The sequence below is a fragment of the Nomascus leucogenys genome, chromosome 18 (genome assembly GCF_006542625.1).
Source record: "Nomascus leucogenys isolate Asia chromosome 18, Asia_NLE_v1, whole genome shotgun sequence".
NCBI lineage: Eukaryota > Metazoa > Chordata > Mammalia > Primates > Hylobatidae > Nomascus > Nomascus leucogenys.
This window is the reverse complement of record NC_044398.1, coordinates 101,815,836-101,952,361: the sequence shown is the minus strand read 5'-3', so window position 1 is coordinate 101,952,361 and position 136,526 is coordinate 101,815,836. Positions and strand designations below refer to the sequence as shown.

General features: G+C 62.9%; 4 protein-coding genes across 6 annotated transcripts in view; 1 reads left to right on the top strand and 3 right to left on the bottom strand.

The window, feature by feature from the left end:
* The first annotated feature begins 86,198 nt into the window (after positions 1–86,198).
* Positions 86,199–112,816, top strand: CACNA1H (calcium voltage-gated channel subunit alpha1 H). Of its 3 annotated transcripts, XM_030798294.1 has the most exons (33): positions 86,199–86,311; positions 86,433–86,566; positions 86,925–87,022; positions 89,568–89,727; positions 90,841–91,156; positions 91,303–91,395; positions 92,245–93,034; positions 94,595–95,040; positions 95,695–95,846; positions 96,706–96,891; positions 97,608–97,725; positions 97,881–98,036; positions 98,391–98,481; positions 98,634–98,842; positions 99,656–100,036; positions 100,643–100,743; positions 100,979–101,102; positions 101,192–101,260; positions 101,394–101,578; positions 101,787–101,913; positions 102,092–102,217; positions 102,327–102,416; positions 102,572–102,764; positions 103,134–103,151; positions 104,403–104,554; positions 105,639–105,748; positions 105,908–106,041; positions 106,181–106,251; positions 107,599–107,677; positions 108,635–108,756; positions 108,925–109,369; positions 109,748–109,908; positions 111,038–112,816. In XM_030798294.1, exons 1-33 carry the CDS (start codon positions 86,219–86,221, stop codon positions 112,049–112,051), a joined length of 6,744 nt encoding a protein of 2,247 aa, XP_030654154.1. In that variant the 5' UTR covers positions 86,199–86,218; the 3' UTR covers positions 112,052–112,816. The 3 variants fall into 3 exon arrangements, with proteins under 3 accessions (XP_030654154.1, XP_030654155.1, XP_030654152.1); XM_030798295.1 differs by lacking the exon at positions 103,134–103,151; XM_030798292.1 differs by lacking the exon at positions 103,134–103,151 and having other exon boundaries at positions 102,572–102,797.
* LOC100582961 (tryptase gamma) lies at positions 112,706–116,298 on the bottom strand. The gene is made up of 6 exons (XM_030798296.1): positions 116,243–116,298; positions 115,645–115,671; positions 114,462–114,633; positions 113,695–113,960; positions 113,240–113,385; positions 112,706–113,141 (listed from the first exon to the last, which is right to left on the bottom strand). Exons 1-6 carry the CDS (start codon positions 116,286–116,288, stop codon positions 112,806–112,808), a joined length of 993 nt encoding a protein of 330 aa, XP_030654156.1. The 5' UTR covers positions 116,289–116,298; the 3' UTR covers positions 112,706–112,805.
* A 2,980-nt stretch (positions 116,299–119,278) lies between these two features.
* On the bottom strand, positions 119,279–121,102 carry LOC100586612 (tryptase alpha/beta-1). Its single transcript, XM_030798291.1, has 5 exons — positions 120,837–121,102; positions 120,512–120,683; positions 120,137–120,402; positions 119,844–120,007; positions 119,279–119,757 (listed from the first exon to the last, which is right to left on the bottom strand). Exons 1-5 carry the CDS (start codon positions 120,916–120,918, stop codon positions 119,593–119,595), a joined length of 849 nt encoding a protein of 282 aa, XP_030654151.1. The 5' UTR covers positions 120,919–121,102; the 3' UTR covers positions 119,279–119,592.
* Positions 121,103–135,151: 14,049 nt separating this feature from the next.
* The window catches only part of LOC115831173 (putative serine protease 29), a 2,235-nt gene continuing 860 nt past the window's right edge, over positions 135,152–136,526 (bottom strand). The window contains 2 exon segments of the mRNA XM_030797795.1: positions 135,152–135,316; positions 135,436–135,605. Coding sequence (XP_030653655.1) covers positions 135,152–135,316; positions 135,436–135,605 — 335 coding nt within the window.

Here is a 136,526-nt window from a genome sequence, read left to right as displayed (position 1 = left end):
CTGGGGAGGGGAAGGAAAGGGGGAGGGAAGGCCTGGGGAGGAAGGAGGGATGCGAGGTACTGAGCTTGGGGGTGCAGCAAGCAGGCTCTGAGGCCCCTGCACCAGCTGCCCCCACCCACCTATTTTGCTCATAGACCTAACAGTGCATTCACAGGGAGGCCCCAGGCTCTGAGAGGTGGCAGGATTCTCCAGAGCGAGCACTGGGGCCAGGATTAGGTAACTCCCTCACCCTATGGGCTGCTTCACCGACAGGTCGTGCTGGATTCGGAAGGGATGGGGCGTTCGGAGGAGAGGGCACTGGGTGCACAGATCTTTGAGGTCAGGGCTCCGTACAGGATGAACGGGTACCAGTGGCCCCCAGCGCACTCTTCCTGTCCACACCTGCAGCACTGGCCTGGGTTCCCAGCTCTGGAGCAATTGTCCCAGCAAGAAACGCCTTTGGGGAGGTGCCCTGTGGCTCAGCCCCGGGAGCTCAGGGCTGAATGTGCCTGGACTCTCAAGGGGGCAGGAGGAGGGGAAGGGCCCAGAGGAGACACAGCTGCTTGCAAGCCAGGAGCCCCTTGGGACAAAGTCGGCTTCTGTGGTTAAGGGGCCAGATTTCGGGACTCAAGGGTCTTGTGTGCCTGTAGCAGCCACATGGCTTGTCCACACGAACGGCCAGGCTGCTCCTCTCTGTGGCTGCGCGTCCTGGCCACCCCGAGGCCGCAGCAATTTCAGCAGCTCCGTCTCGACGTGGTCGCCCACGAGGTCAGGGTGCTGGCGTTGCTTGTGACCTCGTAGGTTGTTGGTGGTGATGGAGAAGGTGCCGTCATGATGTCCGAGGCGCGATACAGCTGTGGCTCCAGGGCCAGAAGCAGGCGGGTCTCGGTGGCTGGTGCTGCCACCTCCCACTCCAGCTCCAACTTCCAGCCGCGTGTGTCCTACGGCTGCCGCCCACCCTCTGTGTGTGGAGTCCCTTTGTGTGCGCTGCGCCGGTGCCTTGGTCTCCACCGCCCACTGCTGGCTGTCATGCTGCTGCTGCGCCGATGGTTCAAAGGTGATGGTAGCCGGCGTCACGGTTCTGAAGCCGCTTGTCCGGCAGGTACTGGGCCACTGGGAGCCAGCAGTGGCCAGGCTGGAGGACATGCAGGCACCTGTGTTTCAGGCCACATCGCACAGCTTTGGGGAGCACCTGGAACGGTCTGTGGGGCTGGCTCCTTGGTCAGGAGCATGTCCATCTGTGCCATGGTGTCCACCAGGGCCGGGGGAGTGAGGGGTGGGGTCAGCCCAGCGAGGTCAGTGGGGAAGCTCCAGCCACTCGGTCCCAGAGCAGGACGTGGGTCCAAGTTGCCTGGTACACACCGAGGGCCTCCATTACTGGGCACCAGGGATCCCCCCAAGTGGCTGAGGGAGGCGGCATTCGGGGCAGGCAGAGCTGCCCCCCAGAGGCAGGGGGTATGGGCTGCTGGGGGTGGGGGTCCCTCTTAAAGGACCAGGCAGGCCCAGCCCTACGACCCCTGTCCCTGCCATGGCCCAAGCAGCAGTGGCCAAAGGTTCCTGTCACCTAGAGAATCCTGGGGCTGGCCAGTGCCCGGCTTCTGTGTTTCATGTTGGGGCACAGGCCGTGGGTGGGAGGCGGCCTGCTGCCCTGACGCCCGTGCCCCTTCCTTGGTTCACCCCGTTGTTCCTGTTTTGCTCTCTGATCCCTTTCCATGCTGAGCTCCAGACACCGTGAACGGAAGGCTCTGCCCACCTGCAGGCCCCACGGGGCAGAAGGCTGGGGCCGCGGGGGGTCTCCGGTGGCTGTTGGAACCCCTGACGGTGACAGTGACTCCCGGTATCTGCCACCCTGTGAGTGGCTCCCCTGCCTGCCCCTGGGGCCCCAACACCAGCCCGATACCACATGGGGACCCCCAGGCCAGGCCCTGAGGGGCAGCCTGAGCCCCACCACAGTCCCAGGGGACCCAAGCCTGAGGCAGTTCCTGCTGAGACTGCCCACTCTGCTCCTGGGACCCCTAACCCAGAGCCGGGCCCCCACCTCCCTCCTTCTTCCGTGTCCCAGCCAGGATCCCCCCTGGTCCTGTGCTGTGGAGGCCGCCCCCGTGGTCCCCCAACCCCTGGGCCAAGCTGCCTGGCAGAGTCTGGATGGGCAAGAAGTGCCCTGTACACCACGTGACCCCGTCCTGGGCCAGGGGAGCCCCAGCCCAGGCGCGATGCCCCCCGCGGCCAGCAGAGCGCGGTGTTGGCCGTGAGATGCCAGCGGCTCCCAGGCTCTGCTTGGCCGGCCTGACCCATCCTGTTCTGGGGACCCTTCCACCCCAGGCCCAGGTCCTCCCCAGCACAGGCCCCTGGGTCCCCGCCCCTCCACCTCCACCTCCACCTCCACCTCCTCTCCAATCCTTGCTCTGGCCACAGGAGCCTAGGCTTTTCCTGGGCCACCTCCCTCCTCGGCCTTCTTCCTCTGGCACCCCCCGTCCCATGTCCCCACTGTGCCCCCACCGTGCCCTCCACCGCCCATGCCTCCATGGTGTCCCTGCCATGCCCTCCCCGGCCCATGCCCCCACGGTGCCCCCGCTATGCCCTCCCCTGCCCCATGGCCCCATGGTGCCCCTGCCGTGCCCTCCCCTGCCCATGCCCCCACGGTGACCCCGCCATGCCATCCCCTGCCCATGCCACCACTATGCCCCTGCCATGCCCTCCGTGACTCCATGCCCCCACCATGCCCTCCCCGGCCCATGCCCCCACGGTGCCCCCGCCGTGCCATCCCCTGGCCCATGCCCCCACTGTGTCCCTGCCATGCCCTCCCCCGGCCCTGACTGACCTCTGACCCCTGGCCCTGACTGATGGGTGGCCAGACCCCCACACACACACTGCTGTGACCACGGTGAGCCCGGCCTGACAGCCTCCCGATGGTGGGTGTGGAGGCGAGCGCCGCACTCCTGGGCACACGGGAGGGTCTTCATGAAAGGTGGGCTTTGGGGACAGCAGCGCCAGGACTGCAGGCTGACCTGGAACCCACGGCAGGTGGCCTGGGCCTCTTCTCACCGCCCTTCAAAGGTAGAATGTCAGTGAACGTTCCGGGACTGATGTGGTCTGAGGACTGTCCTGGAGCCTCGCTGTGACTTGGTTTCCCCAGATGGCCGCAGGCTCAAGCCACACCGAGGGGGCCGCCGGCTCCACATTTTGTCTTGAACCTGCTTTCACTTGGCACCTCCCTGTGGGCTGAGCCGAGCGGAGCTGCCCATGTTTGTCCCCCCATCTGCAGACCCGGGGAACCGGCGGGACCACCCGGGCCGAGGAGGCGAATTCTGGGCTCTGTGACCTCTCAGCCTCTGCCTCCAGGTGCCCTGGGGTGCGGCGGGGGCGCTGAGGTGTTGAGCTCCAAGGCTGATGGGACACAGACACACCCGTGACCGCAGTCGGCCCTGCAGGCTGACCAACAGAACTTGACCGAGCGCCCGTCTGAGATGGGGGGCTGGGCCCTTGACCCCTGCAGCCACAGAGCCCTGCAGCCCTCGGCTGGCTCACGGGGTGAAGACACCCCAGGAAGAGCTTCTGGGTCAGAGGCGCCCGCCGTGTCCACTGTGTGGCCGGGCAGGCGGCCCCTCCCAGACCGTTTCCCTACCTGGGAGTGGGGCAGCACCGGCCAGGGGGCACGGCTTGAGGGAAGGACAGAGAGTGGCCGAAGCCCCCCACAGTCCCCCGCCCCACCTCTTGGGCCCCTGCACACATCCCCTCGGGCGGGCGCAGGGCCTGGGCCAGGACAGCCCCAGGAATGGGTGCCTCCACCTCAGGGCAGCCCCGAACACTCACCTCTCTGTTCCACCAGCCAGAGAGTGGGACCCTCCACCTCACAGACCCCAGGATCAGGGTGTCCGTTAGAGCACCCTGGTCGGGGACCAGAGGTGGGGAGGGCAGGGCCGAGGCCACCCAGGCAGTCGCCAGCCCAGGAGGCGGGACAGCTGTGTGACTGGCATCCCTGTGACAGGGACGGTTGGGGCTGGGCTGGCGGATGAGCTGGGGGCCACAGAAAACACCTTGGACACGGGGTGGCCCCTGGGAGGCCCCTGAACCCCGTCCTGATTTGCGGGACAGTGACCCTGGCCCAGCCTGGGGCCTCAGGCACCTCCCTGGAAATGGTGTGGCCGCCCTGGGCCTTCCCACACAGGGCTGGTGCAGCGGTCACCCTGGAATGGCTGTGACCCACACCGCGTCCCGTCCCCCAGGACCCACGCCAGGCAGCAGGAATAGGGTGGGCCCGGTGAGAAGCCACTCCTGCTGGGTCCGGCCTCACCCACCTCAGTGGCCTGAGGCCCCTTCCTCAGAGTGGCCAGTGGGGAGGTGGGCGCCTATCACTTCTGTGCAGCCTCGCCCCTCCAGCCAGCGCCAAGCACACCCAAAGCAGCCTGGATGAGCCAAGGTCACCGGGACGCCATGGGGGATGGGAGAGCAGAGGCTCGGACCATCTGGCTTCCTCCGACCCCCGGCCGCACCCCCTCGCTCGCTCCCACCTGGAATGACAGCTCGAGGAGCCCTCCTGGCCTCACAGCAGGTGGCCTGGTTCTGCGCTTTCTCCCGGGGCCAAAGGAACATTTTAATAACGGGGATTCGAGGCACCTCAGGCAGCCCTGAGGCTTCCCCCGGGGGTGAGTAGGGGCCGGTCACAGCAGAGCCGGAGGAGTGGGCACACAGGGTGGCAGTGCCCTGGACAGGAGGGCTGGGGTAAGATGAGGGAGACCCACAGCCCAGCACATGGACAAGAGGCTGAGAGGGCAGGCTCTGGGAGGAGGCTCTGGAGGACTTCTTGGAGGAAGAGTCGGCCAGGCTGAGTCTCCATGAACACGGCCTCCCAAGGCTGTGGGAGGGGGTGAGGGGTCTTAGAGGCGGCACCTTCCTGGCAGCCCCAGACAGCTGAAACTCACCTTCCCTGAGGAAGTGTGGGGCCCCACAGAGACAGGGACACAGTGGCATGGACAAGGAGGTGAGGTGAGGATGTGAGTGCGGTCAGGCGGGCAGGCAGTGAGGCTGCAGCCCAAAGTCCTGGCCTGCTGCAGAGGTGGGCGCCAAGCCCAGTACTCTGCACTTCGCGAACTGGGCGGAGGGCAGGGCGGCCAACAGAGGCTGACGGCTCACTCCTGCTTGGCTCTCATCCTGTCCTCCCAGGCAGTGGGCAGAGCTGGGGACCCACGACCACGGACGCTTTTCTGTCTACCCTTGGCCTAGGGAGGCAGGGCTCTGACACTGCACGTGTGACTCAGTTTACCTGCCCGAAGGTCGGGGGCTGGGGGGCAGTCCAGGCAGCTGTGTGCCTCTCCAGGACTCAGGGCCTCTGCCAGCCTTCAACAGCAGTTGGCGTCCTGGCTCAGCACCCAAGACGCCCCCACCCGCCATGGCCTGGAGCTGCTGAGTGGAGCCTCTGAGGTCCATGGTATGGGTGGGGTCCAGACTCCAGCCTCGGAGGCTGCAGGGCCCAGAGCTGTCACAGACTGTGCCCTGAGCTGCCCGCTGCAGAATGGAGACCAGGAAAGTTCCTCCCTCCAGGGTGTTTGTGGGTAAAGCAGGAGGGTGTGCAGTTTCCTCCAGGAAAAGTCCTGGGCGTGCTTGGTGGAGGGAGAGGAGGCTGGGCATGCAGGGCCAGGTGCGGTGACGGTCCCACAGGCTTCCCATCCGAGGTCCCCCCGGGCCATGCTGGCTCCCTACCCGGCGAAGTCCCAGGCCGCAGGGACAGGCCCAACGCTGTCCCATTCACCTTCACCACCCACCCGGAAACGGCCTTCCAGATAAGGCCGAGTTAAACCACGTTCAGAGGGAGCCATAAAACTCCAGGGTGAGATGAGATCACACGCAGATCCTGACTGCAGCAGGAAGATAAATGTCCGAGTGTTGAAGGGATTGGAGGCAAGATGGATGGTGTCATAGATATGAAAGTGACTTCACGAAGAAGCTTCTGCCTGGTGGAACGGAGTGGGACAGAGAGGAAAGGGCAGGGGAACAGGGGCAGGGGGCTGAGGCCCAGGCAGGTTCAGCTGCAGCCCACGCCTACCCACCAGCGCGCAGGGAAGCTCGGCTCTCCCACTTCGGCTGTGCCAGCTGCCTGCAGTGCCTGGGCCTTCCGTCCATAAGTCAGTGACAGTGAGGGCATGGCCTGGGAGTGAAGGTAGACACAGAACAGTGCCCGACAGGCGGCAGGTGCCTGAGAAGCATTTGTTATCATCGTCACTATCATCACTGTTTTTTGTTTTGTTTTGTTTTTTGGGTTTTTTTTGTTTGTTTTTTTTTTGAGATGGAGTCTTGTGCTGTCGCCCAGGCTGGAGTGTAGTGGTGTGATGTCAGCTCACTTCAATCTCCGCCTCCTTGGTTCAAACAATTCTCCTGCTTCGGCCTCCTGAGTAGCTGGGACTATAGGCGCCCACCACCACGCCCGGCTGATTTTTGTATTTTTAGTAGAGACAGGGTTTCACCATGTTGGCCAGGCTGGTCTCGATCTCCTGATCTCATGATCCACCCACTTCAGCCTCCCAGAGTGCTGGAATGACAGGCATGAGCCTCCGCTCGTGGCCACCACTATGTTTTTATTGTGGTGTAAAATCACACAACAGAAACTTCACCGTTTAACTGCTGTAAAGCGTGAAGTGTGGTGGTGTTTGGCACATTCGTAGCACTGTGCAGCCATCGCTGCCATCTGGTTCCAGAACCTTTCATTGTCATCCCCAAAAGGAAGCCCTCAGCCCACGCGTGGTTATTCCCATCTCCCCAGATGCTGGGAACCACAACTCACTTCCTGTCTCTGCGGCATTGCCCGTTCTGAGCACGGTGTGGAAACGGCGTCACAAGCATGTGGTCCTCTGTGTCCGGCTCCGCCCTGATGTGGTGACTCAAGGCCGGTCCCCTCTCCTGGCTGAGTCGTGTTTGCACTGTGGAGACTGTGAGCTGCGCTCTGGTAATCATGTCTGTGCACGTTTTTGTCTGAACACCTGTTTTCAACCCATTTGGGTATATCATTATTATTTTTTTGAGACAGGGTCTCACTCTGCAGCCCAGGCTGCAGCACACTGGTGCAGTGGCGGCTCACCGCAGCCTCAAACTCACACTCTCAGGCGGGTCTCCCATCTCAGCCTCCCAAGTAGCTGGAACTACAGGCTCCTGCCACCGCGCTCAGCTGATTTTTATATATTTTGCAGAGACAGGGTTGCCCAGGCTGGTCTCAGACTTCTCAGCTCAAGAGATCCACCTACCTTGGCCTCCCAAAGTTCTGGGATTACAGTCATGAGCCACTACACTGGGCCAATTATTTTTAAAATCCTGCTAAAACCCACCTGAAAAGCCTCAAAGACCATGACTTTCAAAACATGGAAATGGACCCCTGGCAACGTGAGGGGGGCAAAGCTCCACCTTCCTGGTATCTTTTTTTTTTTTTTTTTTTTTTTTTGAGACAGACCCTTGCTCTGTCATCCAGGCTGGAGTGCAGTGACATGATCTCGGCTCACTGCAGCCTCCACCTCCCAGGTTCAAGCAATTCTCTGTTTCAGTCTTCTGAGTAGCTGAGATTACAGGCACCCACCACCACACCTGGCTAATTCCTTTGTATTTTTAGTAGAGACGGGGTTTCACCATCTTGGCCAGGTCGGTCTTGAACTCCTGACCTCATGATCCATCCACCTTGGCCTCACAAAGTGCTGGGATGACAGGCGTGAGCTACCGTGCCCGGCCAGTCCTGCTTTCTAGAACAAACTTTGTAGTGTGCGCTCCAGAGACGTAACCTGTTCCCACACCTGAGTGAGCAACTCCAGCCTTTGAACACAGCCGTAGGAAATGACCGCAAACGAGGGGGGAGTTTTTTAAATACAAGGAAAAGGCATTTGTACCAAGGTACAGCACAGTGAAATTATCATTGGAAAACAGTGGAAAGAGCCCGGGTGTCCCCCCCTCGGGTCAGGCGCAGTGCCAGGGCGGACTAGACCCCGAGAGTGGAGAGGCTGACGGGAGACACGGCTTGTGCCAGGAGGTGGGGTACGCGGCCACCAGGCACTCTAATTACACAGTGATGGGCTGAAGGCTGTGCATCCTGCAGGGAGTGAGCCCTCCGTCCCTGGAGGAGTTCAAGCAGCTGCTTGTCAGGATGCAGGGACAGGAGGGACACCGTTGCAGCCGATGTCCAAGACAGCCGGAGGCTGCTGGCACCCAGCAGCAGAGAGGGTGGGCCTGGAATGGACCCCCGGAAGCTGGCCAGAGGCCTAGCAGTCGGGAAAGGCTTGGTCGTCCTGGGGAGGGAGCAGCAGCAGCGGAGGCCCCGCCTGGGTCTTCATCAGAGACACCCTGAGCTGGTGGGAGATTCCTGGGACAGTGTCACCCCCGGCAGGCCCCAGGTGCCCACCGCCCACCCGGCCACAGTGGGAGCAGCTCAGGTCAGGGAGGCCGGGCTGAATGCGAACTGCTGCTGAGTAGACAAACGCGGCACCACGAGCAGGTCAGGACAGAGCTCCCCCGACGAGCAGGTCGGGAGAGAACTCCCTCCCACGGCCGTCCGCGGACCCCGGCATCAGCCAGCAGGTCCTGAGCCACAGACCAGGCTGTCCCCGGTGTGAAAGAGGGTCTGTGCTTCTAGGTGGAGGCCGGTCCCACGCTGTGGACTGAGCTGCATCCCTCAAATGCATCTGTTGCAGCCCCAACCCCAGTCTGAGGGGACTTGGAGGTGGGGCCTCGGGGGTGATGAGGGTTAGATGAGGTCAGGAGGGAGGGGACGCAAACAGAATCGGCCGGACCTTGATCTTGGACCCGAAACCTCTAGAACCTGCAGAGAACGCTGGAGCTGCCCAGGGCATGATGCTTGTCACGTCTCCCCGAGCTGACTGAGACATCCGGCTCCACTCCACCGGCCTGTGCCCGGAGACCCCGGCGTAGAGGAGGAGGATGCCACAGAGATGCATGTTGATGAGTGGGTCGCACCAGGGCGGAGCCTCCTAGAAGGGCAGGGACGCACCATGCTTGGGAAACGGCCTGGAGAGGCCTCGGGAAGGCGATCTGGGGTGGCTGAGCCTCAGCCAACACCCCATGCCGTCCAGGCCTGCAAGCACGTGCTGTGCCCGGACCTGCCTTCTGATGGGGCCCGGGGCGCCCGTGGGGTCCCAGCCCCCACGTAAGCATCTCACTTTCCCGTCCGTGCTGCTGCTGGTGGCTGGGAGGCCATATGTCCCAGCCACACCGGCAGATGCTCTCCAGGCCGGCTAGGGGACACCGGCCCTCAAGGCAGGTGAGGGGGCAGTGCACTGTTTCCGGGGCTCTGACGCCCGGCCTGGCCGACTTGAAGTGTCCAGGGCCCACCCCCTCCCTCCTGGAGAACAAAATTAAAGAGGATTTAGCAGAGATTTGTCGTCTGCCGGAGCAGGGCCAGGGACAGGCTGGTGTGGTGGAAGCGGTGGACACGCTCTCAGCCCCACTCTGTCCCAGAGGCTCGGAGCCCCCAGCAAGGATGACTCCCAGGTGAGCAGGTGTCAGGTAAGCAGCCCACACCCGGGGGTCCCCAGGCTCCGAGACGGGCTCCTCCCCTCGGCACACAGACGAGGAAGGTGAAGTTCCAGGAGGCCGGGTCATTTCCTCCCTGAGCCCCAGCAGCCAGCGGGTCTGCAACGTGGCCTCAAACCCAGACACCCCCGTGGGGGCTGTCACAGCTCTCCGAGGGCTGCTCACTCTTCCAGGAGCTGTGGCCGTGTCGTCCAGGGACCCAGCCCCAGGACAAGGTGGAGGCAGCCCAGGGGGACAACGCTCACTGAGCCCCCCGAGAAGATCCAGTGCCCGAGGCTGGAGTACCCTCAGCCCACTCACCCCCACTCACCACCGTCACCCCACTCACCACCCTCACCCCCACTCACCACCGTCACCCCACTCACCACCCCACCCCCTCACCCCCCCCCCCCCCCCCCCCCCCCCCCCCCCCCCCCCCCCCCCCCCACCCCACCCCACTCACCACCCTCACCCCACTCACCACCTCACCCCACTCACCACCATCACCCCACTCACCACCCTCACCCCCACTCACCACCCTCACCCCACTCACCACCCTCACCCCACTCACCAGCTTCACCCCCACTCGCCAGCCCTCCAGACACGGGGCTCCCAGCAGCCCTTTCCCTGAGGGGCAGAAGGCCAAAGTGAGGGTCAGTGGCCAGTAGCCGCTGGCCAGCAAGGGGAGCCCTGTCCCGCAGGCCAGGCAAAGGCGGGATCCTGTCCCCGGAGGGGAGCGCAGACCTCCCTGATGAGCCTCCTCCGAGTTCAGTCCTGCATCCCCCGCCCGCCTGGATTCCTGTGATCCTAATTTATGTACGTTACTCACATTTTCACACACAGCTCCCCCCGTCTCTCCCTGTGGACGACGCATCCTTGGTGAATGGTGAGGTCCCCACTGTCCCACCCCGCTGGGCCTGTTTTCTCTGCCCAGGCCTGAGCCACTGGGGGCAGGGGTGGGGGCTGCTTCCTGGGGTCCGCCCACACCTCGTTTTTACCAGCTGTGGATGGCCCCCAGGGGATCCTGGGCGGGCCGTGGCGGCCCGTTAATTCTGTGTCCACCTCTGGTCCACCTCCGCTCCACACCCGGGGCCTCAGGCCAGCCACCCACCACGCATGGAATATGGTTTCTGATGCGAACAGAGACAGGCAGGTCCCAGCACCACTGTCCTGCCCACCCCACACCCCATCGTCGGGCAGAGCCAATGGCGCAGCCTCCAGGATCCCAGGATGGGGTGCCCATCGCCCTGTCTCTCTTGCTGGCGGAGCCGAGGGAGCAATCGGGGAGAAGCAGGGATGCCATCCCCCTGAGGAGCCCCACGGAGGCCCCGGGTACAGGGTGGGTTTCTGTCGGCCTCCGTCTCACCTGCTTCAAGCAGCATGACCTTGGGGGGCCTCAGGTGCACCCTCAAGGCCAGAGTCCTGGGGTCTGCTGAGGGGGCACCAGGCCCTGGAGTGCTGGAGGGTGAGGCTGGCTGGCCTCTGGGTGTGGCCACACTCCCTGGTCTCTGTTCTCTGGCACTCCCTGGTATGTGGGTGGCCAAGGCACCTGTGGGCCGTGTCGGTGAAGGCGTCAGGGAGGGGCCGCCTTGGAGCTCTAGGGCGTCTAAGGTTAAGAGGCTCCAGTCTGGCTTCTGAAGATGCTCCAGGCAGGCGGAGCCCATCAGCTGCTGCCGTGAGATAAGGCCTGGGGGGTGGTTTGCAGAGCAGGCACCGAGGACCAAAAGAGTGCATGTTCTCCCCACCCGACCGTCACACCCCCACCCGCCCCGCGCCCCCCGGTCCTGCCCCCCAGGAGGCCACTGGTCAAGGGCACGGAGCTGCCCTGGAGCCCGTACCTGGGTGAGCCCGGCCCCCTGCACGCAGTGTGTGAGTGCTAACAGATGCCACCCTCTGTGCCTGGACCCCAAGACGGGAGCCCCATGCCGCATCTCAGGCTGTGGCAGCGCCGAGCCCCCATGGCTTCTGTCCTCCTGCCGCCGGCCTCTCGTTCTAGGGCCGCCTGAGGCTTGCTCAGCAGAACCATGGAGGAGACCCACACTCCCCCACAGGCTGGTGGTGGGGTCGGGGCCCCTGGGGGACCTGGGATGAGGAGTCCTTCTCTTGGGGTGTTGGGGGGCCTGACGCCCACCAGGGCTGGGCTGTACCAAGGCACATGGCTGGGCAAGAGGGTGGGAGGCCAAGGCTGGAGGATGGTTTGAGCCCAGGACTTTGAGACCTGCCTGGGCAACATAGGGAGACCCCATCCCTACAGAAAATTTCTAAAATTAAAAACTTTAGCCTGACGTGGTGGTGCACACCCGGGGTCCCAGCTACTCGGGAGGCTGAGGCGGGAGGATGGCTTGAGCCATCCTTGCAGGAGGTCAAGCCTGCAGTGAGCTGAGATCGCACCACTGCACTGCAGCCTGGGCGACAGAGCAAGACTGTCTCAAAAAAAAAAAAAAAAAAAAAAAAAGGAAGAACTACCGTCCATGCGCAGTGTGACCAGGCAGGGGGTCCCTATGCCCCAAACACACCCCACACAGGGTCCCCTCAATCACCTTCCCGTGGCTTCCCAAGCTCCAGGGAGCCCCCCGTACCACGTCCTTCTCCCTACAACAGTGACTGCCAACTGGGGTGACTCTGCCCCCACAAGGGACATGTGGGGGTGTCTGCAGAGGATCTCAGCTGTCATGACGGGGGGCGGGGGAAGAGGCACTCCTGGTACCTGGTGGGTAGAAGTCAGGGATGCAGCTTAGCTGCCTGCCGCAGGGCCCAGGACAGCCCCACAGCGGGGGATGAGCAGCCGGAATCCCGGCAGTGCCCAGGTGGGAGGCCGCTCTGGGGACAGCCCCCTTTCCTGCTGGAGGTTGTGAGGAAACAGTGGGAAAGGGGCGCGTGCTCCCTAGAACTGGAGCACTCCCTGGGCTCAGTAGGCCCGAGGGCAACCCCAGCGCGTCTGAGGGACGCCAGGTCCGTGGGCGGCAGGTGGAGAGCCTGGCCCGGCCCTCACGTGCCCACCGCCAGCACCAGCCTGGAAATGGACCTGGAGGGGCCGGGCTCCACCCAGCACTTAGACCAAAGAGCCCTGAAAATAGACACAGAAAATCGGCCACGGCTCCCAGGCCCCAGAGGTCCTCCCAGGAGCAGGACGTGACGTGGCCTGGAGCCACTTAGCTGATGGAACGGGGCATTCAGAGCTGTGCTGTGGTCTCCACCTCTCCACTCAGGATGTAAATGGTCTGGGGTGCGGGGGTGGAGCAAGGTCACCACGCCTGGCCCCTTCCCCGCCCCCTCTGCTCCCCTGGCCTCCCCTGTTCGCTCCCCCCGCCTACCCTCCCCAACTCAGGGTCCTCAACCCCCAGGACGCCCCCCACAACCTCCAGCCCATGACCTGTGGTCCAGGGGGCCCTCCCCGCCCCTACCTTCCTTTCCACAGGGGCGGCCTTGCCCTGGAGCCCCCACACCCTCCCCTCTCCCCTGCCTGGGTGCTGGATCACCCCTCACCCTGCCCCCACAGGCCCAGGACGGCTGAGGCCCTGCCCCCACCCCCATCAAGGTGGGTCCCCCCAGCGTCACCATCGACCCCACAGACGAGGAAATTGAAGCTGGAGTACGGGGAAGGGCCCCCCCCAGCCGCGGAGCCTCGGCCTGCAGGAGCTGCCAGGAGGGAGGGGCGGGGACCAGATCCCAGGCCGAGCCCAGCGATCCTGCGCCCCCGCCTTCCCCGGAGGCCCTGTCTGACCCTGCAGACGGGGTCAGTGTCCAATTCCTGCTTCCCTGGACAGATGCTTCTGGAAGGTTCCCTCAAGGAGGACAGCTGCCCCGTGCCTAGTGTTCCTGACTCTGAGCCGGGGCCGGGAGGGAGCCCCTCCCCTCCCTGAATGCTGGGGACGTCCCTGTCACGGGGTCTGCCGGAGGCTGCGGACTTCCCGAGGCCTCGTCTTCACCAGCCTGAGCCAGGGAGATAGTCGGACGGGAGAGGGACAGAGGGGGAAGCAGGGAGGGACGCCAGGGAGGGAGCCCCCGTGCCTCCGAGTGTGGCTTCTGCCGGCCTGGGCGGACCTCCACTCCCCACCGCAGGACAGGGAGGCGGTGCCACCTGGCCCCGGACCACCGAGGCCAAGGTCTCACAGGAAGCTCAGCCGCCAGCCCCTGCAGATCCACATGGCAGCCGCTGACGTCCTGAGGATGACGCGTTCTGGGGTCCCAGCGGCACGAGGCTGAGGACAGAGCTGGGGGTGTCGGCGACAGTACTTCCCTCGCTCATACATTCCTTGGTAATAAAAACACAAGGGGAACACAGTCTGATGACTCCTTTTGAGAATCAGGTCAGATTGTTCCCAAGGCCAAGAGCAAGGGAGGAAGGGAGCCCAGGCGGCTCAGATGACCTAGCAGGAGCAGCCCCAGACACGGCCGGACACGGCGGCCACACGGAAGCAGGGGCTGGGTGGGGTCTTCCAGCCGGGAGAGGGGCCAGGTGCAAAGGCATGGAAGGGTGTCCCCGAGACCTCGGGGGCTGGGGCTACAGGGTCGGGAGGGCCTCGGGCCAGAGCTGTAGACTCGGCTGCGCCCACCTCCAGCCACCCCCACCACCTGCACCCCCCAGGCTCCCCCACCTGCGCCCAGACCCCCAGAGCTGGCCAGGCCACGTGCCCGGCTCCACAGGCCCATGTGGGTCCATCGGGAAGGGACCAGGAGGGGTCAGACGGGCTCCTGCCCCCAGGAGTTCAGGTCAGTGCGGTGCCCCCACCTCCTGGGGTCCCAGGGGAGGCCTGGGAAGGCGTGGCTGGCTGGGGGGCCTGGAGCCTAACCAGAGGAGGAGGAGGAAAGACGAAGGCTCCACTCCCATCCCAGCCTGGCCTTGTTTCCCATCTGTAAGGGTCAGCTGTCCCCAGCTGCTGTGCCAGCCCCTGCGTCAGATCCTCTGAAGTGGGTTCAGGTGTGAACGTAGCGCCTGCACGTGGATGCCTCTCCCGGCACGAGTCCTGATGAGCCTCCACCTCCCCCAGGCTGGGAGTGGAAAAGCACCGAGAAGGCTTCCAGACACTGTGGCTCGGAGCAGAGCCTCCAGGGGAGACACAGGGAGGCCCAGTCTTGGGTCCTGAGCCTTCTGGAGGCCAAAAGGGCAGTGGGGAGGCGAGAGGGGCGCTCTGAGCCCTGGCCCCAGGGTCCCCAGGCCCCTCTGCCCAGCCTGGCACCTCCACCAGCCCTGCCTGCTGAGCATGGAGCAGCCTCCGTGGAAGGTGAGCTCTGCCCAGGTCCTGGAGGTGCGGTCTCTGCTCCATCATGGCCCGGGGCCCGGGAGGCGAGGAAGGAGAGTGAGTGGGCGCTGGCAGACGGTGGGCAGAGCCAGGGCCTGTGGACAGGCTCCAGCCCCAGCCCTGTGAGCAGCTGCCCAGCCTCTTGGCCTGTGAGCCCCGAGCAGGTATGAAGACAGAGTTGAGGTGGGGACCCCCACCCGCCACAGACACCAACGACAGTGATTGCAGCCAATTTTCTGAAACCGCTGGGCCCTCGAGAGTGTCTCTGGGCATCGCTGACCGGCTGCCTGGCTGGCGTTGGCCCTCTTGGGCCCTCATGGGGGTCTCTGGGTGCTGCTGACCGGGCACCTGGCTGGCGTTGGCCCTCTTGGGCCCTCGAGAGATGCAGGGAGGGTTCTTGGAATTGGGGCCCCCTTTCCTGGGGGAGAGAGATGCAGGCGTGGCCTCCCCAGTATCCACCGGGGGAAGGTGAGGTCTCCCCGTGGCCCCACAGGCCCAGCAAGGCCAGAGTCAGGCCCCTCCCTCGAGGCCCCGGCGCGGCTCCATGTGGGTGTTAGTGAGGGATCGCCCCTTGCCCGCAGCCCACACGATGAGCCCAAGATGACGGGGCCGACGCAGCCAGCAGGGTGGGAGCAGGCCCCTCCGACAGCGGTAATGCACTTCACGTTATTATAAATCTTGGTTTCCTTCGCAAGAGAGAAAAGGGCGCTCTGGGCGCCCGCCTTGGCAAGGGACAGGCGTCTCGGTCTAACAGACAGCACTTACTCCGGGTGGACAGGAAATTCTCTCCCAGCAGGGCCACGGCTGGGCTCTGAGCCCACCCCCAAGGGCCAGCCACGCCCCCCCCAACCCCCACTCAGAATCCTGTCTCCCTCCTCCCATCTCTCCGGCATCTTCAGGCCCACCCAGGACCCATCCTCAGGCCCATCCAGGACCTCCTCCTGATGCATTCCACGGCTGCCCCAGCTCCCTGCTGCCCCCCTGCTGGCCCCAGCTCCACCTGGTGCACGGAGCAGCCCCCCAAGGCACAGCTGAGCTTGCTCCTGACCAAGCAGAGGGTCCTCCAAGGCTCGGGGCGAGCAGCTGCGGCCCCCCAGCTGCAGCAGGCCTGGGACCCTCCTCCAGGGCCCGTCTTGATCACGGCCAGAGTCCCAGAAGTGCCACCGCTCAGCCCTGGCGTGGGCATGAGGCTCGTCAGTGCTGGAGGAGCTGCCGGCACACCCTGGCCTGCAGAGGCCCGGCCACTCGAGGCCCCCAGACCCCGGACAGAGGCCCTGACACCACCCGCTTCTCCGAGGGCCGGCAGGAGTCGAAGGATGGCAGCGGGGGCTGTGGGGCCCATCTCATCGGAAGCGGGTGGGCTCCCTTGAGATAACAGCATTTGCATTTATTTCACGTTTGCCGTAAGCTGCCAGCCACCTGCTCTAAGGATTTCCCTGATAATCATCGCTCAGGGCAACAGATTAGCTTCCTGGGGCTGTCCTGACCGCATGCCACAAACCTGGTGGCTAAAACAACAAACTGTCCTCCCAGGCGCTGGAGGCCGAGTCCTATCTGGGCATTGGCAGGGTGCGGCTTCCTCCAGAGGCTCCAGGGAGGATCCTTCCGGCCTCCGCCGGCCCCGGCCCCGGGGCCCCCAGTTCCCAGGCTTGTGGCTGTTTCGGGTGCTGGGGCCCCGAGGGGCACGGGTGTGGCGTGTCCGGCTGGGGGCTGCGGCCGGCGTGGTGCAAGGCTGTCATGGGAGAATGGGTTGGGTGGAGCAGGGGCCACAAGATTTGATTTCCCTGCTGTGGGAGCCGCACAGGTGGGGCCGGGTGCCCCCAGGGGCCTGACACTGCCCGGTTAATAGACCTGAAGACGCAGGGGTCCCCACCCACCGCAGGCCCTGGCCAGAGAGGGACACAGATGGCCACGGTGCACTCTAGGAATGTGGCCTGTTTCTATGACGACGAGGCCCTCCTGATCTCAGCGGAGAAATGCTCGCCAGGCCTTGGGAGTGGGGCTGGGGGTGGGGGCCAAGACGGACCCCCACTGCCAAGGAAGGGTCGGGGCTCCCACAGGGCCACATCCCTCCCGCTGGTGTCCGGGGCTGCCTGGGGTTCCTCGAGCTGGGGGGCCTGCAGTGCAGTCCCGTCTCCCGCGGGCCCCTCGCCCTGACATCCCCTTAACATGTCCTGCAGGCCCGGGGTGCTCTCAGGGGAAACCGGCTTCCCTGGCTCCCAGGTCTCAGTTCCAACATCACCTGCACCTCAGCCTCCCGGCTTGTGGGCTGGAATTCTCCATTTGTCCTAAATGTTTCCCCCGAAACTCCCTCCCATGCACAACGGGGAGGCCTAGAAGCTGTGCCCCTTTCCCCGGAGCCCCGAGCCCAGCCGGGAAGGTGTCGAGTCAGTGGCAGAGTGGAGGTGAGGGCGCGTTTCAGGGCGACACCCCTCCACGCACCCGTAGTGGCCAAGCCCACCTCCAGGGGTTCCCAGGCCCCAGAGTGGACATGAGGGCCCAGGGGGCTGGGCCCAAGCCAGGGAGGGTCTGTCGGTCCCTCCCCACCCCGGGGACCAAGCGTGCCTCTCCGAGGGCCAGATTCACCTATCCCCCGGCCCGGGCGGTGACTTCTCCGTGCCCTCGGGTTCTTAACAAAGCGCCCGGTGTCCTGCCTGAACTCTGGTCTGCGGGGTCGGTGATAAATTGATATTTTTAAACTCTTTAATGGTGTGCGAGTGACATAATGGGGCTCGCCATCCCATAATTGTCCCGGATCAATAGGGAGCATTCAGCTTCAGCCAGGCTGCTGCCAGGCCGCCCCTCGGGCCCCCGCCTATCCCCAGCTCCGTCTGGATACCCCGGGCGGCACCGGGGACTCAGGGCCAGGAAAATCAGTTCTGGGACGGGGCTCCCACAGGCTCAGCCCCCAAGCCCTGTGACACAGTTGCTGGAGTCCAGAGAGGCCCAGGGAGGGTTTGGCCGGGCCTGGGTCCCCGAGGGGCTGGGGGGCTGAGGGCCACAGCCCTGGGCAAGACGCATGTCCTCGTCTGGCAGCCGGGGCCACCCCGAGGTCCAGGCTGAGGCAGGTTCCCGTGCAGCCCCAGGGGTCCCGCCCAGAGGCCCTGGCGAGAAAGCACTGTGTGTGTGAGTGGCACAGGGATGCTGGGGCCTGGGTGACCAGCCAGCCCCTCGCCGAGTCCCTGGGCCTGTCTCCAGCTCTCCTGGTGATGTCAAAGGCCTGAGTCATGCATGAGAGGCAGCCTGGAGCGAGAGGGGACTCCGCAGCCTCTGCTTCAGCAAATCATTGAAACAATCGCTCCTCAGGGTGACGTGTGAACACGCTCAGGCAGTCAAGACATTGTTTCGGCCCCTGACTATCTTCAAAAGAGAGAAACGGGGTAATCTGTGGGGCTGCCCTGGCTGGACGGACATGGGAGGAGGTCCTGATGCCGGGCTGATTTACCCCACGCGCAGGCGTGAGGCGAGGATGTCCCAAAGCCAGGGGCCTCTGTGTGCTCCTCCCTGCCTGCCTAGAGGCACAGGTGCGTCTTGTGACCTGCCCACCGGCCAGCTGTTTCCCACAGTTCCGGGGTGGGCAGGGCCGTGTCTCAGCTCAGAAGGAAAAGTCCTAAATTCTCTGCCCCAAGTGGCAAAAGTCCTGGGCCCAGCTCTGGGGCACGGTGTGAGGGAGGGCAGGGGACAGGGGGCAGGGACCCCAGGGGGCAGGGGAGTGTCTGCAGGGGGTTCCCCAGGAGGATTCCCAGAGAGGCACCAGGGCAGGTGCTGGGCGGCTGAGGGAAGGCCACCTCCGTGACATGGACATTGGGGAATGGAGGTAGAGCATGTGGGGGGACGTCCCAGCCCTCTTGTTCGGGGTCTGAGATGGGGGAGACTTGTCCCCACACGCGGCTGGACCCCCCTGCTTGCCCTCTCCATACCTGGACAGGCCCAGTCCCTGGGAGCTCGCAGCCTCCTTCAGGAACCAACTCGTGATCCCTTCACTCAAGGACCATCTATGGCTCCCCACTGCCCATAAGAAAAATGTGCCCTCCCCTTAGCCGGCACCCAAGCCCTTCGATGACCTGCACCAGCTCTGTCCCTGCTGAGGCCTCACTGCTGATGTCACCCCGTCCCTCCTGATCAGTCTCCCCCCCAGGCCTGAACAAGCATATCAGCCCTGGTCCTACCTCCATACCCACTCAGAGCCCCTGCCCAGCCTCCCCTGGCACCTTCCCACACTCCTCAGCAGCGCAGCCCTGTCCTCTGAAGGCCCCTGGAGAGGCTGAGGTCCTGGGGTCTCCCCCATCAGTGGAGGGGGCCAGGCCAAGCAGGCTGGGAGGGGCCTGGGGATGGGGGCTCAGCGCCCGCTGCCACAGGGCTTGGGGGCTGAGCCTGTGGGAGCCCCGTCCCTGCTTGCAGGTCAGCCAGTTGGGATGGGGGCCCAGGTCCCAGGCTGTGGCGCTGGCTCAGGGCTCTCCCTCTGCAGTCACCCTGTCCCCCAGTTCTGAGCAGCCCCCAGCACCTGGGGCCGACCTACAGGGGCATTTTGCACATAGAATCTGACCCACACATTGTTTGATAAGGGGAAAATACCGGAATCCAGGAGGCCCACACGCCTTCACCTCCAGCCTCCCTCCCGTGCCCTTTACCTCCAGCCTCCCGCACGCCTTCACCTCCGGCTTCCTGAGCGCCTTTGCCTCTGGCCTCCCGCGCGCCTTCACCTCCAGCCTCCCTCCCACGCGCCTTCACCTCCAGCCTCCCGAGCGCCTTCGCCTCCGTCTTCCCCTGTGCAGTTGAGGGTCTCGTCTGCCTGCAGGTCCAGCGGCTGCAACTGGGCAGCCCCTCCTCCTGGGAGTGGCGGGGACTGGCATTTGTGGTCTTTGGAAGCCCCTGGACCCTCTGCAGGAGCCCTGGCTCTGGGCTTCTGGGGTTCCCAGGTGCCTGGATTCCTGGCTGCCCTGTGCCTCCAGGACCCCAGGAGGGAGAGATGGGCTGACCCAGGCCTGGCCCCAGTGGGGAACCCATCAGTGCCAGAGGGCGAGGGCAGGAGGTGCCCTGTGGGGCTGCCCTGTGAGCTGTGCTGGGCCCCTGGGCACTGCAAGCCTGGGAAAGCCCCTCCCCTGCCCCTAGGACGGACCTTTGTACAAAGCTGGGACTTCTCTCCAGGGACCCCTCCCTACCCGGCCAGGGAAGCCTCCCCCGACTGCCTGCACTGCCCCCAGGACCCCAGCGTCCAAAGTGGGTCAGGCTGGTTTGTGGGGCTGGGGGAGTCCAGGCAGCTCTTCCGATCGGCTCCTGGGCCAGCGCTGAGTTCAAGTTGCTGGAGCAGGCACTGCAGGCCTGGGGGAGGGGCTCGGCTCTGCGCTGTGGGTGAACCCTGGGCCCAAAGCTGTGAAGTTTAGATTTAACAGCAGGAGGTGAGGGTAGTGGCAGGAGGAGCCCTGGCCATCTGGTGGATGGAATGACAGGAGGCCACGGGGGCTTCAGCCACAGCTGTCCCCGCGTCAGTGGGTGGAGGGGAAGGGTGCAGAGGTCCCCATCCCTGGACGTAGAAACCAGGGCCAAGGGGTCACCGTGCACCGACCCCCTTCAAGCCCACCCCACCCCGGAATCCCCTCCACCCGCCAGCACTTCCCGCCTCTCCCTGAAGCTCCCAGGCCAAGCGGAGAGAAGGGGGAGGCCGGGGCTGGTGTGGCCTGGGCCGGGCCCCCGTTGGGCTGGACGGGAGCACACAGTAGGGGTCTTGGTGCCAGCGCCCTCCACCCTGCTGGCTGCACTCGGGGACGTGGGCAGCCCCAGCTGGTGCCTGAGCAGGGGACCCCCCAGGCCCAGTATGCCCAGAATCACACAAGGATTCAGAAGCACAGGTGGCGGCCCAGGTGGGCAACCAAAGCCCAGACCACCTGGGGACCCGGGGGCTTCCCCTTGGGGTGGGCAGGTCGGAGCACGGGCCACCGAGCCACAGCTGTTTTTTTTTGTTTTTTTTGTTTTTTTTTTGAGACGGAGTCTTGCTCTGTTGCCCAGGCTGGAGTGCAGTGGCGCGATCTCGGCTCACTGCAAGCTCTGCCTCCCGGGTTCACGCCATTCTCCTGCCTCAGCCTCCCAAGTAACTGGGACTACAGGCACCCGCCACCACGCCCAGCTAATTTTTTGTATTTTTAGTAGAGACGGGGTTTCACCATGTTGGCCAGGATGGTCTCGATCTCCTGACCTCGTAATCCACCCGCCTCGGCCTCCCAAAGTGCTGGGATTACAGGCGTGAGCCACTGCGCCTGGCGGAGCCATAGCTGTTTAGAGTGGGTTGAGCCCCCCGTTGCTGGGGAAGACTGAGGCTCAGCATTGCCTGCAGAGTGGGGGGCTGGGGTCCCTCGAGGTGGTCCCATAGAAGGATGGGGCCACAGCCAGAAGCCCCCACACACGTGGAGGCCTCCCTTCCACCCAGGCCCTGACCCTTCCGGGGGGTCTGCAGGACTGACGTGCAGGGAGCACCCCACTCCTAGCCTGAATTGGCAGGAGGTCTGGGTTCAGGAGAAAATGGACCATGGAAGGTGCTGGAAGACCCAGCCCCCCACCCAGCAGGGTCCTGAGTGGGCCCAGCTGGGCGCTCCAGCTCCCCTGGCCAGATGTGGGGCTTGGCCCTCGGGGAGTGCACCACGCTGGACCCCTGGGCAGCAGGATTGACATCCTGGGGCTCCCATGCCTGGCTGGAGGCCCCCACTGCCCTCACCGCAGGAAGCCCTGGGACAGCGTCCCAGGACAGTGAGGACCTCCCGGGTGGGGCGGCCTCTGACACCCTGATGTTCCTCTCTGGGAGCCCGTGGGACCCCCATCCTCTGGCCTGCAGGGCCTCTGGGCTGTGGTCACCCCGGACTGTTGGAGCACCGCCAGGCCACCCAGGATGACCACTGCACTTTTGGGGAAGCTGAGGCCTATGGAGATGGGGCTAAACCCTGGTAACCCCCCAACCCTGCTCTGTACAGCGGCCCATGGGGACCTGGCCTTGCCCGAAGTGACCCCGGAGGGGCTGCACCCGGCATGGCCTCTTCTAACTGTGGCCCAGGCAGAGGGGACAGGCAGCTCCTGCTGTCATTTTGAGTCCAGCAGGAAGGTCCCCCGCCGCCCCCTGAGCCTGGAGTTCCACCATCGGAGCCGCTTGGCCTCTCAGCTCTAAGCCACAGCAGCCGCGGGGAGAACTGTCAGCCCCTCCCGGGAGCAGGACTGGGAGTGGCAGCCTGGAGCTCCCAGGGCCACCCCTTCCTCCAGGGCCGGCGGGCCACGCCTCCCTCTCCCGGCCGTCCAGTGTTAACACCGCTGCGCCTTAGCCAGCAGCAAGACATAAATATTGGAACCTGGGTTCCTCCGCCCTACGGAGATGGCGACGCCGGATGCGCGAGGCAGTTGCCTGGCAACCCTGCTGCCGGCACCCACGCAGGCCCAGCCCTGCCTCCACTCAGCACCTCCTGCTCGGGGCTCCAGCTGGCCAGGCTGTGAGGGGACTGGGTGCAGACCCCCTCTCGAGACGGGCCAGGCCGACTCCCTGTCCCCTGGGGTGGGCTTCGGCCCGTAGGCCCTGATGGGGGAGCGGAAGGGGGCCCTGGCTGAATCCCCCTGGGCGGGTGGGGTGTCTGCCGGCCAACTCTCCTATCCACAGAGTCCTGTTGCCCCGGGGCGCCTGCCCCCGAAAGACAAAGAGAAAGCCAGAGAGTCCCCACCAAGAGCACCCTGGCCCCACTCCAGCCTGAGTGACCGCCGGAGCTCCGGCCTCTTTGCCATCCTCAGATGAGGAACCGAGGCACAGAGGCTGGGCCAGCCCGTGGCCAGATGGAGGGTTGGCCCCATCAGGGGCGGGACTGGCTGATTTGAGAAGTGGAAATCCAGTTTTAGACCGGAGGGTGATGTCATCCGTCCCCGTGAGATGTGTGATCCGAGACTGACCTGGGCAGGGGGAGGCTCCCAGTGAGAGATCAGCGACGTCACAGCAGAGGCTGAGGGGCCCTCGGGCTCTGGCTCCCCAGTGTTGGAACTGACTCCACCGTCACCTGGTGAGGGAGGCCCAGCAGCTGAGAGCCACCTGCAATCATATGGCCGGGCCAGAGCTGGAACTGAGAGGCCCCTGCCCCTCTCCCCAACGCCTGCTGTCCTGAGAAGGCTCTGGGGACCGAGGAGCCCTCTGTCCCCCTAGGACTCACCCACCTGGAGTCCCTTTGCTGTTTCATCTCTGCAGAGGCCTCCGCAGCCCGACAGCCCCACTTGCTCACCCTCCCAGAGGGGCTCAAGGACCGCCCCCACCCGGGCCGCCCTCCCCTCTCCCCTTCAGGGCCCTGTGCCCCTCCCCAGCCTGTCTGGATGGTGGAGACACCATGGGGACAGAGTAGGCAGAGAGCCCTGCAGGGGAGAGCTGGGGACGTGAATCTGATGACAGACCCCGGGGACTGGTTCAGGGCAGGGAAGGAGGTGGCCAGGCACTGGGGGTGGGGCCGTCCTAAGCCAGGTAGGGGAGGCCCTGGGGAAGGTGCTGGAAGGTCCCAGAGGAGGGGAAATGGGGCTGCATGGGGAGGGAATGGCGAGGGCGAAGGCAGAGGGCAGCCCGAGCTCCCTGTGCAGGGGGCCAGCCCATCTTCAGGAGGAGGGGACATGAAGGGTCCAGGGCTGCTCCAGCTTTCTTGGGACAGGCCCCCAGCAAGCTCAGCAGGCTCCAGGAAGGGCCGTTCCTCAGCTCTGCTTCCTACAGATAAAGCTGGACAGAGACCCCGCACCACCCAGCCCCAGGAACAGATCCCAGCTCCAGGCCCAACCGAAGCTTCAGGGCCTGGCAGAAGCCCCACCACACCAGGGCCTCCCCTCCCTTAACCCCCACGGCCCTGGGCGCCCTCCTGCAGCCCCCACTGCAGTCCAAGGCCCTCTGCTGTTGTCCCACCTGGACGGGGCACAGAGTCCAGCATTTCCCTCCTCCTCCCAAAGCGAGCGAAGTGGCCTTCTCAGCCCCGAGAGCCCTGTGTCCCCTGAGCGAGGAGGCGACCGGCCCTGTCCTCCTGAGACCCCGTGGCCCCGTCTGTAGGGTGGGAGGTGAGGGCCTGTGCTGGGCCCGGGCAGTGGTTGGTTCTCAGATCCTGAGCCTCTGTGCCCTCTACCGAGGTGGGGACGCACCGTCCTCCCGTGTGAATGGAGCTGGGATGGGGGCTGACGTCCACTGCATCCAGGCTTAGCCCCAGAATCTCAGGTGTCCACTGCAACCCCAAGCAGAGGCAGCTGGGGGCTGGGGGGATCACCTCGATGGACCCCCGTTCCCTACCTCAGGGGCCAGGTGCCCTCCCAGGACCTCCTCGTTTTGCCCAGGAGGTTGGCAGGGGCAGTGGCTCAGCCCAGGGTCAGGGGACAGCCTGCAGGGCCCCTCGATGCCCAGGACCCTTCCTGAGGCCAGCCTGGGACAGATGCCCCTGAGGGACCCTGCACTCAGCACAGGAGGCATGACCCTCCAGAAGCTCCTCCCTCCAGCCTGGAGAAGGCACAGGTAGGTGCAGGGGTCCGGGCAGTTCTGCAATTAGGGTGGCGTGTCTCCACATGGGTCTTGCTAATTAGGAGGAAGCCACATCTTCCAGTCTTCGGTGGGCAGCAGCACCGGGCCCTGGTGACAAAAGGCCCCATGATAGGCTTTGCAGATTTGACACTTGCTTGGGGACCCCTCCATCTTATTTGAGAAAGTGCTGTGGGCTTTGCCGGGAACCCACCTGCTGTCCTGTGCCTCTATGGCAGAACATCTAAGCGTCCAGCATGAGAACCTCACCAGGACCCTTGGAGTTGCCGCTCACTAGAGCACCACAGTTCTCCCAGTCCAGGAAGGCTTCCTGGAAGAGGAGGCACTGAGCTGAGCTGGGTGGGGAGTGACAGTTGGGGGTCCTGGGGTGGGAGGGGGTGTTCATTCCTGGGCCACACCGCACACTCTGAGCACCTACTGAATGCAGGAACGGCTGGGCAGGGTGCAGGGAACGCTCCGGAATGGCCCCATTCAGGTGGGGGGGTACCGGACAAGACAACAGAGGTGTTGATAATGACTTGGGAGAGCGCAGGAAGCAAGATGATGGGATGAGAGGGGCCCCAGGTGGCCCCCGTGTCCCCAGGACACCCCCATCCCTGCTGCTGTCCATGGGAGCCGTCAGTGTCCTGGGGAGACCCTGCCGAGGTGCGTGACTCTCTGTCCCTGTCCTGGCCTCGCCCGTGGTGACCAGGCCCCACGTCCCAGCCTCGCCGTAGCCTGGGCATCCGTTTCTTGCTGGTTCTGACTGTGAGGATTGGGGGTGGGGACACGGCTCTGGAAACACCCTCCAAGTAGGCAGCTGTGTCCCTCCCTAGTCTCCCATAGAGCCCCTCCCGAGAGCCTGGGGTCCTTGGGCAGACCCCAGGGAGCCCGGGCTGACCCCTAGAACCGGCCCTCTCCAGGGTCCTCCAGGGCCTCTGGGTCTGAGCCTGCGTTTCTTCACCCATAACACGGGCAGTGGGGGCCACGCCCTGACTTCCGGGGTCCTCCACACAGCAGCAGCAGATGAGATGTCCTGGCCTGGCTCATCGGGGGACAGGCACAGTGGATGTGGGAGGATGGGACAGTTACCCCGTCCAGGGATCCTGCACAGACGCCTCCCGACCCAAATGGACGTGTGTTGGAAACAGGTGATATTTGCCTTTCAAGGCATCAGCCCTGGAAACCGAACGTTTTACTTTGGGATCAGCCTGCCCAGGCCGCACCACGCCAAGTCCACCTCCAGCCTGTTTGCAGGGTGGGGGTGAGGACTGAACCCCACAGTCCTGACGCCTTGGTGTGCCTGCCCCGAGGAGGCCGGGTGGGACTGGGGACACGTCTCTCATTAGCAGGTTAGTGCCCGGGGCCTTCCCCAAACCTCCTGTCCCCGCATGGTGAGCCTCTGGGCACTGAGGGCCTTAGCCAGTGACCACTGGGGTGGGGTCTAAATATCCCAGCTCCCTCCTGAACAGACACGGGGGGAAGTCCGTGCCCACCACTCTGGGGCCCCCTGTGTGGCCCTCGCACCCAGCCTGGAAGCCCTCCGCCTGGGCCTGCCCCTGCTGCTGGGTTTTCCCGGGAAGGCTGTACTGAGTCAGGATCTGCTTCCAGGAGGATCTGCTTCCGGGAGGATCTGCTTCCGGGAGGATCTGCTTCCGGGAGGATCTGCTTCTGGGAGACTGGCTGGATACACCCAGGGACGCTCAGCCTTCCCGCACTTCAGTCTCCCCTCCCTCTGCTTGCCCCACCTCCCCGCGGGCTGCCGCCCCTGCTGGTAAGCGCGTGGCTACTGTTTGCAGCCCCCCACCCCAGGCTCCGGCTGGGCCCACAAGGTGGGTAGCGCGCTTCACCCTCAGGTGAACACCGGGGGCCTCGTGCCTCGCTGCTGGGGTGTCTGCGCCATCGTGCGGGCTGGAGACGGCGTGCGTGGAGGGCTCCCAGCTGGTGTGTGTCTCCTTGCTGGGTTCTGCCTCACCCGCCGTGCCCCGGGCCCTGCAGCCGCTGTGTGGAGGGCAGATCCCGGCAGCCAGCCCAGGGCCCAGCACCCGTGACCGCACGTTACGTGCCTGTGGACTGGGAGCCTCACTCCAATGCACCTGGGGTCCCTGTCTCACCCTGCCCCCGCCTTCCTCCAGGCTGCACACCCTGCCCAACTCTGCTTGCACCCCTGGGAAAGGGCTGGCCCTGCCCCCTGCTCCCCGCGAGCTCGCCTCTGCCTCGGGGGACAGCTTTGCCCATTCCCTGCGGCACTGGATGGTGTTTCCTGGGGGCCAGAGGTACAGCTCATTTATAGGAACAGATGGATGGAGGGCCCTCAGGGACCCCTGCCCCTGTCCTCCAGGCCCCTAGCCAGCCCCAGGTGCCTCAGGGCCTGCGGTGGCCACAGCCGTCCCTCCTGGCCTGTGCACCCTCCCAAGGACAGCCCCATGTGGAAGCTGGGGATGCCTTCACTTCTTGAGAGCTGGGGGCAGGCCAGGCTCCTCAGAGACCCCCAGAGGCTGCCCAGGAGGCTGGGGGAGAAAGACCAAGGGCGTGGTCTGGGGTCCATCTGTCGAGGGCAGGGGAAGGCTATGGCTGAGGGGCCAGAAGGTCCCCGGGGCAAGGACTGCCTCAGACCCCTTCATCCCTCTCCTCTGAGGTCTGAGTGATGGGTGGCCCCATTCCCAGGTCACACTGCAATGACCTTTGACCCCCAGTTTATCCATCACCCCGATAATGCCGCCCTCCCAGGCCACCAGCACCCAGGAGGCTTTCCCGGGCCCACCTGTGGATGTGTCCCCCAGCCCCACACCGGGCAGTCCAGTCCAGCAGAGAGGAGATCCCGTCCTGCACCTCGAAGGCCACAGGCCCCCACCTCTGCTGTCCCTGAGGCCCTGGATGGCGGCTGTGCTGCCAGGACGCCAAACCAGAGGCGTGGTCCCCTGGGAGGCTTGCGGCTTCCCCCAGCCCTGCGGGCCTGCTAGAGCAAAACCGGGTTGTTCAAACGCACCTTACCTGCTGGGTGTTCCCTGGGGGTGGACGGGAAGACCCCCAACCGCAGGGCCTCGCTCCTCCCCAGGCGCTGCCCAGCTTCCCTCTGTCTGTCCTCCGGCAGGAAGGCTTACAGAGATAACCAGGGCGTGGACACGCCAGGCACCCAGGTCTCAGCCAGGCACGCGGTTCCTGTGTCTCACAGCCATGGCCACCCTCTGCACAGGAACGATGACTAAACCCCTGTCACAGGTGAGGAGACCAAGGCTCAGGCGGTAAGGACACCTGCCCCGGTCACGCAGCCAGTAAGGCCATCATACCTCAGACCCACATTAGCTGGGAGTGGCCCAGAGAGGCCAGGGCCAGGGGTGCCTGGTCCACGCGGCGATGGGGCTGCTGGAGCGTCCGTGAGACTCAGGCTCCCTCCGTCTTGAGGTTTCTTCCTCCCTGCCCTGTTTCTCCTCCAGCCCTGGTCACGCCCTGAGGGCCAGCCCAGGGCCTCCAGACACAGGAGGCCTCAGGAAGCGCTGGGTCCACCTGGAAGGCAGCCACGGGCCTGGCCTGCGTGTGGGTTCTGTCTCTCCAGTTCCTGGGGCCTGCAAGACATTTGGAGGCCTGCTCACCTCTTACTTCCTCCAGGCTGATACTCTGCAGAGCCGACTCACCCCAGCCCTGGGGGCTCTGTGCCACCCCCCAGGGAGACCCAGAGCAAACACTACACGGGCCCCATGGTCACGAGGGCCCTCCTGCCAGACAGTTGGGGTGGGGACGCCGGACACCAGGACTGCAGGGCCACCGAGGGGTTCCTGACACCACAGAGCCCACCATGGCAGGGCCGGCCGGGCCACGCTGGGAGGGATGTGGCTGAGAGCACGGGGCATCCTGGGCCCGGGATGGGTGCTGCCTCCCCTCAGTGCATGGGCAGAAGCCCTACTGGGTGGGGTCTTCAGGGATCACGGAGGGCAGGGGGACCAGGCACCTGCCCCACCCCACCCCACCGCGCTCTGCATCCCTCTAGGAGTCCGCTCAGGAACACCTTTGGGGAAGGTGGGTGGGGCAGTGGCTGCCATCTGGAAATTCTAGGCGCGCCCCCCCCCACTCTCTCCGGGGGCCAAAGATGCACCATTCCCAGGTGTGGGAGGGAGGATGAGAAGGGGCTGAGGCTCATCTTCTCCTTGGGAGAGCACAATGAGGGATGGTGTCTCTGAGGAGCTGATTAAGGTCTGGACCCTGCCCAGAAGGAAGCCCCAGCTTCTCCCGCTGTCTCGGCTCCAAATCCAGGGTCCACACCCTCCCAGTCCATCTGTGGACTCCGACCAAGAACTTTGGGTAAGCCGGTCCCGCTGCCACCCGCACACAGAGACAGAGAATGAAGTCCTCCCCTCAAGCCCTCCCCTCTGAAGGGAGGCTGGGGAGCACCTGCTGTGTGCCTAGTAGGCAGGGCCTGGGTGCCCCACACTGGCATCCCTCATCCCAATTTCAGGGCCCGTCCCCGCCGCCGCCCTGGCCGCCGTGCTCCATCAACTCCTTCTGTTTAAATATTTAATCCAGTTAAATATTAAACCTCTTCCAAGTCCCAATTACAGCCGATCGATTCTCCACCACAGCTGTTGGGGCCAAGCTGGCGCTCTGCCTCCCTGCCCGACGTCGGGGCAGCCTGGGGGATTGGGGTAGGGGGGTGTCTGGAGGCTGGGGCTCGTGGTTTGGACCCATCGCAGCTCTGCCCCCGTCCTTTACCTGTGAGACCCCGCCCAGCATGGCTGCCCCACACAGACGGCTGGGCAGGGCAGGTGAGCCAGGGTCACAGCCCTAGGTCCCCTCCAGTTCCCGAGGACTCCATTGGCTAGAAGCGTTCTCTGCAGCTCACTCCACGGTCTGCCCTGCCCCCAGGGCCTGGGACCACCCAAATTATTTGCAGGGTTCCTGTTTTCCTAGTCAGGGCCGGAGCTGGATGAAACCTTCCCTGGGGTGAGGCTGGGCCACAGAGGGGGGCCCTGAGAGCCAAGACCTATTTCTGTTCAAAATTGGTTTTTTCTTTTCTTTTTCTTTTCCCCCTTTTTTTTTTTTTTTTTTTTTAGCCAGGGTCCCACTGTGTCTCCCAGGCTGGAGTGCAGTGGCGTAATCACAGCTCACTGAAGCCTCCACCTCCTCAGTTCAATTAATCCTCCCACCTCAGCCACCCAAGGAACGGGGCCCACAGGTGCAGGCCACCATGCCTGGCTAATATTATTATTATTGAGATGGGATCTTGCTTTGTTGCCCAGGCTGGTCTCGAACTCCTGGCTTCAAGCAATCCTCCCGCCTCCACCTGCCGAGGTGCTGGGATGACAGGTGTGAGCCCGTGCATCCAGCCTCTAAGATCTTTTAAATATATTGAAAAGTACAGAAAACAACAGTACTAACCGTGCATCCCCTCCGAGGTCTAGGCCCCCATGGTGGGGCTTCAGGGGTGTTTAAATTCACAGGAGCGGAAACCCCGGGGTTCACCTGCCTTTCACCAGCTGCCCTTCTCACCCTTCACGTGAGGGAGCCCCTCACGGGTGCATAAATGTGCGCATTTGTGGACGTGCAGCAGCTTATTGTAAGCTTTACTGAGGTAAGCCACGTGTAGCACATGATTTACAAACAGTCATAAAATATGGGATAAGGCTCTGTCGTAAATCCCACATGGCTGATGGGTTCTGACGGGCGTCTCGGCTGGCTTCGGCCCGACTCTTTTTTTTTTTGAGATGGAGTCTCACTCTGTCACCCAGGCTGGAGTGCGGTGGCGCAATCTCGGCCCACTGCAAGCTCCGCCTCCCGGGTTCACGCCATTCTCCTGCCTCAGCCTCCCAAGTAGCTGGGACTACAGGCGCCCGCCACCACGCCCGGCTAATTTTTTTGTATTTTTTAGTAGAGACGGGGTTTCACCGTGGTCTCGATCTCCTGACCTCGTGATCCGCCCGCCTCGGCCTCCCAAAGTGCTGGGATTACAAGCGTGAGCCACCGCGCCCAGCCCGGCCCGACTCTTACGTTGCAGCCAGCCTGAGACTCCTCAGAGTGAGGCTGCTCCCCACCTGCCGATTCTTGCCCCGATAAGTGTGTCATCCGTAAATCTGATCTGTGATCCACTGTTCAACTCTTTCTCACCCTGGTACAAATGATATTCATGAAACGGAAGCTTCTTTCAGCTTCAACACTAATTGTAAGTGTATATGATTTAATTTTTAGTTGTTTAACAAGCAGCTCCCTCATTTCTTACGTATTTAACCACTGGCTCTTATGAGCTGGTACATGTCGGCCCCACACATGGCTGAGTCACCTGTGCAGAGACCTGCTGGCCTGGCTCTCCCACGTCCCTGCACTGTGACCCTTCTGCTGGGGGTGTGGGGATGCCTGCCCAGCGTTAGTTCTGCCTCCTCCTCTCCTTGTCTGTTCCACTGGTGTTTTCATGACTTTGGCTTGGCGGTAAGCCTTGAAATCTGCCCTCATTATTCTTTCTTGAAATTGAAATTGGTGGCTGGGCGCAGTGGCTCACGCCTATCATCCTAGCACTTTGGGAGGCCAAGAGAGGTGGATCACGAGGTCAGGAGATCGATACCATCCTGGCTAACACGGTAAAACCCTGTCTCTACTAAAAAAAAATACAAAAAAACTAGCTGGGCGTGGTGGCGGGAGCCTATAGTCCCAGCTACTTGGGAGGCTGAGGCAGGAGAATGGCGTGAACCCAGGAGGCAGAGCTTGCAGTGAGCCGAGATGGCGCCACTGCACTCCAGCCTGGGTGACAAAGCGAGACTCCGTCTCAAAAAAAAAAAAAAAAAAAAAATGTGATGTAGGGCCAGGCACGATGGCTCATGCCTATAATCCCAGCACTTTGGGAGGCTGAGGCGGGCAGGATCACCTGAAGTCAGGAGTTCAACGCCAGCCTAATCAACATGGTGAAACCCCATCTTTACTAAAAATACAAAATATTAGCTGGGCATGGTGGCGGGCGCCTGTAATCCCAGCTACTCGGGAGGCTGAGGCAGGAGAATTGCTTGAACCCAGGAGGCGGAGGTTGCAGTGAGCCAAGATGGTGCCATTGCACTCCAGCCTAGGCAATAAGAGCAAAACTCCTTCTCAAAAAAAAAAAATAAAGTGTGATGCATGTACGTGCCTGTGAAACCACCACTCCACCAAGAGTGAAAACATCCATTGCACCAAAAGCTGGGGCCCCTCGCTGCCCACCCCACCCCCAGGAAGTGCCCCCCCCCCACTCTCCATCATGGTGGGTGAATCGGAGGCCCCAGGATGGCGTGTAAGTGGGATCAGCCATACGCGCCGTTTTCCTCAGGCTTCTCCCACCCAGAACAATGGCCTTGACATTCACCGCGCTTCCGCGTCCGCAGCTCACTCGTCCCTGGTGCGGTTGAGTCATGTGTCATGGTCTGAACGTCCGCGGCGGTTTAGCTGTTCTCCCGTCGGTGAACACGTGGGCCGTTTCCAGCTTGGGGCTACTGTAAGTCAAGCTGCCACGAGCACTGACGTAGGTAACAGCATGTGACACATGCTTCCGTTTCTCCAGGGTCACACCTACCCGTAGAGAGACGGGATCATGAACCCGGTACACTTTTTTTTTATTATTTTTTTTTAAGACTGAGTCTCCCTCTGTCGCCCAGGCTGGAATGCAGTGGCGCAATCTCGGCTCACTGCAAGCTCCCCCTCCTGGGTTCAAGCAGTTCACCTGCCTCAGCCTCCCTAGCAGCTGGGATTACAGGCACGTGCCCCCACACCTGGTTTATTTTTGTATTTTTAGTAGAGACAGGGTTTCACCGTGTTAGCCAGGCTGGTCTCGAACTCCTGACCTCAGGTGATCCACTCGCCTCGGCCTCCCAAAGTGCTGGGATTACAGGCGTGAGCCATCGTGTCTGGCCACTGGGTGCATATTTACCACTTTAAGGAATCCCAGCACTTTGGGAGGCCGAGGTGGGTGGATCACGAGGTCAGGAGTTTGAGACCAACCTGACCAACATGGTGAAAACCCATCTCTACTGAAAATACAAAAATTAGCCAGGGGTGGTGGTGGGCGCCTGTAGTCCCAGCCACTTGGAAGGCTGAGGCAGAAGAATCGCTTGAACCTGGGAGGCGGAGGTTGCAGTGAGCCAAGATCACGTCACTGCACTCCAGCCTGGGCAACAGAGCAAGACTCCATCTCAAAAAAACAAACAAACAAAAAACACTTTAAGGAACTGCCGAACTGCTTTCCAAAGTGATTGCACCATTTCACGTTCCCAGCAGCCATGCTGAGAGCTCCGCTTCCCACGTCCTCACCAACGCGTGGTGCCACCATCCCACCTTTGAGCCCCTCCGACAGGCGGGAAGGGTCGTTGAGCTGTGGTTTTGCTGCGTTCTCCCCTCGTGACCTGTGACATGCAGTTTGGCTCCTGTGCTTATTTGCCATCTGTAAATCTTGGGTGGCATATTTTTTTCAGTCTTCTGACCATTTTCAAATAGTGTTGTTGTCTTTTTAATATTAATTTTAAAGGGCCAGGTGCAGTGGCTCACGCCTGGAATCCCAGTACTTTGGGAGGCAGAGGCAAGAGGATCACTTGAGCCCAGGAGTCGGAGACCAGTCTGAGCCACATACATAGGCCCCATCTCTACAAAAAAATTAAAAATTAGCCAGGCGCAGTGGTGCCTGTAGCTCCAGCTACTCAGGAGGCTGGGGTGGGAGGATCACGTGAGTCCAGGAGGTGGAGGCTGCTGGCAGCAGAGATTGCACCGCTGCACTCCAGCCTGGGCAACAGAGGGAGACCTTGTCTCAAATAAATTTTTTTTTTTTTTTAATTTCAGCAGTTTTTGGTACATTCTGAGTACCAGCCCTTTGCCATGATCTGCACTGTGAATATTAGCTCCCAATCTGTGGCTTACGTTTTGATTTTTTTTTTTTTTTTGAGAGGAGTCTCGCTGTGTCACCCAGGCTGGAGTGCAGTGGCGCAATTTCAGCTCACTGCAACCTCTGCCTCCTGGGTTCAAGTGATTCTCCTGCCTCAGCCTCCCGAGTAGCTGGGATTACAGGTGTGCACCACCACACACAGCTAATTTTTGTATTTCTAGTAGAGATGGAGTTTCGCCATGTCGGCCAGGCTGGTCTTGAACTCCTGACCTTAAACGAATCCTCCCACCTCGGCCTCCCAAAGTGCTGGGATTCCAGGCCTGACCCACCGTGCCTGGCTTGACTTTGTGGGGTTTTTTTGTTTGTTTGTTGTTGTTGTTTTGAGAGAGTCTCGTGTTTGTTTGTTTGTTTGTTTGTTTGAATCTCGTTCTATCACCCAGGCTGGAGTGCAGTGGCATGATCTCAGCTCACCACAACCTCCACCTCCCAGGTTCAAGCGATTCTCGTGACTCAGCCTCACGAGAAGCTGGGATTACAGCGTCGGCCTCCACGCCCGGCTAATTTTTGTATTTTTAGTAGAGATGGGGTTTCGCCATGTTGGCCAGGATGGTCTCAAACTCCTGACCTCAGGTGACCCACCTGCCTCGGCCTCCCAAAGTGCTGGGATGACAGGTGTGAGCTACCATGCCCAGCCTGTGTTTTAAGAAATATTTGTCTACACCAAGATCACACGGATATTCCCCTCTAATTTCCTACGGAAGCTTCGCTGGTTTTCCTCTGGTGGGCAGTTGAAGAGCATGTGTGTGGCGTGAGGCAGGGGTGGCAGCTCATTCTGGGTTATTCCGGTTTCCCCAGCAGTGATTGCTGAGAAGCCTCCTCCTTCAGTGTCTGTAAGTCAGCTTTTCTCTCTGCTTTCAAGATTTTCTCTTTACTTTTAGATGTCAGAAGTTTGACTGAGTTGAGATTGGGAATGGTTTTCTCCGTATCGATCCCAGTTTGGGCTGGTTGAGCCTTTTGCATCCATAAATGCTGACTTTGCAGCATATTTGGGAAATCAGGGGCCATGCTCTGAACTGCTTTTTCTGTCCTGTTCTTGCTCCTCAGACTCTGAGGCTCCACCGGCATGTGCATTAAACCACTTGAACCTCACAGATGTCTCAGAAACCCTATTTCCCTCCTGCCACACTCCCACTCCAGGGCTGTCTCCTGCCCCTCATGGCCTGACCACTCGGACTCAACTCCATCGCTCAAGGCTCTTGCACACACCAGAGTGCGAGGCCAAGACCCCCGGGGATGGCTGCCCTCAGACAGCCCGGCGCCTCCTTCTCCTGGCGGCACTCAGGCCTCCCACCTGCACGGCGCCCACGGTGGCTCCCGCCTTCGCCAAATGCTGCTCACTCCCAGCCCCCACCTCAAGAGCCGCCCCCCACCCTGGGCCTCCTCCAATGTTCAGGCCAGGGTCTCCCCATCGCAGACTCACCTGGCCTGGCTCCTGCCTCTGGTTACTGGCATCTGACTGGGTCTGAGAGCGGGGGCTGCTTCTCACTTCTCAAGCCTGACACTCAGGTCCTGGCCAGCACATCCTGGGCTCACGTGGGATGCTGGACCTCCCGGGAAGGTGCATCCTCCTTCCAGGCATCCCCAGGCTGGGTGACTCCAGAGTCCTCTTCACAATCCAGCCTCAGCCCACCCAGAGGGATACGGCGGGCTCCGATGGCCAGTGGGGGTGAGGACAGCCAGGACCCTTGGACCTGTGGGCAGGGGCTGGACCCGGAGGCAGAGGCGGTCAGGGTCTCCACCGCCTTGGCCCCTCTGCTGCCCCGGCCCCTCCTGAGGCCTGTTGGGCTGATCAAGGGGGCCAACAGACCCTGCCCCACTGGCCCAAGCCTGCAGATGCTCAGGGACCCTCCCAGGCATCACCCAGTGTGCCTGCCCAGGAACAAGAGGTGCCGCTGTTGATCTGCGAGCTGCTCCACGTCCCCGAGCAGCCCGACGGAGGGGCGTCCTTTCTGCTGTCCTTATCTCAGTCATAAAGCCACACAAGAGGCCATAAATCCAGGAAAATTAAAGCTTCAGCATCTCCCGGGCAGAAATCTGCGTCGCCTGCAGCTGCTCTCTGACCAGGGGTGGGGCAGGAGCTGGAGGAAGGTCGTGGGAGGCACAGCGGGTGGGGAGGGTGGCTCCTGGAGAGGCCATCCTGTCATCGTCCCCAGGGTCTCCACACTGACCCCTGGGACTGGCCAGGGGTCCACCCCCGCCCATCATCTGCAAGGCCTGTCCAGCAAGCATTGCCTGTTCCCCAAGTGCCCAGCCTGTGCCTGGGACGGGGGCTCAGGACCCAAATGGAGGGCCAAGGGGTTGAACCTCCAGCACAGGCCCAAGGCTCAGCCCCGGGCTGGGCCCCCAGCTGCACCCAGCACAGGCCCCGGTGTGCAGGTGCCCCCATAACCCTCCTGAGACCCCAACAGTGGGCAGGCTCATCCCAGAGGAAGCTCCACTTCAAGGTCTTCCTTCAAGTGGGCCCTGTGCTCACCGTGGCCACTGCAGCTAGACCCTTGGCAGAGCCCGCCCATCCTTGCTGCCCCCGAGTCCTCACGCTCTGAAAGCATCCCCTGCAGACCTGAACCCCCTGATTCCACAAGCCCGTCCCTCTGAGCTAAGGCTGTGCCTCCCTGGGGCTGGGCGTGGCTATACGGGGCTGGGGGCAGCCTGCAGGCTGCTGAGGTCTGCAGCCTGACTCTCCAACTCCAGCCCTGCGCCGCGGCACTCACACTCCCAGATGACCCTGAAAGCACCTGCCGCCCCCATCCCATCCTCTTCCCCTGAACCCCTGCTCTCTGCTGTCGGTGGCAGGAAAGGGCCTGAGAAATTCATTGACGCTGCAACGGCGATGGCTGCTGAAGTGTGGTACACGGCCCCTCCTAGAAGGATGAGCCTTTGAAAGGAAGAACCTGAGCCTGGGCAACCTATTGAGACCTGTCTCTACAAAAACGGAGAAAATTACCGGGTGTGGCGGGCGCCTGTGGTCCTCAGGAGCTACTCAGGAGGCTGAGGTGGGAGGATCACTTGAGCCCAGGAGGTCGAGGCTGCAGTGAACCGTGATCGCACCACTGCACTCCAGTCTGGGTGACAGAATGAGACCCTGACTTTAAAAAAAGAAAGAGAAGGCCGGGCGCGGTGGCTCACACCTGTAATCCCAGCACTTTGGGAGGCCAAAGTGGGCGGATCACGAGGTCAAGGAGATTGAGACCATCCTGGCTAATACAGTGAAACCCCATCTCTACTAAAAATACAAAAAATTAGCCGGGCGTGGTGGCAGGCACCTGTAGTCCCAGCTACTGGGGAGGCTGAGGCAGGAGAATGGCGTGAACCCGGGAGGTGGAGCTTGCAGTGAGCTGAGATCACGCCACTGCACTCCAGCCTTGGCGACAGAGCAAGACTCCATCTTAAAAGAAAAAAGAAAAAGAAAGAAAAAAAGAAAAAGAAAAGAAAGAAGAGCCCAGGTCGGCCGCACTTAATACGTAACCTAATGGAATGACGTGCTAATGGTGGAACTTCAGAGCGAGGGGAGTCTTCCCAATGCCAGCACAGCATGGCAGGAGTCCTGCCCTCCAGGCAAGAGCGGAACACCTGCCAGCCCTCCAGGGGCCACAGCTGGTGCTCCACGGTGGTCTGGGTGTGATTGATTTAGCAAGGACCATCCTGTGTGTCCCGCAGGCAGCTCTGCAGCCCACAAAGATAGAGACCAGATACACGAGGGGTCCGTGCACCCCAGGCAGCAGCCGGCTCGCTGAACGAGGGGCCCTGCCAGCTCCACGACAGATGCTCGGCGCCTCGCTGCCACTGCTACTGCTACAACACTTAGATCGGTAAAAAGTTGATGTTTTCTTTTACCTTCACCTCTGACAACAATTAGAAACTGATTTAGGGCCAGATACAGGAGCTCACACCTGTAATTCCAGCACTTTGGGAGGCTTAGGCAGGCGGATCACCTGAGGTTAGGAGTTTGAGACCAGCCTGGCCAACATGGTGAAACCTCATCTCTATTAAAAATACAAAAAAAAAGTTATCTGGGCGTGGTGGCAGTGCTTGTAATCCCAGCTGCTGGAGAGGCTGAGGCAGGGGAATTGCTTGAATCTGGGAGGCAGAGATTGTAGTGAGCCAAGATCATGCCACTGCACTCCAGCCTGGGTGACAGAGCGAGACTTCGCCTCAAAGAAGAAAAACAAAAACAAAAAATAAAAAAAGGAAGCTGATTTACTAGTGCAAGATGGAAAGAACAACAGCCTCTGTCCTCCCGTTGCTGTCTGAAGCCCAGAGGGAATGAGGGGGAATATTATCAGGGCGCTTGATGAGGCCACGCGGCATGGAGGGGTGAATGCGCTCATCATCCTAGCTGGAGTAAGGGCTTTGCGGCTGTGCACGTGCGCCAAAGCTCACCGACCTGCACGCTTTACACATGTGCGGCTTGTTGTGTCTCACAACATGGCACTGTTTCAAAGAGTGCACGAGAATGGACAGACTCCGTGCCGTGCATCCGCAGGGTGGACTAGGCCTCAGGCCCGAAGAGGAAGCACTGACCTACACTCACTCCCAGGATGCACCTTGAAGCGCCACGTCCAGAGAAAGAGGCTGGCCTTGCACACATCACAGGTACGCCCAGGGGAAGAGGCTGGCCTTGCACACATCGCAGACACGCCCAGGGGAAGAGGCCGGCCTTGCACACATCGCAGACACGCCCAGGGGAAGAGGCCGGCCTTGCACACATCGCAGACACGCCCAGGGGAAGAGGCCGGCCTTGCACACTTTGCAGCCAGGCGGGGAGACAGGCGGCCCCCATTTCCCTGGGGTAGAGCAAGGCTGGCTTTGGAGGCTTGCAGGCAGCCTCTAGGGCCTGGATGAGAGGAAGCACCAGGGTCACTTGGGCTCAGACGTCCCCACCCGGGATGGCCTGGACCTCATCCCACATGGGTGACGGGGGCCAAGGCTGTCAGAGTGTGGCCCAGGCCCCAGCCGGGCCCAGGGTACAGGAGGGGTGATCCACCCAGAGGAGAGCCCTGTGCCCTGGAGCCCACTGAGTGAAGCCGCTCAGCTGGACCAGCTTGCACCTGCCCTTGGTCCGCACACCCCGCCAGCCTCCAGGACACAATGGCTTCTAGGTGGCGCCAGGGAGGGGAGAGAAAAGACTCGCGACAATGGCCCCGCCCGGCCTGTTCTGCCTCGTCCTGCCCCAGCCTGCCACGAGACCCTGCGAGTCCCCTCTGAGGCCGCCACTGGCACCCCGCGTGTTCTCCAAGGTCCCTGGAGACCCTTAAGGTCTGGGAACCCCGAGGCTCCCCAGGCTGCGGCTGCGGAGTCTCAGCCCCACGGCCAGCCCGACGGCGCCCACTCCTGGGCCGGAATGGAAGGAACGGGCCTTCTTTTCAAGGTTCCCAGAGTGACATGTCGTCACCCCCACGCCTGAGGTGCCGTGGCCAGCTGTGGCCCAGGTGGCCTTGTTGTCCCTGTGTGTGCTGGGTGTGGGGAGCGGGAGCAGAGAGAAAGTGTCTGTCCTGCCAGCTTCCTGCTGTCCCGTGCCACCTCCTGGGGAACGAAGGTGCTGATCCGGGGTGCCGGCCGTGTGGGGGTGGACGGGCTCGGGCAGGCAGCCGGGCAGGGACGGCCAGAGTGGTGTCTGGTGCTCAGGGCCGGACTACAGCTCTGGTGGGCTGGATGCCTGGTCTCAAGGCACCGCCCAATTGTCAGCCCTCCCTCCCCGAACGCGGTCAGCTGCCTGCGACGTGTCCTGGCCGGCAAGCCCAGTAAGCTGGTATTAAGTGGAATCAGCAGAGTGTTAAACAAGGCACAAATGATTTGCAATAAATTATATAAATGCTGTCGGAGCTGTCGGGTCGCGGCCTCCAGAGCCCGTGAGGTCTCCTCGGGCAGCCGGGGGGCACAGGCGTCCGGCACCCCCACGGCCATCCCCAGGGCAGCTACACGGCCTCTGGGGACGCCAACCTTTGTCACAGCCAGGAGGGGGCCTCCCTCGGGAGGGGCTGTTCAAATATTGGCAGTTGACGACTTAACTCAGTTAACCGTAAAGATAAAAAACCTCCCGGGTGAGTACAAAAGGAGCTGGAGTCAGAGCGCCTGACTGCACAGCTGGGGCCCAGCCTCTCTCTGCAGCCACCGCATGCAGCGCCGGCCCCTCCACTGGCCACCTGGGGACCGTAGCTGGCTCCTGTCCAGTTCTCCCAGGTGACGCAAGCTGCGGAGAGGGGGCCGCCCCCCATGCCCGACCCCTGGCCCCTCTGCACAGGCTCCCACCCCGGGTCTGGCTCAGCTGGTTCCTCAGATGTCCCTGGGTGGCCTGGCACCTTCTCTGAGGGGCCCCCGGCTTGAAATTCCCCCCCAAAACAGACACTCCAGGCCCACGCGTGGTCATCTGTGGTTCCCAGGGCCTCGCCTGGCCGGGCCGAGAGCTGGGGCACCTGGCACCTGAGGGTGGGAGGGGTGACGGACCTGGGGCTGCCTGCAGCTCCACGTTTCAGGGGCTCCTCTTGTGTGAATCTCCTCGGAGCTCCCGGGGCTGGGCCTAGGCTGGGGGAGGGTGAGGTGGGGGTGTTGAGGGTGGTCCGGTGGCCAGACCTGGGATCTGGGGGACCTGCTGCATTACCTCTTGAGGACTCCCTGAGAAAGGACCCCATGACTCTGCACCAGCTCAGCCCTTCCTGCAAGCAGAGGGGCCGTGCAGAGCTGGGGGCCGGTAAGGGAACCGGGCAGGGGAGAGGGGCACCCATGTCTGCTTTGTGCCTTCCATGGCCCCTTGAAGTCTGTCTGGAAGCACCCGGGCTGGGCTCACCCCATCCTGTCGCTTTCCCTCCCAGGTCAACCCTCCTCCTTCCCGCTCCACAGTGATCCGGGGGACTCAGTGGCTCAGGCAGAGTCGGGTGCTGCCAGGCACATGCCCTGTGCCCACCCCCACACACCCCAGACTCAGCTCCCTGCCCCCCATGCCCTCAGAGGAGGCTTCCCTGACACATTTGGGTCCAGGAGACTGAACCAGAAGTGTCCACCCCGGCCTCAAGGCCTTGGCCCAGGCCAGAGGCAGCCCTACCCCTAGGGCCTCCGAGATCCTGCGGACCCCAAGGGACAGGCTGAAGGCTCTGCTTCCCCAGCCCAGCTCCATCCTGGGTTCTGTCTCCTGCCACGAGGCCAGGAGGCCTCTACAAAAAAAAAAAAAAAAAGATTACCATGTGGGTATTTCAGACTGTTTACAGCCTGAGGGGGCTCAGGAGGAGGTGCCACTATGGGTGAGTCAGTGCACCGCGGTGCGCGTCCTGCAGGCTCGTCTGTCGAGGCTGAGGTGGTGGCACAATCTCCGCTCACTGCAGCGTCGACCCCTCAGAGTCAAGCCATCCTCCCACCTCAGCCTCCCGAGTAGCTGAAGCACAGGAACCCCACACTGGCTAAAGACCATTTTTTACAGCTTGTAGAGACGAGGTTGGGTCTCAGTATGTTGCCCAGGCTAGTCTCAAATTCTTGGGCTCAAATGTTCTTCCTGCCTGGCCCCCATAAAAGCTTGGATTGCAGCTTTTATGGTGGTGTCAACTGTCACCACCCTAAAATAAACCCCTGTGTTAGTCTGTTTCGTGTTGTTGTGAAGGAATGCTTGGGACTGGGTGATTTCTAAAGAAAAGAGGCTGATTTGGCTCTCGGTCCTGCAGGCTGTATAGGAAGTACAGCGCAGATATCTGCTTCTGGGGAGGCCTCAGGAAGCTTCCAATCACGGCAGAAGGGAAGGAGAACCCAAGAGTCAAATGGAGGGAGAGGGTGCCAGGGAGAGGAGGAAGTGCCAGCTCCTGTGTGAACTACCAGAGCAAGAAGGCACTCATCACCACTGGACGGCAGCAAGCCACTCCTGAGGAATCCCCCCCGATGCAAACTCCTCCCACCAGGCCCACTTCCAACCCTGGAAGTCACGTTTCAACATGAGATTTGGAGTAGGGGCCACACATGCAAACCAAACAAACCCCCTACCTGCCAGCAGTCTCCCCTCCCCCACCCCACCTCCCCCAGCCCTTGGCAGCCACCCATCTTTCTTCTACGGATTTACCTGTGCTGAAAATGTCATCTAATGATCCTATGATGTTTGTCATTTTGTGTCTGGCTTATTTCACTCGGTGTGATGTCTTCAAGGTTCATCCACGTGTGTCAGAATGTCATTTTTTTTTGAGACAGAATTTTGCTCTGTTGCCCAGGCTGGAGTGCAACGGCGTGATCTCCGCTCACTGCAAGCTCCACCTCCCGGGTTCAAGCGATTCTCCTGCCTCAGCCTTCCGAGTAGCTGGGACTTTGGGCGCCCACCACCACGCCCGGCTAATGTTTGTATTTTTAGTAGAAACAGAGTTTCTCCATGTTGATCAGGCCGGTCTCAAACTCCCAACCTCCTGATCTGCCCGCGTCGGCCTCCCAAAGCACTGGGATTACAGGTGTGAGCCACCGCGCCCGGCTGTGTCATTCCTTTTCACCATAATATTCCACCGTACGGAGAGGCCGCATTTGGTTTATCTGCTTATCTGTGGGACACTGGGGATGTCTGCACCCTTGGCTGTGGCGAACGATGCTGCTGTGGACACTCGAGTCCACAGTTCTGTGTGGACACACATTTTCATTCCTCTTGGGTACACCCGGAAGAGAAACTGCCGGATCGTATGGTAATTCCATATTTAATCATTTGAGGAACCGCCTGTTCATGATCACTTTTTATTTGATGAAGCATTGATTTTCCAGAGGCGGAAATTTAGGGCTCAGAGAGGGTAAGACACATGTCCAAGGCCACACAGCCAGGAAGTGGTGGAGCTGGCACGTGAACCCAGGCCGTCCGTCTGCAGAGCCAGAGAAAGGCCGGGAGCTTCCCTCCCCAGGTCCCCAGGCGGCCTGCGGGCCCCTCACAGCCCAGTGATCCTTCAAGCACTCCCCAGCCCAGCCTCCGCCTGCGGCCCCTCCACAGCCTGTCCAGGGCAGGGAAGGGCCTCCTCACAGGCCACGGCCTCTTCCGCGCGGTGCCTGGGGGCTGGTCTTGGGGACAGTGGCGTGGTGCCCCCGCCCCTCACATCTTCCACACAGACAACTGCGAAGGTGAGAAGGGTGAGCGGCGTCTAGACGGCGCTGTCCACCGAGCGGCGATAAAATCGGATGTTTCCGCACGCAGCACCGTCACAGGCTTTCACCATTTGACAAAGGAACTCTTAAAATCATTACTGCTGAGTCAAAACTGTCCTGAGCTCACGGCTGAGTCCAGGAAAGGGCTTGGGGCGCGCGCCGGCCGACAGCCGCCAGGCTCCCTATCCCACAGTGTGGGGTCATGCCTCCCGCCCAGCACAGTCTCGAGGGTTGTGGATCCTAAAATTCCTTGGGATGCCAGTGCAGTCCCTTCAGCCACCCAGTCAGCAGGTATTTACTAGCACCTACTGGATGCTGGGCAGGAGCAAAGGATGCTCACGTGCTCCCTACTCCAGGGTCTTGTGTCTCAGACTCCCTGGCAGGACAAAGGTGACAGCCCGCCATGCTTCAGGGCGGCCTACCGGGCTCCGTCCTGCCCTAGAGTCTGTGGCTCAATAGGGCCCCACCGAGGCTGCTCCCAGGGAAGAAGCATTCTGGCCAGGCAGGGCCTGGGCCTGTGTCAGTGAGAGGCCCTGTTGCCTGCCCTGGAGGCCGATCCCTGCAGGGGCCAGTCTAGGCAGGGACGCCCCTCTTGTCTGCATCTTCCCGGGGCCTGGTTTCCTGGCCGTTTTGCCAGTCTCCTTGGTGGTGGTGGCCTGGGTCCCCGGCTCACAGGCCACAGGTAGCAGCAGGACCCAGAGCTGGCTGGGAGAAGGGGTCTCACTGGACAGCAGGCAGAGACCGCCATGGCTGGCTCTCCAGGCTTTGCCAGGACAGGACTCTGTCCACCAGCCCTTGGTCCAGTTTCTGGCAGACCAGCCATGGGCCCCCCTGCTGCAGGGAGCTGAGGACCAGTCGGGGCGTGCCTGTCCCATCGCTGCCATGCCAGGCCCCACTACCGATGTCCTCTTTCCCCTGGGCAGCATGGGGGATGCTGAGATCCGTGGGAGACCCCAAAGAGCCCACCCCACCTTCCTGGGTTCCACCACGTGATGGCTGAGCTAGGAGGTCACTTGTACTCTGTCCCCCCAGCTCTTTGTCAAAAGTATTGCCCTTAAAAACAACCCCAGCCAAAAAAAGAAAAAAGGAAACAGCGAAAACCAGAAGCAAATTTTCCAGAGACCTGGGGGATTAGAAACAACACATCTGAACGTTCTGCAGTTGAATTAAACCATCTCACTGCTGGTTTCCAACCATCCTGGGCTTCTCTCTGACGCTCAGCGAAGGGCGTGCATCACGGCGCCACCGCTCTCAGGACGATTTCCCGTCTGGTCTCACTGGACTGTCTGCCGTTTATGTCCTTTCTCAGTGGAGGCCCTCACATCGCGTTGAGGTGGTCCCCGCTCCGGCTGCGTGAACGCGGCCTCAGCTGCCTCATCTTCCGGCAGATGGATGTTCAGGGCAGGGAGCATCCATGTTCCAGGCGTGCGGGCGCCTGTCCCGCCAGATGTGGAGCGTGCAAGTCAGTGGGCAGCAGCCCAGGGGACACAGAGCCCCCAAGGACAAGGTGGGCACGCCATCCGATGGGCTGGAGTGAGCGGAAGGCGGTGGGAGGAGGCCTCCCTCCCAGACCTTGAGCTGGAAAATGCCCGCCCAGGTGCTGGACCGGCTCCAACTGGTCTGCAAATTGTCCGTGGGATGCCTGGCGACCGCACGCTTTCTCAGATTACAGACGCTTTCTTTAAAAAATCATGTCTGTGGGCCGGGCGCGGTGGCTTATGCCTGTAAGCCCCACACTTTCGGAGTCTGAGGCAGGCGGATCACAAGGTCAGGAGTTCAAGACCAGCCTGGCCAACATGGTAAAATCCTGTCTCTTCTAAAAATACGAAAATTAGCTGGGCATGGTAATTACATGCCTGTAATCCCAGCTACACAGGAGGCTGAGGCAGGAGAATCGCTTGAACCGACACCAGGAGGCGGAGCTTGCAGTGAGCGGAGATCACACCACTGCACTCCAGCCTGGGCTACAGAGCGAGACTATGTCCCACAAAAAAAAAAAAAAAAAAAAAAAAAAAAAGTCTGTTACAGAAGTCCATGGTCCTTTTCCCTTCTGCAGACATCTGGAGGACAGAGTGGCCGGGAGGGCAACAGCTGCTGTGTTTAGAATTCCAAGATGCTTCCCAAGCGCCCTCTGGGTCTTCCCGCTCCCCGGCTCCCTCTGGCCTGCCACAGGGCCTTTGCATGGGCTGCTGTTGCTGCTGGAAAGAGCCCCTGCTCCTCTTCTGGCTGCCGGCTTGTCCTCACAGAGGCCCCGCCCTCGTCTATCTGGGCGCCCCCTGGCACTTAGCTTGGAAACTGTTTTCTCCTCCCAGTAAGACGGAAGCTGCAGGGATGAGAACCAGGTCTGTCTGGTTACAGCCAAGGCATCTCCACCCTCCAACCGGGCCCCGCGCACTGTCCACCCTCAACTACCATTTGTCCAGCAAATCAACGACAGCCCCCAGCTAGAATCTGGAGCTTCAGTCTGTGGCTTTGCCTTGGCTTTAATTAATTTATTTACTTTTTTTTTTTTTTGAGACAGTTCTACTCTGTCACCCAGGCTGGAGTGCAGTGGCGTGATCTCGGCTCACTGCAACCTCTGCCTCCTGGGTTCAAGTGATTCTCCTGCCTCAGCATCCTGAGTAGCGGGGATTACAGGCATATGTCACCATGCCTGGCTAATTTTTGTATTTTAGTAGAGATGTGGGTTTCACCATGTTGGTCAGGCTGGTCTCGAACTCCTGACCTCAAGTGATCCACACACCTCTGCCTCCCAAAGTGCTGGGATTACAGGCGTGAGCCACCGCACTCAGCCCACCCTAACTTTTAATGAGCAGTGTGTTGAGAAAAAGATCAGAGGTACCGAGTGCCCTGTGCACCGGACTCTGATTCAGCGTTTGTGTCTCCCCACCTGCTCCAGCCTCCCTCCAAGGATGTGTCCAAAGCACTGGGCTCTCCTAGGTCCTGCTCCTCTGTGGCTGGGACCTTAATCGGACCTTTGAAGGCCTAATTCACCAGCTGTGGCCCTCCATCGCTGAATAGCTGCGTTAAAATAGACTAAATGTTTTCCTTTTCTTGAAAAGTTCGGTATACAGGAGGAGGTGCTGCTGAGAGGACCTGCACGCCAGCTGGGCCCCCACGCTCCCGCCTTCCAGTTCCTCGGCCCACCCCAGGTGCTGTGTGTCCTTCAGGGCCCCAGCTGGGCAGGGCCTGTTCTTCTCCCTGCGCGGTGTGGCCCACCCAGGGTGGTTTCTCTGCTGCTCTGCTTCTCTGCTGCTCACCCGCAGGTGGGAAGCCACAGCCGCCCCACAGCCTCTCCGGGTCTGGTGTCTCAGGGTGGGCCCTAGAGCAGGGCCTCTTTGTCTGGAGGGAGAAGGGGTCTCTCCCACTACCAGGAGCCCCTTGTTGGCGGGCGTGTTGAGGCGCACACCTGGGAGCTCAAGCTCCCTGGTGCACAAAGCAGCGGTCCCAGAAGCAAAACCACCCTTCCAGCCTGGAGGGGTGCCCTGGGGGGAGTCGGGAGCCTGGGCTGCTGGCACCTCAAGGTGCGGCGAGCCCTCCCTGGGACAAGGGCCTGGCCATCCCCAATGTCTGAAGGGTCCACCCCTTCCCGACCAAACCACTTGCTCTGAGGGTCCAGGGAAAGGCCCTTCCGCTGGCCTGGCTGAAGGAGCAGCTGCCGGCAGGAGGAGGGGGCCTACACTTCTCCTCGGGGGACCCTCGGTGAGTCTCGGTGAGGCAGCGCGGTTGCAGGGTGCAGGAGCACCAAGCTGCCGTCCCCAGGGTCCCCTAGATCCCCACGCGGGAGGCGGCCGGAGACGGGGACAAGTTCGCGGAAACTGCCCGTGCGTGTCAGGGAGAGATGCGAGTGCAGGAGCGCCCAGAATCCCACCCACGGACTCCCAGCCGCAAAGCACACCCCCGCCCGCCCCCGCGCCCCATCACACACGCGCGCGGGCACACCCGGGACACACACGCGGCGGGGAAGGGGCACGCAGCCTCTCGCCTTCCACGCCCGCCCGGTCCCCGCCCCTTCGCCGACCCAGGCCCGCGTCGCAGTGGGGGTGGGGGCGGCGGCGGCGGCGCGCGCGGCGGCGCGGACGGGGACGGGGAGCCGGAGCGGGAGGGGGAGGGGCGCGGCATCGGCGGCTCGGCCGCCCCCGCAGTTGGGGGCGGGGAAGGACGTAGGTGCTCCCCCTCCCACCCCGCCGGAGCCTCCCGCGAGCGCCCCCTGGTGCACCCCACACCCGGCACTGGTGGGTAGCACGATGAGCGGGGAGCCCAGTGCGGGGGCGTGGAGGGGGCGCGGGCGGGGTCCGACTTCCCGGACCCAGACGGGGGGCGGTGCGCCGGGCGGCAACAGGGAGGGGTCGCTCGGGCGCGCGCGTCTCGGGCCGGGGGCGGATCCTCCCCGGCACCCCCCGCCCGCCCCGCCCCCGGCCCCGCCCCGGCCCCGCTGGCCCCGCCCCGGCCGCGCCGGCCCCGCCCCGCCCCGCCCCCCTCCGCTCAGCCCGAAGTTTCCTGCGCCGCGCGCGGACGGGCTCGAGGCTCGCTCGCTGCCTCACCGGCCCCCGGCCCGCGCCCCGTGCCCCCAGCCCCGGCCTCACCCGTCCGCCCAGCGGCCTCCACGCCGCGCCGAGGCCGCCGCCGTCGCCTCGGCCGGGCGAGCCGGAGCCGGAGTCGAGCCGCGGCCGGGAGCCGGGCGGGCTGGGGGCGCGGGCCGGGGGCGGAGGCGCTCGGGGCCGGGGCCGGGGCCGGGCGCCGAGCGGGGTCCGCGGTGACCGCGCCGCTCGGGCGATGCCCGCGGGGACGCCGCCGGCCAGCGGAGCGAGGTGAGACGCGGCGAGGACGCGCGCCCGGGACCCTCTTCAACTTGCTTGGAGCCGGCCGGGGAGCCCCTCGGGGTGGGGGTGGGGCCGCCGGAGGGAGGGAGGGGGCGGGCGGGGGCGGGGGGCGCGTTTGTCTCTAATAAGAAAAGACAAAGACATCCCGGCGGCCGCGGCTGTTCCGGCAGCTCCGCGCCGCGGGAGGCAGGGCGGGGGCGTCGCCACCGGCCCCGGGTCACCCCCTGTCCTCCGCAGGTGCTGCCGGCCGCCACCATGACCGAGGGCGCACGGGCCGCCGACGAGGTCCGGGTGCCCCTGGGCGCGCCGCCCCCTGGCACTGCGGCGGCGGTGGGGGCGTCCGCGGAGAGCCCCGGGGCGCCGGGACGCGAGGCGGAGCGGGGGTCCGAGCCCGGCGTGTCACCCTCCGAGAGTCCGGCGGCCGAGCGCGGCGCGGAGCTGGGTGCCGACGAGGAGCAGCGCGTCCCGTACCCGGCCTTGGCGGCCACGGTCTTCTTCTGCCTCGGGCAGACCACGCGGCCGCGCAGCTGGTGCCTCCGGCTGGTCTGCAACCCATATCCTTCCCGGCCGGCGGGGGGCGGGGGGCGTGGGGAGGCCGGGAGTCCGGGGCACGGGACTCCCTCGGCGTGCGCCCCTGCGCGCCCCTGTTGGTGGGACCTGGCGTGGGCCGGGCGCGCGGGGGTGCAGGGCAGGGGCGCGAGGACGGCGCTCTTCCTTCCGAGAGTGGCGGGCTTGGGGGGCCACCGGGCGCCTCCGGACTCCCTTCTCCAGGGCCGGCTCCGGACCGAGAAGGTGGAAGCGAAGCGGCGAGGCCCCCGCGGGCTTAGAGGGGAGAGGAGTCGGGGAGGGAGGGAAGATCCTAACTCCTCGGGCCCCCAAGGGTGTTGGCCAGGACGAGAATTTCCCCCTTGCCCACCCCTCAATGTCTGAAGGTCCTGCCCGAGGCAGGCCCCTCGCGGGGAAGGGGGAGGCCAGAGGAGCTGGAGTCAGGGGCGCAAAGTTTTCAGCCAGCGCCTGGTGGTTCCGACTGCGTGGGGAGACCCGTGGGGCCTGTGAGCGCTGCCAGGGCCTTTTCCATGGAGAGAGGCGGTGACGTTGGTTGTGAACTCGCTTTTTCTGGCTGAACTCGGTGATGGGGCTGATTTAAGTCATGCGCAGCTTAAGGGTGGGGGGGCAGGGAGGCAACTGGCACTACCCAGGGGGAGTCTCTTCTCCGCAGCCCCTTCCCTGGCTGGAGAGGAAGGGGCAGCCCTTTCTACTCTTGGCGAGAGCGGCACAGACAGCAGAGAAGGTTCCAGAACAGAGTTGGGTCAGGGCCAGGGGCATTTCTGGGATGTACACGGAGGTCCAGGGGGCCCCTCAGCAGGTGGCCTTAGGGGCGAGTCTCCGCATGCCCTGAGAAGGGCCTTGCCCGGTGCCTGTGTCAGGGCTGGGAGAACCCCACCGGCACCTCTGAGCCGGCAGCTGGGGGTGGCTAGGCGGTGGCTGCTGCTCCGGGCCTGGGGACGGGTGGAGAGACCCTGCCAGTAGACGTCCCCCGTCGGAGGTGGGGAGTCAGGCTGGCAGCAGGAGCAGCCTGTGTACACTTCCCTACCTTGTGTGTTTAACTGTACAAATATTAAACACAAAAGAGGAATCTGTACAAAAAAAGTCATAAAGCCCGTGTTTCTCCTTTCCCAAATCCAAACATCGAGTGAGTCAGACTCATTTCTGGTTGTAGAGAAAAAGGAGGCTGCCGTGGTCCCGTGGGCAGCCGGCCTCGGCCAGAGGGCTGCCTGGGAGCCCCACACCCACTGCCCGGGCGTCCTTGGCCTCTGTAGCCTGAGGGTGGTGTCTGCGGGTAGGTGGGCGTCCCTGGGAGCCGAGGTGCAGGCCCGGCCTTGAAGAGTGGTTGTAGATTTGTCTCTTCTCTAGAACTAAGGCGGGAGATGGTCATGCCCCTTTGTTCTGGTGGAAGGTGATGGGGTGTGGGGTTAGTCCGGCGGTGCCAGCAGGCCCTGGGGAAGGGGCTAGAAGGGACTGCACGGGTTGGAACGGGAGGCTGGCCCCGAGCCAAGGCCTGCGTTCCTTGTTTCCAAACGTGTGCAGACCGGAGAGGGGAAAGAGTTGAGCAGGGCCTGGACTCTCCTCACAGCCCTGGGCCTGGCTGTCCTGTCCCTTCTCGGCTTAGAGAGTTTTGGAACCTGGCCCTGGTGTTCTGGGCTGGCTGTGTCTCTCAGGGCTTCCAAGGAGGTTGTTTGCATTGCTGTGTGCAGGGAAGGCGTTGGCTGGGTGGCCTCATGCAGGTGGGATGAGCCCTCCAGGGGGAGAGGAGGGCCTGGGCCAGCCGCATCACGTGACCCAGGCCCTGTCCCCAGGTGTCATGAGGAGCTGTCCTTTTGGGCGTTGTGACCTGACAGGAGGATGCTCTGGTAGCCCGAGAGGGACTTGGGTGCTGTCCTGGTCTCGGAGGCTGGATGGTGCTCTCAGCCTGGGAAGAACAGAGCGTGCCCCATCCCTGGTGTCCCCAGGGCTCTCTGGGCTGGGAGAGAACGGGTGGTCAGCCTCCTGTCCTTCGATGGCATCCCTGGCTTGGAGCACTGGGTCTGCCTGCAGCACGGCGGGACCCCCACCCTTCTCGCCGACAGCACCTCTGGCACGCTTTGGCTCTCCCAGCTCCAAACCCAGTGATGTGGGGTGTCCTCAGTGCCCTCCACTCCAGGAGACATGGGAAGCAGAGCTTAGATCCCAAGCTTGGTTCATTCTTGGCCCCGTGGAAGTGCCCGTCGGTCAGGTGGAGTGGGCTTGTGGAGGCCCCGGCTGCATGGGGGTGGGTGTGACCGCCAGCAGATGCCTGGCCTGTAGCGAGGGTGTGTGTCCTGGCCTCAGAGAGAACCTAAAATAAGCTGGCAGGCCTGGACAGGTGGGGGATTGGCGGAGCCGGGGAAGCCCGTGTGGGCCGTGGCTGAGGCTTTCCAGAGCTCTTCAGATTCCTGAGAGTTGGGAGGGGGAGGCTTTGCAGGAGGCGGCAGGGGCGGTGGGCGGCTGGTGTGGCCGGGGTGTGTTCTGTAGCAAGAGGGTGCTTCCTGGGCCTCAGCCTCCCCTCCGCAGGGCCCCGAATCCCTCCCGAAGAGGGTGAACTCTGAGAGGGAGGGATAATCGGATTTGCTCAGGGAACCCACACACGGTAAAGTGACTCCGTGCTCCCCGGGGGTTGGCAGAGTCCCAGCTGCTGTCCGCCAGGCCCAGCCCGAGCTGGGGTTCAGTCAGCACAGGAACCTGGGGGAGGGCCCGCGTTTATCCCTGAACCTCTCCGGAACCCCCAGGTAGACGCCCGGCACCAGGGAGCAGGTGCGTGCTGGCTCTGTCTCCAGGGTGACTCCATCCCAGGCGAAGGAGCCTCCAAGGACGCCCTTATCCGTATTGATTGGCTTCTCAGAAATATAATTGTCTTAGAACTTTTGGGGCGAGTGCTGCTTCTCCTCCACAGGTTTATTTATAGAGGAAGGTGGGTGGGATCTGTGTGTTGTCGCCCGGCTGGGTTATGTGCTGCCCGGACGCCCGGGGTTCCTGACTCCGCGTTCGCCTGCGACACAGCTGCCGCCGTCCCGGCACACGGGCGGGGCAGGGCCCCCGGGAATGCTTAGAGGCCAGGAAGGGGGACCCTGCTTCGGTCCCTGCGAGAGCGAGGGAGGCGGGTTGTGGGTGTGTAGGGACCAGAAGGTGACCAAGGGGTGCTTGGGGGCTGGGGGTTGACAGGACCCTCTGGGAGGCGTCTCCCAGGGCCCAGGCTCCGAACACCCGTGTCACGGAGCTCTGAGGTGGGGAAGGATATATCAAGGTCATTCGGATGCTGAAGGGCAGAGCTGGGTGAGCCCATCCTGGCTCTGAGGGCCACGTGTTTGGCAGAGCACTGCCTGGGTGGGGACGAGCTGCGGGAGCCTGAGACAGCCCTTCATGACATCTCTGAACACTCGGCTCTGGGGCTGTCACGCTGCTCGGCGGGCGTCCCCCAGGAGTGTGAGAGGGCACACGTCTGGAAAGGGCCAGTCCCGCCTGCGCCCGCCTCCCCGGGCTCCACGTGCCCCGCAGGCCGCGCGTGGGCAGGACAGGGCTGGTCGTCCCCTACTGACCTTGCATCGCGGGACCCTCTTGAACACTTTGTCTTAGCAGCGTCCGGACATCTGAGCTGGTCTCAGAGGGGCTGCCTCAGTGGTCAGAAGTCACAGGCCCAGGAGGGCCCAGAGCCGTCCCGTGATCCCTGGGCCTGAACTCCGAGCTGGGGGTCACTCAGGAGGGTGGGGCTTGGCAGAGGCTCCGTCACAGACCGGACGTCCCTTCTGCCTGGGTGGACCAGGATGTGAACTCGGTGGTTGTGCCTGACCCCACGGCCTGGCTTCTCTCTGCCGTGCTAGGGTGCGTGTCTCCCGGGGACCCTGGGCTGCCCGTGCCTTGGCCCTGGCGCCGTTGCCGGTATTCTGACAGGAAGGAGAGTTGCAGGGATGGGTCCATTAGTCTCTGAAGCCAGCGACTGGCATCGCACTGTTCCTGGGACAGGTGTGGGTTCCCGCCGAGCCCTACGGCCTGCCCAGGAAGGGGCTGGATGTGTCCCTGCCTCCTGGGCTAGTATAGGGTGGGAGAGGCTGCCTCCCCACCCCCACAGCTGATCCTGCAAGGAAGCAGAGACACAGATGGGGCTGAGACGGAGCGTTGCAGGGCTCAGGGGGAGGGGCCTTCCCACCCACCGAGAGCTGGGGGAGCTGTGGGGGCAGCTCATCCTTCCCGGGGCGATGGGAAGAGAGGCCTCCAGGGGTGGCGGCAGGGTAGGGGTCCACCCAGCGCCTGTCGGAGTCATTCCTTCCCCTTCATGGAAGCGTCAGGGCCACACGCCCCGTGGGACGTCATCTTGTTCCTGCCAGGAAGTGGGCGTGACGCCAGCAGGCTGAGCTCACCCTCCGGGTCGGGGCTACCCCGATGGACTCAGGACTCAGGCCCCGCTGGGGAGGAGGGAGGAGATGGAGCCCAGAGCAGGCCAGGCCCTGGCAGGGGCCGTGCGCCTCCCAGACCCGCTTCTGCAGCCGGGGCTGGCGGGGATGTGACCTTGGTGGTTCCTGAACCACTCCTGCCCGGCCGCACCCCCGGCCCCGTGAGGCCCCAACTCAGCCCGCACCGCCGGGACCGGGCAGGGGTCTCGGGTTTCACTGTCCTTCTGTCACCCGGATCCTTCATCGCTGGGATTGTCCTTGGCATTGACTGACCTCGGGGCCCCTGTTCACCTGCCTGAGGCACTTCAGGGTGGAGAGAGTCCCTGAGCGCGGCCTTCAGCCCCTGGTGGGGGGGCTTGGGGAGTGGTGCGGAGTGGGGAGAGCCTCTGAACGCCTTGGCAGACGTCTTCATGGCCAGGTCCCTGCAGAGTGTCCGGGTGTCCGTATCCTGGGGTAGAATGAGGCTGGCCTGAGCCCTGTGACGGAGGCAGAGTGGGGGCCTCTCGGACGGTGGGGTGGGCCGGACAGGGGCAGATTCCATGAGCCCGGTGGGCACAGGAGCCTGTGCAGGAGGAGGCGTTCGGACTGAGACCTGGATGGGGTGTGCCGAGGGAAGAATGAATGTCCAGGCAGAGGGACAGTGCAGGCCCTGAGGTGGGGGCATGTCTGTATAGCAGATGGGAGGGAGGGTGAGGGGCAGGGTGGGCCGTGGGAAGGAGGTCTGGGCGTGTGGCGGTGGCACACCGGCATGATGACCCAGGCCCCGAGCCTGCCCTCGGGAGCTTGAGGGCTGTGAGGAGGCAGAGTGAGGGTGGGAACAGCAGGTGGTGGGCTGGCCTGGGGCCCGGGGTCAGCTCTGCCTCTAACTGGCGTCACAACTGCTCTTTAGGGAGGGGAGGCCTGAGGGCCAGGCTTAGCGGGAAGTCGATGAGAGAGACGGGGCTGGAAGGGCAGGTGACGGCCGCGCAGGGACAGAGGCTGGGAGTGGGGAACGCTGGTGTCCCACACCCTCAGGCCCAGAGGGTGTGGCTGCTGCCAGCCCCTAAAGGAAGCTCTCGGACTCGTGGGTGACATGTTCTAAGCATCTGGACTTCATTCTTGCCGGGGCCGGCTGCGGGCGCCCTCCCTGGCCTGGTGGAGCGCTCAGGGGTGGTTCTGCATGCTCCCCTCGCCTCCCCCAAGGGCTGAGAGCCCAGGGCGATGCGGCCCCACCAGGCCGGGCTCCTGGAGCTGCACAAGAGACGTCCCGTTCCGGGGTCAGAACAGGAGGAATGCGGGGGAGGGGCCGGCCTGTCAAACACTCCGGGGATGGATCCACAGCAGCTCTGCTGGCTGCGTCCAAGCCACGGTCGCACAGTCAAGGTCAGGCGAGGAACGCGTTACCTTTGTTTATGCAGATGTCGGCCAGGCCGTCCGTCCAGCCGCCTGTGCCGAGCCTGCTGTGGGAAGGGTGGGGAGTGTCCCCGCCCGTCCTCGTGAGTGGGCATTCCCCTCCCTGGCACGGGAGAGGAGCTTGTCCTCTCTTCAGTGGTTCATGTCGGCGTAACTTGGAACAACTCTAAGTCGCGCAGGTCCAGGTTGAATTTCCAGGCTGGAGATTAAAGACCGGCCACTCACCCTGGGCAGATACAAGGGGTGAAGTCAGCCGGTCGCGCCCTGAGCGGTGATGTACGGCCGCCTCGATCAGAGATGGTGGGGGCGGGGCTCGGGGAAGGAGCTGTGCTGGCTGTCAGCCCCTGCCCGGCTCAGGAGAGCTGGCAGCGGGTCCGGGCACCGTCCCCAGAGCACTGTGCCCGCCGAGGATGACAGATGGGGACCGAGTAGCAGCTTGCCGTGGTGCAGGGGGTGTGCCGCCACGTGGCCGCTGGTGTCCCTGGCCTCCACACACACTCCTCGGGGGGTGGAGGTGGGCCCGGGCTGACGGGAGAAGCGGGCCGTTGGCGGGGCCGTGAGAGCCTCAGGCTTTGATGAGCCGGACGGTTGATGAATGTGCTCCATGAGGCCTCCTTTGTCCTCTTGCTGCCGCCTGGACGCTTGCCGGGAGCGGGAGCTGTGGGCAGAGAGAGCCTTGGGTGGGTGTGGCCGCCGCCTGCATTTGGAGGCCCAGTGCAGCATCGACCCGGGAGGCCACAGCACCCCATCCTCGGGTGCGTGGCCGGCGAGGAGCAAGGCGTCAGCCCAGTGCGGCCCCCACCCAGCCTCGGTGCAGCCCTGGGCTCCTTGCCCAAGTTGAGAGCAGGGCTGGCAGAGAGAGGACCCGGAGACCCCCACGCTGCCTCAGGGTGAAGAGGCCCCTCTGACCCCCGAGGGGTGTAGACCTGACACAGGTGCACCCCCAGCCCTGCTTTGATGTCTGTGGAACTGACTCCTGCAGAAAAGGCCTTGGGCGAGACCTCAGCCTCGGCTGGCCCCGCTGGACTCGTCTGACCCTGGGCTGCTGGTGGTGTGGGTGCTTCTGCTGTTGGCGACTGATGGGAGCGAAGCTGTTCCCTTTTGGATGGACTGTTAGGTGACACGTGATGTTGGCATTAATGAACGCCGTCACTGAGCCGGTGGCAGAGGTGGGGGCAAGGCCAGGGGTCTGGGTACATAGCGGTCTTGGACAGCAGGGAAGGTGCCCGGAGCTGGGTGGACACAGAACACATCCGAGACCCTGGGCATCTGCAGTGGTATACTCAGCTGGGGTGGGGGGTTCCTGCTCACCGTCTGTCCCCTCTGTCCCACCCGGGTTCTGCCTGCCCCTGAGGGCAGGCTCCAGGTGGGGTTGGGGCCAGGGGGAGGGCTTGGAACCCCGCTCAGGGAGCCCTCGCCTCTGTTGACCCCCAGGCCGCCCTCTGTTCTCATCCCTTCTCCCCTCCCCAGCTGTCTGCACCTGGGCAGAGCCCCCTGGCCGGAGGTGGTTGTCTATGGGCCCCTCACTGGCCTGAGGACTGAGGTGGAGACACCTTGAGGCCTTTTTTGGGCAAGGTGGTCTTTAGTAGCCCCAGATGTTAAAGACTCAGCCTCAACTAGGTGGAGCCTCCTGGGATTCTGGGGTCTCCCTGGCCGCAGGAGGGGGGCCAGCGACCCCTGCCAGCCTGAGCAGTGCCTCCACGTGTGCCTCAGTTTCCCTGTCACACCACTTTGGTCTGTCATCTCGGTCACTGATGGAGTGAGGCTCCCAGCAGGCGGGTGGGAGAAGGGGCCAGGTGCGGTCCCGGGAGAGAGACTGTCGGCCCCGTCCAGTCGGTGGGTGGCCAGTGCGGCGGCTGATGCGGGACAGACTGCTGGCCAGGCCCCACGCCAGCCCTGTCCCCGTCTGTGAGCAGCACCCGGACCTCCCGGGTCCCCTTGCCGCAGCCTGCCCGTGGGGCTGGCCCATAGGGTGGGCCTGGTCAGACGCATTAATGGAGCTGCAGGCGAGGCTCGGGGCAGACCTTTCTAGAAGGCAGCAGAGCCATCACGGTGAGTCAGTCTGTGTCCTGTGAAGTCCGAAGTGGATTGGCAGAGGTGGCACCGAGGCGCCCGCTCCGGACCCTGTCGGGGTCATGTCGCCTCCTGGCCATTGGTTTTCTCATCTGTGAAATGGGCGTGCTGCCCTCCTGGCCTCTGGGTGTGTAGCGGGGACTCCTCGTCACCACTCAGTCCCCAGGGTGGTGCAGCACACGGGATCCTGTCAGCCCCATGAGGGCAGGTGGGGGCACCCCGGCCGGGGGCAGCTGTAACAAGAGTGCCACAGGTAGGGGCCCCGCACAGCCAGCTCCTGCAGACACCTGGAGTGGGGGGTCCATCCTAGGAGGAGCCGAGCGTCTTGGGACGCTGTGACGGGGTCTGGGGGCCGCGCTTGGCTCTGGTGAGTGGGGAACGAGATGGATGAGACCCAGGCCCCACTGATGCCGGGAGGGCAGTGTCCAAGCTGGGGGACCGTCCACCAGGGCTGTGGCGTGAAGGCCGAGGGGGTATGACCCGGGGGTGGGATAGTCCCAGGTGGCTGGAAACAGCTGTGGTCAGGTGGGCGAGCAGTGGTCAGTGGCGCAAGGCCCCTGGAGCACCTCTTCTCACGGCCCTTCCGCAGGTACCTGGCCCTGCGGCCATGCGGAGCTATCCTTGGCTCCAGCCTCAAAGGCTGTGGGGGTACGGTGGCCGGTGCTCCTGCCTGCCTGGACCCTGAGCTCGTCTGACTCTGTGTTTGCTGTGTGTCCCTCACTCGTCACCCAGCCTCTCTGTTCTGGGCAGCTGAGGCAGCCTGCAGAAAGGGGTAGGTGTGGGTCAGTCTGCCCTGGGGGGCCGATCCTGGGTCCGGAGAAGCCACAGCCGCCTCCACCAGCTCTGCTGTGGACCTCGAGGCTCGAGACTGCGCCCTGTCTGATGCCCGTCTATGGGGCGGCGGGGGTGGCCTTGGCCCAGCAAGGCCAGGTGGGCGTCGGGGGCATTGAGTGGGGCCCAGGTGGAGCGGGGCCCGGGAGGCAGGTGCCGGGGTACGGTGTGGAGCTACGAGTCTCCCCACGGCACCTCGTTCTCCCGGAAGGGGGTGCTGGTCTGGCCTGGGAGTGTCCAGTGAGCAGCCAGCCTGTGCCCAGCCCCCTCTGAAGCCCCAGCCACACACAGCCCTGCCTGCCACAGAGGGGAAACCCGTGTCCAGATGGCCGGAGAGCGGCCACGGCCTGCCGGGAAGGTGTGGAGGGGTGAGGGTCTCTCTCGGGGCCACACACACAGTCCCTGCCCTGGCCTTTGCGGGCAGCCATCAGCCCTGGCTGGGGTCTGATGAGTCGGCCTGCATTAGCGCCTCATTAAAATGGACGGGAACTTGTCCCGGCTGCTGGGGGAAGCTGGCCGCTGTCTCTGAGGGTGGCTCAGGGTACCGCCTTGGCTGGTAGCTGGGACCACGCTCGCCCAAGCCCACTGGGGCACGGGCTGTCATGCCAGTGCTGACCTCACGCTTGGGTGCTGGGGTGAGCGGCCCCGGGACGCCACCTCCTCTCCCTGGGAAGCCTGGTTGTTGTGATGAGCTGGGCTTCGTGGCAGCCACCTCAAAGGGCAGGTCTGGGGACCCTCCCACCTGTGACTCAGCGGCTCAGCTTCTTGGTTCTTGAGGAGGGGAGAGGCCATGTCTGGCTCAGCTGCCCCTGCCCCAGCCGAGGAGCAGCCGATGGGTGCGGCCTGTCGGTGCTGCTGGGGTGTGAGGCTGCATGGCCGCTGGCCGGGTATGGAGGCCGGCACAGGTGTGGGGGCACTTCTGCCTCTCCTGGAAGCCACAGAAGCAAGGGCCCTGGGCCTGAGTCCCTGACACAGAAAACCCAGGATGCCTGTTCAGTTACGTTTGGGTTTCAGGTAAGTAAGAATGTTTTAGGGTGAGGGGTGTCCATGTGGTGTTTGAGACGGACAGCAGTGTCCTCAATTGCAGGGGTGCAGTCCGAGGCCCCGGGGATGCCCGAAGCCTCAGATTGATTAACCCTGTCCTGTACGTACTGTTTTTTCTTTTCTTTTTCGAGACAAGGTCTCACCCTGTCGCCCACGCTGAGTGCAGTGGTGCAGTCACCCCTCACTGCAACCTCGATCTCCCGTGTTCAAGCGACCCTTCTGCCTCAGCCTCCCCAGGGGCTAGGATTAGAGGTGTGAGCCACCACGCCGGGCCTCATACTCTGTTCTTTCAGCCTGATAACTGAGATGGCTGCTAAGTGGCCATCGGGTGGGCAGTGGCCTGCAGTGTGGGTCCACTGAGCACAGGGGCGATTTGGATCCCGGGCAGTGCCGAGCGTGGCTACACCAGGCTCACTGCTGCACAGAATGGGGCACAGTTAAAACCTGGGAGTGAGGCCTTTCCGTCGGAGACCCTTTGGATATCCCTTCTGTGAGATCCTGGCCCTCAAGCCCCACAGAGGGGCCTCCTGGGGTTCTGTCTGTGGAGCTGGGGTCTGGTGGTGCTGCCCTCACTGGCCAGGCTCAGAATATGCTGCTTGGGGTGGAGGGTGGCTCTCCACACCCCTGGGGTCTGGAGGAGGTGTGGGTGAGCCCGTGGCCCCGTTTGGGTTTTTGGGGGTGGGTTGAGTCGCCCCTTTTGCTGGTCCCTGGCTTGGCATATGTGTGTTTTCTCCTTGGGTGCCGCAGGCAGGGCCCCTCCGTCCAGCATGGGCTGACCTCAGGGTGGTTTGGCTCCATGGGGTTCTGGGGCGTGAAGGACACCTATGCAGGGTGGGAACAGTGGCGCTGACCTGACCCAGGCAAGGAGGGGGCTGATGGGGCAGGAGGAGCGGAGAAGGTGCTGGTGTGTCTGGGCCCAGGAGTGGGTGGGGGTGCAGCAGGCACCCGCTGACCACCATGGCGCGATTGCTGGGGAGACGGGGGGAAGAGCAGAGAGCACACGAGGCACAGGCCCCATTGGAGGAACATTCTAGAAGCCAGATGTAGCATCACAGGAATGGCCACAGCGGGCCTGGGGGCAAAGGCTCAGAAGCGGCAGACCCAGACCACAGTTGGTGTGTTTGAAAGCTGGGCCTGCTGGTCCTCCCGGGCCACGCTCTTTCGTGACAGCCCAGAGTTTTTATTTTGTAACCTTCCGTGGAAATCTGGGTCACTCAAATAAGGAGGATGAGGCCGATGGTCACAGGGAGCCGCGTGGGCTGAGCCCCCGTCCTGCGCACTCACAGCCGGGGAGCTCCAGGTGGAGAGAGAGGCGCCCGGGCCTCCCCACCCTGGGCTCTGGTGCATCTCGGTATGGGGGTTCAGGCAGCACAAGCCGGCCCGGAGCTGAGGCGCCCTCCCTTTTCCTCGCCAGGCGCAGCTACGTCCCCCTAAGGCCGTTGCCAGGCGGCTGCACGCTGGGGACACCCCTCCTGAGGATGTAGAGGGGCTGCCTCCCCGCCCCCGCCCCAGCTCACAGTGCAGGGGGCTCCCGGCTCTCCTGAGCTGTGCTGGCCTCCTCACGTTCCCCACCAGATGCACCCACCCGCCCAGGGTTTCCTTTCTCTCCAGGAGGTTTGGGGCTGGGAGCTGGTTCCCCCGTTCCCCTCGAGAGGGGTGGGTCCTATGGCCCCTGCTTGGGTGGTGTCTGGGGCCCGGCCCGGCCGTGTGGGGCAAGAGTGGCGGGCACGCTGGCCCGTGCGTCTTGTAATTGTGGCGCCTCTTTCTGGGCTGAGGCCCCTTCTCGGTCCTCCTCATGCTGCTGGCACTGTAGAGGACGCGTTCCCATTTGTGACTTGGAGCTGGGTGACTCTGAGAGCTGACGCTGAGATTTCTTGTTTGTGTTTTCTCGCTCAGACTCGGAGGATGGTGAGGCCTGGGGAAGGGGCAGCAGGCCTGAGAGGACAGTGGGTGTTGGGGTGAGGGTGCCTCTTGCCCCCGGGGGCAGGCGGAGTGTCCACGAGCAAATCCTTTGCGTCTGGAGTGGGGTCTTCACTGGCCGCTCCGTTCCTCTGCGTGGGGAGCAGAAGACAGGAGCTCCCTGTGGCTCAGACCCTGCTCAGCTCCATGGCCCTGGGCCAAGTAACGGTGCCCTGAATCCCGGCCCCTGTCTTCCTCTCAGCCCTGCCGGGGAGGCCGCCGAGGCTAGAGGGCCCTCTGGCCAGCCCAGCACCCACGCATTCCTGTTGTTGGTCTTTTCCCAGTTTCATTGAGAGGTAATTTATCCCCCACCTAACTCGCCAATAAAGGGTCCAATTCGGTTGTTCTTCCTGTGTCCTCGGGGTGGTGCAGCCCCAGCAGCGATGGGTTCCGGAATGCTCTCCTCGCCCCGAGAGGAGACCCTGCAGTCAGCTGTCTCGGCGTCTCCTGCTGGCCTTTTCCGTCTCTGAGGTTGGCCTGTTCTGGACGTTTCCTGTGTATGGGATCCTACGTGGTGTGGGCTCCTGTGCCGGCTTCGCTTGAGCTTCATACGGGCCGGTCGTCGCAGCGGCAGAGCCCTGACCCTTCCGCAGTTAGACGCGCCCTCATGTAGACGGGCCGCGGTGTTTATCTCTTCACCACTGGTGGATATCTGGGCCGTTTCACCCTTTGCTGCTGTTCATGGCGCTGCCGGGCCGTCCCTGCTCCAGGTTCGGGGGAAACCCTGGCTTCGTGTCTCTTGGACGTAAATCTGGGAGCGAAATTGCTGGGTCAGGCGGGAACAGTGTTGAGCCCTGGGAGGAATGGCCAGGCTGTTTTCCAAAGCGGTGCCCACCTATTGACCCACCTCTCACCCCCAGCTTTTGGGTCCCTGAGCAGTGGTTCTGCAGCAGTGAGTGCTGACAACCACACCCAGCTGGAGTCCAGGGCTGTGGGCAGTGGACACGGCCCTTCCTTTCCTCGCCAACCCTTTGGGGCGTCTCCCGTCGGGAAACGGCAGCCCCTGACCTGCCCCGTGGGGATGACACGGGGTCTTTGCGGGGAGCCTGTGGGGTTTGGGCCTCTTGTCAACAGCCCGTCCTGGTGGGTGGGGCTTGCCAGCCGCCCGCGAATGTCAGGAACCTTGGAGTCCTGACGCACAGGGGTGCGGGGGTGATATGGGCACGGAGCGGGCGGGGTGACGCCCGGGCCGCGGGTGGGAGAATCTTGCGTGTGTGTTGGCACGGCATCCATCCCTCCATCCGTCCTCTGGAGAATTTCAACACCCACACTTGGAATAAAAAAAAAAATTATTAATGAGCTTGGTGCGGTTGCCATGGGAACGTGTTGCTAATGAATCTCGGGGGTTTCCTGTTACCTTTGCTGAGCTGAGGAAGGCTGGAGCCACGCTCCTCACCACGGCGGTGCCACTAATGGGGTTGCCGTGGCAACGCCTGTCACTAATCCCCAGCTGCTCCTGGTTGACCGGCCCGGCGTGTGTTACATAAAGCGGTTTGGCCCATGCAAGCCGGCTCCTGGCTAGAGACTCCGAGACCCCTCCTTTGCTCCCGGAAAGGAGCCCACCCCTCCTTCAGGGACACACCTAGACACGGGAAACGGGACACCTGGAGCCGTGGCGCTGGCGTGTGCATAGAAAGTGCACCTGCGAGGTTGGGGCGTGGCCTGGCCGTCCGTCCACGGGGCCCGGACTGCCCACGGCAGCAGGTGCTCAGTAAGCACTCACCCCACCAGTGCGTGGAGCACGTGGGCCTCGGGAGCCTGTTCCCTGGGGCCTGGAGACGGTCGCTTGTCCCCAAGGCCTGGTGACCGCACCTCTGTCTGCCCTAGGCCTTCGAGTTGGGGGACGTTTTGTAAGGAGCCGCTGTACCTAGGCCAGAGATGTTTTCAGAGGGGGTGCCTGTACTCCGAGAGGTGGACCAGAATTCCCCTGGGGCACGGTATCGGGAGACCACAGCGGCCTCTGGTGCCCCCGCCCTCTCCAGTTGGGGCGGTTCATGTGGGACCCCCCCGCCAGTGACAGTCTTTGCCCAGCTCACCCCGATGAGCCTACCACGTCCAGTCTGTTTGGACGACGGCCATCCAGCAACCCCCATCTCCTCCCTCCCAGGGCCTGAGGCCTGCAGTCCCCGAAGCAGGAAGGTCTGAAGCTGGTGGAGTCCATGCAGTCCGACCACCCACCACGGGGCGTGGTTCCAGGATGGGGCCAACGATGTGGAGAGGCTCCTGGGCGGACGGGGAGACCGCTGGACTTGTGATTGTGGTTCCTGCATGGGCCGCTTTGAGGGACCCTCCAGCTGCCCTGCCAGGTGCCCAGGTCACCCCAGAGTTGGGGAGATGTACCTGCAGGCAGGGAGGGCTGCCTGGAGGTGGTGGCAGGTGGGGTCAGGGTGGGGAGGTTGATGATCCAATGTGTCCGGCGGTCCTCAGTGCCCCCCGAGCCCCTCATGCATCGTGCCCGGCTGAGTTGGCGCTGTGTCAGGAGCCTGCTGGGCCCCCACTCATTGCTCTCCAGAACCTTCCAGAGTCCCAGGGCACCATGCCCTACTCTGGGTGCCTTGTCCTAGGGGGATCGTGGCGCCCCCCAGCCTTGCCCTCCAGGCCTCTCCTAGAGCCTGAGGCCCGAGGAGGGGTGAGGCTGTCTGCATCAGGCACTCCCTCCTCCTCAGCCCGCTCCCCACTTTAGGGGCAGAGAGCACACGAGGCACAGGCCCCATTGGAGGAACATTCTAGAAGCCGGATGTAGCATCACAGGAATGGCTCCAGCGGGCCTGGGGGCAAAGGCTCAGAAGCATTAGACCCAGACCACAGTTGGTGTGTTTGAAAGCTGGGCCTGCTGGTCCTCCCGGGCCACGCTCTTTCGTGATAGCGCAGAGTTTTTATTTTCTAACCTTCCGTGGAAATCCGCGTCACTCAAATAAGGAGCATGAGGCCGATGGTCGCAGGGAGCCGCGTGGGCCGAGCCCCCGTTCAGGGGGTGTCCCGCTCTGAAATACCCTGGCCCGTGAGCCTCTAGGAGGTGGGCTCGGGCCGCCCCCTGCCCGCCTGGGGTGAGTCTGCCCACAGTGGAGTCTTAGGGTGATGCCAAGGGTTTCTCTGCCAGGGTTACGAGTGCGTGGGCTCGGGTGCTCCGTAAGCACGCAGCCTCAGCAGCAGGAGATGGAGGGAGGGAAGGTTCTGGACTATTCTAGATACCAGAACACTGCGTGCCCATCTCAGAGCCTGCCTGGCAGTGGCTGGTCTTCCTGCGGCGGGGTGGGGCTTGCTGGGGGTGGGTGTGGGGCTTGCTGAGGGTCTTAGCCTGGAATGTGGACGTGGACAGGCTTCCTTTGCTGCTGTGTTCACTGTGGGCGGCACCGTGACTGGTGGCTGAGTCTTCTGCCCCGAACAGCACTTGGTGAAGGGCTGGCAGCAGATGATGCCTGGGCTGGCAGAGCTCCAGACTTGCTCTCCCACCCTCCGACACGGGCGTCGTGGACTGGGCTGGTGGGGTGAGCCCCGAGACGGTGGCAGGGGCATTTGCCTTGGTCCTCGCCAGCGTGCCCGCGGCCCCCACGACTTTCCCCAAGCAGCAGCAGCAGGGCTGGGCAAGCGCATCGCGTGTCTCCCCATGGGCAGCAGCCCCACGCTCCAGCCTCTCCCGCCGAGAGACACTTCAGAGCTGTGCGGTCTGTGCTTTTGCCTCCGCCCATCAGCCGGCTCCCGGGGTCCCGGTGCTTCCCTCGGAGATCAGGGAGGCCCCAGCCCGCTCCTCCGGGTGGGCCACAGGCCGCTGGGGGCAGCTGACACCACTGTGGCTGTGGGGGCTTCAGGCCGGCCGGCCGGTGCTCGTTCCCAGGGGCGTTTGTCCGTCTGCCTCCCAGGCCTGGTCCCTGGCCCCAAGGTGAGCGGGGCCCTTCCAGAGCCCAGGACCGGCTCCCCCGTGAGGCTGGACCTGGGCGTGTGCGACTGCCCAGCACTGCAGTCACGTTGGGAAGCTCAGGGGTTTGGAGCTGGGCGGCTGGGGTGTTTTTCTGAGCATTTGAAATATGGCCTGCCCACGGGTCGGGATCAAGGATGTTTTAATTCCTAATTTAGACTGTTTATGTGCAGGGCTCAAGTCCCGGTGGGAAGAGACAGTGTGGGCTGAGCCCCCCTCCCTCCGCTCGCCTCTCCAGGGCGGCCTCCCGGCTTACAGTGAGCTCCCAGCCGCTGGGGAGCGTGGGGTCTGCCTGTGGGTGTGCCGGGGGAGGGGCCTGACCTCTGCACCCTGACCCCAGCCCTCCCGGGTGTGTCCCAACTGCAGGGCTACCAAGGCTCAGCCCGCCCTGCTCCCACCCACCGCAGAGCCTTCTTCGTGAGGGGCGGGCCCCTCCCCATGCCTTCGGGCCTTTCTCTGGGAGCTGAGGTTGCACCGTGGCTGTGGGGCAGCAGGGCTCCCTGGGGCGGAGCCAGCGGGACAGGGCCCGAGGAATCTGGGGCAACACTGGGCAGAAGCAGCCGTCAGCCCGGTTTCCCGTAAAGAGGCTGGGAGAGAGACAGAGGCAGGGGAGGGGTGGGGAAGGGGGTGGATGGGAGGGGACGGGCCGTGAACAGCGAAAGAGGTGCCCCCCGCACCGGCCTGCGCCCCCCACAAGCCCAGTGGCCGTCGGCCTTGGGATTTGGGGGTTTTCCAACTTTAATCAGGGAATACATCTGTCTCCCCTGCGTGAGTGATCTGTGGGGCCTGGTCGGCATCCTGATGGTGATGCTGACCGAGTTTGCGGGGCCCTCCTCGTGCCCCCACGATCTGGACGAGTTTCGGGGTGAGAGAAGCTGGGCTGTGTTGGGTCCCCTCCCCGTGTGCAGGAGGAAGGGGTCAGGAGACCAGGGCATGGTGGGGCAGCTCCCCGCTGCGCCCCCTCTTTCCTGTGGGCCGTGCAGGTTTTCTTTTTGTTCTGGATGCTGGCCCCGGTCCTGTGGGTCAGGGTTCAAGGCGCCAACCCCTCATCGTCTCCTTGGCTCAGTGGCTCCCGTGTGGAGGGTTGGGGTGCCTGGTCTGGGGGCCTTCTGCTCCCCAGGGGGACAGGCGCAGCCAGGTGTCAGGACAGGGCAGACCCTCCCTCTAGCTCTGCCCCCACCCGCTGCACCCACAGCCCCTCCCTCCCTCTTCCTGCACACCCTTGGCTCCCTGACCCACTCGACGGCCAGGCCGTGGGAAGGTCTCTCGGGCAGCCTGCTCTGTGGGGCCCTCCTGGGTGGGCTGGGCATCTGGGGGGCTAGCTCCGTCCTTCCCGCTTCCTGGGCCGCCCCTTGGCCCACAGGGACCACCACCCTCCCTCCCTCCTGGCGTCCCTGGAGCTCTGGGCAGCCTCCCACCGTCCACATCTTTGCTGCCCTCTCAGTCTGGGCAGACACTACCCCCAACTCGGCTCCGTCTCCGAGTGCCCGCTGGGTCTGAGGCGTCTGTTCTGGGCTCTTCTCACCCACAGACGAGAGGGTCAGGGCAGAGCCTAAGGCCGGGGAGCAGTGTCCATGGGTGTGGGTGTCTCCACAGGCCGGGCGGGTGCCAGGACGGGCGCTGGGGTCCAGGTGCAGCATGGGGCTCGCGTGGGCCCCCCTGCCAGGTGCTGTGGGATCAGAGCAGGTCAGCTCAAGGTCCTGGGGTCTCTAGCAGCCTTCACTGAACTCTGAAGCCGGCCTGGACGTCACCGGGAAGATGCTGGGGTGGACAGGGCCCCGGGCCGCAGGGGATGGGCCGCCCACAGTGGGTGTCAGGGGCGAGAGTGGCTGCGTGCCTCGATCCGGCTGGCCCAGGGCGAGTCTGCCTTTCCCGCCTGGCAGTGCCCCTGGAGCTTGGCAGGGAGTTGGGGCTGGGGCACCCCCCACAGTGCGTCACCTCAGCCTTCCCTGTTGAGTAGAAAAGAGCTCGGTGAGCCAGGCCGTGCTGTCCCCAATGTTCCAGGCTCTACCTGGGCCCCCCTCACTCCATCCCTAGGCTGCCCCCAGGCGTCCTCCCCTATTAGACGGTGGCAGCGGGGCTGCCCTCACCCTTCCCCAGGCCTGGCCCGCCTCCATCTGGGGTGGCCGTGGGGTCCCCAGCAGGACACGTATGTACCTGTGTGTTGTCACGCGCATCACCCACTCTGTGGAGGGAACCCCGAGGTGTGGGAGCAGCGGGTAGTCTGCACTCCACGCCGCGGGATCCTAGTAGGAGCTCCCGGCTTCTGTAATTAAACGATTTATTATTAAAGCAGCTGCTTCCCTATAACCGGCTTCCTGTAGCCACAGGGGCAGACCCGCCCGCATGGGTGTGGGGCAGGGAGGTGCATGGGGTGAGCCAGGGCACCCTTCTTCCCAGGGCACCCAGGGTCGGAGTGGGCTGCTGCTGCCTGGGTGCCCCCGAGGACTCCTGTCCAGGCCCAGGGCTGTGGGCTGGGAGGACTCATAGCTTTGCTCCTCTGAGGCGGGGCAGGGGCTGTGATCAGGGCCAGGACGGCCCTGTGGGGACTCTCGCAGTCACTGGCCCTAAGCCTTGTCCGTCCTTAGCAGCTGGCCCCAGGGACACCAGGGCCTTGCAGGTGGGTGCTGCCTGGGAGGGAGGGGAGGGGTGGGGCCAGAGTCCCAGGGCCACAGACCTGCCCTGGGTGTGGCGTGGAGAGCCTTCCGTGTGGCCGTGGGCCTGGGGAGTTGGGGAGCCCAAGTGTCCTTGTGGATATTGGGGTGTCGAGGTATGGGGCAAGTTGGAGGTCCTAGCATGTTTAAGCGGCTGATGGGCACGAGGTGGAGGTGCCCAAAAGGCCGAGGCTGGAAGGGGGCAGCAGATGGGGTGCTGGCAGCCAGGCAGGGAGGAACGGGGTGCGGAGCTTTGCAGGGGTTTGAGCGGGTGGCATCGGGAGGCCCAGCAGGCATAAAGGTGGCCAGAGCCCCGGGGTAGGGGGACGCCCTTCCGGAGTGTGGGACGAGGCATGCTCCCCCCCCCCACAACCTCCAGACCAGTGGCTGCGTCTCTGGGCCTCGGGCCCTTCACGCTGGTGCGGACGGACGAAGTCCAGAGTCTCTGCTCCTGGGTTCTGTGTCTATTTACTTTTTTAGTATTTAACACGAGAAATTTTTAAAAATTATTTACTAACTCACTTAACCACAATAATAAGCTCTTTGTGTGTTAACATAACACGTTCTTTTATGGAAAAGGTTATATTTCTCAAAACGTTAAAAAAAACTCAGTGAGAAGAGGGGCTGTGTTTTGCAGTTTTGCAGGACCCTCTGCCTGGCCTGGTGGAAGCGTCCTGGGATGCCCATCGGAGGGGTGAGGGAGGGAGGGTGGGGCTCCCCGGCTGCCGTGCTGAGAACCACTGGTCTAAACCAGCAGGCTTACCCCGGGGGAATTCCCCCACTCCTTCTGAAAGGCTGTGGGTATTGACCTGTGCACACAGTGGGGCCTCACGTCACGCGGGGCTGTGGGCACTGACCTGCGCGTACAGTAGGGCCTCACATCACACGGGCCTGTGGGAGTTGACCTGCACGTACAGTAGGCCTCCTGATACGGGGAGCTGTCACCTAGCTGGCCTCACAGTCCATGCAGCCCTGAGACCCACCGCAGAGCCGTGGCCCCTCAGATGAGGGGACTGAAGCAGAGAGTCCCCAAGGAAGGGCAGAGGTCCTGGCAGCCTCAGTTTGCTCCTCCCTCTCGTGGCACCCGGCTGAAGTCTCCCGTGGGGCTCCTGGGTTCAAGGCCATCCCATGGCCACGGGCCAGGTGCCTTTCTCTCGTTCCTCCTGGAGCCCACCCTTGCTGGGGGCCAGACCCCAGAGCTCAGGACATGGAGGTAGCTAACGTTTCACAGCAGCCACGCGTGAACTTAGCCCATTGCTGCCAGGGTGGGGGGCTCCATCTCGGGGTGCTGGCATGAGGCTTTCAACAGCTGCGGTCAGCGCAGCCCACCCGGCCCAGCCTGGGCTCTGCAGGGTGGCAGCTGGGGTGTAGCCACGGAGAGGGAGGGAGGGAAGGATGGGGTCGCCGTGGCTCTTGAAGGGAATCCCCTGCCACAGTCAGGGCTGTCTGGGCCCCTCCCCCAGCAGGGGCAGAGGTACCTTCCATAATGCAGCAGAACAGCGTGTGTCCAGCCCCCAGCTGGGAGAGGAGAGGCGCCCAATGTTAGTTTAAAAAAAAATGACTCAGACAGTTCACAGAGCCTTCCTTTTCCTGCTGGCTTCCAAGAATTCCGATCTGACTTAATGGATCGAGTTGTTGGTGGATCGATTCAGACATGGACAAGAGCCAGGATGGTCGAGGTGGCGTGGCCCTGGCCTCGAGGCTCCCCGGGGCCCAGGTGTGCAGCCAGCTCGCGGTGGGCAGGCAGGGGGCCAGCGGGAGGCCCCCACCCCCACCTCCACCCACCCCACCCCCAACCCCCACCTCCACCCCCACCAGCCGGGCCTGGCCATGGCTCCATGGTGGGTCTCAGGGCTGCAGGGACTGTGAGGCCAGCTAGGTGGTGGCTCCGTGTATCAGGAGGCCTGCTCTATGCGCAGATCAGCTTCCACAGGCCTGCGTGACGTGAGGCTCTACTGTGCAGGCAGGTCAATGCCCACAGCCCCACATGACGTGAGGCCCCACTGTGCGCACAGGTTAATGTCCACGGCCCCCATGTGATGTGAGGCCCTACTGTGTGTGTAGGTGTGCCTACCAAGGGAAGCCCTCCTACATGTGGGGTCCCCTGCTGGGTTCTGGGGAGCCCCGGGAGGGCCACTCACCTCTCCTCTTTGGTCCCTTTGGTAGTTTTGCGTTCTGCAGGCTGGTTGTGGGGCAGGGCTTTGAGGGGGTTGACAGGAGACAGGGTCTGGGGCCCTCAGGACTCCCCACTGCTGTGTCCTCGCTCCTGCTGGGCCCTGGCCTGGGCTGGATGCACCCCTGCCCCTCCATCCTTTAACCTCCAGCTCCTGAGCACCCCCCACTCTGCGTCCCCGTCTGCTTGCCATGTCCCAAGCTTGTCCTTCACTGCTGCTGCGCCCACCCCTGACAGGTGGCCCTGTCCGTTTACTCTCATGTCCGAGAATCTGAAGCGGTCCCTGACACACACTAGTTACTCTGCAAATGCCTGAGGGAGGAGGAGGAGTCCAGATTCCTTCCTAGAGGAAGATCCCGGGAGTGGGTTTTGAGGGCTGCGTAGGAGTGTTCCCAGGCTGGGGAGGTAGGTGGGCAGTGGGCGTTGCAGGCCGAGGGCAAGTTGGGCTGGGCTTGGGATGGTGCTTTGAGAGGTGTATGCCAGTGGCCCCTGCCCGTCTCAGGCAGACCCTGGGTTGCCATTCTTCCTGCCCGGACCCCCGGTGCAGGCTCTACAACAGCCTGGAGTCTGACCCCAGTTCCTCCGTCTGGACTTGGCCTGGGGGCTGCCATGCTTCCAGGACATCCTGGTGGCTGCTGGGTCCCAGCCCTGTTCGGGGAGGCACCTCCCGCTCCCATCGCCCAGTCACGGGACACGCCATGTCTAGTGTGCTCTGCTCTTTACACCTCATCGCAGATTGGCAGGCATAATGGCTCAGCTGGGTTCTAGGCTTCGGGAATTTCAACCTAACCCATTAAACACAAATGCTGTGTGGTTAGAGATGCTGTGCGGGGTTAGAGATGTTTGTGCTGGAGCCGCCCTGACTGTCGGTTCTGAGCTTGGAGCTCTAATTAGTGCCCGACGGGGCACCTCACCCACCACGGGAGGGCAGGGGCGAGGCACAGCAGCAATGGCTCAGAGCTTCCCTGCTCACCCTTGGGTCCAGCTGTGAGGACAGCCAGGCATGGGTCTGGGAGGGCTGTCCCCGCAGAGTGGGGTCAGCCGCTCGACTCGTGGCAGCCCCAGGGCCTCTGCATGGACCCCAGCTGCCGGCCCTTTCTGCAGGGTAGGCATGGCAATGACCTGTGGCTCGGGCTGAGGAGGCCTGGGGCCAGTACTTCCCCCCATGCTCAGAGGTGACAGGCCTGGGCTGCTGTGGGGACCCCGAGAATGGCGTCTGGGTCTCAGGTGACCCCCGCAGCCAAGGGGTGCCGGGTTTGTCTGCACAGGCCCTGGAACCAGCCACTCTAGCAGTGAGCAGGGGGCTGATGGGGGTCCGGGGGCCGGCTGGGCACGGAGTCTCTGTGGCCCAGCAGGGGATGCACCATGAAGCTCAGTTTATCAGCCAAGAAAATCATGGTGCTTGGAGAGGAGCGGGGCCACCCTGCTGGGGAGCTGCCTCTGTCCTGCCTCCCCTCGGCCCTTCCCCCAAGTCTCTTCACCCCAGGGGACGGGATGGTGTGGCCTTCTGAGTGCCGAGTGTTCGTCTGCTGCAGCTGCTGTGAGGATGTTCCACGGACGAGGTGGCCTGGGTTTGGCTTAGGTGGGTGCTGCCTAGGGACAGGCAGGGTCCCCCAGGCTGGGAGGAGGCGCTGGAGGAGGCCTGGGCAGCCTCACTCCCTCCCCACAGGAGCTTCCCCCAGGCCGTCCGCACCTTCTCTGAACCCCACACTGAACCCCAAAGGTCACTCTGACGTCACAGGCTGCCACCTTCAGGCGTCTGTCCTGGGCGGCCCTGTTGGTCATTCCACTGACATTTACAAAGGACATCGGGGACTCTCGGACACTTGGATTTCTAGGTGACATAGGCTGGATGGAGTTTGATTCCACCAGGCGCTGCTGTGCCCCAGGCCTCTCCCAGGGCCAACCCCCTCCAGGGCCGGGTCCCCTGCTGCCCGGGTCTCAGCCCCGGCCCTGACATTTACACACCGCGGCCGCCGGCAGCCTTGGAGACTCAGCCTGAAGTTCAGGGCTGAGGGCCCTCCTCATGGTACTGTGTGGGGACCACGTCTGACCGAGGCCCACCCTGCCGTCGCCCCGGAGTCTCCCAGGCTGGCACAGATAGCGGCTCATGGTCACACGTCTGTCATAAGTTTGAGGGCTGAATTCTGACCCAGGCAGAGAGTGGAACAAGCTCCAAGCAGGAAATGGGGTGTCGGGGTGGAAGGGAAGGGACCCCCCAGGACAGACTTGGGAGGGGGCGTCTTGGTCTGCTTGGGCTGTGACAGACATTCTGAGGACCTGGTGGCCAGGGACAGAGGCAGTTTGTTTCTCAGTTCAGGAGGCCGGACGTCCCGGGGCAGGACTGGGCAGGATCGGGCTCCACGGGGGCCGCTTCTGGGTGTAGACGCCTGCTTCTGCCCGTGTCCTCACGTGGTGGGAGGTGGAGGAGTCTCTCGGGGTCCTTGTTACAAGGGCATTAACCCCGTTCCTGAGGGCTCCCCCGCTCCTGACCTCACCTCATCCCAATCACCTCCCAAAGGCCCCATTGGGTCTCAGCGTCTGAACTCAGTGGGGACGCAAACTCTCCGTCCCCAGCAGGTGTCCAGGCTGCCAGCACTGCCCTGTCTCCCTGGCCCCCCGTGTGGTCTCTCCTGCCCCCTCTCCCTGGGGCCTCCCCCACCCCCATTCCCTGGGGACCCCATGGTCCCTCCCGGCTCCACCTGGGACCCCCCACTTGGCTCTCCTGCCCCGGCTCCTTGGATCCCTCCGTGGTCCCTCCTGCCCCCTCTTTCTGGACCCTCCCCCCACAGCCTCCCCAGCCGCCTCATTTACGGGCTGCTTCTGGTGCCCCCATATTCATATCTCAGAGTCCTAACCCACCCCCCCGAGTGCCTCAGAATGTGACTGTATTTGGAGATAAGGGCCCTTTAGAAGGGGGTTAGGATTAGGTGAGGCCACAGGGGGACACAGATGCAGGGGGTGACAGCGGCGTCTACAGGCCAAGGACAGCAGCCACAGGAGGAGCTGGCCCTGCCCACACTGTGGTCTCAGACTCCAGCCTCCAGGGTGTGGGAGAGTGAGCGTCTGTTGCTTCAGCCGCCGACATCCAGCGGACCAGCGTCCAGCGCCAGAGGGGCCACAGTGTCCCTCGGGTCCCTCCCTGCCCCCTGGCCAGACCTGGCTCACCCCTGGATGCCCCTGCCCCTGTCTCCACTGAGCTCCAGAAGTCAGGGTTGGGGTGAAGAGATGTGGCGGAGTGGCCGGGGCAGGCAGGTGTGGCTGCCGGGGCAGAGGGAGGACCGGACGGTGGCATCTCCCCAGCAGGGTGGCCCCGCACCCCTCCCAGCCCCACCATTTTCCCCAGGGGATAAACTGAGGCTCTGTGATCTCTGTCAGGTCACAGAGACCCTGTTGGGTGGTGAATGGGTGACCTGTGGACACCAGGCTGTGGCGGGTATAGGGTTCAGCCCTTCCTGCACGCTGTTCCTCAGACCTGCCTGGGAAGCAAAACCACAGCACAGGCACCCCTGGCTGGGCCTGGCCGTCGTCTCCCCAGGAGTGAGAGCTCTGCTTGTATCTGACGCGCCTCCCGGGACTGGTGGAGCGGGTGTGTGGCGGCCCCTGTGGGTGGGGTTTGGCCTCAGGGGCTCCTGGGTAGGGTGAGTTGGGGGTTCCTGACCTCAGTCACCAGGATGTGATGGACGGAAGCCCTGGCTGACCAGGCACTGGGGTTTGGGGGATCCCCCCATGGACTCTCCAGCCCTCGCGAGGTGGGGGAGGTGGGAGAGCCGACCGAGCTGCTGCTGAGTGGCTGCTCCGTTCTCCTCGTTTATTTATTGATGTGTGTGTGTGTTGTTGTTGTTGCTGGTGTGATCTCGGCTCACTGCAACCTCTGCCTCCCGGGTTCAAGCGATTCTCCTGCCTCAGCCTCCTGAATAGCTGGGATTACAGGCGCCCACCACCATGCCTGGCTAATTTTTGTATTGTTAGTAGAGACGGGATTTTATCATGTTGGCTAGGCTGGTCTTGAACTCATGACCTCAAGTGATCCACCCGCCTCGGCCTCCCAAAGTGTTGGGATGACAGGCGTGAGCCACTGCGCCCAGCCTCTTTTTCTTTTCTTTTTCTTTTTTTTTTTTTTTGAGATGGAGTCTTGCTCTGTCGCCCAGGTTGGAGTGCAGTGGCGTGATCTCGGCTCACTGCAACCTCTGCCTCATGTGTTCAAGCGATTCTCCTGCCTCAGCCTCCCACGTAGCTGGGATTACAGGCATGTGCCACCACGCCCAGCTAATTTTTTTGTATTTTTAGTAGAGATGGGGTTTCACCATCTTGGCCAGGCTGGTGTTGAACTCCTGACCTCGTGATCCACATGCCTCAGCCTCCCAAAGTGCTGGGATGACAGGCGTGAGCCACCGCCCCCGGCCCATCCTTGTTTTTTAATATATATCTGGTTGCCGGGTGATACTGAGGGGGGCTGGGCTCTGCAGGGACAGGGCTGAGGGGCGTCGTGTGGATGGACGGCCAGCCCATTGGGTGGCCTGGGTGGGTCCCTGTCCCTGCATACCAGGTGAGCCGGCTGCTGTGTGTGCACAGGCACGTGATGCGTGTCTGCGTTGCAGAACACAGGGTGTTGCAGGCCGGAGCTGGGTTTTCACACAGATTGAGACCAGGCGTCGCCCACAGAGCATGCGGAGGCAAGAGGGACTTGGGCTGCCGTGGGCTGGGGAGGAGGGTCCCATAGTTGGGGACAGAGCAGGGCAGGAGGGACAGACTGGGTGAGGAGGGGGCACCCCAGGTGTCTAAACCCCAGGTCTGTGGAGGCCCGAGGTCTTAAAGGAAATCCCCAGTGGTGGGACTGGAGGTGCCCTGGAGCATGGAGGGTGGGCCCGTGTCCTGGCGTCCCTGGCGTCCCCATATCCCCTCCGAGGCACAGCCACAGCCTCTGGGTCCTGAGTAGGGGCTGCAGTCACAGCCAGGGCGTGGGGGGGCCAGGGAGGGGCTGCTCTCCATAGCGCGTGGGGTGGGGAGTGGCCCGCCTGGCCTTGGCTTTCCCGGGGCAGGGGTCCCCTCGGCCACCACGTGGAGTAGGACGCGGGTGGGGAGGGGCCTGGGCAGGGCGGGCGGGGCAGGGAACGATGAGATGCAGACTCTGGGGAGAGAGCACAGGGTGCACAGCGGGGGCCGGAATGCTGCCGAGTGGGGGCCTTTGGCTCCCACAGGGAGGCCCCTTACGTGAAGAGGACCAGAGTGAAGTCAGCCCTGGTCCACAGCCACCCCTGCCCTGGACTGCCCGGGCCAGCACCCGACCTGGCTGCCAGCGTGCTGAGGACAGACCTGCTGGGCCGCGTTGGCAGGGGCTCGCCCCGTCTTCCCGCAGGAAAGAGCCTTGGTGGGACTGCTTCCGCCAGCTTCCCGGCCAGACCCAAGGGTGGAGCTCCAGGCCATGTTCCCATGGAGGGAGCGCCTGGTCCCCTGGGGTGGTCTCTAATTTGGGCCGCGGCAGCTGTGCAGTGGCGCTCAGGCAGTTATTTCTGGCCTGGAGAATTCCAGCCCGGAGCAGGCCCCACAGGCCTGTCCCTGGGGCGGGCGGTCGTCTTCCCCAAGGTCCCCTCCTGGCTGGGTTTCTGCTGCCCACGCCTTTCCCTCAAAGCCTGGGGGCACGCAGCACTCTCGTAGGGGGACCAAGATGGGCAAGGGTGAGGCCAGAGGAGAGGAGCTCTCACCCGGCCTGGCCGGCCCCTCCACCTCCCGCTCCCAGGACAAAGCCAGCCTGACCAGGTGGCCTTGACCTGGGGCAGCTGCCGAGCCCCCAGCAACGGTGGGAGCTGAGCCAGCGATTTGATGCCCGCGTCGGCCAGGAGAGTCTTGGGGTCTGCTCCATTTCAGGCAGAACATCCTGGGTGGTCGTGCACCCAAGGTACTTGCCGGCGTGGCTGCACGCTGCCACCAAGTGGCTGGCAGGGCCACTGGCCTCTCGGCCTGCACAGCCAAGCTTCCCGCAGGCACGGAGACGAGGGCTGGGATCAGGCGCTTTTCCACTCAATTACGCTTTGAAAAGTTCCCAAATCAAGCTCTTTATTAGAGATAAATAGGTATATTAGGTTTCTTCGTAATTAGCGTGGCTTTTAGAATTGCGCGCAGTTAGAGGGAGCTGTCCGCGTGTGCTCCGGCTCCGTGGTGGTGCTTCGCGCCAAGCTCTCCTTCCGTCCATGGAGGTGGGGGACCCGTCCTTGTCTCAGGCCTGAAGAGGGCTGTGTGTTCTCCACTCGTGTGTGGGGTGAGCCCGGCCCGTGCACACAGGCAGCTACACATACAACACACACCCACACCCGGACACGCGCCTTAGGTCCCTATGCTGCCCTTACACACATGTGCCCCTCGCACACGCACACTCCCCTCACACGCATGCCCCCCTCACACATGCGCCTTGCACACGCATGCCCCCCTCGCACACGCATGCATACAGGCCCACTCTGCCGCCTGCCCTGGCTGCTGTGTGCTTCCGGCCCTCCCCGTCCCCCCACACAGATGGACGCGACGCTCCCCAGGGTGAGACGTGGCCGCCCAGGTGAGCCTGGTGATTCCCCGGGCCGTGGCAGGGGCGGGGTCCGTGCCTGAGACAGCGCAGGCGATGTGATCGTTTTGGCCTCTCCGTTGGGTGGCAGATGGGAGGCTCTGCAGGGTGGGGTAGGCGAGCCTCAGCCCACCTGGGTGCAGCCCTGCAGACATAGAGGCGGAGGCCAGGGCTGCTCTCTGTGGCGCCCGAGTCTCCCGAGGACGTTGCGCAGGGAGGAGCTCCGTTGAGACGGAATGTTCCGGCAGCCGGGAGTGAGCCGTCCCCTCATGGAGCGGTGACTTCAATCCCCCAGGTGGTGGCCTGTGGTGGGCGTGGGCTCCCCGCACCCCTGTGCTGGGGGCGGTGCTCTCCCACGGGCAGCCCAGCCCCCGCGCCCTCCTGTGACCTGCGGCGCCGGCTGGAGACAAACACTCCATGTTTGGCTGCTGCCCGGGCTCCCCACCCCCCACCGCCCGTGTGAGTCACACAAGTCCAGGCGGCTGGCTCCGGCCACGTTCCCCTGGCCAGGCCCCTGGGGAGAGGGGCTCCCACATCGGGGGCCTGGCTGGGGTGAACGCTCCAGGCAGGCTGCACATTGATGCTCACAGCAGACTGGGGGTTGGCTGGGAGAGGCAAGGGTTGAGGACCAGGACAGGCCAGGAGAGCTCGCAGCCCTCCAACGAGGCGGTCAGTCATTGTGGCGGGGACCCCCACCCTGGCCCTCCTCTGACGTTGCCCAGACCCTCCATTCCCTGCCTGGAATGGGATGCAGGTGACCTCTGTGGAGCTGAGTCCTGAGTCCTGGGCCCAACCTGAGAGCTCCCCAGGTCAGGAGTCAGCCACGGGGTCCATGGGTACTGCAGGTTCTCAGGGGCGCAAGCCCACCTGTCCCATCTCTGGACAGCTCGGTCTCCAGGGCTGGTACAGGTGCCTGTGAAGGAGGCCCGGGCCCCACCCACCACCCCCGCCCCCATCCTCCGTGACCCCTGACACCCCCAGCAACAGGGACTGGGGTGGGACACAGTGGGGCCCCAGGTGGCCGTTTCCGGGAAGTTCTGTGTCAGGCCTGGAGCCCTGAAATGCAGTACCCTCCACCCCCGTGCGGCTGTGGGAATCCTGGGGCTGCCCTCGGGAGCCGGCCTCCCCGGGACCCCTGACGGGTTCTGTTGGGTCTTATGGCGCCGTGTCCCCCCACTTTTCCCCAGCACAGAGGGGTCCTCAGGACCTCACCCTTTCCTGAGTTAAAACCCTGCGGTGGCTTCTCCCGAGGGAGGAGACGGGCGTGGGGGCCGCCCTCAGCGTGGAGCCGGGGATCCCTCCCGGCCCCTCCCCCCAGCCCTGACCGGGCTTCCTCCTCCCTCGTCTCCATGGCAACGGCCTCCGGGGGGAAGGAAGAGAAACCTCCTTCAGTCAGCGCATCCCTGGCATCCCTGATCCTGGATCGTGTGGCTGCCTCGCCCTCCCCCTTCCCACCCAATCCTCTCCCGCTAAGAGGCCCCGCTGGAGAACAGGACACGTGCCTGTCATGGCATTGGGGTTGGGGGTCTGGGGGAGGCGCCGCGCTCAGGGCAGGCCCTGGAGCTCCCCGGGCACCGTCCCGTCCTGCAGGTTTGATGTACTTTCTGTCGTCTCCCCCGTGAGGCTGGGGGGTGGCCCTGGGGGGAGCGTGCGAGAGCACATGTGTATACATGGGTGTACACGTGACCTGACATGTTGCTCCCCCAGTGGGGTCTGTCCCGTCGCACCTGCTGGGAGACTCCAAAGTCTGCAAACATCTGGCTCCAGAATTTCGCCACTACAGAGGGAGACTGAATTAATTAATTCGCTCCTGTATCGGTTAATTAACGACAGGTGCTCTGGAGCCGTGTCCATGCCGCCTGGGGAAGGTGCATCTGCCTGGGCAGCCGTGGCTGCCCCAGTGCTTCATCGGATGCCAAGGGCAGAAGAGTCAAGGCCCGCTGGGCTGTGCCTGGCCCCTCAGGCCTAGTGGAGCTGGTAGGGGAGATGGGACACCAGCCCATCGCGCAGGGTGTAGGCGGGACCGCACTAGACTGGAGGGCGTCACTCCTGCCCACAGGGGGCTTCCGGTGCTTGAGGAATGGTCAGGCCCAGCCTGCCGCATGCACCGCAGACCCTGGCCAAGGCTCCGGCCCACTGGGTCCTTGACAGCTTTGGGCCTTACTGCTCGAGGCAGAGGCTGGACTGTGGAGGCCGGCAAGTGTGGGACCGAGGCTCAGGGGTGAATGGGGCCACCAGCCCCAGAGGACTCCAGGCGGCTTGGCCTGGGCACCTGTGCACAGCAGCTGTCCTGTTTTTGAGGGACATCCGTGGGGAGGGCTCATCACCTGCTGACCGGGGCTGCTCGTTTCCCGGCCCTCACCCTCATCCTCTGTGAGCCTGGGAGGAGGCACGGATGCTGCCATCAGCCTCCGAGTGTCCCTGCCCTCTCGTGGGCATCCGGGCCCCCTGGTGGAAGGCAGGTCTCAAGGGGCTGGAGGGCGCCAGGAGTTATCACGTGGCCAGGTGGGCCCGGGGCATGTGGGGGCCTTCTGCCCAGCGAGAGTGGAGGCCACGTGGCAGGAGGAGGAGACAGCCCCACCAACCTACGCCTGCCCATGTGCCGGGTCTCAATTCCCGGTCCAAAGGGCGCCTTGAGTGGCGACTGCAGACAGGTGCGGGGCTCCAGTGGAGGGAAGCTGCCATTTAGAGGCAAAGCTGGAAACGCAGGCTGTGGTGATGACTGAAGTGAGCTTCACATACCACAGGGTTAGTCATTTTATTTATTTATTTATTTGACAACCAGCGGATTTTAAAGCGCACAGGTTAGCGACCTTCGTGTTGTTGAACCATCACTTCTGCCTAGTTCTAGAATGTTTCCCCGTCCCAGGAGGAAACCACGTCCCCATCAGCCCTCGCTGCCCAGCGCTGGTTGTCTCTACCCCGCTTTGTCTCTGGGTTTGCCTGTGCGGGACTTTCCGTGTGACATGTGGTCTTTCTGTGCCCAGCTCCTCCCGGCATCATGTTCCCGGGTTCACCCGCGTCGTGGCGTGTCGAGCTTCCTTCCTTTTCGTGGCTGAGTAATACTCCGCCGTGGGACCAGACCACGTTCCGTGTGTTCATGGGTCTGTTGGTAAACACCAGGGCTGTTTCCACCGCTGGCCGTCGGGATCAGAGCCGCTGTGGACACGTGTGGGCCCGTCTGTCGTGAGTGCCCGTTTCCTTTGTCCCTGGTGTAGGCAGGATTGGCGTTCCTGGCCTCACCCACCGGTTATGTGGAGCTTAGACGTGCCCTGGGTGGGAGCTGGACTCGTGGATGTTGTCTGTGGGTCCTGCCAGCAGCAGCCAGACTCCCACATGGACCTGGCCATCTGCAGAGGCCTCCCCCGAGTCTGCCTTTCTGGGGGACCCCAGAGATGCTCAGAAAGCCTAGCGGGGCACGGGGGTCCATGGCAGGTGAGTAGACGGCGTGCGTAGGGGCCGGAGGCGGGGTGTGTGCGGGGCAGGTGGGTAGATGGTCAGCGTGCGTAGGGGCCAGAGGTGGGGTGTGTACAGGGCGGGTGAGTAGACGGTTGGCGTGCATAGGGGCCGGAGGCGGGGTGTGTACAGGGCGGGTGAGTAGATGGCGTGTGTAGGGGCCGGAGGCGGGGTGTGTGCGGGCCAGGGTGTGCCACGCTGGTCCTCCCGGGGCTGCTCGGGGAGAGCCTGTTTCCTTCGTGGTGTTTGGATAAAAATGCGCGGCTCCCTCAGTGTGTCCCAGCGGGGCTGTTCAGAAGCTGGGCCCAGGGAGCCCGGAAGGCAGGGGCCCAGCCCGCTGTGACCACACAGGCCAGACTCCCGGACATTGCGCTTTCGTCATTGCACACGCAGGGCCTGGATTCGCCGTGCAGAAAGCCGGACGATGCCTGGTGGGGGGTGAACGTCAGAGGGTCTGTGTGGACTCCGCCAGCGTCCTGAATGCCCTCGTCTTGTCCCTCCCCACGGCGTTTTCATCCTTGACTCTGCCCGCATCCCGAGTGCTCTCGTCCCGCCCCATGGCGTTCTCATCCTTGACTCTACCCGCGTCCTGAGTGCCCTCGTCTTGTCCCTCCCCCCGGCGTTCTCATCCTTGACTCTGCCCGCGTCCCGAGCGCCCTCGTCTTGTCCCTCCCCACGGCGTTGTCATCCTCCAGCGATTCCCCGGGAACGTCTCTGTACCTCTGCACATAGGTGCACACACACACGCCCCTTGAGATGGCCTGCACTGTGGCTTCTGTCGTGAATCGGGTCACGTGTCCTCTGTGACTCGGTCCTGATGCCCACGGCACCACCGTCTCCTTTCCGGTGCTTCCTGGCGGGGTTAACGTGCCACATCGGTGGAGGTATTCTGCCCTTCTAGCTCTTCTCGATACAAGCAGTGCGCCCGGGCTCTCAGGGCCGGGACCACCACCATGACCGGCAGACTTCAGGGCGGTCGGTCCCACCCCCGTGGCCTCGAGGGTCCTTTGGAGCTGCCGGGTTCTGAGTGGGGGTGGACACGGACACAGAGCTGGAGGGTCGAGGCTCTGCGAAGGCGGTGCACTGAGGCGTATCGCTCTGACCAGGCGGCCGGTTCCCGGGGATCTCCTGTGCCACTCACTGACTCCCAGGGTCTGCGGCTGGCCCGGCCTCTCCTGGCTCTCTTGATGTGGGACCGAAGCTGTTGCTTCCCCTGCAGCAGAGGTGACGGAGTCCCTCAGAGCACGGGACCATCCCCTCCCCACTGCGGGCTGATAGCTCTTGTGGGAATGGGTTTCCCCCATGCATACACGTAGGTTGTCTTCTTGAGCAAATCAGGAAAGTAAGGTTGAGTGTTCCTGAGAATGAGGGCCGCGAGGGGAGGAGGCGGCCAGCGCCGCGTGGGGCCGTGGGCAGAGCGGGCAGGGAGGGAGCGGCCTCAGCCTTGGCACCCTCTTACCCAGGGCAGGGAGGGTTTTGCCCAGTCACGGGTGGGTGCAGAGAGGGGAGCACGTGGCTAAGAGTCCTGGCTGCCTGTGACCTCAGCTGCAGTCAGTGCCCTGCAGAGCATGGGGTCCTGAGTGGGGGGCTGTGGCCCACCTTGCTCTGGGCTTCTCTTTCCTGCTGTGGGTGCCTTCCCCGCCCACACCCCTGCCCCTGCTTCAGGCTGCTTGTGCCCAGCTGTTGCAGATTTGGCCTAATGGGGCTCAGCTGGCTGAGCAGATTGCTCTGGGGGACAGCGGGTGGGGCGGGAATGGCCCAGCCTCCCGATCCTCCCAGCTGCAGAGCTGGGACCCCGGCACCGATGTCAGGATGCAGCCGAGCAGGGAGCCCCGCTGGGATTCCTGGAGGCCACAGCCCTGCTTGGGGGCCACTCTGACCATAGAGGAGGAGCCAGGCAGCAGCCGCACCTGGAGACATCCATCCCTTCGCTGGGCTAGCGCTGCTACAGTCCCCTCCCCGGTGGTCTGAGGAGCTGAGGCTGGCCTATGGCTTTGACGCCTTAACCGTCTCTTGAGGAGGGCCACACAGCCCCGCCTCGGTTCCTCTGTAGAAACGTCTGTCCTGATCTTCTTTCGGCAAATGTGGAGGCCTTGGTGTGGTGAGAATGTGTCCTTCAGGACCAGCAGGGGCCAGGCTGAGCCGTGTCAGTCAGGAGAGTAGATGGAGGGGCTTGCATTGCAGGAGGGTCTGCATAAAACCTGTCAGCGCCAGAAAGATGAAATAGCCCTTTTTACAGATGGGGAAGGTCAGGCTCTTGCCCCACGGCCCTGGCTTGAGGATTAGTCACGGGGCAGGGTCGGGGAGGCCCTGGCCCCAGGACACCTGAGCCAGCAGGTCTGGGCGGGCCTGGGAGCTGATGTTACCGGGGACGTTAGCTGATGTTTCGGGTTGGGATGGTCCAGGACCACCCTTTGGGCCACGCTGGTCCCACAGCATGCGGGCTTCTGAGGAGCCCCTGTCCCGACCCAGGACCCTGGAGACCGCTGGCTCTGGGGAGAGGGGTCCCACAGCACCTCAGGGCTCAGTCGGCACTGTTCGGGGGTCTGGCAGCCCCGACATTGGCTGAGCCGCCCTGAGACTGGCTCCTGGCCCCAAGAATCCGAGGTCTCCAGCATCTTCGGCACGGAGATAGCAGCTGCCAGGGTTCCCCCCACTCCCAGACACTCCCCCCGTCACCCAGCAGCGGGAATGCAGGCCTTGCTGCCCCCCACACAACAGGCAGTGGCTCTGGGGCTACCCACGCCCACATCCAGGGGCCGGGAGAAAATGGCGCCTTCAGAGCTGTGTGCCTTCAAGCTGGGAAGAGCAGTTTGGGAGTCTTTTCCCTCCTCAACTCCCCACAGATGAGAAAACGGGGATCAGTGGAGCAGCTGCGATAAAGCTGTGTGTTTCCGGCCGGGAGGTCGCTTCCTCGCCCCCTCATGGATGTGTCCCCCACACCTAACCCCAGCCCTCCCAGCTCTGGTACATCCAGGATGGGCCCAGGCGAGGCTGCTGCTTCAGCACCACGGACAGCAGCAGCACTGCCCGCCCTGTGGTCACACCTCCTGGCGCGCCAGGGACTGGCATTTGCAGTGCGCTGGAGCTGGGCCCCTTGGAGGGCCCCCCAGGTCCTGAGAGCTCAGGGGCCTTCTGTGGACCTTGGGTGTGGGCCCCCATGGCCACAGGCGGTGCCTATGTGGGAAGGGGAGCCACAGAAAGGAGGCTGGGGGGCTGCCTTTGTTCCAGGGTTCCGAGGGAAGCAGCGGTCTGCAACAGGAAGCCTGCGGGGGTGAGAAAAGCAGTTCTTCTCCCAGAGACTGAGGAGCTGGTGTCCCTGAAGCATCCTGGGTGGGACTGGTTTTCTTCATGGGGGTCAGCTGGGGAGGCCCGGCCCCCCGCAGGGCTGCAGGAATAGGAAGGGGGCTTAGCGCCTGCCCAGCCCCTCAGAAGTGCACAGGCCTGGAGACCTGAGGAAGGGGAGGTGGCCAGGCTGTGCTGGACCTGGCAGGTGCTCTGAAGAGTGTCTTTTTTTTTTTTTTTTTTGAGATGGAGTCTTGCTCCGTCACCCAGCCTGGAGTGCAGTGGCACGATCGTGGCTTACTGTGGCTTTCACCTCCTGGGGTCAAGCGATCCTCCCACCTCAGCCTCCCGGGTAGCTGCCACCACACCCAGCTGATTTTTTTGTTAAATATTTTGTAGCAGTGGGGTCTCACTGTGTTGCCCATGCTGGTCTCAGACTCCTGGGTTCAAGTGATTCTCCGGCCTCAGCGTCTCAGAGCGCTGGGATTACAGGTGTGAACCACGGCGCCCAGCCTGAAAGCACTGATTTTAGAGTGTGGGGCTGGGGGACAGGATGGGTACTGTGCCTGAGGGGTATTTCATCAGACAGGAGCCCACCGCCGAGGGGGTCTTCAGCCCTGTTCCCCTGTTCAAGCCTCTCTGTGGGGGGGTTTCTCCGTTATGAGCTCCCGGCCTGCACTGTGGGGCACGTGAGCCCAGTCCAGCGGGGGCCGCCTGGGGAACATGTCACCCAGGCCAGACTCCAGGGGCTGGAGAAGGCCCCTGTGGTCCCCCCAACCTTGGTCTGTCAGAAAAGAGGAGAATCACTGAGGTCCTGGGGTTTGGTCCAGGGAGATGAAGGAGCGAGGGTGGGTGGGGGCGTTGCTGCTGGCTGGGCATCAGGGTCTGGTGGCGGCTCCCTGCCTGAGGGGTACCCCGTAACCGAGACCACCTCCCTGCGCCGCTGCCCGGCCATTCCCTGGCTGGGTTCCCTGACCGTTCTGCTGGCCTGCAGCCACCAGGCCCCCTCCCAGGGCTGTTCCCGGCCACATTGGCTTGCCTTCCTCCGACCCGCAGTGGAAATTGATTCTAATTTGTAGAAGTTGATTTGAAACCTAAAGGAATTTTTAATTACCACCCAGAAAATCCATCTGTATAATTAAGCCTCCAGAAGTCGCCAGGCTCCGTGCAATGCAGCCGGCCGACATTGCCTGTCCTCAGCTGCCCACAGAAGTGTGGCTGGGATGGCGTGACACATGAGGGCCAGCCTGCTGAGCCCGGAGCTGCCCGAGCCCCTGCCGGCCTGTGCGGGATGTGGGACCTGGGCTGGCTGCTCCCCTCTCTAGGCAGAGCCCCAGGGGGCACTGGGACCTGGTATATCTGGCAGTCCCTCTCCAGGGCAGGGAGGGCTGGTGGCTGGGGTGTGACCCGGTTGGGAGGCGCCCAACACGCCTGCCTGTCACGTCCTCTGTTGTGAGAGGCCTCCTTGGGGCCCCCCAGACCCTGCTACACCACCGTCCCCTCCAGAGCTGCCCACAGGCACAGGGGTGGGGTCCCCCAGACACTGATACACCACCGTTCCCTCCAGAGCTGCCCACAGGCACAGGGGTGGGGTCCTTGTCATTGGAGGAGCTCTCTGGGATTGTGGGGCTAATTTCAGGTGGGTGCTGGCGGAAGGGGAGGCAGACGATCTATGCTGGGTAGGGGCCCTGCAGACCCAAGAGCTGCGACCCGTCAGGCTGGCCTCAGGCACACTCAGGGTCTCGGTGACCCAGCAGGGTGGCCTGGCTGTGTGGCCTCAGGCACACTCGGGGTCTCGGTGACTCAGCAGGCTCAACTTTGGGGTTGCCATTGTCGCCAGGCTTAGCTCGGGAGGCCGTCTGCAGCTGGGGTGCCTGCAGGCCCAACCTTGCCCCTCTAAGGCCTTCAGCTGTGTGTGTGATTTTGGGGGAGGGGGTGCGCCTGGATGGGGGGGGCTCACTGGAGCCACACCCCTGCTTGGAAAAGACAGTGCCCCATCCCCCACTAAACCAGAGGGTCTGAGAGGTCAGGGAGGGGCACCCTCCTGGCTTCTCTTGCGGCCAGTCACAAAGGCTTGGGGTGGGTCTCAGTGGCATGGCAGAGGGGGCAAAGGTGTCCAGGTGGGACCCTGGCCTGGGGACTCCTAGCCAGCTGTCTTTAAGGAGTTGCTAGACACTCGGTCCCACCCACCCCTGCCAGCCCCTCTCTGCCGTGGACAGCTCTCATGGTGACTGGCACTGACTGCCCGGGGCTGCGACACCATGCACTCCACTTTGCCAGCTGGACTGGCTTAGAGACGGCTGGTCAGGGGTGCCGGCCCCTTCCCTTCTGTCCCCATTGGGCCCTGCGCCTCAGGGTTTGGACCAGGTCCAGAAGTCAGCGTTCCCCTCAGTGCCAGGGAGGCCATGCCGTAGCTTTAGCTCAAAGTCCTGAGCTGGCTGGGATGGCAGGAACTGCCAGGGTCAGGCGAGTGGCTGGGGGCTGGCCGGGGTGCAGGGAGGGTGTGAAGGGCCTTGTGTCCAGGTAGCCCCTAGCCTAGGGCACCCCCCGCTCCAGCCTGGACATTTCTGGGGGGTCTCCGGGGTGATCTCAGAGCAAACATGAGGCAGGCCTGGGAGAAATCGGGCAACGGCTGGAGACATCTGGAAGCAGGTCTCAGCCCTGAGTCCTGGAGTCCAGGGGTGGCTGGAAACCGCCTGCTTTAGTAGTGGAATGTGTGTGTGCTGGTTGGGAGCCGGCCCAACCTGAAGGAGAGTGTGGAGAGAGAGGGGACAGAGAGGCGGCCCCAGGCACCCATGGGACAAACAGTCCCACAACCCCCATTGGGTAGATGGGTAAACTGAGGCCTGGGTTGTCCTGTCCCGGAGAGTGTGGAGAGAGGAGACAGGCGGCCCCAGGTACCCAGAGGACAAACAGTCCCACCACCCCCATTGGGTAGATGGGTAAACTGAGGCCTGGGATGCCCTGTGCCCAGGGAGAGGCAGTGCCACCTAGAAGACCCATGGCTCAGCCAGGCTGGGGTAGAGTGCGGTGGGCGCTCAGGTCGGGAAGCACCATTCCCTACACCTGCCCCTGCTGTGTCCTGTTCTGGCCGGGTGTCTTTGAGCTCCTTCCTGCCAGCCTGTTCTGTTTACCCAAGAAAACCCTTCCCCCCGGGCAGTGATGGCCCTCAGAGATGCAAAGACAGTCCCCAGCCGCCCCCGCAGAAAGGTGCTATTTGCAGCAGTTAGGGGACAAAGGTGCCCGAGGCTGGTGGCAGAGCCGCCATCCACCATCGCTCCCTTGCACCAGTGCTGGGTCAGGAGGCCGGGAGAGGCCAAGGGGCCTAGCACGGCTTCCACAGCGGGGCCTCGGCTCCTGCCCCCACCACCTTGAGCAAGTCACGCAAACCCCACCCCCACCTCGTCCAGCAAGGACCGTGCTCCGAGGCTTGCTGTGAACCCGCTCACACACTCTGGCCGCTGGGCTCGCAGTGGGTGCATCATCGGTAGGCGGCAGTGCGTGCTGTGGCCTCGCCCACCTACGGGACAGCGGTGTGGCCGTGCCAGCATGCCAGCTGCCTTGGTGGGAGGCTGATTTTGGCTTCTTGCAGCCGTGTTACAGCAGAGGCGCCTGTTACTGCTGAACCCATTAAGTGTAATTACCGCACTCTTGGCGGGAATACGTAATTACATTGGTGGTCTGGAGCCGTGGCACTGGCATCAAATGCTGACCTGCCAGGAGGCTGGGCCCTGGCTTGGTGGGAGGGAGGGTTCCAGGATGGGCTGCCGGGGTCTCTGGGGGAGGGGCTCCAGGCTGGAGTGACAGGCGGGGGCAGAGAAGGCCCTCGTCACCGAGCCTTTTCCCCTCCTACCGTGGCAGCTGCCCTTGCTGTCATCCCTGAGAGTCTGAGACACTCAGACCCCGACCCCAGTGCTGCACGCAGCACCCAGGACCTCCACTGTAGTGAGCATGGCCCGTGTTCGGCAGGGGGCGCTGCTGCTACCATCATCCGGGTCCCAAGCAGGCCTGCCAGGGGTGAGGGGGAGCCGCGGGCGCCGAGGCCTGTGGTCTGCGCCAGGTGGGTGCTAGGAAGGGTCAAGCACAGGCCCAAGTCCAGAGCCAGGGGTGGGGGCGGCCACCAGGCTGCCCCTGAACCAGCTGTGAGACGATGCCCAGCTCTGTCCCCTCCTCGGTTCCCACGTGTTGGGGACGGCAGGGACTGGCAGAGCTGGTGCCTGACTTCCCAAGGCTGTTCGCTGACAAGTTGGCGTTTTCCAGATGCCGACTTCTGTCTACCTTAAGGAAGGTCCCTCCGGGTCCACAGTCAGCCGGCGGATTGCCCCTCCCTCCTTCCTCTGGTTCCCTGGTCAGGGTGGGGCCACGCAGCCCTGGGACAGGGGCCCCGAAAAGCCTGCCCCGAGTGTGCGGCCGTCCAGGCCTGGAGAGTGGGACGCGGAGTCCTGTCCGGTGGGTTGCATGGCGGTGCCCTGACATTCTCCCTGCCCTGGGGCCTTCCCAGTTGCGCAGGGCGCCCTGTCTGCAGCCTGGGCCCCATGTGGGCAGCTAGGCCCTGGGAGTCTTGAGTGGCCCTCACTGGGGCCTCACTCCCGATGCGGCCAGCGCACCGAGGGCTCCTGCACCCCGCTTTCCTGATGAGCCAACTCCGGGGGCCTAGGGGCCGGGCCTGGGACGGAGACCCCCCACGGAGCAGAGCCCGGCCAGGCTCAGGCCCCGGGCGCCACCTGGTGGCTGTTTTCGGGAGGGGGTCCCCCAACCCATCGTGGACGCCCCCACGCGCGCACACCCATGGCGGGGCACAGGCTGACGGGGCGGGCATTTGGAGGGCCCCGTGGGGGCGGGCCGCGGGCCGCACCGGTGTGCTCCTTAACCCACGGCGACACGTGGTTCGAGCACGTGAGCATGCTGGTAATCATGCTCAACTGCGTGACCTTGGGCATGTTCCGGCCCTGTGAGGACGTTGAGTGCGGCTCCGAGCGCTGCAACATCCTGGAGGTGAGGGGCGGGGCTCGGGGTGTGGCGGGGCTGGGGGCGGGGCGAGGTTCAAGGTGGTGCGTGGCGGTGGAGGGGGGGGAGCGGGCTGAGCTGAGCCGTTCCATGATCCCTCCTCCCGCAGGCCTTTGACGCCTTCATCTTCGCCTTCTTTGCCGTGGAGATGGTCATCAAGATGGTGGCCTTGGGGCTGTTCGGGCAGAAGTGTTACCTGGGTGACACGTGGAACAGGCTGGATTTCTTCATCGTCGTGGCAGGGTAGGCGCCGCCTTGGAGAGGCCACAGCGCTGGCGAAGGGGCCCCGCCCCACCCCACAGGGATCCCTGTGTCCCACCTGTAAAGAAAAATGGGAGGTGTGTTCTAGAGGGATCCAGGTAGAGCCAGGGACCCTGTCTGGGACTCCGGAGACCCTCCCTCCCGGGCGCAGGTGAGGGAGGTGGCCTCCTGGTGTGACCAAGTGTGCTCCTGCTACCTTGGGGCCCATCCTGGCCGGTAGAAGGTCCTCCGGGTGCCGGGCTGGCCGGCTCGATGCCTGCCCACCCTGCTGTGCACCCCAGCCCCACCCCGGGCCACCTGGGCCCCTCGTTGAGCTGCTCCCCTTCGGCCCCACCCCCAGCATGATGGAGTACTCCTTGGACGGACACAACGTGAGCCTCTCAGCTATCAGGACCGTGCGGGTGCTGCGGCCCCTCCGCGCCATCAACCGCGTGCCTAGTAAGTGATCGGCCCCGACCGGGCTTGAGACGAACAGGCCTGCATGTCTGCCAGCCCTGCAGAGCCCTCGAAAGGCACAGAAACACAGGACTGGGAGGTGAAGGTTACCAGGCACTCCGGCCCCAGCCCAGACCCCAGCACTGGGGTGGCCCCTACCGCTGTCCATGGGCCTTGCATGTCAGGGGAGAATCAAGCTGGCGTGTGGGGGGCAGTCAGCAATCACAGGGTCCCTGGCTCCCACATGGCCGAGTGACAGGGGCCACTCTGAACCTGGGGTTCCTCCTTTGCATGGCATCTAGGATAAGGCTGGGGGCCAAGCAGATCCCTGGTGGCTTTGCTGTCTGGCGCATTCTGGTGTGGCTCACGGCTGGTGGAGGCACTCTTGTGGGTGTGGGTCAGCTCATCTGAGGGCTCTGTGCAGCCCCGCCTTCACACCCATACAAGCGAGGGGAGAGCCTGACACCTGTCCTGAGGACAGCTCACCCTCCCCACCCACCACTGCTTCTGGCCCCCACCCTCCTGCCAGGATCCCCACCCAAGGGAAGAGGGGAAGCTGGCTGGCCAGGGCTGGGCCTCCATGTCCCCTGCTGAGCAGCTGATTTTCTAGAAGGAAGGCTGGAAATCCTTCAGGACTTGGCCAGTAGGTGTGAGGAGGGGGCCTGGTGGAGAGGAGCTGCTGTGTGTCTGCTGTGCGCTGGGCGTGAGGGGAGGTGGAGGAAGAGCTTCCGGGAAGTCACATGCCTGCTTGTTTGGGAAAGATCCTGTCAAATCCGGGCCACCCACCTGCATCAGGGGATGGGGTGGGATCGTTCTTTAAAGCACTCAGGGCTGCATTCAACTGCTCCAGCTCCTGGGGGTCGGTGTGGCCCCCACGAGGCTGTACCAGGCGCGAGTGCATACTGCGTGTAGATGTGGCCCCATGTGTGCACGTGCGGGTATAACAACCTTTCTGGCTGCCTGACCTGGGTCCTGGTGGCCATGGCACTCAGGGCTTGACCTGCAGCAACCCCCCAAAGTCACAGACCCCCAAGACTAGGCACTCCTTCCCATGGGGCCTCTGGCTTCCCGAAGGGCAGGTGGGTCATCCTTGTGCCGCTGGTCCCTGAGCCTGCCGTCCACTGCCTGCCTTGGTTCTACTCTGCGGCTCAGATGGGGCTTGAATACTGTGTGACTGAGCAACTAACTGAGCCTGAACCTCAGTTTCTCCTGGAATAGTGGAGAACAGGGGTACCCTTGACCCCAAGGGTGGCTGAGCATGTGGTGAGGGGACGCATGTGTGGCTCTTGGCCCTTTGCCCGGTACCCACCGTATGCTCAGTCTGCACACCGGCCTGGCCCCACCTGTTGAAGCATGAAGCAACCCAGCACACACAGCCCCTTCCACAGATGTTTACTTTTCCGGTTAAATTCCCAGAGTGGCCCTAATTGTCGCCAACAGCCTGGCCTCCTGGGGACCTGCTCCTGCCTCAAGGAGGGAACTAGGGAATTCTTTCAGGGTGAATAATACGCTCCTCATAATGAGGACACGTTCAGGGCAGCATCCCGTTCTGTTGGCTTGGGGTCCACTCTGACCTCTAGATCATCTGTGATCTTTGAGGCAGTTGCGGCCTGGCCAGGGCAGTGCTCACTGATTGTCTGCTCCTGTCGGCTCTTTTGACACTTCAGTGCTCCTCCTGGCTCTGACTCACCCTTGTGACCTGAGGGACCCGTTTTGCCATAGATACCCCTGGGTGCTGGGTGAGAACTCAGTGTCCCCAGGTTCCCGGCCCAGGGCTCTACCTGCTGCCTTAGCCTGGCCCTTGCTTAAATTTGAGGGAAAGGACATCTTGAGGGACCAGGCCCAGGATGGAGCGAGGGGTGCATGGGGCTTGGCTGACCCACTTGCTGGATTAATCTGGAGTTCACGTAGCCCATAGCACCCAGGAACGATGGCTTCAGTGCTACCTCCTGAAAAGCCACTGCCTGTCCTCCCCACCGCCTCCAGCAGCCTCTCTCTGAGACGGGGCTCTGCTCTGGCAGGATTCTCACTGGGAATCAGACAAAGTTTTCAGGATCCCAGACCTGCTGCAGAGACCCCAGGAGGCAGCCCACCACCTGAGGTTCTGGGGCCCCCGAGGCTGCTGCTGCCTTGATGGCAACTTCAGGGCCGCCAGACAAGCCTTGAGGGCCACTGGGCTCCGCCTGGTCATCCCGAGCCTGAGTTGCCGCGGCCAGTCCCCTGCCTCCACTCCTGCTCCTCCACACCCCAGCCCTCCAAAAGCAGCAGACCTGCTGCCCTAGGATGGTTGGAGGTGCAGACCTGGTGCCCCTCCGGATGCATGTCAGACCCCAGGGTGTCAGCGTCCCTGGAGGCCGGCGGTGGTAGGGGGGAGTCCTGATCACACTAGGGGTGCGGGAAAGTCACCAGGAGACGGCCCGAGTCAGTGTGCGGTGGGCATGGACACCCACTGTGAACAGTGGACGGGGCTCAGGGGTCCCGGGAGGGGCTGCAGCCCTGAGGACACTCCTGCAGGGCTTAGTGCCAATGCCGACCCTGCTGCCTACAGGCATGCGGATCCTGGTCACTCTGCTGCTGGACACGCTGCCCATGCTGGGGAACGTCCTTCTGCTCTGCTTCTTCGTCTTCTTCATTTTCGGCATCGTTGGCGTCCAGCTCTGGGCTGGCCTCCTGCGGAACCGCTGCTTCCTGGACAGTGCCTTTGTCAGGTGCCCAGGCCCCGCCCCCGTGAGGCCCCTGCCCAGATGGCCCTGCCCACCATGCAGATAATGCGCTGTGGCTCCACCCAACACGGTCTCTGCCCAACATGGCTCCGCCCACCATGTAGTCACTGCCCCCGCCACGCCCATCCCCAACGTGACTCCGCCCCCATGTCACCCCCCCCCCCCCCCCCGCACCATCATGGCTCCGCCCAGCTTGCAGTCACCGCCCCACATGGTTCCACCCACCATGCAGTCAAGTCACCGCCCCACATGGCTCCGCCCACCTTGCAATCAAGTCCCTGCCTCACGTGGCTCCGCCCACCATGTAGTGGCTGCACTTAGCGGCGCCACAGCATATGCCCCACCCCCAGTGCCTCCTTCTCTCGGCCCCCAAGACAGGTTACTCCCAACGCTTCGTCCCCTCCCCACACCCCGGATCTGTCACATCTTCCCCGGGGTCTCCCCTCAGCCCTCACCTGCGTCTCCCTCAGCCCTCACCCTGGGGTCCCCTCAGCCTTCATCCTGGGTTCTCCCCTCAACTCTCATCCCAGAGTCTCCCCTCAGCCTTCACCTCAGGGTCCCCTCAGCCCTCGCCCTGGGGTTCCCTCCGCCCTCGCTCTAGGGTTCCCTCTCCTCATCCCTCATCCCAGGATCCCCTCCCCTCATCCCTCACCCCAGGACCCGCTCAGCCCTCACCCCAGGACTGCCTCCTCTCCCTCACCCCAGGGTTCCCTCCCCTTGTCTGTTGCCCCTCGCCCCTCATCCGCTTCCAGGAGGAGCTGAGGTCTGAGCCTGGGTTTCTGGCTCTTGAATCTCCCTCCCTGTTTCTCTGTGCTGTTCTTTGTTGATTTCTCTGTCCATCCCTGTTCCTTTGTGTCTTTTGTCTCTGGACTTGGGCTGAGGAGAGTGTGGTTTCTACAGCACCACTGTGTTCTTGACCCTGGTCCTGGCTGTGTCCCCTGATCCGGGCCTTGACCCCTGGTCCTATCATGCCCCCTGACCCTAACCGTGCCTCCCTAACCATGATTGGTCCACTGGCCCTGATCCTGATCGTGCCCCCGACTCTGACCGTCCCTGACCCTGATTGTACCTCTTGGCCCTGGCTGTGCCCATCCCCAGGAACAACAACTTGACCTTCCTGCGGCCATACTACCAGACAGAGGAGGGCGAGGAGAACCCGTTCATCTGCTCGTCGCGCCGAGACAACGGCATGCAGAAGTGCTCGCACATCCCCGGCCGCCGTGAGCTGCGCGTGCCCTGCACGCTGGGCTGGGAGGCCTACACGCAGCCGCAGGCCGAAGGGGTGGGCGCTGCACGCAACGCCTGCATCAACTGGAACCAATACTACAACGTGTGCCGCTCGGGCGACTCCAACCCCCACAACGGTGCCATCAACTTCGACAACATCGGCTACGCCTGGATCGCCATCTTCCAGGTGGGCGGCAAGACGGTGGGACGGGGACCCTGGGGCACGGCAGGGGAGCGGGTGCAGGACTCGCCCCCCCAGCCCAGACCCCAGGGGCACGGGGAGGAGGAGGAGGAGGGGTCGCACGGGCCCAAGTCCAGCCACCGCCCCCGCAGGTGATCACGCTGGAAGGCTGGGTGGACATCATGTACTACATCATGGACGCCCACTCATTCTACAACTTCATCTATTTCATCCTGCTCATCATCGTGAGTGTGGGCGGCAGTGTTCGCGCCATGATGGGCCCTGGTGTCAGCTGGCTGGGGGTGGGGTGGGGTACCTGGGTGGTCACAGGGGCTCCTGTCTGGCCTCCAGCTGAAGGGAGCACACAGGGGAGGGAGGCAGAGCTTGCAGGGGTGGTGAGGTGCGGCTGGGGACCCCAAGAGGCCATGGCATCACTTAGGGTCCAGGCCCATGGGTGCTGGCTCGGGGCTGAAGAGCCAGGAACACCTCTGGGGAGTACGTAGCCTCCCAGCACGGCTTTCCACGGCGTGTGTGGCCCCAGGTGTGCTCCTCACCTGGTCCTCTCATAGGCCCTATGGGGTCCCAGTAGAGTCAGGTTAATCAGGCCGAAGACGTCTGTGGGGTCCTGGGTGTACCTAGAGTCACCCTGTGAGGACCCAGCAGGTAACAGAAGCAGACAGACGTCCCCGGCTTGTTCTGAGAGAGCAAGCGGAGAGAACCGTTAGAGACTTGCTGCACGCTGGCCCGTGCTAAGGAGGAAACACGCCTGGGGTGCTGGGGAGGGGAAGGGGCCACTGTTGAGAGGGTCACCTCAAGGGCAGGCCTGCAGGCGAAGGAGGGGCTGGGCCACGTGGAGAAGCAGGAAAGAGGGTTCCAGGTCTTTTGTCCAAATAGGCACAAAGCAGCTACCGTATGCCGCCTGCTCCAGACGTGGGGACTCAGCATTGAACACTGCAGCAACCTGCCCCTAGCAGGGCACCCCGCCCACTGTACCTATGGCGTGGCCCCCATGCGAACAGGCAGCACACAGTAGGGCTCAGTGGTGAATCAAACTTGCTCGCTCACTGCCTCCCACCCGCCCGCCCCCGTCACAGGTGGGCTCCTTCTTCATGATCAACCTGTGCCTGGTGGTGATTGCCACGCAGTTCTCCGAGACGAAGCAGCGGGAGAGTCAGCTGATGCGGGAGCAGCGGGCGCGCCACCTGTCCAACGACAGCACGCTGGCCAGCTTCTCCGAGCCCGGCAGCTGCTACGAAGAGCTGCTGAAGTATGTGGGCCACATATTCCGCAAGGTCAAGCGGCGCAGCTTACGCCTCTACGTCCGCTGGCAGAGCCGCTGGCGCAAGAAGGTGGACCCCAGTGCCGTGCAAGGCCAGGGTCCCGGGCACCGCCAGCGCCGGGCGGGCAGGCACACGGCCTCGGTACACCACCTGGTCTACCACCACCATCACCACCACCACCACCACTACCATTTCAGCCACAGCAGCCCCCGCAGGCCCGGCCCCGAGCCAGGTGCCTGCGACACCAGGCTGGTCCGGGCTGGTGCGCCCCCCTCACCACCTTCCCCAGGCCGCGGACCCCCCGACGCAGAGTCTGTGCACAGCATCTACCATGCCGACTGCCACATAGAGGGGCCGCAGGAGAGGGCCCGGGTGGCACGTGCCGCAGCCACTGCCGCCGCCAGCCTCAAGCTGGCCACGGGGCTGGGCACCATGAACTACCCCACGATCCTGCCCTCAGGGGTGGGCAGCGGCAAAGGCAGCACCAGCCCCGGACCCAAGGGGAAGTGGGCCGGTGGACCACCGGGCACCGGGGGGCACAGCCCCTTGAGCTTGAATAGCCCTGATCCCTACGAGAAGATTCAGCAGGTGGTCGGGGAGCATGGTGAGGACCCAGCCCCACCCCACGGAGGAGGCGGGGGGACCGAGGCAGGGTGGGCAGGGTCTCCAGTGTGTCATTCCCACACCCACTCTGGGCACTCTCATGAGCCCAGCTTTGACTCGTGGAACAGGCCAGCTATGCCTCTGGAGCCCATAAGAAGGGAAAAGAGGCAGGTCCCGCCCCGACAGTGCCAAAGCAAGCCCCCAGTGGCCCACAGCTCACAGCAGGAGTGGTAGCCGCGGAGGTGGGATTCTGAATCTGACAAGGCCTGTGAGACCCTCCTGGGCCAGCATCCCGTTGCCCCTGCCTGGCCCCGAGAGGAACCGTGTGCTTGTGTCCACAGCCTGGACGCCTCCCTGGAGGACGTGCAGCGTCCTTCGTGCCCATTTGGCCATTGAGGCTGGCCTGCCTTCTAGGTGGGGACACTGAGTGGGGGAGCGTGGGGGAGGCACCATCACAGAGTCACCGAGAGTCAGGAAGAGAGGCTGGCGTGGGGTTCTCCTGTGCAGGGCCTGGGTCCATCAGGGAATGGAAGACCCCAGGACCCCCAGATGGTAGGGGTCCACACAGGCCTGGGGGCCCTTCCTGGTTCTATAGACAGATGTAGAGACACAGGCAAGGGTGTGTCCGCCGTGGTGGGGACAGGTGTGAGCGAGGGTGCCAGGATGCTGTGTGCCCTCATGCACAGGTACCCAGGGCGTGCAGGCAAGAGCGTCAGGGGCACGTGCTTCTAGCCCTTGAATTGTGGGAGTCCAGCTGCTGTGTCGTAAGAGGCACACGGGCTCTAAAGACGGCGTGAAAAACATGAGAGGACGGCTCGTTGGTCATTTTCATGTCAGTTTCGTGTTGGAGTGATCATGGTTTGCTCGCATCGAGTCAAACAGAATCCCGTAGCTAACTTCGCCTGTGTGCTGTGGCTGCTGGGAAGTGGCTGGTGTTATATGTCTGTGGATGGCACAGCCCAAGGCAGGCAAACGTCTCTGCACATAAGTGTGTCCCTGCCCCAGTACGTGAGCAGGAATGCGGCTGTGGGGGTTGGGTGTGTGTGCCCAGGTGTGTGTGTGAATGTGCCCAGGTGTGTGCCCAAATGTATGGCTCTTCTGATGTCTGTGGCTGCTGTACCCACGAACCAGTGGGCTTAGAACAGTGGAAAATCACTCAGCTCTGGAGGCCACTGGTCCCTAATCTAGGCCTTCCTCTGGAGGCTCTACGGGAGAACTCTCCTCGCCTCTCAAGTTCTGGCAGTTTTGCCAGTGCCTGGCTTGTCGACACATCCCTGCGGTCTCTGTCTGTCTTCACGTGGCTCTTTGGTTTCTTCTCACTGGAACAGTCGTGGCTCAGGGCCCTCCCTATTCTAGGATAGCCTCATTCCTCATTGTAACTCATGACACCTGCAAAGATCCTACTTTCTGTGAAGTCCACTCGCAGGTTCTGGAGGTTGGACTCTGGATGGATCTTTCTGGGGGGGCACGTTCACCCCACCGCTCCTGTGTGTGTGGGTTCCCGGGCCCCCGTGGCAGCACCACTGAGTGGGCCTGCCCCTGTCTGTGCCCTCTCCCGCAGGACTGGGCCAGGCCCCTGGCCATCTGTCGGGCCTCAGCGTGCCCTGCCCCCTGCCCAGCCCCCCAGCAGGCACGCTGACCTGTGAGCTGAAGAGCTGCCCGTACTGCACCCGTGCCCTGGAGGACCCGGAGGGTGAGCTCAGCGGCTCAGAAAGTGGAGATTCAGATGGCCATGGCGTCTATGAATTCACGCAGGACGTCCGGCACGGTGACCGCCGGGACCCCATGCAACCACCCCCTGCGACGGACACACCAGGCCCAGGCAGCCCCCGACGGCGGCGGGCACAGCAGAGGGCAGCCCCGGGCGAGCCAGGCGGGCTGGGCCGCCTCTGGGTTACCTTCAGCGGCAAGCTGCGTCGCATCGTGGACAGCAAGTACTTCAGCCGTGGCATCATGATGGCCATTCTTGTCAACACGCTGAGCATGGGCGTGGAGTACCATGAGCAGGTGCGGGCTGGCCTGGCCACGGGGTGGGCTCCCTGTCACGCCTGCAGGGCCTGGGGAGTCTCAGGAGGCTGCCAGCAGCCCCGATGCCTGAGCTGATGGTAGGACGGTCAGGCAGGGCCCCAGAAAGCCGGGGATGGTGAGGATGGGAGACCAGGTGTGCCGAGCCTCCGCTGGAGGGGAGCTCCTTGGATTCCTGGCCTCCTTTCTAGACGGCAGCTGATTAGGCTCCTTCTGAGATGCTGTTGCAGCCCTCGTGACCCCTTGGGTCTTGATGCAGCCAAACCTGCTCCCAGATCAGTGCTGAGGAGGGGTGGGAGCCGAGGGTGGGGCCCCAGATCAGTGCTGAGGAGGGGTGGGAGCCGCGGGTGGGGCCCCAGATCAGTGCTGAGGAGGGGTGGGAGCCGAGGGTGGGGCCCCAGATCAGTGCTGAGGAGGGGTGGGAGCCGAGGGTGGGGCCCCAGATCAGTGCTGAGGAGGGGTGGGAGCCGAGGGTGGGGCCCCAGATCAGTGCTGAGGAGGGGTGGGAGCCACAGGTGGGGCCCCAGATCAGTGCTGAGGAGGGGTGGGAGCCGAGGGTGGGGCCCCAGATCAGTGCTGAGGAGGGGTGGGAGCCGCAGGTGGGGCGCCCTGAACTGTCCCCATCTCTGCCTGCAGCCCGAGGAGCTGACTAACGCTCTGGAGATCAGCAACATCGTGTTCACCAGCATGTTTGCCCTGGAGATGCTGCTGAAGCTGCTGGCCTGTGGTCCTCTGGGCTACATCCGAAACCCGTACAATATCTTCGACGGCATCATCGTGGTCATCAGGTGGGTCCTCACCCTCTCCCCAGGCCAGAGGGGCCCAGGAAGCTCCACTCTGGCAAAAAACCCACCTGCAGAGCAAAACCCTGTGTACAGGAGGAAGTGCAACGGCAGCTCTTTGTGACAGGCCGTGGGAAGCAGGTGCTTGGTGACCCCAGTGGCCCAAGGGACTGTCCTGGGCAGAGTCCCCTCCCCAGACCCTCTGCTTCCCTGCAGGCACAACAGGGTGCACACCTGTTAGGTCAGCTGCATCTCGGATGTTTCTAGAAACTGGCGGAGCTGTTCCCTGCAGGAACAAAGGTGTGCTGTGGCTTCAGGGCTGAGCTGTTTAGGGCTCAGGCCCACCGAGAAAGTCCAGCTTAAAAGGCTGAATCGTGCTTGCTGCTAGGGGAGCATTTGCTGCCACAAAATTAAACCAGAAAGGATTGGGAAAATTTGAGGGGAAACTCCCCCCGTCTTCCCCTAGGAGGATGTTCATCCCTCAAGAGTGGAGAGGGGTGCGGGGTCTCACACCCCGGGGCAGGGAGGGAGTGAGCAGAACGGACAAGCCAGGTCTGGCTGTGGAAGGCCCACGACAGGAGAGCGCCCTCGGCGAAGGAGCTTCCCCGACCTGGCCAGAGCCAGGCTTCTGCTTTCCCGGGGGGCGCTGGGGGCCAGGTAGCCACCGGGGCCGTCAGCAGATCAAGCGGCTTTTGAGGTGTTTCCGCAGCTGCTCATGCGCCTTGATGCAGCCAGACCTGCTCCCGTCTGTGGGATGCCCCACAGGTCGCTGTGGCTCCCTGGCTGCTGATCCTGCTTCCAGTGGGAGGAGGGCCCGGCATCAGGGATCGTGGCCCCACTGACCCTCACCCCCACCCGTCCGCAGTGTCTGGGAGATCGTGGGGCAGGCGGACGGTGGCTTGTCTGTACTGCGCACCTTCCGGCTGCTGCGTGTGCTGAAGCTGGTACGCTTCCTGCCAGCCCTGCGGCGCCAGCTCGTGGTGCTGGTGAAGACCATGGACAACGTGGCCACCTTCTGCACGCTGCTCATGCTCTTCATCTTCATCTTCAGGTGGGCGCCCCCCCCCCGGCCCACCCAGTGTCTCACCCCAGGGCAGCTGGGAGGCAAAGGCCCAGGGCACCCCCCAAGGAGAAGGAGCCGTCCCACCACCAGCCCCAGAGCATCTGCAGACACTCGGCCTCCACTGCCTTCATTTGAGAAGCACTGATTGGGCACCTACTGTGTGCCACGCGCTAGACATGCAGGGAGTCAGATGGCAGGGGTCAGAGATGGGCCGCCAGGTGGACAAGCTGGGGACTTACTCAAATAAGAGCGCAATACTGGGGATGGGGCGGGCACCAGGCTCCAACTGGGGTGTTCTGAGCCGCCCGCTGGGTGCCAGTCTAGCCTGGAGCTCAGGGTCGGGGTCGGCTGGAGTCTAGGCAGCCAGGCAGGCAGGCCGGGCTTTCACACTCCAGAGAGGCTGAATGAGGCAGGTGTCCCAGGTTCCAGTTGCCGCCCGAAGCCAGAGTGGCCTGCCTGTGTCTGTCCCGCCTCTGATCTCGGTCCTCTCGCCTATAGAGCGGATACTGCTGAGTTGTAGGGGTAGGAAGTCCGTTCTAAGCCAGAGAGCTCGGGCACCCCAGGAGGGTAGGAGGCCAGGAGAGCCGAGACGGGCAGAGCCGGTCCTGCCCCTCCCTCCTCCCACCCCCCTCCCGCTCCCCCACCTTCTTCCCCTCAGCACACCCCTGCTTCCACCCTCAACACGCCCCTGCCCCCGCCCTCAGCATCCTGGGCATGCACCTCTTCGGCTGCAAGTTCAGCCTGAAGACAGACACCGGAGACACCGTGCCCGACAGGAAGAACTTCGACTCCCTGCTGTGGGCCATTGTCACCGTGTTCCAGGTAGTGCCCGGGGTCCCCGCAGCGGTGCTGGGTGCTGAGTCTGTCCCCAGAGAGGTGGATGTGCCGTCCTGCGCGTCCAGAGCTGCCTCCGTCCCAAGGACTTGCGGGCATTTTGGGGCTGGGCTGACCACCCCAGGCCCCCTGTTGTCCCCCAGATCCTGACCCAGGAGGACTGGAATGTGGTCCTGTACAATGGCATGGCCTCCACCTCCTCCTGGGCCGCCCTGTACTTCGTGGCCCTCATGACCTTCGGGAACTACGTGCTCTTCAACCTGCTGGTGGCCATCCTCGTGGAGGGCTTCCAGGCGGAGGTGAGGGGCAGGGAGAGGGGCTTCCGGGAGAAGGGGTTGCTGCCAGGAGGGCAATGAGAAGAGAGAGGGGCTTCAGGTCGAGGGGAGGGGTGTGGGAGGCCTGCCAAGAGGTGAGGGATAGACAAGGGAAGCTGGCTGCCACGATGAGCCGGGAGGCCAGGAGCCCAGCGGAGTGGGCAGAGGTGGGTCTGGAGAGGCAGATTCCTCACCTCCCTGCCTACCCTGGCAGTGACATCATCCTCTGGGCCCTTCTGTCTACACCCCATCTCCCGGGCTGGCCCAGCTTTGTGTCCGGCATGAAGGGTCCCCGCTCACAGGGCCCCTCGTGCCTGCCTTGTGCTTTGCGGGATATAGGGCGATGCCAACAGATCCGACACGGACGAGGACAAGACGTCTGTCCACTTCGAGGAGGACTTCCACAAGCTCAGAGAACTCCAGGCCACAGGTGCGTGTGGTCACTGGATGGTCCGGGTTGTAGTGGGTGGAGTACGCCAGGCTGGCCGGGCGGGGCCCCCATAGGGCAGTTCCTAGGTGGGAGGATTCCTGGCCCTGGGAGCCTAGCAGCTCTAGGGGCCCATTCCTCCCTCTGTCCCGCAGAGCTGAAGGTGTGCTCCCTGGCCGTGACCCCCAACGGGCACCTGGAGGGACGAGGCAGCCTGTCCCCTCCCCTCATCATGTGCACAGCTGCCACACCAATGCCTACCCCCAAGAGCTCGCCATTCCTGGACGCAGCCCCCAGCCTCCCAGACTCTCGACGTGGCAGCAGCAGCTCCGGGGACCCGCCACTGGGAGACCAGAAGCCTCCGGTAGGGACCATCTCCTGCCCCAGCCCTCAGGCCCCTTCAGGTTTTCCGTGCCTGGCTTCTTACGGCCTTCCCCAAAGATGAGTGAGGGTCCCACCCCCGACACCCATAAAGTCCCAGCCCTGTGCAGAGACTGAGAAAGTGTGTTGTGGTTTCTGCAAGTGGAAGCTGGGGCTGCTGTTCCGCGCGTTCCAGCGTGAAGGTGCAGACACGGAAGCTCTGTGTGCCGGACAGTCTAGCAGCGTACGCAGCGCACAGCACAGAAAGACTGAAGCAAGCCAGGGCAGAAGCGTGCCCGGCAAACAGACGGCAGGCCAGGCGGGGGGTTCCGCTGCCATGAGAAGGAGCCTGATTCCCTTTACAGCCAGGGCATCTCTCTGGGTCCAGGGGGACTGGAGGGGAGCAGTTTTGAAACGAACTCCAGGCAGTACTGCCCACAACAGACGTGGAGCACGGGGGTGAGCCAGATGCCCTAGCAGGGGAGGAAGCGGGGCGGATGTGAGGCGCAGCCACAGGCCCAGTGGGCTCCTGGGGACGCTGGGGCCACCTGCACTTTGGTCCTGGCCTGGTTCTGGCCCCTGACCCGGCAGAGCCCAGGGCATCACCCCCGCGAGGCGGACACGCTGACCATCCTGAGCTACGCCACGGCTGGCTCAGTGTCCCCCTAAAATCACAGCCTCCGCCGTGCCTCCCTGGCAGGGCTGTCTGTGCGTTAAATGATCCACGTGTGGCTTGCACACAGTAGGTGCTCCATAAATGCCAGCGGTTGGTGTTAATAGTGATGCCGCCAGGTCGCTGACTCCCGCCACCCCCCAGGCCAGCCTCCGAAGTTCTCCCTGCGCCCCCTGGGGCCCCAATGGCGCCTGGAGCAGCCGGCGCTCCAGCTGGAGCAGCCTGGGCCGTGCCCCCAGCCTCAAGCGCCGCAGCCAGCGCGGGGAACGCGAGTCTCTGCTGTCTGGCGAGGGCAAGGGCAGCACCGATGACGAAGCTGAGGATGGCAGGGCCACGCCCGGGCCCCGTGCCACCCCACTGCGGCGGGCCGAGTCCCTGGACCCACGGCCCCTGCGGCCGGCCGCCCTCCCACCTACCAAGTGCCGCGACCGCAACGGGCAAATGGTGGCCCTGCCCAGCGAGTTCTTCCTGCGCATCGACAGCCACCGTGAGGATGTGGCCGAGCTTGACGACGACGTGGAGGATGTGAGTGCGTGGCCCTGGGCCCACAGCCGTCGCCTGCCTCCGTCCGGGGCAGGTTCCCTGAAGTGGGATTTGAGATGGGATTCAGGGCGTGTTGTTGACTGAGGAGATTCAGAAGGGGAGAGAAGCAGGCCTGGCCAGGGAGGAATCCAGCAGCGTTCAGGGATTCAGCCACAGATGATCCCAGAGTCCCCCCACTGCCGTCTAGGGGCTGTGAGCTAAATGCTCCACGGACGCCTGCATACAGGGGCTGGGCTCTGCACCGTGGGTCAGCCACTGGCCGAGAGCTGCTGCCGAGGCAGGGCCAGGCATCCGCCAGACTCTCAGGCTCCCGTGGGTCAAGGACCACTCCCAGAGCCGGGGACCTAAGAGCACCCACTCACCTGGCCCCATGGACTCCAGCACGGGTCACTGCTGTCACCAGGGTAGGGAAGGGGGAGGCTCCACGGTATGGGCCCCAGAGGCCAGAAAGCCAGAGCCCAAAGGCCAGCAGGTGAGGGGTGAGGATGGAGAAGGCTGAGAAGGTGCTGGGAGGGGTGGCCGAGCTGAGCGCTGAGGGGCCGGGCAGGCAGGCACAGGGCTCTGAGACCCCACCTCCTCATCCCCCAGAGCTGCTGCCTCCGCCTACATAAAGTGCTGGAGCCCTACAAACCCCAGTGGTGCCGCAGCCGCGAGGCCTGGGCCCTCTACCTCTTCTCCCCACAGAACCGGTGAGGCGGCCCCGGTCGGGAGGCTGCATGGCTAGTTCCACCCCGCGGGACCCCCGCCCCCAGGTCCCCACTGGGTGGGGCTGGCACATGGTGGATATTTCCGAGTGGGCACCCCTTCTCACACCGCAGGGACCGGGGCGGAAGTGGAGGCCTGGCCAGGGCTGTCCTACGACCCCCATCCACTCTGCTGTCCATGCCACCCAGCCCCACCTCTCACCCGCTCCGGCCCACCCAGGTTCCGCGTCTCCTGCCAGAAGATCATCACGCACAAGATGTTTGATCATGTGGTCCTCGTCTTCATCTTCCTCAACTGCGTCACCATCGCCCTGGAGAGGCCTGACATTGAACCCGGCAGCACCGTAAGTCAGCCAACCCCATCATCCTGGGCCACCACGACCCCCAGGGAGGGGTGGAGTGGACACAGCCCCCCACCGTCCTCTCCCGGCAGGAGCGGGTCTTCCTCAGCGTCTCCAATTACATCTTCACGGCCATCTTCGTGGTGGAGATGATGGTGAAGGTACCGCGGGGCCCGGGGACTGCCCTCGTTCCCAGGTCCCCTTTCTGCCCTCATCCCCACCCAGCGGCGTGCCAGCTCCCCAGCCCCCCCCCCCCCGCCTGAGCCTGAGCTCAGTGCCATCGGCCCTCCGCAGGTGGTGGCCCTGGGGCTGCTGTCCGGCGAGCACGCCTACCTGCAGAGCAGCTGGAACCTACTGGATGGGCTGCTGGTGCTGGTGTCCCTGGTGGACATCGTCGTGGCCATGGCCTCGGCTGGGGGCGCCAAGATCCTGGGCGTTCTGCGCGTGCTGCGTCTGCTGCGGACCCTGCGGCCTCTGAGGTGGGGGGGCAGGGGCACCCGTGGGCTCCCGGGGCAACCTGGAAGCACAGTCCCCTGACGCCACTGCCCATTACTCCTCTTGCAGTCCTGCCTGACGCCACTGCCCATTACTCTCGCAGTCCTGGGATGTCCGCAGGCCGCTCACTCGGCCCCACCTTGGGACCCTTCTGCCATAGATGACCGTGGTGTATCCTTCCCTCTCCTCCAGGGTCATCAGCCGGGCCCCGGGCCTCAAGCTGGTGGTGGAGACGCTGATATCATCACTCAGGCCCATCGGGAACATCGTCCTCATCTGCTGCGCCTTCTTCATCATTTTTGGCATCTTGGGTGTACAGGTGTGTGGCCCCCACGAGCTCAGGGTTCTGCCCCGTCTGCCTTCCCAGTGTGGCTCCCAGTAGCGCCACTGCGGCGGGGGGAGGGACAGCTTGGGCCTCACTCGCACCCCAGGAAGTCCGGTGTGGGGTGGGGCACGGGCCAGGCCCTCCGTCCGCGGTGACCGCCGCACCCCGTCAGCTCTTCAAAGGGAAGTTCTACTACTGCGAGGGCACCGACATCAGGAACATCTCCACCAAGGCACAGTGCCGAGCCGCCCACTACCGCTGGGTACGGCGCAAGTACAACTTCGACAACCTGGGCCAGGTGGGCCAGGCGGCCGGGCGGGAGTCGGGGGTCTCCAGGACCCCCTGGAGCAAGAGGGCCAGCGACCCCAGCTCCAGCCCTCGTCAGTGACCCTGGCTCTGGCCCTCAGGCCCTGATGTCGCTGTTCGTGCTGTCATCCAAGGACGGCTGGGTGAACATCATGTACGACGGGCTGGACGCCGTGGGCGTCGACCAGCAGGTGCACACAGGCGGGTGGCAGTCCCCGGGGTCGCGCTGGGTCACCTCAGGGTCTCCCCCGAGCGGCCGTCTTGGCCTCTGGGGACTCGTGGGGCCGTCCTGGGTAGGACACCTGGCGGGGCAGGTGGGCGGGGACCCACCGCCTCTGTGCCGCAGCCTGTGCAGAACCACAACCCCTGGATGCTGCTGTACTTCATCTCCTTCCTGCTCATCGTCAGCTTCTTCGTGCTCAACATGTTCGTGGGCGTCGTGGTCGAGAACTTCCACAAGTGCCGGCAGCACCAGGAGGCGGAGGAGGCGCGGCGGCGTGAGGAGAAGCGGCTGCGGCGTCTGGAGAGGAGGCGCAGGAGTAAGGCGCTCCCGGTGGCGGCGGTGGTGGCGGGTCGGTACCTGTGTGCCCACCGGGCCCTCCAGCCCCGCCCGCTCCCGCCCCGGCCTCCCCGAATGGCTCTGCACGCCGCCCGCCTTGCCTGGGCCTGCATGGGGGCCGGGCCTTGGAGGGGCTGGCCCGAGAGGGCCGTGGGGGAGCCACGGCAGGAGAGGAGGAGACACCCCCAACCCCATCCGCAACACCCGAGGGGCAGGTTCCCCACCGAGTCCTCGCTCCACGAGGAGCCAGCGCAGCCCCCGAGACATGGGGGCTGAGGGAGAGCAGGGAGGGCTCCAGGCCCGAGTGCCCCACGCCCTCGGCCCTCAGACCGTCTCCTTGTCTTTCCAGGCACTTTCCCCAGCCCAGGTACCGGCCCTGCCCCGCATGCCTCAGGCCCCGCTTCTGCGGCCGCTGCTCGGGGAAGGGCGGGCATCCCAGGCCTGCCGGGGTCCTCCACAGGGCGGGCACAGGCAGCCGGAGGTGCTGGGCGTGTGGCGTGGGGAGGGGCTGCGCTCGCCCGCTGTTGTCCGGGCTGCTGTGTGCGTGCACGCATGCGGCTCTGGCCGGCTCGCAGTCTGTCTGCATCTCTGCCGTGCGTCAGGACACCCAGAGCAACAAGGGGCCGCCCACACCCCTGCAGGCTTGTGGCTGTCCTGTGTCCTTGTTGGTCCAGCCTGACTGGCCGCTGGCCCCCTCTGGCTGCCCAGGCTGCGATGAGCGCTTCAGTGACTGCATGCCAGCCCGCAGAGCATGAGGGTTGGGCGGGGGGTGGATCCTGCTCTTCCAGGCCCTGGGCCAGCAGTCCCCACCCTTGTGTGGTTCTGTGGCCGAAGCAGGTCGTGGGGTGTGGTGGCAGCTCACGCCTTCACCCGCGGGAGCTCCTCCCTGTGCGTGGAGGGGCCCTGGAGGCCGAGCATTCAGTGCACACCTGCCTGGGGGACACACGCAGATCTCGGGCACCGACTTCAGATGGTCTGGAGTCCAGCAGACCCTAGACCACAGCCCATGGCCGCTTGGAGGATGGGGGGGGAGGGACTTGGGCTGGTGGCCAGAGGGCAGGTTACACTCTCGTCTCTGCTCCAGTGAGGCCTTGTGGGCCCAGACCCAGAGATGGAGTGGGGCTGCCCTGCCCAGCCCAGCCCTTCATCAGTGTCTCAGCCTGAGGCCAGACCAGGAGTAGGCCACAGAGGCCCAGCCACGTGCTGCGCCAACCTGGGAGCTCCAGGAGGGCGGGGGCTGCCAGGCACCCAGTTGGGATATGGGGGAGCCGTCTCAGCTTTGTACCCACTCCTGGGGGCTGCCTGGGACGCAGCCGCGTTGCTGAGGAGGTTAGTCAGTTGCCTGCCCCAAAGGCCTGCTCCAGCCCAGGCCTCCTGGCCTAGCCAGCTCCCCAGGGAGCTGCATCTCACCTAGAACAGGGTCCCTTCCCTGAGAGAGTCCCCCTTCTCCAGTCTTACGTGAGCCCTGCCATGAGGCAGGGCCAGCCCCATCTTCACATGAGCCGTGGGCCCCCACTTCTACCCTACACTCGGCCACCTAGGAGGAGAATGGGGTCTGCAGGAGTGAGAAGCGCCGGGCAACCCTCCCGCCCAGCGCTCATGGCCGCCCTCCCCGCAGAGGCCCAGCGCCGGCCCTACTATGCCGACTACTCGCCCACCCGCCGCTCCATTCACTCGCTGTGCACCAGCCACTATCTGGACCTCTTCATCACCTTCATTATCTGCGTCAACGTCATCACCATGTCCATAGAGCACTATAACCAACCCAAGGTGGGTGTGAGAGCCGCAAGGGGCCCGGGGGTTGGGGCACCCCCAGTGGGGCAGCCAACACAGAGGGTGCAACCCCGGACTGGCGCTCCGCTGAGCCCTCGCTGGCGTTTGCGTGGGAGATGTGGGGTTTTGTGTGAACACAGGTCTTTCGTTTAACATTGATTGAAACTCCCCTCCCCTTGTCCTTTGGGCCCCTCCCCAGCCTGGCCGTGACTGTCCCACTGGTGAGGAGGGGCTGGCGGGACGTGACTGTCCCACCCGTGAGGAGGGGCTGCCAGGCCGTGAGCGTCTGACCCATGGGGAGGGGCTGGCAGGCCGTGAGCGTCCCATCCGAGGAGGCTGGAGACAGGCAGGCCTGAGGTGGAGTTTTCCTTTACTCGGGTTCCCCTGCAGCCCCTTCCTTTCCTCAGTGGAAGGACGTCGTCCTCCCAGCCTTCCAGAGGAAGGAGGTAGCCTCTGGGTAGCAGTAAGCCTTTGAGGCTGAACAGACTCAGCTCTGTGGAAAGCGTTTTTTTGTGGAGCCGAGGATGGATGTGGCCAGAGGCCAAGAGCCTGGGCTGGAAGGGGCAGGGTCTTCCCTCCCCGGAGGTTCGTCCTCAGAGGGTGGGGTGCTCCCAGGTCCATCTGGGCAGCGCCTCCCAGCCCAGCGCGGACTGCATACTGTCGGTGCTCAGAGTTGGGCCCTGTGCGCCCATGTCCCCATGTCCCCGAGGTGCTCAGGTCAGTAGAGGACGGGGTGGGAGGTCAGGACACTGCCATCGGGGGGCACAGACGGCTGCAGGGTGTGAAATGAGCTGGCGACTCAGGGTGGCTTCCCGGAGACAGTGGCGTTCAGCTGGGCTTGTGGGTGCTGGGAGGGTACCTTTCACCCATTCACCTGATCAGACACTTACGGGGCACTTCCTGTATGCTGGGCTGGAGGTGGGCCGAAGAGGCTCCCGGTGCCCAGGGAGGAGCTAACTGAGCTGACCTGGGAGCCTCCAGGGCCGGCCAGCGGGGGCCCTCACGGGCGTGCAGAGTGGGAGCCGGGGGGAAGAGGGGTGGCCCCAGCCCCACCTCAGCCAGCCCGACCCTCCCCCTCCAGTCGCTGGACGAGGCCCTCAAGTACTGCAACTACGTGTTCACCATCGTGTTTGTCTTCGAGGCTGCACTGAAGCTGGTGGCATTTGGGTTCCGTCGGTTCTTCAAGGACAGGTGTGTGTGGCAGGGCCGTCTTGGGTTCTGGGGGCCCCTCGGGGCTCTAGGGGCTGGGGCAGGTGAGGCCGCAGGCTTTTCCACGGGGGTCTGCAGAAGGGATGCTGCTGAGCCGAGGCGGAGACCCCAGACGCGTGCGCTGAGCCTGCGGCCACACAGGTGGAACCAGCTGGACCTGGCCATCGTGCTGCTGTCACTCATGGGCATCACGCTGGAGGAGATAGAGATGAGCGCTGCGCTGCCCATCAACCCCACCATCATCCGTATCATGCGCGTGCTCCGCATCGCCCGTGGTAGGTGCCCGCCAGGTGCCCTCTGCGGGTGGAGGGTGGGGGCTCGGCCTTGGGTGGGAGTGAGGGGCAGGGGCGGCAGGGTCCCCGCGCAGCAGAGAGGGTCCGCCCAGCCCTGCTGACGCTCAGCTCCCGGCCCTAGTGCTGAAGCTGCTGAAGATGGCCACGGGCATGCGCGCCCTGCTGGACACTGTGGTGCAAGCCCTGCCTCAGGTAGGTGGAGCCCGCACCAGCCTCAGCTCAGGCCCCCAAAAGACGGGGTTGCAGGGAGCACCTCACTGTCCCCCTCTCTCCCTCACTTGTCTCTCTGGTCCCTCGGTTGTGCGGCGGCTGAAGCTGTGTCCCTGCTGTGTGCAGTGCGTGGCTTGGCTGGGCTGGCAGAGGTGGATCCAGCCGCTGCCCTCTGGCCTCAGTCCTCTGGGCAAGACTCATAACCGGGGCCACCTCCCCGGTGCACTTCAGAGGCAGGGGCCGTGGAGAGCCGGAGGCATCCAGGCAGAGGGCGGCAGGTGGCCAAGGTGGGTGTGTGTGGGCACAGGACTACGCCCAGGATGCAGGCGTCGGCCGCAGGCCCGGGACCCCTCGGAGCCCACACGAGCCCAGCCTCCCTGCTTCCTGTGCCCCTGGCCCCTGCCCAGATCCTTTCTGGCCTCCAAAGCGAAGAGACCCAACGCGTTGTCCCGTCCGTACCTCTAGTCCACCTATCCGACCCCGTGTGGCCGTCCATCCACCAGCCCAGCCATGTATGTTCCCAGCCACCCCCCACCCCCACCCCCACGGCTGCCTGTGCACCCGGCACCTCCTCCTGTTCCCACCCATTTCCCGTCCCTGCGCCATCTGTCACTTGCCCCCTGCCTGTCTTCTGCCTCCCACCTCAGCTGTCCCCACTCACCCTGTCCTCAGTGGTGTGCCTAGCTTCGTCCGAGTAACACTCCCGAGGGCCCCGTACCGCTCCACCAGGTGCTCAGCTGTGCAGGGGAGGAGCGTGGAGTAGGGCAGGCCTGGCCAGCCTTGGAGGGTGCGCCGCCCGGCGGGGCGGTGTGTGCAAATGATGGGGCAGGTGGGGTGGCTCACGAGAGAGCTGTGGCAGGGGAGGGGTGAGGCCCAGATCCACCTGCCGGACTCCTCAGTCAGCTGCGTGCTGGCCTGGGCCCCACCATGGGGTTTCTGAGGTAGCTGCTGACCAGGGCGGGCCAGAGCCCCCAGGGAGACCATGCTAGGCCTTGGGGAACCTGCTGGGCAGAGAGAGTGGAGTGGGCTCTGGGCCAGAGGCTGATGCGCAGGGGCAGGGCGGAGGAAGAGAGAAGCCAGTGCGGGCCAGCACGGAGGGGTGGGCTCTGTCTACCTGGTGAGGTCATGGAGCCCCGAGAGGGGCATGGGGCTGAGGAACAGGGGTCCCCGCCCAACTCTGGGAACTTGCTTCCACTTGGCTCGGGCCGGGAGCGCCTGGGAGAGGGTGGGCAGGTGGGGCCTGGTGGCCGAGGCGCCGAGCGCCCTGCAGGGTGGGCTGCGGCCTCCCTGCCCGCCCGTCTGACCCGGCTCTGCTTCTCTCCTTTGTAGGTGGGGAACCTGGGCCTTCTTTTCATGCTCCTGTTTTTTATCTATGCTGCGCTGGGAGTGGAGCTGTTCGGGAGGCTGGGTGAGTGGCCCCTGCGCCCTCCTCCTGGCACACACGGGGTCCTGACAGGTGCCCCTGTGCCCATCCACTCACACGCAGGCACATGCTTGCAAATAGCGTGGGGCCTCATCGGGGCCACACGCCTCCTGGGCGTCCTCACCCGGCCCTGCTTCCAGAGCCTTTTCTGCACGAGGCCGAGTCTCGTGTCGATGCAGAGGCATGTGCCCAGGTTTGTGACACGTGTGCAGACGTGCACACGGGAACACAGACACAGGGATGCCTGCCACACATGAGGGGAAGCAAGTACACCTGGAGACGTGCACACACAAACATCTGGAAACACGCCATCCCCAGCGCCACGTGGTTCCAGGAGACAAATGCTGGCTGTGTCCCCTCACCTGGTGGCTGTAGCTTCCTGAGGCCCCTACCCGGGCCTCAGCCTCAGCCCAGGCTGGGCGGGGCAGGTGGGGACCCTCCTTAGATGGCCCAGGCTGGGCGGGGCAGGTGGGGACCCTCGTTAGACGGGCCAGCCGTGCCCCTGCCGGGTTCCACTTCAGACAGCCCAGTCCCTGCAGGGTCCCTCCCCCGGGCCTGTGCTGATGGTGGGTGTGACATTGCCACAGTCCAGTGTCTGTCCACTGGGTAAGCTTGATTCCGGTCAGCCGGCGCCTACCTATCCCTCCCCACGCACAATCACAGACACAGACAACAATTATTCTTCTGGGGCCTGGGGTCGCAGCCGCCAGGCCCGATGAGCCCCAGCCAAGGTGCGGCAGCAGAGGCCTCAGCCCAGGGGCTCCGGCCTCACACCCAGGGTCAGCCTCTGCCAGGCAGGTCGAACTGCCACGGCCTCGTCATCTACATTCTCCGGGCTGACCCTGCCTCTGGGCTCCCCAGGGGGCATGTGGAGGCTGGGTGCGTGTCCCGCCTCCACCCGGAGCAGGCGCGGCTGACCGGGCGGGGTCCCCCTCCCCGCAGAGTGCAGCGAAGAGAACCCGTGCGAGGGCCTGAGCAGGCACGCCACCTTCAGCAACTTCGGCATGGCCTTCCTCACGCTGTTCCGCGTGTCCACGGGGGACAACTGGAACGGGATCATGAAGGTACCGCCACGGCCATGTCCCTGACGCCTGGCAGCCCCCGCGGTTTTTCAGGCTCTCCCAGGACTGGGTCGGCTCCGTCCTTGCCGGGCAGGGGGAAGGGGACGGCACTCCCAGGGCGGCGCCCGTGGGTGGGTGTGGACCCCGGCCCGCAGCTGCCCCCCACCGCAGGACACGCTGCGCGAGTGCACCCGTGAGGACAAGCACTGCCTGAGCTACCTGCCGGCCCTGTCGCCCGTCTACTTCGTGACCTTCGTGCTGGTGGCCCAGTTCGTGCTGGTGAACGTGGTGGTGGCCGTGCTCATGAAGCACCTGGAGGAGAGCAACAAGGAGGCACGCGAGGACGCGGAGCTGGATGCCGAGATCGAGCTGGAGATGGCGCAGGGCCCCGGGGGGGCACGCCGGGTGGACGCGGACAGACCTCCCTCGCCCCAGGAGAGTCCAGGCGCCAGGGACGCCCCAAACCTCCTGGTCGCACGCAAGGTGTCCGTGTCCAGGATGCTCTCGCTGCCCAACGACAGCTACATGTTCAGGCCCGTGGTGCCTGCCTCGGCGCCCCACCCCCGCCCGCTGCAGGAGGTGGAGATGGAGACCTATGGGGCCGGCACCCCCTTGGGTATGGCAGCTGGTGGGGCCAGTGGGAAGACGTGGGCTGGGTGGGAAGCAGGACACGGCAGTGGGAGGGAGGATAGCTGGACAGGGAGGAAGATGGGGGCAGGTGGGATGGAGGATGGGTCAGACCAGAGTGGGGCAGGAGGGAGGATGGGCGGGAAGGAGGATGGGGGCAGGCAGGAGGGACGGTGGAGGCCAGATCAGGGAGGCCGGGTGTGGGCAGATGAGGGGAGGACTGGGGTGGGCGGGTGAGGGGAGGACGGGTCAGGCTGGGGCTGGCCAGGAAGGAGGATGGTGGCGGGTTGGGGGAGGACGGGAGTGGGTGGCAGCTGGGCAGGAAGGCAGGGGCAGAGCTGCCAGCTTAGATTTTTCCCTGCCCCAGGCTCCGTTGCCTCTGTGCACTCGCCGCCCGAGGAGTCCTGTGCCTCCCTCCAGATCCCATTGGCTGTGTCATCCCCAGCCAGGAGCAGCGAGCCCCTCCACGCCCTGTCCCCTCGGGGCACAGCCCGCTCCCCCAGCCTCAGCCGGCTGCTCTGCAGACAGGTAGGAGAAGCCGTTGCCTGCAGCGGAGGCTGGCGGGGGTGTGGGGCTTGCAGGGATGCCTTGTCTCATCTGAAGGACCAGCAGACGAGGACAAGGCAGGAGGAGCGTGGCACTGGGTCCTTGGGGCTCTGAAGTTTTCTGCTTGCTGCTTGGTGGGTCTCGGAGCGTTGGGCCCAGGTGGGTCTTCAGGCCTGTGAACCTGTGGCTACAGAGCTCCTGGCTACGGGGACCTGAGTCTTCTCCTTGGACCCACAGCTTCAGGCCCCATCGTGGGCAGACAGCGGTTTGTCAGCCCCCATGGCGGGTAGACAGCGGTTTCTCAGCCCCCATGGCGGGCACATGGCAGTTTCTCAGGCCCCGTGGTGGGCAGACAGCAGTTTCCCAGGCCCCACGGCGGGCACTTGGCAGTTTCTCAGGCCCCGTGGTGGGCAGACAGCAGTTTCCCAGGCCCCACGGCGGGCACACGGCAGTTTCTCAGGCCTCATGTGGGCAGACGGCAGTTTCTCAGGCCCCACGGTGGGCAGACGGCAGTTTCTCAGGCCCCATGGCGGGCACATGGCAGTTTCTCAGGCCCCACGGCGGGCACACGGCAGTTTCTCAGGCCTCACGTGGGCAGACGGCAGTTTCTCAGTCCCCACATGGGCATGGGTCCCATGGTGGGCAGACAGCGGCTTCTTCGGTCCTGGCTTGTGCTCAGATGTCCCAGCCTTGCCCACCTGCAGCCTCAGCTCCTCTTCCTGCGCCTGCCTCCCTCTTTGCTGCCCAGTACGAGAGCCCGGTACCACACGGGAGCGGTTAGGAGAGCGCCGTCCTGGGGGTGCCCAGCTGGGTTGCTGGTGTCCAGGGGTGGGAGGTGGCCACAGCCTCAGCTCTGTGCCCCTGGGGGCCATGGCACCTCTGCCCACAGAGCAGCGGGTACAGGCTTTCCCCGGGAGCCTCACAGGTCAGGAGTGAGACTAGGACGTCCACGCCATTGGCTTCCAGCCCCATCTCAAGGGTCAGGAGCCACCCAGGGAACCTGCCCACTTTGGCCTCTCCAGGACCTGGATGGTGAGGGGTCTCCGAGCCCTGGCCACTGATAGGGCTCTCCCAGGGCCCTGCCCCTCACTTTGACTCTACGCCCCCACAGGAGGCTGTGCGCACCGATTCCTTGGAAGGGCAGATGGACGGCCCTAGGGACACCCTGGAGCTTGCGGAGCCTGGCGAGAAAACCCCGGTGAGGCCGGTGTCCCAGGGGGGCTCCCTGCAGTCCCCACCACGCTCCCCACAGCCCGCCAGCGTCCGCACCCGGAGGCACACCTTCGGACAGCGCTGCGTCTCCAGCCGGCCGGCGGCCCCAGGCGGAGAGGAGGCTGAGGCCTCGGACCTGGCCGATGAGGAGGTCAGCCACATCACCAGCTCCGCCTGCCCCTGGCAGCCCGCAGCCGAGCCCCACGGCCCCGAAGCCTCTCCGGTGGCCAGCGGGGAGCGGGACCTGCGCAGGCTCTACAGCGTGGACGCTCAGGGCTTCCTGGACAAGCCGGGCCGGGCGGACGAGCAGTGGCGGCCCTCGGCAGAGCTGGGCAGCGGGGAGCCCGGGGAGGCGAAGGCCTGGGGCCCCGAGGCGGAGCCCACTCTGGGTGCGCGCAGGAAGAAGAAGATGAGCCCCCCCTGCATCTCGGTGGAACCCCCCGCGGAGGACGAGGGCTCCGCGCGGCCCCCCGCAGCGGAGGGCAGCAGCACCACACTGAGACGCAGGACCCCGTCCTGTGAGACCACCCCTCACAGGGACTCCCTGGAGCCCACAGAGGGCTCAGGCGCCGGGGGGGACCCTGCAGCCAAGGGGGACCGCTGGGGCCAGGCCTCCTGCCGGGCCGAGCACCTGACCGTCCCCAGCTTTGCCTTCGAGCCGCTGGACCTCGGGGGCCCCAGTGGAGACCCTTTCTTGGACGGCAGCCACAGTGTGACCCCAGAACCCAGAGCTTCCTCTTCAGGGGCCATGGTGCCCCTGGAACCCGCAGAAACGGAGCCTCCCGTGCCCGTCGGTGACGCCCCAGAGAAGAGGCGGGGGCTGTACCTCACAGTCCCCCAGTGTCCTCTGGAGAAACCAGGGTCCCCCTCAGCCACCCCTGCCCCAGGGGGTGGTGCAGATGACCCCGTTTAGCTGGGGGCTTGGTGCCGTACTCGGCTTTGGCACTGGGGTCTGGGGGCCCCGTTGGGGCGGTGGCCCAGGCAGAACCGTGTGTGGACCCTGACGTGGGTCCCATCGTGAGCAGAGAGGCCCGAGGAGGATGACAGCCCAGGCCCTGGTTCTCTGCCCAGCGAAGCGGGAGTAGCTGCCGGGCCCCGCGAGCCTCTGACCGTTCTGGTTCGGGCTTCTCCGAGTTTTGCTGCCAGCCGAGGCTGTGCGGGCGACTGGGTCAGCGTCCCGTCATTAGAGAAGCCGCGTCTGTGGGACGAAGACCAGGCACCCGCCAGTGAGGGGAAAGTACCAGGCTGCGTCCTCTCAGGCCCCGTGTTGTTACAGGACACTCACTGGGGGCCCTGTGCCCTTGGCGGCAGCAGGTGCGGCCACCGCGGCCCAATGTCACCTTCACTCACAGTCTGAGTTCTTGTCCGCCTGTCACGCCCTCACCACCCTCCCCTTCCAGCCACCACCCTTTCCGTTCCGCTCGGGCCTTTCCAGAAGTGTCCTGTGACTCGGAGATGGTGACACATCACTAAGGAGCCGACCCCGTGGAGTAACGCGCCCGGCCCTGGTGCGAATCAGGCCTGCCCTGCATCTGGGGGCGCTGGCCGCGAGATTCCCGTTGACACCTTTGTTTCGTGTGCTTTTAAATTCAGGTTAAATGTTGCAATAATCTGATGCAGGAGACTCAGCTTTTCAAGGGAGGGGGCGGAGCGGAATAAATAGTAACTTATTTAAGAATCGCACTTGGATTCCTGCCGTCAGGGGCGGGGAAGGGAGCGCCATCGCTAGACGGGTGCAGCAGGCACTTGGCCAGCAGGACACCGGAGACTAGCAGAAGGAAGAGGCCGGGGAGGAAGAAGCCAGCCAGGAGGGGGAGCCTGGGGTACCCAGACTCTGAGCCCCCTGAGGCTGTGATGTGGCGGCGGATCCAGTTCACGTAGGCAGGGACACGAGTGTAGACCCCTGGCCTGTTGGGGCGGCCGCAGCCCTCACCCCAGCTCACAATGCCAGCCTGCACCCAGGCGCCGTTCACCTGGCAGACCAGAGGCCCCCCGGAGTCATCCTGAGGGCAGAGAAGGCGAGCATTGGGAGCCGAGAAGATGGGGAGCCCCTCCTGGGCTGCAGCCACCCCCGTCCTCTGTCACGGCCTGGTGGGCTCACCTGGCAGGCATCCCCGGGGCCCCGGGCACACAGCATGTCGGGCTGAAGGATGCTGCCCCTGGGGCTGGGATAGTCCCGGCGGCAGGTCTCTGTGTCCACCACGGAGACTTCCACCTCCTGCAGGCTGTACGGGGGTGGCAGAGGCTCTGGGGTAGGGGGACAGGCTTCAGGGAAGGTTGGGGCACCAGGCCCTGCACTGGGGGGATGGGAGACCTTGCCAGACACAAGTCCCATGCCACCGTGACCCTCGTCACGGCATGTGGGTTGTGATCTGACATTTGGCCGCTGCTCTGGATCCACACGACAGGCTTTGAAAAGGGACGGCCGATGGGGGCGGCCTTGGCCAGGTGTGGAGGCCGCCAGGAGCAGGTGGTGGCATCAGCGTCCCTCAAGCCAGCTCTCTTCCTGCCGCCCTTGCCTTCCTCCACCCCAGTGTCCCCACGGGGGCTCCTCACCTCCCTCCCGCGTGTAGCCCCAGCCGGTCACCCAGCACCGGGTCCCAGGGCAGAAGTCATCCGAGGCCTCCGGGAGGCAGATGGGCAGGATCCGGCTGGAGAGGGTCACGGGGACACTGAGCTGCACCAGGGCGATGTCCCCACTGGACCCTGGCGGTCCTGAAGGGCTGGAGTGCGGGATGATCTGCCTCACGGTGGAGAAGTGGGGAGACAGAGTGATCTCTGGTTCTCCCAGGTGCACCTGGTAGTCGGATGAGTTCAGGGACCTGGTAGGGAAGGTGGGCGGGTGAGAGGGGCCGGCTGCAGAGGCCGGAGGTCAGCGTCGGCCCCGCCCAGACCCCACCCCTGCGGGCATCCGAAGCCCAGCTCTTGCCTCCTGGGTCTGGGACGCAGAAAGCCTGGGCAGTGGCCTCACTGTCCAGGGCCCAAGGGCCATGGCAGCACCTTGGGGTTCCTGCCAGCCCCTGGAAAAGCCGGCAGCACGCCCGAGACCAGCAGGGGCTGGTCAGGAGGCGGATTGCAAGCTCAGCTCCACATGAAGAGACAGGCAGCGGGGAGGGAGGGAGCTGTCCGTCCCTAGAGGTGAGCACAGACCGGCAGAACCTCACAGAGGGTGGGCAGCCAGCCCCTCCCTTTCCACTGGAAGGAAACAAGCTGAGAGTTTCCAAACTTCAGAGTGAGTCTAGACCAAGTGGAGGCCTCTGCACTGGCGCATGCCCCACTGGGGCCTGGACGTTCAGACTGGCCCTGCCCACCCAGACACTCACCCGGAGAAGCAGTGGGCAGCTGTGAGCACCCACTGGGGGCTGAGCAGGGACCCGCCGCACACATGCACCCTCCGCAGGCGGAGGCTGGCCTGCCATGGCCATGTGCCAGCTGGGGCAGCATGGCCCCCCACGATCCGGCCTCCTGCATCCGAAACCTGCGGCCGGCCACACCCTAAGTCGAAGGAGGAAGGGGTGCCTGGTGGGGATCCCAAGAAGCCCACTGCGCTTCCTCCAGGAAGGCTTCCCTCACCACACCTCCCTGCCTTCTTGAGGACTTTGCTCTTCAGCTTCCCTGTCTGCCGGGCTCTCCCCAGAAGCATCGTGGGTGCAGCAGAAATGACAGACACCTCAGGAGCAGTGAGCGCGCCTGGGGCCCAGGTCGCGGTTTCTAAGCGCCACGCTCCACAAACTAATCACGGCTCACAGAGGCAGTGGCAAAGCTACAGAGGGCACCTGGGTGGCTAGAAAGGGGCTCAGAGAACGGTGGAGCCCCCGAGAAGGCCCGGGATGCTGGGGTGACTGCCTGGTGGGCCCCGGGTTTCCGTCAGGAGTGGTGGTGAGGTTCGGAGCTGGATAGAATCGGGGGGGCACACGGCACTGTCCAGGGTGCTCAGGGCCTCTGAAGTGGACGCTTGATAATGTAACTTTATCTTCTGTGAACTTCACCTCAGTAAGTTAAAAAGAAATGAAGAGGAAGAGGAAGTCACGTTGAGACCCACTGGCCACACCTGGGGCCGCCTGAGCTGGATAGTTTTGCTGGCGATGGAGTGTGGCCCCTCGGCTGAATGGAAGGGAAGCTGGGATGTAGACAGACGCAGATATTTACAGATAGGGAGCGGGTCTGGGGTGGGGCACGGGCTGTCCCGCACAGCAAAGCCCCCAGCGGGTTCCCAGGCCACGGTGGGGACGCTGCGGAGGAAGTTCAAGGAGGGCCAGGTTGTTTCATGGCCTCAGAGCATCTCCCAAGGTACAGACTGACTGCAGTGGTGGTGAGGGACACAGCCCTGCAGCACACCCCGGCCAGCCCCCCTCAACCGAGAGATGCGAGCAGAAACCACAGTGACAAACTGTGACCTCCTCGGGCCCCCAATGGGACCCCAGGAAAGGAGAGGGACCCTCCGAGGCCTTCCTGCCAGGCCTTGCCTGCACCCTCCCCAACACCCCACACCTGTCAGAGACGTACCTGGCTGCAAAGCCCTGAGGGACACACCTGTGGGAAAGAGACGGAGGGCCAAGGATGGAGGGGGCTGCCGAGGGGAGGGGTGTGCAGGCTCTAGAGGCCCTTGCCAGACACCTGCCAGGCCTCATGCCGACACTGGGGTGGGGCCTGGCCCTGAGTGGAGAGGCCCGGCCTGGTGAGGCTGGATCAGCCGCTGTCTCACTGGCCCAGGGCTGGGTGGGACAAGCCACAGGCCATAAACAGCAGCTGGAGGCCGGGAGCTTGGCCTCAGGCCTGGGCCTCCTCCCCACCCTCCAGGTCCTGCTCAGGGGAGAAATCACCAGTGTTCCGGGGCCTAGGACTCCCGGCACCCCCAACTCCCACCCGCACCCCCAACTCCTGCACTCCCAACTCCCACCCGCGCCTCCCTCCTGCCTCTGTCCCCAGGCACAGACAGCCGGGCCTCCAGCCAGGGGTGCAGTCTCCAGAGGAGACGGGGCCCCACAGAGTGGGGGCTCAGCATGTTTCTCCCTCTGAGGCCAGCCCCCAGCTTCACCCCCATCAGGGGTCCAGGCAGGAAGCAGATGCCCCCCCATCCCCACACCCAGGCCAGGTCACCCACCGGGCACAGCCAGGAGCAGCAGGAGGGCACAGGCCCCAAGGGCCATGGTGTCTGCCCACTGTACGGAGAAGGAGGGCCTGCCTGACCCTTGGACCTGCTGGGCGTGGGGGGTAGGGGTGGCCACACACCTGCTGTCGGGCAGGGCGGGAGGACAGAGGAGGAGGCCGGAGCTCCACAGACGGCCCCACCTGTTCCTTCTGCACATCTGCAGAGAAGGGTCGTCACCTCCATTCATCCCTATGTGGACGCCACAGCCCTGGCACCAAGTGGCCGGCTCAGTCAAGGGCACAGCGGGGAAGGACAGAAGGCAAGCACTTCTCACCCTATCTCTGCCCCAGGGCCAGGGCTGAGGGAGAGGTGAGTGTTCCTGTCAGTGCCGCCCCCTCCGAGAATTCCTCCCTGGTTCCCTCGGGGCACACCGGCCCCCTCTCCTTCATCCTCTGGGAGCCCAGTCCTGGGGGTTCCTCAGGAGGGTCCCAACTCAAGGCCCAGCAGCCCCATGGAGACAGCTCAGGCCCTCGTGACAACCACCCTTCGAGAAGTCCCTGTCCCCACATCCGGCAGCAGGTCCCGTGCTCGCGCGGCAGATCAGATGGGGACCGTCTCCCAGCCCAGCCTGAGTTGGCCCTTCTAACCGTCCTGGCTGCCCCAGCCTGATGACTCAGCTGATTAGGGGCCCTGGGCAGTGCCCAGGACTTTCCTGCCCTCCCCAGATCCAAATCACAGGCCAGGCTGGAGGGTCCGGCTGAGACCCTCTAGGTCAGGGATCCCCTCTTTGATGTGGAGAAACTGAGGCACGGGTAGGGGGAGTTGCCCTCCCAGGCACAGACTTGGCCTCCTGCACGCCAGCACGTGGGGTAGCCAAGGCTCAGAACTGGAGTCCAGTGTTTTTCCTGGTGATGAATAAGGACAACGCCAGCATGCGGGGCCAGCAGTGCACCCACGACAGGGCACCCTCCTCCCTCACGGCGGCCTCAGGGGAGGCAAGGCAGTCCCACCCCACACAAGGGAGAGGGGCCTGAGCCACGAGTCCCCGGCCCAGGGTGCCCCCAACAGGGCGAAGTCACCCAGTGGGGAGGGAGCCTGAGGGGCAGCGTCTTCATGGAACCAGGTCCCCAAGTCCCCACAGGCGGGGACTTCAGGGCCCTCACTTGTCCCAACTCAATTCACCCCCAGCACTGGGGACCCTGTCTTCCTGCCTGTGCCCCAGCACACCGCTCCCCGCAGAGTGCTCATCACCACCCAGATTCCAGGCCTACTGGGGAGAAAGAAGCTCCACGCACCGTCCCCTGAGCCCCAGCGCTCCTGTGACATGGCGCCATTCCCCCCACCGTTGGACAGGAGAGCCAGCTGAGGAGCGGGGAGGGGGGCCTGGCCCTGGCGATGGCCCCCGGCTTGGTGGGGTCTCCTGTAGTCCAGGACCCTGGGAGACCTGGGGTTGCTTCTGTCCACGGTGACCTGGCCACCTGGGCACTGTCCCCTCAGTAGGAACCCTGTCCCCCCCCACTCGTCCTCATCCTCACACCCCCTGTGACAGGGAACCAGGGCCTCCTACCGGCAGCCACGTGGGTGATCTTGGAGCAGGTCCCCCCGTCCCAGTCAAAACGCAGGTGGCTGCAGCCCTGGCCAGCAGCCTGCCTGCCACGTCCTGAGAGACCCTTCTTGCTGAGGCTGACGCTCACTTCTGCCAGTGTGACTGGGCTGAGCTTCACTGAGCTTCCCAGGGATCTTGGATCTAATTTGGGAAGCTCTGGGGCTGGAGCCTGCCCCGCCCCGTCCACCCAGTGACCGGCCCCTGCTGTCCACCTTTCCTTATACCGGAAGCCCTGTCCTGAGGGGCCGTGCTGCTTCCCTTCGGGGTCTCATCCCTCCGACTTCCACCCCGCAAAACCTCCGCTGGGCGTGTGGAAGTGCTTCTGGGGGCCCAGTGTTCCCTGGGGGTCACCCCGCACTCTCTCTGATCCCTAGAAGGTGGGATGGGCCAGAGAGAGGAAGGAGGGCCCGAGTTCCAGGTCCATCTTCATAAACAAGACCCTGGGCCTGCAGAACAGGAGTCGGGGGATGGGCCTCCAGGGGCTGCAGAGGCAGAGGTCACGTGGGGCTAGAGAGGGCGCTGGGAGTCGAGTCCACCCCTTGCGAGGACAGAGGTCATTTGCAGAGATTCGGGAGATTAAATGCACATCTCTGCATCTGACAGTTGGAAGGAAAGAGTGAATGTTTCTTTAGAGAGTTTTTTTTCAACCAGAATAGCCCCACATTTCATTTATGAGTGTAATCATGTTCAAATATAAAATGCAAGCAAGAACCTGGGATAAAATGCAACACTCGCCAGATGCAAAGGGCTCACGTATTGATGAAGAGAAAGACCTCAAAATGAATTTGAAAATCCGAAACTCAGGCTGCGTGCGGTGGCTCACGCCTGTCATCCCAGCACTTTGAGAGGCCGAGGCAGGCGGATCACTTGGGGTCAGGAGTTCAAGACCAGCCTGGCCAACATGGCGAAACCCCATCTGTACTAAAAATACAAAAATTAACTGGGTGTGGTGGCTCACTCCTGTGGCCCAGCTACATGAGAGGCCAAGATGGGAGGATCACTGAAGCCCAGGAGTTCAAGGCTGCAGGGAGCCCTGATCACACCACTGCACTTCAGCCTGGATGACGGAGTGAGATCCTATCTCAAAGGAAGCAACTAGGCAAAGCAGAAGCAGTGGACGGAGGGGCCGGGAGAAGACCTCGTGGGAATCGTGGGATCGGGGCTCACGTCGACCAAGCTCTGTCTTGACCCGGTTGCAGGGACGTGGCTGTCCTTTACAATCATCTAAATTGCTCGAGTGACTCTGTGTGACCCGAATGCTGGATGCATCGTGTGGGGAGAAGCCAGCCCCGGGGACCAGGGCTGCCCAGGAGGCCCCGTCCCACAGTGACTGGCTGTGCCTTGAGGGCCAGGACCTCACACTCCAGCAGCTGTCCTCAGCACACCTGGAGCCCTTCTCCCCCAGTGACATCCACAACCAGAAACACAGCGATGCACACCAGTGATTTCCATGCACTTTAATGAGGTCCAGCGCTCAGGAGGGTTAGGGCCCACCACCAGCGACCTGGGCAGGGGAGGGCTGGAGGGCCCAGTGCAGGGGTCAGGCTTAGGACAGGGGAGGGGGCTCAGGATGGGGAAGGGTCCTCAGGACAGGGGAAGGGGCTCAGAACAGAGCAGGGGGCTCAGGACAGGAAGGGGCACTCAGGACGGGGCAGGGAAGGTGTAGGGGGCAGTCGCCACCTGGGTAGGAAGCAGTGGTGTTTTGGACAGGAGGGGCTGGCCCTCCAATGACCCAGGTGGCCACCCCAGGCCTGGCTCAGGGCTTCTTGGGGACGTAGCGGCGGATCCAGTCCAAGTAGTAGGTGACACGGGTGTAGATGCCAGGCCGGTTAGGCAGGGCACAGCCCTGGCCCCAGCTGACCACGCCCGCCTGCAGCCAGGTGCCATTCACCTTGCACACCAGGGGCCCTCCAGAGTCGCCCTGGGAAGGTCAGAGGTCAGCGCTCGCCGACCAGGCCCGGGAGTGGGGGGTTGTGGTGCGGGGGCAGGGGGACACGCGGGGCCCACCTGGCAGGAGTCCCTCCGGCTGTTCCCCGCACACAGCATGTCGTCACGGACGATGCGGATGTCGTCTCCCGTGTAGAGGCCAACGTGGTAATTTGCGTCACAAACGTGGTTTTCCATTATGGGGACCTTCACCTGCTTCAGGGGAAATGGCGGTGGGAGGGGCTCTGCAGGTGGAGAAGAGGGTGCAGCCTCAGGAGGGGGCCCAGCAACCCCCACCTGGAGCCCAGAGGGAGCCCAGGGGCTGGGCTGTGGCTGAGACTTTGCACCCCACCTCCCACTGTCCCCAGACCCACTATCATTGTCCACGTTGCCCCAGCCAGTGACCCAGCACGGCATCCCCGGGGGGAAGGTCTCCGAGGCAGGGGGCAGGGTGACCGTGTAGACGTGGCTGGAGACGTTCACAGGCTCTTCCAGCTCCAGCAGGGCGATGTCCGCTCCGGTCTGGACGGTGTAGAACTGGGGGTGCACAATGATCCTCCTGATGGGCAGCAGCTGGTCCTGGTAGTAGAGGTGCTGCTCCCGCAGTTGCACCCTGAGGTCGGCCAGATCCTTGACGTCCCTGGGCAGTGGAGGCTCCCACTCAGGGCCCTGGGCAGCCCCCAGGAGCACCCGGGAGCCAGGACTCACATCCGGCCCTCGCCCACCCCTCCAGGCCCCGGGAGACTCACGGTCCCAGGCAGTGCGCCGCGGTCAGCACCCACTGGGGGTGGACGAGGGAGCCCCCGCAGAAGTGAATCCAGTATTGGTCGTGTAATCTCAGGCTCACCTGCCAGGGCCACTTGCTCCTGGGGGCCTCCTGCCCCCCAACGATGCCCGCTCGCTGCAGCGCCTGGCCTGGGGCTGGGGCAGGAACCGGGTCAGGACCAGGAAGCAGCCCCACACCTGGGCCCAGCCTTTCCCTGTGTGGGGGCCAGCCCGGCCTCCCCAGAACCCACCCAGGCCCTGACCTGCGGAATGTGGTGAGGGGCAGGGTGGACCCGGGCTGGGACTCACCAGGGGCCGCGTGGGCCGGGCTCGCCAGGACGGGCAGCGCCAGAAGCAGCAGGCTCAGCATCTGCGGAGCAAGGAGGGGCATCGTGGGGCTGGCCAGGCCTCACGGGGCAGGGCTGGGGGCTACAGATTGTGGGGTGAAGAATGGAGCTGGGACGAGGGGACCGGGGTGGGTCCAGGCTTGTGGGTCTTGGTGCACTGAGGCTCAGGCTGGGCCACTCTGCTCCAGGTGACGCTGATGTCAGGGTCTCTGAGAGTGGGGACTTACCCTAGCCGCTCCCTGTTCCTTCTACCCAGTGGGCTCTCCCCTCCCCATTTATCCTTCCAGATCAGGATGGGGCGGAGGAAGGGCACCAGGCCCTCCCATCCAGATGCTGAGGAAGTGGATGACTCAGACCCAGGGCCCCCGTGGAACACGTGCCCCCGCCACCCCGATGCCCTCTGTGTGTGGGGCTGCCAGATGGGCCCCACCGAGAGTTGAGCAGTGGAGGCTCGCAGCTCCATCTGTCAGCTGGTGGATCCCAGCACCAGAACGCAGCACCTTCCCACTGGTGGGATCTTCTCCTGCCCCTGTCTTGGTGCCAGGAGGCCTTCAGGCATAGCTGCACCCAGGTGGCCTGGCTGCCCCATGCTACAAGACCAGTCACCCCCGAAACCTGCTTCCCCAAGAGGAACATGGGGCGAGGAACTCATGCCCATGGGCCACACTCCAAGAGACAGGAAGGTGCCCACGGGGTGGGGACATGACGGGTGTCACCCCTCCTACGGACTCCGAAACGACGGGGGTGGGGCCAGCCCTCCTCAACTCACTTGGCTGGGGGCTCACATGAGACCCCTTTGTCAGATGGGGAAACAGCCTTGAGAGGGGACAGCACTATGTGTCCTCAGCCAGGAAGGGGCCCTGCTCCCCACCCCCCGTATGAGACCCAAGTCCTCCTACGAGTCCTCAGTGTCCATCTCTGGGGCTGTCCGTGCAGGCCCCCTGGTCTGCAGGTGCCTCCTTTTCATGGGATCTGAGCTTCATCCACAGAGGGAAGAGCAGACAGGAGTGCAGGTGCAACCCCAGGAGACCCAGCCCAGCTCCCCATGGACTCACCCCTGCCCCAGCCCCAGCTCCCTATGGACTCACCCCCAGCCCCAGCCCAGCTCCCCATGGACATCCCCGGCCCCAGCCCAGCTCCCCATGGACTCACCCCTGGCCCCAGCTCCCTGTGCTCTCCATCCCATCCGGCGCTGACACTGTCCCTGCAGGTCCGTCCACCCCACCTCCCGACCCCCCTGGGCCTGCTGGTCACTGGGGCCTCCAGCCCACCTCCTGCCCTTCCGAGCCCCAGGACCCCCCGCCTACCCCCGACCCCCAACACAGGGCCACGCCAGGGCTCCTCCTGCCCCCACCCTGCCTGGGACCAGCCTGGTTTGGGGCTGACTCTGCACACCAGGGCCATATCCATCTGGACTCCTTCCGGGCTGCATCCCCCGGGGGACTGGCAGGGGTGGCCCGGACCGCTCCTGCTCATGATCCTGCTTCTCTTCCATTCTCTGGACAAACTCCCCAGAGGCCTCCACTTGCCCCGTCCTGGTTCCATGAATGAAGCCCACAAGATGGGACCTTCAGGAGCCCAGGAGGTGAGGGGATCAGGTGACGGGAGACACCAGGGCTGACAGTGAAGAAGAGACTCAGGGGACACCAGGGGTGGGAGAACCCAGGGACGCACAGGGACACCAGGGCTGTGGTGTGCAGAGGTCTCTGGCACCCCAGAAGCAGGGGCTCTGGGACCACTTCTCTTAGGAATGCTCCAATTGGGTCAGGCCTGGGAGGCGGACCAATCAGCGCCATGGGGATGCGAGTGCTTTGATTGGCTAACACTGGGCCAATCAGGGCGAGTCCTGGGCACCCTGCCTCGATCCCCGGCCCCTCCCCTGGGGGTGCTGCAGGTGCTGGGGTCCCAGGCCCTTGGCAGACATTGGGCAAGAGGCCACGTGGGGCAGTGTCCCCGAGAGAAGGGTGGGGAGCCGGGTGAGACGAAGTGACCGTGTCCGGACTCAGGGCAGCAATGGGAAACCCAGCCCCAGGAGCTTGCTGGGCTGGCGAGACGGACACCGGCGTGTGGAGAGGCCCAGACAGCCAGGACTCAGGAGGCAGAAAACCGGAGAGGAGAGAACTGCACGGAGAGCTCCGGGCATCCACAGGGGGGTCCCCCGGCGTCCTTGGCCGAGAGCCGGAGATGCAGAGAGAGGTAGGAGCCACGTCAGAAACAAGAACCACCAGGTAAGATGGGCAGAGGAGTCCGGGAGTGCACGCAGGGCTGGGAATATCGCATGTTCCCACCAGCTGAGCGGAGAAACCTTGTCAGAGGCAGGCATTGGAGAGTCCTCAGAAGGGTATGGAAGGTACTAGGGGAGAAAATTATTCCGAAACGGAAGACTTCTCTGGACCCACCCTCACAACGCTGAAAAGCAAACCACAGATGGATCCAAATGATTGCAAGTAACTTAACTGCCCGTGAGAGCACATCTCAAAACGATGTCAAGGAATATAACACAACCCAGCACACAACAAAACACTCCAGAGAGTATTCACGAGGTCCGGGGCTAGGCAAAAACGAGCAGGTGGCCGGGCGCCGTGGCTCACACCTGTAATCCCAGCACTGTGGGAGGCCGAGGTGGGCGGATCATGAGATCAGGCGAACGAGACCAGCCTGGCCCACATGGTGAAACCCCGTCTCTACTACAAATATAAAAATCAGCCAGGCGTGGTGGCACGTGCCTGTAATCCCAGCTACTCGGGAGGCTGAGGCAGGAGAATCACTTGAACCAGGGAGTCAGAGGTTGCAATGAGCCGAGATGGTGCCACTGCACTCCAGTCTGGCGACAAAGCAATACCCTGTCTAAAAAAAAAAAAAAAAAAGAAAGAAAAAGCAGGCATGAAAAAGGATGACCTCCCAATAAAAAAAATCAATTATGTCCGGGCGCAATGGCTCACGCCTGTAATCCTAGCACTTTGGGAGGCAGAGGCAGATGGATCACCTGAGATCAGGAGTTCAAGACCAGCCTGGCCAACGTGATGAAACCCCATCTCTACTAAAAATACAAAAATTAGCCGGGCGCGGTGGCTCATGCCTGTAATCCCAGTGCTTTGGGAGGCCAAGGAGGGCGGATCACGAGGTCGGGAGAACGAGACCATCCTGGCTAACAGAGTGAAACCCCGTCTCTACTAAAAATACAAAAAATTAGACGGGCGTGGTGGCGGGCGCCTGTCTGGGCGACAGAGCGAGACTCTGTCTCAAAAAAAAAAAAAAAGAAAAGAAAGAAATGTGAAAGGAAGTTCTGCAGGAACAAGATGATAAGAGATGAAAATCTAGACCAGCTCTGGAAATGGAAACAGCTGTGTAAGACAGTTTTCTCTCTCAAAAAATATTTGAAAGAGAATTGACAGTTTGAAGCAACAACAGCAAAGCGCGTGCAGGTATTGTGTGGTTTATGGAATACACACGGGTGCAACATGTGCTACAGTAACAGAAGGATCCAGGGGAGATTAAAAGCAGGCTGTTGCAAGGTGAAATTGCACGTGAAGTTGTATGGGGTTTTGGAATTAAAGCACTTTATTTTTTAGAGCAGTTTTAAGTTTACAGACAACTGGGCAGATAGTACAGATCGCATCCCCCCACACACACACCCCCACACACAGAGTTTCCTGTTACGAGCATTTTGCATTACTGTGGGTGCATTGTTACAGCTGATGAACAATATTGATACATTATTACTAACTAACGCCCACAGTTTACGGGAGGGTTCACTCTCTCTGTTGTACATTCTGTGGGTCGTGGCAAGTGCACAAGTCACGTGTCCACCGTTGCCGTAGTATGCGGAATACATCCCCTGCCCTCCAAATCCGGTGTTCCGCTGACTCTCCCTCTCCCCATCGCCTGGAAACCACGGATATCTTCATTGTCTCTGAAGCTTTGACTTATCCACTATCGACGATACACTATTAACTTTTTCCGACTGGCCCCTCGCACTGAGTAGTAGGCAGTTATGGCCCCTTTATGTCTTTTAAGGCTTGATAGCTGCTTGCTTTTATTTATTTATTTATTTACTTATTTATTTATTTATTTATTTTGAGACGGAGTCTCACTGTGTCTCCCAGGCTGGAGTGCAGTGGCATGATCTCGGCTCACTGCAAGCTCCGCCCCCCGGGGTTCACGCCATTCTCCTGCCTCAGCCTCCCAAGTAGCTGGGACTACAGGCGCCCGCCACCTTGTCCGGCTAATTTTTTTTTTTTGTATTTTTAGTAGAGACGGGGTTTCACCACGTTAGCCAGGATGGTCTCGATCTCCTGACCTCATGATCCACCCGCCTCAGTCTCCCAAAGTGCTGGGATTACAGGTGTGAGCCACCGCGCCCGGCCTTTTTTTTTTTTTTTGTAGAGACGGGGTTTTACCGTGTTAGCCAGGATGGTCTCGATCTCCTGATCTCATGATCCGCCCGCCTCGGCCTCCCAAAGTGCTGGGATTACAGGCCTGAGACACCCACCTGGCCAGCTCATTGCTTTTTATCTCTGAATGATATTCCATTGTCTGGATGTACCACAGCTGTTCTACCCATTCACCTTTTGAAGGACATTTTGGTTCCTTCAACTTTTTGGCAATTCTGGATAAAGATGCTATCAACATTACGTGCAGGTTTTTGTGTGGGCATAAGCTTTCAACTCCTTGGGTAAATAAATACCTCGGAGCACAATTGCTAGATCATATAGTAAGGGTATGTTTAGCTTTGTAAGAAACTGCCAAACTGTCTTCCAAAGTGGCTGTGCCGTTTTGCCTTCTCATCAGCAGTGGATGAGAGTTCCCATTGCTCCATCTCCTTGTCAGCACTTGGTATTGTCTGTCTTGGGGACTTTAGCCATCCTAACGAGTGTGTAGTGGTATCTCATTGTTATTTTAATTTAATTAATAACGTTTGATGCTGAGCATCTTTTCAGGTGCTTATTTGACATCTGTGTATCTTCTTTGGTGAAGTGGTGAAGTGTCTGTTCAGCTCTTTTGCCCACTTTTTTTTTCTTTTTAATTCTTTCAATCTCTTTGTTAGATTTATCTGATATGCCCACTTTTTAATTGTGTTGCTTGTTTTCTTTTTTCTTTTTTTTTTTTTTGAGACGGAGTCTCGCTCTGTCACCAGGCTGCAGTGCAGTGGCCTGAGCTCGCCTCACCACAACCTCCAACTCCCTGGTTCAAGTGATTCTCTTGCCTCAGCCTCCCGAGTAGCTGGGATTACAGGCATGTGCCACCACGCCTAGCTAATTTTTATATTTTTAGCAGAGACAGGGTTTCACCATGTGGGCCAGGATGGTCTTGATCTCCTGACCTCGTGATCCGCCCACCTTGGCCTCCCACAGTCCTGGGATGACAGGCGTGAGCCACCGCGCCCGGCCGGGTTGCTTGTGCTGGGATGACAGGCGTGAGCCACCGCGCCCGGCCGGGTTGCTTGTGCTGGGATGACAGGCGTGACTCCATGCCTGGCCGGGTTGCTTGTTCTCTTTAATGTTGACGATAAGAGTTCTTGCTCTATTTTGGATAATCATCCTTTATCACATGAGTTTTGCAAAGCTATTCTCCCAGTCTGTGGCTTGTCTTTTCATTCTCTTAATGTCTCTTGTAGAGCAGAGTTTTAAAAAAAATTTTTTTTGAGATGGGCTCTTGCTCTGTTGCCCAGGCTGGAATGCAGCGGTGCAATCCTAGCTCGCTGAAGCTTCAATCTTCCAGGCTCAAGCAATCCTCCCACCTCAGCCTCCCAAGTAGCCACCGTTCTGTCCGGTTTGGGGGCAGTGCTTTGCCCTGTGAGCTCGGTTCTCAGATGGCTGTTCAGCTGTGTTTCAACTCGCCCAGCATTTCTGATGTGGTTGTGAAGTTGACTTCCAGTCCCTTTGTATGTCCGAGTGGGAACTGAATGTATAGATATATATTTTTATTGAGAGAAAATTAAATAAACAGAATGCACAGACCTGAAATGTCCAGTCCAATGAATTGTGATGATTGCCAAACCTGTATAACCATGGCCCAAAGCAACACGTATCACCCGAGGGTGTCTGCTCTCCGCCCCTTCAGGCAGGTGACCGAGAGGTGAGGAAACCTTTGGGGTGATGAAAATGGCCCGTGTTCCTGTCTCTCCACCTACGTAGGGCTTTGAAATCTCCTCCCATCAATGTTTGTACGTTTTGGTATAGAGATCTTGCATGCCTTCCATTAAATGTATTCCTGGTGTTTGATTTTTTTATTCTGTAGCAAAGAGTATTGATGTTCGTGTTCATCTTCCAATATTCATGGCTGGCATTTAGAAATACAATAATACTTTTGCATATTGGTTTTGTGTCTCTCAGCCCTGCTAAGTCCATTATTTCAGGGTCCATTATTCCTGGATTTTCTATGCAGCGATCACAAACTTTTCTCTCCCTCCAGAGCGCTGCACTTCCCTGCGTCTCCAGCAGAGGGGGCCCCTGACCATGCAAAGCGGATCCCGGGCGCGGCCGAGGAAGGCGCTGGGAGGAAGCCCGGGCGTTTGCTGGAGGGCGGTGCGGGGGCGGGGAGGGGGCAGGGCAGGTGCGGGGCGGGTAGAGGGAGGGGCGGAGAGGAGCCAGCTGCCCCGCCCACCCCACCTGCCCGCTGGGTCGGGTCTCAGAGCCCTGGAACTTCCAGGGCTGGGATAAGCCTTGCGTGTGACCGTAGCAGGTAACGGCGCCCCCTCCGCCTCAGTTTCCCCACGGGGAGAAGAGGCTGCACTGGGGTTCGAGCCGGGGCTGTGCAGGCCTGGAGCGGGGTCTCCCTGCAGGCCTAGGCTGCGGCCATCGCCCTCCACTCCTCTGGGAGGAGGGAGCGGGAGGGGGTCATGCAGGTCAGGGGCCAAGGGTCAGAGGTCGGGGGAGGAAGCGCCGCTGAGGCTGGCCCAGAGGTCACTTAGCCGCCAGACGCAGGAGACAGCCAAGAGGAGGATGAGTTGGAGGAGGAGGAAGAAGTCCCCCGGGAGGGAGCCTGGGGAGCCCCCTGAGCCCCCGGTGCGGGGATGCGGCGGTGGGACCGGCTCACACTGGCAGAGAGGAGGGTGTAGACCCCTGGCCAGTCCCCGCAGCTACAGCTCTTGACCCAGCTCGTGACGCCAACGTGCCCTCAGGAACCATGCGCCTGGCAGACCAGAGGCCCTCCCGAGTCACCCTGAGGGCAGAGAAGGCAAGGACTAGGAGGTGGGGGGTCCCGTTTCTGGGCTCCGGCACCCCCACGCTCCGTGCCCAGCCTGGCTCACCAGGTTGCTTTGGTTGGGGAACCGCAGAGTGAAACCGCAGGGAGCACCCACTACACACCCGCAGAAACGGCCAGAAGCTTTTTAAACAGTCAAGCTCTGCTCGCATCTCCACCCCACCCCTTCCCTTTCCCTCCAATAGATTCTGTCCTAAAGCCTAGCGTGGGGCAGGTCCCAGGGTGGACCTGGGGCGCCACAGCCACACTGGCCCAGAGTGGGGGGCACACGGGGGATTGAGATCACTGATTTGGGGGTGGAACCAGCTCCCCACTGCTGGAGAAGGCAGCCCGATGGGAGAGGAGAAACGCAGAGTAAGCCCTGTGGGGTGGAACCACAGGCACTGTGAGAGCTCATGGTTTTCATTATAGATATGGCCGTGTAGATGTGCACGTGGGAGTGTGTGCGTATGTGTGTGTGTGTGCATGTGTGAGTGTGCATGTGTGTGCATGTGTATTCGTGTGTGCATGTGAACATTCGTGTGTGTGCATGTGCATGAGTGTGCACAAATGTGCATGTGTGAGTGCATGTGTGTGTATCAAGTACATGAATGTGCGTGCGTACGTGTGCGTGTGTGCACACACGTGTGTGTAAATGTGTGAGTGTGCATGTGTGTCTGTGTGTGCATGTGAACATTCGTGTGTGCATGTATATGTGAGTGTGCGTGTGTATGCACACGTGTGTGTGCGTGTGAGTGCATTGTGAGTGTGCATGGATCGAGTGTTGCAGGTCTGTGTATGTGTGAGTGCATGTGTGCATGTGTGACGGTGCATCTGTGTGCATGTGTGAGTGCATGGATCAAGTGTGTGCATGCATGTGTGGGGGTGGGGGGGGGTGGTGTGCATGTGTGAGGTGCATGGATCAAGTGTGTGCATGCATGTGCATGTGTGTGAGTGCATGTGTGAGTGCATGGATCAAGTGTGTGCATGCATGTGCATGTGTGTGAGTGCATGTGTGAGTGCATGGATCAAGTGTGTGCATGCATGTGATGTTGAGTGCATGGATCAAGTGTGTGCGTGCATGTGCATGTGTGTGAGTGCATGTGTGTGAGTGCATGGATCAAGTGTGTGCATGTGTGTGCTCTGTCCCCTGAGAAGGGCTGCGAGCAGTAACACCCAAGAGCGATGGGCACAAGGACATTGTTGGGAGAGTTGATGGACTTGGATTAGCGATTGAGAATTACATGTCAGTAGGATGCCCACAGCTGCTTCAGGGCTGGCTGGCTATACGGCAGAGCTACGGGAAAATGCCCTTTCTTCCTTTCTCTTTCTTTCTTTCTTTCTTTCTTTCTTTCTTTCTTTCTTTCTTCCTTTCTTCCTTTCTTCCTTCCTTCCTTCCTTCCTCTTTCTCTCCTTCTTTCCTTCCTTTCTCTCCTTCTTTCCTTCCTTCTTTCCCTCCCTCCCTCCTTCCTTCCTTCCTTCCTTCCTTTCTTCCTTTCTTTTTTTTTTTTTTTGACAGGATCTATACTCACTGCAGCCTTGGCTGTGAGTCAAGGGCTCACTGTAGCCTTGGCGCCCTGGGCTCAAGCAATCCTCTCACCCAAGAGGTTGAAGCTGCAGTGAGCCGAGATTGCGCCACTGCACTCCAGCCTGGGCGACAGAGCGAGACCCTGTCTCTAAGAAAAATAAAAATAAAATATTACTGGATTATGGCTGGGCACAGTGGCTCACGCCTGTAATCCCAGCACTTTGGGAGGCTGAGGCGGGTGGGTCACCTGAGGTCGGGAGTTCAAGACCAGCCTGGCCAACGTGGTGAAACCGCATCTCTACAAAAAATACAAAAATTAGCTGGGCATGTTGGCTCATGCCTCTACTCCCACCTACTTGGGGGGCTGAAGGAGGAGGATGGCTTGAGCCCAGAAGGTGGAGGTTGCTGTGAACCGAGACCGCGCCACTGCACTCCAGCCTGGGCGAGAGAGTGAGACTCTGTCTCTAAATAAGTAAATAAAATATTACTGGATTATAACCAAAGTATAAGATAAATATCCATGAGCCGGCCGGCGTCACACCTGTAATCCCAGCACTTTGTAGGCTGAGGCAGGTGGATCATTGGAGGTCAGGAGTTCGAGACCAGCCTGGCCAACATGGTGAAACCCCATCTCTACTAAAAATACAAAAATTAGCCGGGCGTGGTGGCAGGTGCCTGTAATCCCAGTTACTCAGGAGGCCGAGAGAGGAGAATCGCTTGAACCTGGGAGGTGGAGCTTGCAGTCAGCCGAGACCGCACCATTGCACTCCAGCCTGGGCAACAGAGCAAGACTCTGTCTCAAAAATAAATAAATAAATAAATAAATAAATAAATAAATAAATAAAATAAGTAGGGAGAAGAGACAAATCTCCATGCAGAATTTGAAATGATGTCACAGCCCTCCCATCTCATGGAGGCAGAGCACAGCGGAGCCCCCACCCCCCACCTGGCTGTTCAGGGGACCTTCCTTCCAACCACTGCGGCACTGAGGCCGGCAGGGAGGGGCTGCACGGTGAGGAACCAGCTACGCCTGAGCCGGCGGTAAATCAGGTTGACGGCCCGCAACCCCACGCGACCCCACCACACGGGCGGGCAGGCACTTCACCTCTGTGCTCTTCCTCTCAAAACCCACGGCCTCAGGAGAAGCATGAGAACAACGTCAGACAAATCCCCATTGACTGGCACTCTACAAACCCGCTGACCAACCCTCCTCAACAGGGTCAAGGTCATCAAAAGCAAGGGAAGCCAGAGAAACGGTCACAGCCAAGAGGAGTCGGAGGAGACAGGAGGATCCGGGGTGAGGTCCTGGGGCAGGAACGGGAGGTTACGGAGAGTAAGGAAATCCAAGTCAGCTCTGGGCTTTAGTTAATGTAACGAATCGTGCTGGTTCTGGAATGAGACCACCATTTCTCCTGTTGTCCTTCCCAGTTTCTCCCCAACCTCCCCTTTTCCCTAGTTTACAAGACAGGAGAAAAGGGAGAAAGCAAAAAGTTGGAAAGAAACAGAAGTAAGATAAATAGCTAGACGACCTTGGTGCCACCACCTGGCCCTGGTGGTTAAAATAATAATAATAATAATATTAACCCCTGACCAAAACTACTGGTGTTATCTGTAGATTGTAGACATTGTATGAGAAAGCACTGTAAAACTTTTTGTTCTGTTAGCTGATGTATGTAGCCCCCTGTCACGTTCCTCACGCTTGCTTCAGCTATTATGACCCTTTCACGTGGACCCCTTAGAGTTAAGCCCTTAAAAGGGCTAGGAATTTCTTTTTCGGAGAGCTCGGCTCTTAAGACACGAGTCTGCTGACGCTCCCGGCCGAATAAAAAACCTTTTCCTTTTTTAATCCGGTGTCTGAGGAGTTTTGTCTGTGACTCGTCCCGCTACTGTTCGTCCATTATGGCCAATGAGCCTTTCCTGAGGAAGAACGGGAAGTGGGCCCGGGGCACACGGATGGTTCTATTATACTATCTTCGAAACTTTTCCGTAAATCTAAACCTGTTCTAAAATAATTAGTGTATTTAAAATATAGAAAAGACACAGAAATACTTCCAGGCCCAGCAGCCCTTTGGAGGCAGCTCAGGCTCCCGTGAGACCACCTTCGAGAAGTCCCTGTCCCCACATCCGGCAGCAGGTCCCGTGCTCGCGCAGCAGATCAGATGGGGACCGTCTCCCGGCCCAGCCTGGGTTGGCCCTTCCTAACCATCCTGGCTGCCCCAGCCTGATGACCCAGCTGATTAGGGGCCCTGGGCAGTGCCCAGGAATTTCCTGCCCCCCCTCCCCAGATCCAAATCACAGGCCAGGCTGGAGGGTCCGGTTGAGACCCTCTAGGTCAGGGATCCCCTCTTTGGTGTGGAGAAACTGAGGCACGGGTGGGGGAGTCGCCTGACCACCCACCAGGAGATGGCAACCAGAAACCTGTACGTGCAGGACGTCCCAGAGGCCCACCCTCTGGTCCCGCCTTTCCTTCAGGGCAGCCCACCCACCGGGGGCGGCCAGCCCCACTCTCCACCCGGTGCTCCACTGGTGGCTGGCTCTGCCTGGCAGAGGCTCTCTGGACATCACCAGGGCCCCTCCGCTGGGCATCTCAGAGGTCCCCTGATCCTTCTCATTCGGGGTCCTGCTCCAGGACAGTGACCTGCAGTGCCATGAAGAAGTGACCCCGGTGCCTGGGTTCCGCCACAGCCACGGCAGAACAGGACCCAGAACACAGCTCCCTGCCCCCTGACCAGGGCTGGACAGCACGTGGGTCTCGGACAGGGTCCTTCCCACTGGATCCTGGGCCCCCAGCTAGAAACCTCCACGGGGGCCAGGAAACCCGGCTGGCACTCACTCACTCATCACTCACTCACTCAATCATTCACTCACTCATCACTCACTCATCACTCACTCACTCATCACTCACTCACTCATCACTCACTCATCACTCATCACTCATCACTCACCACTCACTCATCACTCATCACTCATCACTCACTCACTCATCACTCACTCATCACTCATCACTCATCACTCACTCACTCATCACTCACTCACTCATCACTCACTCATCACTCACTCATCACTCACTCATCACTCTCACTCACTCACTCATCACCACTCATCACTCACTCACTCATCACTCATCACTCACTCACTCATCACTCACTCACTCATCACTCACTCATCACTCACTCATCCCTCACTCATCACTCACTCACTCACTCACTCATCCCTCACTCATCACTCACTCACTCATCCTCACTCATCACTCACTCACTCACTCATCACTCACTCATCCATCCACTCACCCATCCAGCTGTCCACTCATCCATCCATCCAACCTGCCCATCCATTCAACCATCCTCCCATACACTCATCCATCCATCCACCACCTCACCCATCCATTCACCCATCCTCTCAACCACACACCCACTCATCTATCCACTCAACCAGGCACCCATCCATCCACTCACGCATCCAGCCATCCACTCATCCATCTATCCACCAACTCATCCATCCATTCACCCATCCTCTCAACCACACACTCATTCACCCATTCACCCATCCACCCATCCATCCATCCACTCAACCATGCACCCATCCACCAACTCACCCATCTGGTCACCCATGCTCTCAACCACACACCCACTCACCCACCCACCCATCTACCCACCCATCAATCCACTCACTCACTGATCCACCCACTCACTCATCCATTCACCCATCCACACATTCATTCACTCACCTACTCATCCATCCATTTTTTGTTTTTTGAGACAGAGTCTCACTCTGTGGCTCAGGCTGGAGTGCAGCAGTGCGATCTCAGCTTACTGCAAACTTCGCCTCCTGGGTTCAAGCGATTTTCATCCCTCAGCCTCCCAAGTAGCTGGGACAACAGATGTGTGCCACTGCACCCAGCTAATTTTTGTAATTTTAGTAGAGTCGAGGTTTCACCATGTTGACCAGGCTGGTCTCGAACTCCTGACCTCAAGTGATCTGCCCACCTTGCCTCCCAAAGTGCTGGGATTGCAGGCGCCAGCCACCGTGCCCGGCCTCCATCCATCTGTTCCATCCACCCACGAACCCACCCATCCATCCATTCTCCCATCTTCTCATCCCTCCCTCTCTCCTCCAACCAGCCACTCATTATGACTTATCCATGTACTTTACCATCTATTCCAATTATCTGGATGAGACACACCACCCCAGCCCTTCCCAGCTGTGCTTCTCTTGGGGTGAGTTAAGGGGAGAGGTGTGGGTCCAGAGCTGGGGGAGGACTTCTCCAAGTGTGTGCAGGGCAGTCTTGCTCAGCCCCATCCTACCTAAATTCCCTGGGGACAGAGCTGGGGCCTGGTGATTTAGAAGGATTAACCCTGCCCAACAGCAGAGTCTAAAGTCATTAACATTCTTTCCTCACAATGGAAATAGCTTTATTGTTCCCTTTATGTGCACAGGGCAAGTTTGCTCTCACTGCTCTAATGATGCAGCGAGATGCCTGGGTGTCAGGGCTTCTTCCGCAGGTGCAGGCGGTTCTTCCGACTGGCACCGCCCTCTGTCCAGCCTGCAGGCTCATCCTTGCAACGAAGCCACACCTGGCACCTCCGGGGACCACTGAGGCTTCCCTTCCCGGCTAAACCTCCCTGACATCCAGGGAAGCAGCCTCTTGTTCTTTTGTGGACTCTTCTGTCTATGACACGACCTTCCGCTGCATTTCAAATCCCCGTCACACACCCACCACCCTCCAGGCCCTGAGATCGGGGTAGGACAAGTTTATTCCCCTATAGCCCAGGACATGCCACCTAGCGACATCGGTAGAACGAATGAATAAATGAATGGCATGAATGAATGAGATCTTGAAAATGACTCCGAATTGTGTGTGAAGCTGCCAACACCCTCGCTTGGTGGCGGGGTACACAGCATGTAAAACGCAGTAGGGGTGGGGTGCAGTGGCCCGTAATCCCAGCACTTTGGGAGGCCAAGGTGGGTGAATCACCTGAGGTCAGGAGTTCGAGACCAGCCTGGCCAACATGGTGAAACCCCGTCTCTACTAACAATACAAAAATCAGCTGGGGGTGGTGTTGGGCGCCTGTAATCCCAGATACTCAGGAGGCACTGCACTCCAGCCTGGGCAACATGGCCAGACTCTGTAAAACAACAACGACAACAATAAAAAGCCATAATAAGGAGTGATGGCCACAAGGTTGGGGAAGAGACTCTGAGCCTCTCACCCACCCAGACTCCACCTGCCCAAGCCAGGCCTGCCCCATTCCCCCAGCATTCAGGGATTCCAAACGGGAGAGCTGGGCCACCCACTCTGCAGCCACAAAGACCACTCTGACCACCAGCCTGTTGACTCAGTTTAATGAGATGATCACAGCCGCATGCACCCCAGCTCCGTGGGGGCCTCCACCCTCCCCTCGGGACTGGCAGGGAAGGAGAGGGGAGGAAGAGGGGGATGGGAGCAGGACTGAAGCACGGGGAAGTGGGCGGGAGGTGTGGGTGGAGGGGATCGGAAAGCTCCACCAGGGAAAGTTGGGACAAAGCTGCCGCCTCCTCCGCTGATCCTTGCGCCCACCCGGGGCTCACCCACACTTCCTGATTTCCCGGCAGATCCAGGCGACATGGCTCTGGACGCTTGTGAAGACGGCTGGCAGCTGGATCGTGGAGCAGCCGATCCCCCAGCTGATCACGCCCACCTGGACCCAGGAGCCTCCTTTCCTGCAGACCAGGGGCCCTCCGGAGTCCACCTGCAGGGAGAAGGCACAGTCACACGTCTCGCCAGGGGCTTGGTACAACGGGACTCCTTGTCCAGCCTCGAGAGGCCCAGGCCAGGAGGAGCCCCCCTGGGGCAAGGCGGAGCCCGGACGTCTTCCCATGCAGGGCCCCGGCCCAGGCTGCCGGCACACAGCATGTCTTCCAGGATGACCTTCCCGTTGGCGCTGGCCTGCAGGTACTCCTTGTAGCCCTTCTCACAGGCCTCGTGGTCTTCCAGTGCGATGTGCACCTGCTGCAGGCAGTAGGGTGGGTGTAGTGGCGCTGGGGGTGGAGGAGGGGAGTCAGGAAGCAGCAGGGGGCTGTGCCCCCGACACGGTGGATTCGCTCACACACGCCACGGCCAAGGCGGCCACGGGGAGGGGTCCCGAACCGCCTGTGACGCCCGGGCCTGGAGCTCTGGTCCTGCTCTCGCGACTCTGACCTAGAGCCAGCCTGAGCCTCAGTTTCCCCATCTGTCCTGGGTGGGAGTGTGACCTCAGCCCAAGCCGTGATAGACGGTCTCAGATTTCGCAGACAGACCCAGGCTAGGCGGTGTCACTGGCATTCAAGTCCCTCCAAAACTTCAGGATGGGATCTTATTTGGAAATAGATTATTGGCAGATTAAGGTGGGATGAGGCCATGCTGGGTTAGGAAGGGCCCTAATTCCAAGACAGGTGCCCTAATGAGAGGCCGAACAGGAGCAGCCCCAGGCCCGGGGGAGAAGGTGATGTGAAAACCCAGGCGGAGATGGGAGCCATGCAGCCATGAGCCCTGGGACACCAGGGCCACCAGGGGCTGGGAGAGGCCAGGAGGGACCCTCCCTTGGGGCCTGAGTGGGAGCAGGGCCCTGCCCCCACCTGGACCTTGGGAGAACACATCTCTGTGGTGTGAAGCCCCCAGGGTGTGGGTCTTGTCACAGCAGCCCCAGGACACAGACACGGGGGGCGCCTGGGGGCCTGCAGCCCAAAGGTCGCCAGAACATATGAAGAAGCGTGACTTCCCCCATCAAAAAACTTAACTAGATTCTTCCTCCCACCCCCCATACCCCAAAAAACCCACAGAGAGCAGAGTGTGAGGGCAGCAGGCTGTGGACGCAGGGGACTTGGCTGATTCTGCCCCCGCTGCTGGCAGACCCGCAGAGCTGTGAATCGCCCTTCACCATCTTTAATGCAAAACGAGTATCAGAGCATCGGGGCGGCCAC

Bases quoted from the DNA above. Each gene is read 5' to 3' on its own strand.
- CACNA1H (XM_030798292.1), top strand. From the start codon at position 86,219: ATGCTGGTAATCATGCTCAACTGCGTGACCTTGGGCATGTTCCGGCCC. The intron at 86,312-86,432 runs GTGAGGGGCGGG...CTCCTCCCGCAG, and splicing joins AGCGCTGCAACATCCTGGAG to GCCTTTGACGCCTTCATCTT. The intron at 106,042-106,180 runs GTAGGTGCCCGC...TCCCGGCCCTAG, and splicing joins CGTGCTCCGCATCGCCCGTG to TGCTGAAGCTGCTGAAGATG.
- LOC100586612 (XM_030798291.1), bottom strand. From the start codon at position 120,918: ATGCCCCTCCTTGCTCCGCAGATGCTGAGCCTGCTGCTTCTGGCGCTG. The intron at 120,403-120,511 runs GTGAGTCTCCCG...TCCACTGCCCAG, and splicing joins GCGGCGCACTGCCTGGGACC to GGACGTCAAGGATCTGGCCG. The intron at 119,758-119,843 runs GTGGGCCCCGCG...TGACCTTCCCAG, and splicing joins GCCGGAGGGACTCCTGCCAG to GGCGACTCTGGAGGGCCCCT.
- LOC100582961 (XM_030798296.1), bottom strand. From the start codon at position 116,288: ATGGCCCTTGGGGCCTGTGCCCTCCTGCTGCTCCTGGCTGTGCCCG. The intron at 114,634-115,644 runs GTACGTCTCTGA...CCTTCGACTTAG, and splicing joins CCTCAGGGCTTTGCAGCCAG to GGTGTGGCCGGCCGCAGGTT. The intron at 113,386-113,694 runs GTGAGGAGCCCC...CCCCTACCCCAG, and splicing joins GGGCTACACGCGGGAGGGAG to AGCCTCTGCCACCCCCGTAC.